Source organism: Rana temporaria, chromosome 1 (assembly GCF_905171775.1).
Source record: "Rana temporaria chromosome 1, aRanTem1.1, whole genome shotgun sequence".
Classification (NCBI taxonomy): Eukaryota; Metazoa; Chordata; class Amphibia; order Anura; family Ranidae; genus Rana; species Rana temporaria.
This window is the reverse complement of record NC_053489.1, coordinates 225,272,498-225,416,676: the sequence shown is the minus strand read 5'-3', so window position 1 is coordinate 225,416,676 and position 144,179 is coordinate 225,272,498.

Here is a 144,179-nt window from a genome sequence, read left to right as displayed (position 1 = left end):
CGAATCAAAATATGTAAATCAGCTAGATACGCGAATTCACGCACGTACGCCCGGCCGACGTAGTACAGTTACGCCATTTACGTCGGGCTTTTCTCGGCGTATAGTTACCCCTTCTATATGGTGGCGTAAGTGCGACGTACCAATGTTAAGTATGGCCGTCGTTCCCGCGTCGAAATTTGAAAAAGTCACGTTGTTTGCGTAAGTCATCCGTGAATGGGGCTGGACGTCATTTACGTTCACGTCGAAACCAATGACGTCCTTGCGGCGTATTAGGAGCAATGCACACTGGGAAATTCCACGGACGGCGCATGCCGTCACTCACGTCGGGTCACAGAACATTAACATAAAACACGCCCCCCTGTCCCACATTTGAATTAGGCGGGCTTACGCCAGCCGATTTACGCTACGCCGCCGCAACTTACAGAGCAAGTGCTTTGAGAATACAGCACTTGCCCGTCTAAGTTGCGGAGGCGTAACGTAAATCGGATACGCTACGCCGCTGCAAAGATACGCGGATCTACGTGAATCTACCCCTCCTACACTAATCTCCAATTGCACAAACGTGGTAACAAAGCTGGGAAATATTTGGCTAGATTGTGCAAGGTTTCCCACCTCCTAACACACATTACCTACCTCAAAGCTGGTACAGGAATTCCCCAATCCTGCCCTTGTGAAATTATTAAGATTACGGAGGCTTTTTATTCTGCTCTATATGCTTATGCTCCTATTGATCAATCAGTGGCCTCTACCTTTCTAGATTTAAATCTTTCTGGCACTTTTCCATCTCAACTACAATCCTTAAGGACTGTAGTTGAGAGTCCTATTACCCAGAAAGAAAAAACCCAGGTCATATCCCATTTAGCAAATAAGAAAATATGTGTTCTGCTATTGTGCATGTATAAAGAGTTAACTGTGGAGTTAACAGACCCCAGTAACAACCCCCCCTCCCCGCTGGCTGTCTGCTGTTCGTGTTACCCCATCTAGGTGGCGGGTGTCCTCTCTTCCATCACGGTAGCTTTCATTGTACAGCTCCTCCCCTCCTCCTAGTCATTCAATAGGATTGCTGTCCTTTCAGCCAATCGGGTATAACACACCTAGGTGGGCTCAGTTCTCATTCTCTGTGCCCCGAGCCCACCCTATTTTGAAGCCTTTGGCTCTAATCAGGTGCTTCAACCCTCCTCCCCCCATTAGAATCCATTCATCCAGCGTCCTGCAAGGGCCTGGATACATGGATGGGGGGGTCCTTAATGGAGGGGCTGTCCTTGATTATAATATTATTTTCTGTCCTTTATCAGACTCTCAAGTTTCTTCTCAACTATATAAGTTAAACTAACTGGTCTGTAGTTACTTTTGATCCCTTTTGATCTCTGGGTCAATCTATTGATTCTAAGCCAGCCAAGAGTCTGTAAAAATACGAAACAATGACTTCAAAATGACAGCGCTAAACTCTTTGAGGACACATGGGCATATGCCATCTGGTCCAGGCGCTCGTTTTAATTTTATTTTGTCTTACTGTTTCTAGACCAAATGCATTTTGATCCATTTTGGTTAATTTGAGTCATACAGAGCTGAATGAGGTATTTAATATATTTACCTTCTTTGTCCACAGACACCAACCCTTTTTTACCATGGGATATGATCTACATAGTTTCTACTTTTAGCCTGTTAAATCTATTTATGTTTTGCATGGTGTTTGACCGCAGTTTATTTGAAACATTTCTGTTTCTATTGTTTGTTCTTCGATGACAGGATTACCTCGCAGTCTAAGTCTAGAGGAGCAGCCTTCAGCTCACCATGTTTCCAGATTTAACCTAAATTTAATGAAAAAAAGGGGGCGTGGGGGCGTGGCCAGCGCGGCATTGGGGGCAGACGTGTGTTCACAAAGCTCCCGCAGTGATCCTGAACGAATCCGGTTTCCGGCACCTTTATTCCCCGGATTTTTGCTGTACTGGCTGGGGAACGTTCCCTCAACACTCGGCTGCTATTTGAACGCTGTTGGAGGGCATGATGACCCACGGACAGAAGCAAAAAAAAAATGTTATGAAATAATGTTAACGTAACTGATATCCAGATTTTCATCTATATGAACATTTGTAATAAGCTCCATATTGTTTAAGACTATACATTTGTCTTTTAATCAATGTATACAATTCAGACCCTTTACTGTTACTACTACTACTACTACTACTACTAACAATAACAATAAAGTCTTTCTTATAAGTTTTGACTCTGAACTCTATTAGCTAGATTCAGATACACTGGCTTAATTTTGAGGCGGCGTAGCGTATCGCATATACGCTACACCGCCGTAAGTCAGAGAGGCAAGTGCTGTATTCACAAAGCACTTGCCTCCTAAGTTACGGAGGCGTAGCGTAAATGGGCCGGCCTAAGCGCGCCTAATTCAAATGAGGAACAGGGGGGCATGTTTTATGTAAATGACTCGTGACCCGACGTGATTGATGTTTTTAACGAACGGCGCATTCGCTGTCCGTGGACATATCCCAGTGTGCATTGCTTCAAAGTACGTCACAAGGACGTATTGGTTTCGACGTGAACGTAAATTACGTCCAGCCCCATTCACGGACGACTTACGCAAACAACGTAAAATTTTCAAATTTCGACACGGGAACGACGGCCATACTTAACATTGGCTAGGCCAGCTATTTGTTCGACTAACTTTACGCCGGAAAAAGTCTTACGTAAACGACATAAAAAATGCACCGCACGCTCATTTGCATATTCTACGCCAAACTCAACGGAAGCGCCACCTAGCGGCCAGCGTAAATATGCACCCTAAGATACGACGGCGTAGGAGACTTAAGCCGCTCATGTGTTAGCCTAATTTAAGCGTATCTGGTTTCCAGAATACGCTTGAATTTACGCCGGCGTAGATTCAGAGTTACGACGGTGTATCTACTGATACACCGGCGTAAACGTCCCTGAATCCAGCTATATATGTATATGCAGCTATATCATAAATAGTACTCAATTATAATGAAGAGCAACACCCCAGATAGAAAGGATAAGGTGCCACAAATTTGTGGCAGTGTAAATTGTAAGTCTGTTAACTTGCTGCCATTTTCACTGGTAAGTTGTACACTTGCAGAGCACAAGTTCTAGTTGACATTTTTTCCAATTTGTAAACAATTTGCATGGGAAGTCTCTAGCAAGAGAGAAAAATGCACTTGCAGGATTATAAAAACAATCCGCATATGGTATATTTCTCCAGCCAGCTCACCACTCAGAACTCCACCACAGTGATGACATGATGTCTCTGGTCCAGCTCTGCCCTCCTAGATGTGTTGCGCCCTTCTATTGGGCTTCGTCAGTAGACCTACTGAGATAAATTAGATGAGCCTCTGGTCATTTGCTGTGAGGTGAGCAGACATTGCTATAGGTGTGGGATAAGCACTTGTCACAAGGAATTGGAAGTCACTGTGTTCACTATCCCCTGCATGTTGAACTTTCTATTAAGTGGATGCACAATTGGACTGTCATTAGATATTTATATGCTAAAAGGACTTTAGTTGGTTTTGATTATTGTTTATACATGTTTTCATTTTTTTTTGTGATGTTTTACAGTGATGTGCTTCACTATAATTGAGGTGAATTTAACCTAGGGGGTGAGGTGAAAACACCCTTGGAGTGTTAAAGCAGGCAACACAATAATAATAATATTGTTTTGGCACAAGTTATATTTGTTTACTTATTCTTTAATGTTATCTTTGACTCAAGAGATTCACATTATAGTTATACACAGTATTATATTTTATTTGTATTGGGCAGCGCTGATTGTATAAACTCTACCATAAATAGTAACAACAATTAAGTTTTTAAGCAATCACTAAGCAAATATTCTTATATTAATAGTTTACAGGGGGAAAAAAGACTGCAACAAAAAAAGCTAACACGGGTACTTTACTTTTAAAAATATAACAAAGTTGAAGCTGTTATATAAAATAACCACATGATGGCAGCAGAACCTTAGGCAATGTACCAAGGAAAACACCTGAGGATTTTTTGCTTAAATAACTTTATATGCAGTAGAGAAATACTTAGAACATAAAACGACTTGTCTTCTGTGTATATATCTTTCAGCCTGACTGAGCATGTGTTACTGGTAAAAATATTTTTTTCTTTACCCAATGGAATATTTAGAAGAATTTACCTGATGGGCTACCTTATGTTTTAAAACCGTATATTGTAAAAATGAAAGGGACAAATAAAGCTTCTCGAGATAAGAAATTATTGATGGTAGCATTTGATTTCCCTAAAAAAAGTTTATTGTTGTATTTACGTAAGTAATTAAGCATGGAGAGGTATTCCCTCATCAAATTCTCAATTACTTTATGATGTTTTGTTTGTTTATGTCAGTACTATAGCAAAATATAATCTGATGTGTAATTCATAAGAGAAGTAATAAAATAGCTTAGGGGTTGAATTTTAAACAGATTTTTTAGTAATAGTGGGAAAATATTTGGAGGTCTATTTATCTATTAATTTCCCCCGGATTTACAGAACTTTCAAGCATCTTTTGGATAAGATGTATTTCTGATTTGTGAATATTGGGTGAAAGATGTAAGAATCATGGGTGAAAACATTGTTAAATGGACACCATAGAATTTAGATAATTACAGTAATTTCCTATAAAGTAATTTGTATAAGAAGGATTGTATTTATAACATAATATATATATATATATATATATATATATATATATATATATATATATATATATATATATATATATATATATATATATATATAAAATCATTACATTACAGCTACAAGAGCAGAATAATTTTACACAAAAGGGCTGATCCACACAAAATTGATATTTCAGTTATTCATAAACACATGCACTGTAGTTTAAATCACACATATGACCTTATAATTGATTTCAGAGGCAATATATCTGCAACTGCGTTTGTAGATTCATCCTCTTGATACCTCTTGTAATTTAATTGTAACCTAGACAATACAGTGGGTTATATACTGTGAAGGAATTAAATTAAACATATTAAAATGTGCTTGGTTTCCAAAGTAATAGCCATGATGTCTGCAACAGTTAAATTTGTAACTTTTACAGTTAGGAATTATTAGCCAGATTCACGTATTCATCTTTATGCCGGCGTAGCGCATCCCATTTGCACTACGCCGACGTACCATAGTGAGGCAAGTACTGTATTCACAAAGCACTTGCTTCCTAAGTTACGTTGGCGTAGCGCAAATGGCCCGGTGTAACCCCGCCTAATTCAAAATAGGCAGGTAGGGGGCGTGCTCCATGTAAATTACCTGTGACCCCATGTAAATGAGGGCCGTTTGTACGGCGCATACGCGCGCATGCTCAGAATCACGTTGCAAATACTCATTGCTTTCGACATGAACGTAACCTACGCCCAGCCCCATTCACGTACGCTTGCGCAAACGACGTAAAAATTCAACGGCACTTCCGACGTCCATACCTTGCATGGGCTGCGCCATCTTTTTGGTGGTTTATCTTTACACCTGAAAAACGCCTTACGTAAACAGCGTATCGAGCGTTCGTGAATAGGCGTATCTTGCTCATTTGCATATTCTAGGCGTAAATCCACGTACACGCCCATAGCGGCCAGCGTAAATATGCAGCTAAGATACGACGGCGTAGGAGACTTACGCCGGTCGTATCTTAGCAACAGTTAAGCATATCTCAGTTTGAGAATACGCTTAAAGATACGACGGCGCGGATTCGGACTTACGCCGTCGTAAGTCTTACTGAATCTGGCTATATATATATATACAGGCAGTGCAGAATTATTAGGCAAATGAGTATTTTGACCACATCATCCTCTTTATGCATGTTGTCTTACTCCAAGCTGTATAGGCTCGAAAGCCTACTACCAATTAAGCATATTAGGTGATGTGCATCTCTGTAATGAGAAGGGGTGTGGTCTAATGACATCAACACCCTATATCAGGTGTGCATAATTATTAGGCAACTTCCTTTCCTTTGGCAAAATGGGTCAAAAGAAGGACTTGACAGGCTCAGAAAAGTCAAAAATAGTGAGATATCTTGCAGAGGGATGCAGCACTCTTAAAATTGCAAAGCTTCTGAAGCGTGATCATCGAACAATCAAGCGTTTCATTCAAAATAGTCAACAGGGTCGCAAGAAGCGTGTGGAAAAACCAAGGCGCAAAATAACTGCCCATGAACTGAGAAAAGTCAAGCGTGCAGCTGCCAAGATGCCACTTGCCACCAGTTTGGCCCTATTTCAGAGCTGCAACATCACTGGAGTGCCCAAAAGCACAAGGTGTGCAATACTCAGAGACATGGCCAAGGTAAGAAAGGCTGAAAGACGACCACCACTGAACAAGACACACAAGCTGAAACGTCAAGACTGGGCCAAGAAATATCTCAAGACTGATTTTTCTAAGGTTTTATGGACTGATGAAATGAGAGTGAGTCTTGATGGCCCAGATGGATGGGCCCGTGGCTGGATTGGTAAAGGGCAGAGAGCTCCAGTCCGACTCAGACGCCAGCAAGGTGGAGGTGGAGTACTGGTTTGGGCTGGTATCATCAAAGATGAGCTTGTGGGGCCTTTTCGGGTTGAGGATGGAGTCAAGCGCAACTCCCAGTCCTACTGCCAGTTTCTGAAAGACACCTTCTTCAAGCAGTGGTACAGGAAGAAGTCTGCATCCTTCAAGAAAAACATGATTTTCATGCAGGACAATGCTCCATCACACGCGTCCAAGTACTCCACAGCGTGGCTGGCAAGAAAGGGTATAAAAGAAGAAAAACTAATGACATGGCCTCCTTGTTCACCTCATCTGAACCCCATTGAGAACCTGTGGTCCATCATCAAATGTGAGATTTACAAGGAGGGAAAACAGTACACCTCTCTGAACAGTGTCTGGGAGGCTGTGGTTGCTGCTGCACGCAATGTTGATGGTGAACAGATCAAAACACTGACAGAAACCATGGATGGCAGGCTTTTGAGTGTCCTTGCAAAGAAAGGTGGCTATATTGGTCACTGATTTGTTTTTGTTTTGTTTTTGAATGTCAGAAATGTATATTTGTGAATGTTGAGATGTTATATTGGTTTCACTGGTAAAAATAAATAATTGAAATGGGTATATATTTGTTTTTTGTTAAGTTGCCTAATAATTATGCACAGTAATAGTCACCTGCACACACATATATCCCCCTAAAATAGCTAAAACTAAAAACAAACTAAAAACTACTTCCAAAAATATTCAGCTTTGATATTAATGAGTTTTTTGGGTTCATTGAGAACATGGTTGTTGTTCAAAAATAAAATTAATCTTCAAAAATACAACTTGCCTTATAATTCTGCACTCCCTGTATATATATATATATATATATATATAAATATATATATATATATATATATATAGGTAAAGCCATATTTATTAGTTCAATCCAGAAATAGAGAGTGGGGGTAGAAGTTTTTTTTCCATTTAAAGTGGTAGTAAACTCTTTACTACCACTTTTACCTACAGGTAAGCCTATAATAAGGCTTACCTGTAGGTATAAAGAATATCTCCTAAACCTGTACGGTTTAGGAGATATTCCCCTCGCAATGTGCCGCGGATTGCAGTGGCGCATGCGCAGCGCGGATACTCGGCTAAAGGGCCAGCAGCCGCCGGACCTTGCCGGAATGAAGTCTCCCGTGTGCATGTGGGGGAGTGACGACATCGCCGCTCCAGCCAATCACAGCGATGGAGCGGCGATACCCAGAAGACACGCCGAGGCAAGATGACATCTCGCTCGGCGTGGACCAGGTAAGTTCTCTACACCTCGTTCCAAAGTATTTCATAATGAGCTAGTATGCGGTGCATACTAGCTCATTATGCCTTTTGCCTTGCAGGCATAAAAAAAAAAAAATATTGCGGGTATACAACCGCTTTAAGAACTAAGGGCCAGATTCTCGTACCTGCAGCGCAGCGTAACGTAACCCGTTTACGTTACACCGCCGCAAGTTTTCAGTCTAAGTGCCCGATCCACAAAGCACTTACCTGGAAACTTGCGGCGGTGTATCGTAAACACGTCCGGCGCAAGGTGGCCCAATTCAAATGGGGCGGGTACCATTTAAATTAGGCGCGCTCCCGCGCCAGACGTACTGCGCATGCTCCGTTCGCAAGTTTCCCGACGTGCTTTGCGCGAAATTACGACGCGCCGGCGTGTTGAGAATCGCGTTGTGCGTAACGTACTTACGCCAGGAAAACAAAAAAATTCAAAAGCGACGCGGGAAAGACGGGCATACTTTAACATGGTGGAGTAATTTTACACCATGTTAATAGCAGCCCTATCTTTGCGACGGGAATCTAAGACTTGCGCCGACGTAACAACGGGAAAAACCTTTGTGGATCGCCGTAACTGCTAATTTGCATACCCAACGCTGGTTTACGACGCAAACTCCCCCCAGCGGCGGCCGACGTATTGCATCCTAGGATCCGACGGTGTAATTCAATTACACCTGTCGGATCTTAGGGCTAGCTATGCGTAACTGATTCTATGAATCAGTCGCATAGTTAGAACGGCCCTAAAACAGAGATACAACGGCATATCAGGAGATACGCCGTCGTATCTCTTTTGTGAATCTGGCCCTAAAGCTTTTTTATCATATAAAATTTGTAATCGAAACAACATTTTTAGGCATCTCCTCAAAGTCAAAAGTGCCTAACAGGCACCTGGCTTGAGTGCATGTATGGAGCTAAAGCTCCCAACTCTGGGAAATGCCCAAATCTTATGAAAAAAAGAACAGAGTGGACATGCTGTAGAGTCCATTTTCCCAAATTTAAATAACCTACTGGGAGTATAATGCATTCTATATAAATCTTTCAGCTGGATCATTTTATCTGTAGCCGATATGAACACAGAGGCCCGTATTCAGATATATTGGCGCATTTTTAGGCAGGCATAGCGTATCTCGTTTACGCTATGCCGACGCAAGTCAGAGAGGCAAGCATGGTATTCAGAAAGCAAATGCTCCCAACGATGCGCCGGCGTAACGTAAATTCGTCGGCGTAAGCTGGCCTAAGTCAAAGTAGGAAGAAAGTGGGCGTGATCCATTTAAATGAAGCGTGACCCCATGCAAATGAAGGGCTGAACGAACGGCGCATGCGTCGTGACGTCAACGTATGTCCCGCATCCCTCTGCGCATGCTCACAACTACGCCTGGCGTAACCCCTAAGATACGCCGGCCCACTGCCTAAGCCCAGTGCATAAATACATCCAGACATGCGCCCATCAAGTGCAAAAGTACACAAGCATTTTTTTTACTGCTAGTACTTTTGTCTCTTGAGGTATGTCTGCACCAGGGACTACTACGGACCGCAGAATGAAAAACTTCAGCCCTCAGGAGAAGGCTATAAATATTGATTATTGACCCAAGAGAAAGCATGTCAAGTCTTCTCCTGAAGCGTTGAACAGATTGTTGCTAGCGGGTCTGTGCATATAAAAAAAATGGAAAAAAGGAACAAGAAAAAAAACTCAGAAAGTCAACTGGGTAACAATAAGAAATGGATCCATACCGATCCTCGTGCAGACGTAACTGCTATTTATAAGATGAGGGGTATAGAGAATATGCAAACTGCGCTATCTCAACCCCAGAGATAAATGAGAACTGTATTGAATCAAAGACATGCGCTTCCACCGGCCTTCTTCTTGGCAGAGCGTTTGTGCGTCACCACTTGCCAGTCGCTGTGCATGGGTTGCAGACCAGGGGGAGATGGAAGTTGAACAGGCTGGTCGGGAAGTATACCCCATTTGCGTAGGGCCGATAGTCCTTCGTCTAATGTGGACACAGTGACGGTGGCCTCGTTGTGGGTTATGGTGAGAGTAGCGGGGTATTACCATTTATGCAGGATATTGTGCTTTCTTAAAGTCAGCAGGTTGCGTAGTTTCTGTAATGTGTGTCTGGATAGATCCGGCAGCATTCTGACAGTGGCGTATTGCTGGGGGATACCCCCTGGCTTACGTGAGGCCTGTAGGAGTCTATCCTTAATATGAAAAAAATGTACCCTTAACAGCACATCTCGAGGGGTATTATCAGGAAGGAACGCTGGTTTGGGGATCCTGTGGATCCTGTCTACAAGAAGATCCTGAGCAGATGCTTCTGGTAACATGGAGGAAAAAAGAGTATGGGCAAATTGCAGGAGCTGCGTGGGAGGAACAGATTCAGGGATGCCTCTCAGTTTAATATTGTTCCTCCTTGACCTGTCCTCGAGGTCTGTGATGTTGTTCAGAGTGTGCCTCCACCATCGTATTATATGAGGTAGTGTATTCCCCCATTTTGTTTTCAATCTGTTGCACTCTGTTGCCCAGGGAGTGTACTTCCCTTCTGCATTCATTTAGGCCATTAAGCATGTCATGTCCGCTTGCAGGGAAGATCTTAAGGACAGCAACATCTCCTTCAGCGTTGTGTCTGATATAGGCCTGTGTGCTGTCGGGAAGTCTGCTATGGGATCCCCTCCGTGATTGCCGATTATCTGTGGGGACATGAGGCCTGCTTACCTCCATGCCATCCTCCGGCTGCGGCCTAAGTGGAGAGTCCCGCCGCGGCTTTGATTTCACCGGGCTTCGGGTGGTGGGGCTAGGTGACCCCGAGGATGATCCGCTGGCCGGCAAGCCCGGGTGAAGGGAACCGGGAGAAATCACGTGGAGATTAGGCTGCGCTCCGGGCCTGTGCTCCGTCCGTGTGTTCCCCGCATCGTCGCCATTTTGGTGAGGTCCGCGCCGGGGTGGATAAGAAAACTATCCATTTTCTGCGGCTGCTGGGGCTTATTTCTGTTCCTCATCATCCCGGACAGTGCAGCGAAGGTTTACCAGCCCTATGGTGGCGTTTGAAGCTGCGGATGGTGCTGGTGGTCGCTGATGGCTGTGGATTATCTCCGGTGGGCGAACGGAGCTCCTGGGCTAAGTGTCCATCTTAGAGTCCGGTCGCCACGCCCTTGTAAAAGCCACATTTTGAAGATGCACACAAATTGGGATTCAAAATAGAGATTTCCTTCCTGATCTCATGCCTAATGTCAACATGTGCTATCTCCCATAATGGGGCATCAATGGATGTGTTTTGGGGGTGCAACACCTTCCTCTCACCTACTTGAGTTGCGAGGAAGGGGTTGCACCCACAAAACACGGACATAGATCACCCGTGATGGGAGATAGCACATGTTGACACACAGGCCCAGATTACCGTAGGGCGGCGTAACTATGTGCGGGCGTAGCGTATCTCAGATACACTACGCCGCCGTAACTTAGAGCGGCATGTCCCATATTCTTAAAGAACTTGCGCTTTAAGTTACGCAGACGTAGTGTAACTGGGCCGGCATAAGCCCGCCTAATTCAAATGTGGAAGTGGTGGGCGTGTTTTATTGAAATTAATCTTGACCCCACGTAATTCACGCTTTTTTCGAACGGCGCATGCGCGCGCATGCTCAGTTTCACGTCAAATTTTCAAATTAAATTGCGCCCGCTCAATGCCTAGTCGACGTGAACGTAACTTACGTCCAGACCCATTCTCGGACGACTTACACAAACGACGTAAAATGTAAAAAATGCGACGCTGTTCCGACGTCCATACCTAACATTGGTACGCCTCATCTACGCCTCATAGAGCAGGGGTAACTATACGCCAACAAAAGCCTTACGCAAACGACGTAAAAAAATGCGCCGGCCACACGTATGTTTTGAGAATCGGCGTATCTAGCTCATTACCATATTCGACGCGTAAATCAACGGAAGCGCCACCTAGCGGCCAGCGTAAATATGCAGTTAAGTTACGACGGCGTAGGAGACTTACGCTGGTCGTATCTTATACAAATTCTGGCGTATCTGATTCTTTGAATCAGGCGCCAAGATACGACGGCTCAGACTCAGAGTTACAACGGAGTATCTGGAGATACACCGGCATAACTCGTACGAGAATCTGGGCCACAGTGTGCATCTTCCAAATTTGGCTTTTAAAAAGTCCCCAGAATGTAGTCCAAAAAAATGTGGCATTTTGAGGATAATTAGATTCTCCCCAACACATCAATCATGTTCTTCATTTGTTCTTCAAGTACATTGAGTTTATTCCTTATGATGTCTATTTCCCGATCCCACACCATCGATGTCCATGATTAGGATTTGTGCACTTGTACTTGTGAAATGTTGAGCTTGCTCTTCCACAACCAGCACATGACCTAAAAATGTATTAAAAAATGTATTATAAATATGCAGGCCTATATATTACCTGAAGCTGTGGTGACAGATACTGACCTGTTGTGGTGACAATTGTGCTCACTTCCTCCACCTCTTGTGCTTTGTTCCCCTTCTTTCTAAGGTGTGGGGTTCCCGGTGTCCTCTGAGTGGTGTGTTCTGAGTCTTCGCTCCCCTATGAGAATGAAACAAAAGGTATACTTAGCACACAGATATTTGAGGCTAGAAATAGGAATATGAAACATTGCTTGGAAGTGGGGTACAATTGTGTGTTTTGGCAGAGTTCCAAGGTGAAGATATGATTTTAGCACTTACCAAAGCTGGAATACCTTACCTTTTTGTGAAAATTTTCAAACATGGAGACACCCCAAGTATCCACTGGAGCACCTGTGTGGGACACCCTAAAAAGTTTGTTTTGGTGTCCCACACTAGTGATCCAGAGTCCAGATGTGTAAACAGCTGCTGAGTGTCCTCTCCTTTACACTGAATCAGACAATAATGTACTAAACTTATTTTAATAAAAATAGGCATGACCAAATGTAGTTAACCTGTATCTGCACAAAACAATGTATTTAGTGGGCGAACAATGTTTACTACGACTGATTACTGTGCCCACTAACCTGAAAGTTGCCATTTTAAAATGTCCATCAGTAAAAAAAAGCACATGGAGCAACATGCAAGTAATAATAATAATCTGAACACACGACAAATACTTACTATTTTGAAGCATTCTCTTGATCCTCCTGTACTGGTCGTGCGCCCTCAGTTTTAGATCTGACCAGCGTTTCCTCCTCTGCTCCTTGGATCGTTGTACCTCAAAAATTTTGTGCAGACTCCTCACAACTTTAGACATGATCTTGGCCTTTCTCACATTTTGGTTCTTGTACGGTCCATGCTTCCCATCTTAGTCGGTCCTCCCCAAGATGTCCACCATCTCTGCAAAGGACATATTTGAGCCCTTATATCTCCTCCTGGATCGTGACGTTTCTGCCTCCGGGCTTTTCTCCTTGTTACTAGAATTATCAGCCACCTTCTGTGTCTGCACCATGTCACTCCTACTGCATGCCGAAAGAGAAGGGGCGGGGAATTTACTAGAAAGAATGTCAGGGGCAGGGAACGCGGGCAGAGTTTCACACATGCGCATTGAATATAAAGCTAACACGCATGTGTCGTACCTACGTTCTATGTGCGGAGGAAGGAGGAATGGAAGTTTTGAGCATCCGAACAAAGGTAACATTTTAACTTGGGGCATCAGTGGCCTATACTACTTCAAGATTGAGGCCTATATTGGGATAAGATTATGAGAGTTTAGGCTGGCAATATTGTTTTTGTCTGGTGTTTTGTCTTGCAGCAAATATGCAGCACTTTAAGGACCCAGAATTCATGTCCGGTTTCATAGACACGTACAGTGAGATGAGGAATTTTTGGGAGGTAAAACACACCTTATATTATAATAAACCAGCTTGTAGGGCAACGCTAGGGAAACTGCTAGTCTATGTGAAGACTTGGGTCCCCGACACAGACATTGAGTTGGTGGACAAGAAAATAGGTACCTTGAGGAGCATGTATAGGAAGGAGCATAAGAAGATCCAGGAATCCCTCAGATCAGGAGCAGCAGCAGCTGTGTATGTACCCAGGCTGTGGTACTTCAACAAACTGTGTTTTCTGAACGACCAGCTTGAAGCCAGGGAATCACTTTCTACCCTTCCCTCCTCTCTTCCCTCATGCCCAGGACCAACCTGGGCATGACATCCTGGAAGAAGTGGATGCGCCCAGCTGGAGCCAGGTATAGTATTTTTCTACATATTTATTGTTCTAAAATTCTTGTTGTTAACTAGATGTTATTATTGATAACAAATTAATGATTAAACATATTAATAGACAGTAGAGGCCAAAAATAATTGGGACAAGAATGAAAACTGCTGGGGTCAGAATAATAGTCTTTTCTATTTATTAACATTCAATTTGAAACAGTCATGAGGTGAAAAATTGTGTGTGATTGATGAACCAAAAACTAAAACTATGTCCCTTTTTTATACACAGGATGATGTCAGCCAGGATGAGGGTCTGGAATGTGGCAGGCAGAAGGAGGCAGGGGAAGGTGTCAGCCAGGAGATGGGTGGGCCCAGTGTCAGCCAGGAGGTGGCCGGGCCCAGTGGCCTCACCCAATCTCAGGTGCCTCCCCTCCGCCTTACAACAAAACAAAAAGGCCCAGGAAGGGGAGTAACACGGAGGTGGTAGCACTTTGCCTCATTAGGGAGGCAAGTGAGGTCCTCAGAGCCCCTGCGATGCTGAAGAGGCCTATGGCTGCTATCTAGCCACTAGATTACAAAAAGTGGAGGAGGGCCAACCTCCTCTGTGAGGGGATTTTTTTCTGCAGGGAAGTGTGCAGGGAAGAAAAGAAAGTGATTGCCTGGCTTCAGTCTGATCTGACAGAAGATGCAGGCTGTTGTAGTACCACAGACTGTCATCTGCTGCTGATCCTGATCTCTGGGAGTCCTGGACCAGATTGTGCTTCCTATTATATGGACTCCTCCAGCTACCATTTGTCTTTGTCCACAGCCTTGATGTCTGCCCTGTGGTCCAAAGGTTTCGCAAATTCCAGTAGTTTCTTCTGCATTGCCTTCCTCTTTCTTTTGTTATGACCCAGGATAAATGGATATTTTGTTTTCCGAAAATTCTTGCCTATGTGTCTTTCTTCAAATATGACAGTTTGTTTGTTAGTAGGCAGGTATATATATATTGAGGTTGAGGTATATTCAGGCTCCTTGAGGTTAAAAAATACAAGATAATAATGTTATTGTGGTAACTTGACACACACACACACACACAAAAAAAATATATATGGAGATCACTATAAAATAATTTTTAAATAATAAAAAATTTGATGAGATCTGGATTATTTTTTATTTTTTTTAATCTAAAAACTAATTCTAAACATTATTATGGAGATCTGGCTTTAAAAACAAAAAAGATTATTCATGAGATCACAAGAAATAATAAAGAAATAAGTTTGTCAGAATATCATCAGCAAACAACTTCATTATTCTAGCATTATAAAGAACAAAAGAATGCGCTGCATTACATGATCCCAGAATTTGCAGCGTGACGAATGTGCTATCTCCATTATGAACGCTACTTTTACCAGACAGATCGCTTCTGTCTCGTACTTGATTCTGAGCATGCGTCGTTTTTAGTGCGTCGGACAAGCATACAGACGAGCGGATTTTCCAATAGGAATTTGTTCAGTCGTAAAAAAATAGAGAATATGGGCCAGATTCACGTAGAATCGCGGCGGCGTAACATATGGTATATACGTTACACCGCCACAAGTTTTCATCGCAAGTGCCTGATTCACCAAGCACTTGCGTGAAAACTTACGCCGGCGGCCTTCGGCGTAAGCCCGCGTAATTCAAAGGGGCGTGTCCCAGCGGGAACGACGGCCAGGTAAAACGACGACTAACTTTGCGACGGGAAACTAGACTAGCGACGACGTAACGAACGCGAAAAACCGTTGTGGATCGCCGTAACTACTAATTTGCATACCCGACGCTGGTTTACGACGCGAACTCCCCCCAGCGGCGGCCGAAGTATTGCATCCTAAGATCCGACGGTGTAATTCAATTACACCTGTCGGATCTTAGGGCTATCTATGCGTAACTGATTCTATGAATCAGTCGCATATTTAGGACGACCCTAAAACAGAGATACAACGGCGTATCAGGAGATACGGCGTCATATCTCTTTTGTGAATCTGGCCCAACGTTCCCTACGTCCGTTGGAATTTCCGACGGAAAAAGTCAGATGGGGCATACACACAGTCGGAATATCCGATGAAAAGCTTCCATCAGACTTTTTCCATCCGAAATTCCGACCGTGTGTAGGCGGCATAAGAGTTTTTTTCCCTATGTAGCAAGCATCATCCCTGAACATGTTCTTCCTTGTCACTGCTAGTGATGAGCCAAACATACCTGGGTTCATTTCATGACAGGTTTAGTAAACATGACTAAAGTTTGAGTGCTAAATCTGAGCCCCATTGAAGTCAATTGGAGCCGAATGTTAGGTAACAAATGGCAAGGGGGAGGGGGACGGGCACTACCCTGAGGGACATGTACCAAACCAAACAAATTGGGACATTATGTTCATAAAATGGATCTGACACTGACATCACAGTAAACAATTATTTTTCTCCTGTGATTATCAGCCCCATCGAGTAGCAATAATGCTGTTTTTTTGTGATTCACTATCATAATAAACTAAGATCATCTGACATGGAGAGAAAGTAACTTAGTAACATCCAATTTTGCCAGCATTTGCACAGAATGAATGTAATGTGCATTTAGTTTTGCAGGACAAATACAAAATACTAATTATTTGAAAATACAAAGTAATAGATTTGGATGGGATTTTTTACGCATTTCACGTATTTACACATATAGGGCCAGATTCACGTACCTCGGCGCATCATTAGGCGGGCGTAGCGCAACACAGATACACTACACCGTCGAAACTTAGAGAGGCAAGCAGCCTATTCAGCAAGCAAATGCGCGCTGCGATGCGCCATCGTAACTTAATTTAGACGGCGTAACCCGACATAATTCAAAGTGGGAAAGTGTGCTGTTGGCATAGAGGAAGCTTGTGGGAAGAGGATTGGTGAAGCCAAGTCTCGGCCCCACTTGGTCACCAAAAAGCAGGTATGTGGATTCCTTTGCATAGTGGTATACAACATGTGGTTCATTCCAAATGATACCCTAGTGGCACCATTGACCAATCTGACTTAGGCCTTGTACACACGATCAGTCCAAACTGATGAAAACGGACTGAAGGCTGAAGTCTGATGGTCTGATGGTCTGATGTGCCTACACACCATCAGTTCAAAATCCGATCGAGTCCAACGCGGTGACGTAAAACACAACGACGTGCTAAAAAAAACGAAGTTCAATGCTTCCAAGCATGCGTCGACTTGCTTCTGAGCATGCGCGGGTTTTGAACCGATGCTTTTGCATACTAACCATCGGTTTTGACCGATCGGTCATCAGTCCATCAGTCCAATTTTAAAGCAAGTTTTAAAACTTTGGTCTGAAGGACAAAAGTCTGATGGGCCATACACATGGTAGGTTTGGACTGATGAAACTGAACTTCAGTCCGTTTTCATCAGTTTGGACTGATCGTATGTACAGGGCCTAAGCGTCAGAAGTTGTTCAAAGTGGAGTGGAACACAGATGCTGTGAAGGCCTCATGCACTCAGAGCTCATGTCAGCACTGTGTTAACATCCTATATAATTTCTCATTCAAACGGGTGCCTCTGATGTGGGACTTGGAGCTTCCTGTGGTCAGAAATGAACTGCAAATGAGATAAATTGCACAGTGGTAAAGTGGGAATGTTTGGCTTTTAAGTGGGCCTCAGAGTTGCTCTGAAACTCCCTATTATGAAGGAAGTTCTGGCTGTTTTCTGACCATAAATGTACCTGAATAGGGTGTGACGAACCCAGGACTATGTCCGCCGTCAATGCTTCCTCTGTTCAGAACTAGCACTATCCAAGACTCTTTAGCCCACCCAGTCACCAGCCGTACTTCAGTGTAGGGTAAAAACCAGCAGACTAGTTAATGTAAGCACATGTTATACAGATATCTTACTTCAAAAACACCCCCCCCCACCCTTGGAAAACAGGGCAGGTTAAACTATACAATGACTGTAATAGAATGTATAAATAACTGACTCTCATTTTCTTTAAGTAGAAATTAACTTTTGAATGTATGTGTTTTGACATAACTCACAGGGTGTGTTTCTATGCAAACTGCCAGTCACTGTGGTTAAGCTGATTCACGGAGCAGCCTGTTGTGTCAGCATAAGTCATCAGCTAGTTCGTGTTAACTAAGTCAGCAAGTTTAAATCATGATAAGAAAGTACTGAGTTTGTATAACTTTTAGAAACATATGCATTAAAACACAGCTCCTCCTTTCTTTCTTCTGCATATAAGCCACTGTTTCCTTGTGTCTCATTTGGTCTCTAGCGGATCCGAGGGTCTCTGAAGGTATTCCTGCATTACCTGGGTGGTCGTGTTATGTAATTACTGTTACATAATTACTGTTTCCTCTGCAATGACAATGGACACACAGGTCAGGTGTGTTCAAACTTCTCATCAGTAAACAGTCTTATCAGCAGGGGGCTGCTGGAGGAGTCCCCCTCCCTCTTTCCTCACAGCAAACACACTTACACATCCCATAGTATTTGAGGCAGACAGCCACAATAGAACAATAGAATACAGTCACACCCCAAACCATCACAGCAAATAGTCCACAACAGCATGAGGCCTCGTACACACGATAGGTTAAACAGAGGACAACGGTCTGATGGACCGTTTTCATCGGTCAAAACCGATTGTGTGTGGGCCCCATAGGTTATTTAACCATCGGTTTAAAAAAAGCCAACTTGCTTTAAATTTAACCGATGGATTCTCTAACCGATAGGAAAAAATGATCGTTAGTAGGCACAACCATCGTTTAAAAATCCACGCATGCTCAGAATCAAGTCGACACATGCTTGGAAGCATTGGACTTTGTTTTTTTCAGCACGTCATTGTGTTTTGACACGATCATTTTTTTTACCGATGGTGAGTAGGCACGACGGACCATCAGTCAGCTTCATCGGTTAACCGATGATAACGGTCCATCGGTCCGTTCTCATCGGATGGACTGATCGTGTGTACGCGGCATGAGCACAGCACGCAATATATACATATATACAACATTGAGTCTGACAAGCACAGATCATAGTGGGGTTCTCATTCACCCTGTGCCCCTATTGGAGGGTGATTTACACATAAAAGGGGTAGGGGAAGCTGGACACTAAGTTTCGAGAGCTCTCCAAGGTAAACTGAGTTGCACAAACCCCCCACCCAAAGTGACGCCTGTCACAAAGGGAATAAGAGAACAGCCCCCCCCACAAATATTATGGTTGTTCTTGGTCCTCCAAAAGTTCTGGTTTGTGGTGAAGCACAGTCCAATTTGATCAGAATTTTTCTGTTATATGTTAGGTCCACTGTTTTGGCTCCCCTGGTGCCTCCAACATTTCTGGGTTGGGTCTAATGCCCTGTACACATGATCGGTTCATCTGATGAAAACGGTCCATTGGACCGTTTTCATCTGACGAACCGATCGTGTGTGGGCCTCATCGTTTTTTTTCCCATCGGTCAAAAAATAGAACCTGTTTTAAAATTTTCTGATGGTTAAAAAACCGATAGAAAGAAACGATCGTCTGTGGGGAAATCCATCGGTCAAAAATCCACGCAGGCTCAGAATCAAGTCGACGCATGCTCGGAAGCATTGAACTTCATTTTTTTCTGCATGTCGTTGTGTTTTACATCACTGCGTTGGACACGATCGGATTTTTAACTCATGGTGTGTAGGCAAGACTGATGAAAGTCAGCTTCATCGGATATCTGATGAAAAAATCCATCGGGGGGACACAGTGGGTGGGCTCTAGCAGGAAGGACATGCCTGCCTAGAGCTCCTCTCCATGGGAAAAGAAAACCGCAGATATTTCCATTCCTAGCCATACTCCGCTGGATAAAAACGAAGACAAAAACTGCAGGAAGGTGAGGGGCACATATTTAGAGCAATATGGTGCTGGGTGGCTCAAGGAACAAAGCTAAAATGAGTCTTGCTCAGCAGAGCAAAGGTGCTGTTAAAAAGGCGGCATTCACCTCAGAGCGGCTCCCCTCAGGGATAGAGAAGAAGCACTCTGCTAAAACAGCTAAACCTATGGCTACCTCGGCCAATTCCACCTCAGACAGTGATGGTGAAGGTACAAATACAGCAATAATAACCGCTACACAAGAGGATACAGTCCCCTCAGGGTTACTTAAACAGTTTGAGAAAATGCTTCACAAAGCATTGAAACAGACCTCTGACCAGATTAATAAAAGTCTTACTAGAGAAATCAGGGAGCTGGAAAACCGCACTGAAGCCCTGGAAGCTAAAACTGAAGAAATTGAAGCCTATACCCAAGACTGCCTGAATGACATAGATTTACTCAAAGAAGAAAACCTAACATTACAAAACAGGCTGGAAGATTATGGGAACCGTGCTAGGAGGTCTAATTTAAGGTTCAGAGGCATACCAGAGTCTGTAGTAGACCTTCAATCCACCATAATGACATTATGCCAGGAATTGCTTCCAGGTACAGCAGTGGAACGCTTGGAGATGGATAGAGTACACAGAACACTCACTCCTAAAAAGGCAGATGGTCCCCCTAGGGACATAGTAGCCAAGTTTCATTTTTATAGAACCAAAGAACAATTACTGGAGGCAGAAAGGGAAAAGTGTAATCTGTCATTTCAAGGCATCAGTTACCAAATATATGCGGACATCTCGCAGCTAACCATAGCTAAAAGAAGAGCTATGAAACCCCTCTTAATAGAATTGCAGCAACGCAATATTAAATATCAATGGGGATTTCCCTTCTCCCTCCGTTTCACGTACCAAGGGAAGAAAATAGTCTGTAGATCTCCTGACCAACTACACCAGGCCCTTATAGACTTCAAGCTGATTGAGAAACCCTCCACTGCTTCAAACACACGCAGAAGAACAGCCTCAACCTCCTCTCACAACAATTCCACACAGCAAGGGCAGAACGGCGGTACCTGGCAGTCAAACAAGCGGAGCAGATATGCGCCACAGCCTCAGGACCATGAAGACACGATGGACTGATATTCCTGTATTTCTAATATTTATCCCCTTTTTTAGGATGTTTTTTTGCAGCCATCCTGGCTGCTCTAGCCTCATGATGGTTTTACCTTCCTCTTCTTGTTAGGTTCGGTTTCAACACTAATTATTGGTGGTGAAATTATTTTCCCACACACAATGGATCTTGCAGGGAACTGGCCCCTATGCCTTATTACCTGTTTGTAGTTCATACCCCATGCAGATCCATGAACTACATTATGAGTGACTCCTTATGGGAGCCTGCGGATCTACCCACACCAGCTCCACCTGACTCACTATAAAGTATCTCTCACTAATCTTTAATGCTCAAATTCATGGATAAACAGCTGATTTGCCAACTGACACCCTTCTTCCTCTTTTACTCGTGTTAATCTCTGCCTAACGGCTGGCAATCACCTAAAATATTCTTAATGCCCAAAAAATCCACTTGGCAATCAACATCCCTCCTCAACCTTCCTCTCAAATAGGTTATCCAGTGAGGCATTTAATTGATCGGAAACACCCTGCACCCACAAGGGTGCACTCTTTACATTACAGTAGGCGGCACCCTACTACCTGAGGTTCACCTCAAGCCCCCAAACTAATATGTGGGGATTTGACGAGGACCCTTTTTCTCTTGGTGGGGGATTTCCTCCCTCGCCACGGGTGAACTTTGAGCACTTCATCTGCATTTTATTGCATAAATGTACATTATTCTATAATGTTTTTCACTTTTCTTTTGAGATTTTCCATTTTGGATCCTACCCTTCCCCTTTCCCCACCTGGTCTGTAAGGAGCAACCCTGGTAAATACCGGACAAGGAAGCAAGGTAAGAGGAGATTTTTGGTTTGGCTACCATGGCACCTTTGAATATGATATCTCTCAATGTACAAGGCTTGAATACACCACAAAAACGGACAAAAGCATTTAGGCTCTTCCAATCTAAAAAGACTCACATAGTCTGTTTACAAGAGACGCACTTCACCCCTACATCAACCCCCAAACATTTTAATAATGCATACCCACAAATATATACCAAGAAAAGAGGTGTCCTAATAGCTTTCCACCGATCAACCCCATTCACCCTGAAAACTGAACTCAGAGACCCTGAAGGTCGATATCTGATCTTAACAGGATACATCCTAGATACGGCAGTTACGGTCGTATCCTACTACGCCCCTAAACTCAATCCTTTGCCGTTTTTGTCGCACCTATTCCAAACAGTCAACACACACAAAATGTGTTCCCTTTTCATAAGTGGAGACTCGAACCAAGTTCTACTCCCGTTCCTAGACAAGTCTCCCTACACCCAACCAAAACACCACCCAAAATGGACCCCATCTTCTCGTCTTTCGAAATACAACCTAGTAGATTCTTGGAGAGAAATTAACCCCACAAAGCGCAACTACCCCTACTACTCTAATCCCCACCGATCGCTTAGTCGCATAGATCATATCTTCCTAACAATTGGAATGCTGCCAGAAGTCCTTAGCTCTGTTATAATCCCCATTCCCTGGTCAGACCATAATGCTGTATTAACAACAATAGCGTCAACCATCCCTAAAAAACAAGATCCTACCTGGTACATGCCAGAAATTCTACTCAAACACCCCGCCCACTGTCTAGAAATAAAGCAAGCGTTGAAAGATTATCTGAAATTTAACGTGACCCCAGAAATATCTGCTCTCACACTATGGGAGGCCCATAAACCGGTACTGAGTGGGGCTCTTCAAAGACAACTAGGGATCCTTAAAAGAGAACAAAAACAATTGGCAATAAAACTGGAAACAGAATTCAATCTGGCATATTTAGCTTTCCATAGTGACCATTCTCCCAATGCTAAAAATCGCTTAGATAGAGCGCGCTTAGAGTATGACTTGTTTCTCACAGAATCGGCAAACAAATCTTTGAATAGGTCCAAACACCTTCTATAAAAGTGCTAATAAAACTGGTGCATACCTTGCTAGAACGCTTAATTCAATAAACAAGTCATACTCTCCTATTAAACTGAAAATAGCAAATAATACAATTACTAGCAATCCCCTTAAAATAGTGCAGAAATTCGGAGCACATCTGAAAAAGTTATATTCAGAAACAAATACATTTAATGAAAAAGAAGCGGATTCTTTTTTCTCACAAATTCATTTGCCCCGAATGACCAAATCCCAAAAAGAACAACTAGAGAAATCAATATCACAAGAAGAAGTAACCAAAGCGATCAAAGAGCTCAAATTGAATAAAAGGCCCGGTCCTGATGGTTTCTCGGCCAAATATTATAAGATCTTCAGTGATCTTATTTCCCCTAGACTAGCTGATGCCCTCAACGAACTACTAAAACAAAAGACCTTTAGACAGGAATCGCTTTTAGCCACCATCTGTATGATCCCCAAGATGCATGCAGATAACACCCTCAGTGAAAATTATCACCCCATATCAATGTTAAACGTGGATGTTAAACTTCTAGGTAAAATCTTGGCGAAGCGTTTAAATGAAATAATTGGGACACTAATTCACAGAGATCAGGTAGGCTTCATGCCAAAGCGGCAAGCTGGGGACAATATAAGAAGGGCAAGTCTTCTGGCACATATAGCAAAGAAGAGAGGTATCCCAGCTTGCTTTCTTTCTTTGGACATAAAGCAGGCATTTGACTCGGTGTCCTGGCCATATCTGAGATATGCATTACAAAAGTGGGGGTTCGGCCCCAATTTTACGAAATGGATCCTGGAACTGTACAATGGCCCAAAGGCATATGTAAAATATGCGGGGTACAAGTCAGATACTTTTTCTATAAATAGAGGTAAGAGACAGGGATGCCCGCTCTCTCCCTTAGTATTTGCTCTCCTCATAGAACCTCTCGCACAAAAGATTAGGTAAGATACAACGATTTTAGGGATAGAAGTAGGTGGCCATAATCATAAATTATGCATGTTTGCCGATGACATTCTCCTTTTTCTCGCGTCTCCCCAAGTTTCCAGACCCAACTTAACGTTAATACTAAACCAATTTGCTTCTTTCTCGGGGCTAGCTATCAATCCCAAAAAATGTCTTGCATTAAACATTTCTCTCTCTGATATAGAGCTAAGCGCAGCCAAATCTGGTTTTCCCTGCAATTGGTCAGACAAGAACATCCCCTATTTAGGAATACGCCTTACAGCAACGCCGTCAGAACTGTACTCGTCCAATTACCCCAATATTTTGAAACAGATATCAAATCTCCTAAAATCCTGGGTCCATTTACCACTGTCATGGTTCGGAAGAATTAGCGCAGTTAAAATGATAATATTACCTAAACTCCTATACCTCTTCAGAGTGTTACCCGTCCCTATTCCAACATACTTCCTAAGAATTGTGCAAAAAAGAGTTTCTACCTTTGTTTGGGGACTCACTAGACCGAGAATAAAACCTCAAATCCTTCACCTTTCTAAAGTTAATGGGGGATTGGGATTACCCAACTTTACGAGTTACTATAGAGCAGCACAACTAGCAAACCTAGTGAAATATCACGCCAAATGCGAACCTCCCCTCTGGGTATCAATTGAAGCTGTAGAGTGCGACCCTGTTTCAATTTCAAATGTTTTATGTTTTATAAACACATACAGAATCCTATCACTAAGCACTCTCTCTTCTATGGGACAGAATGAAGGTCAAATATCTCCTACAATCCCCTCATATCCCCCTACTCTCGTTCTATAGAAATCCTGCGTTCTACCCAGCATGGATTTATCCCAACACCTTTAAAGAATGGGTGATGAAAGATTGTACATGCCTGTATAAACTAACGGACACTTCTTCTTTCAAGTCCTTTCCCACAATCTGTGAAAATTATGACATACCGCAAGCCGAAATATTTAGATATCTGCAAATAATTTTTTTTTTTAAGCCATCACTAGATTCTTCACCTACGCCGTTACGCTTATCCATTTTCGAATATTTCTGTAAAAATATTACTCAGTCATACAACATTGTGCCCATCTGAAATTTTTGTCCTTTTTTCCCCACAAATAGAGCTTTCTTTTGGTGGTATTTTATCACCTCTGGGTTTTTTATTTTTTGCGCTATAAAAGAAAAAACACTGAAAATTCTGTAAAAAAAAAAATATATATCTTGTCTCTGTCATATTAGCAGGTATTGCAGGGTATTGCAGAGTATTGGGGGTATTGCAGAGTATTGGAGGGTTATTGCAGTGTATTGGGGGGTTATTGCAGAGTATGGGGGGGTTATTGCAGAGTATGGGGGGGTTATTGCAGAGTATGGGGGGGTTATTGCAGAGTAAGGGGGGGTTATTGCAGAGTATGGGGGGTTATTGCAGAGTATGGGGGGGTTATTGCAGAGTATGGGGGGGTTATTGCAGAGTATGGGTGTTATTGCAGAGTATTGCACAGGGAGGGATGGATGGATGGCTGGATCTGTGACTGCATTTGTCACAGATCCAGCCACAGCAGCTGCTGCTGCTTCCGTTCTCCCCCCTCTCCTCTCACACTGTACCGATCGGTACAGAGAGGAGAGGGAGGAACCGGCGTCATCACATGACACCGGTTTGTTTACAAGTGATCGCTCCGTCATTTGACGGAGCGATCACGTGGTAAACGGCCGCTATCAGCGGCAATTTACCGCGATCTGTGATGCCCAGGGGGCGCGCGAGAGGAGGATTCTGGGAGGACGTCCCAGGGACGTCCTCCCAGAATAACTCCACCGCGCTGTAGACGTCTTTTGTCTATGGCGCGGTGGGGAAGTGGTTAAAACCTGACAATTTGTCACTCACGCAATTTAAATTAATTTTACAGCTTCTTACAGCTGCGAAACAAACGCTCGCGAAGGCATGGAAATCCCCTAATCTACCACTAAATGAAGTAGTCAACAGAATGAATAACGCGATGATTCACGCCAAAATGATGGCAATCGACACAGATACGATCACCAGATTTGAGAAAATATGGAAGCCTTGGATCACCTATACAATCCCAAATGTATTTAACAATGATGTTCTACAACCATGGTAGCCCAGCCAAGTTAACATCCTTTTGCGCATATTATCCAACAAAAACGGTGCCCGGATTGCTCCTACAGACCCCCCTCCTCTGACCCCTTCCTTCCCGTTTTCCCCTTTTCCCCCTCTTTTCAGTAATTTATTTTAGGCTCTATTATGCTTGTTCTCTCAAGTACTGTTAAAAGGTTGGATATCGTTGAAACTTCCAGTGTTTTGCATGAACGGATTGTAGAGCAAGATACGGTCCTAGAATCAGCTTAGATCGCACTAGATAATTGTGACAATGCATAGAGACTCTAGGCAATTAGAAAACCAGTCATTACTGTTCTTGTACACTCTACTATGTGGACATTAAGTAGTCTATCGTGTAATGCACAATTACTATATTCATTTGTTAAGGAGTTTCTTCTTTTTGTAACTATTTCACTTTATTGTACCTGTATAATTCTTTATCACTCAAATAAAGATATATTGACATGGAAAAAATCCATCGGTCCGTTTTCATCGGTTAAACCAAGGTTTAACGTTTTTTTTTTTTTTTTAAGCCAGACCAATTTTTCCAATCCAACCCCTTTGCAATAACAAAATGTACTACGGTGTTTGGTGAATATGTGGTAATCTTTAGCGCTGGTCAAAGTGAAGTTGAATGAGTGAAATACAAACGTGTACACAATATAATTGATGCTGCAATCTTAAGAGAAAACAACTCACTGTGTATGGATATGACAAAAAGGGGGTGATGAGCGCAAAAATAATACACTGAACAATCTAGAGAGTGCTCAATACAGAGCCTATGTAGTAATTACAGTGATCTAAGTGCTGAGCTTAGTGGTCAATGTGATCAAATAAATACATGAATGACAAAAATCATAATAAAGTGCTTGGTGCAATCAACAATCAGAGATCCTATTAGATGATGCCTGGATAATCCAATAGAGTGCATGAATGGACAGTTCATACAATGATGCGATTCATATGGCAGATAATACTCCAACTGATCTTCCTGGTAATGGGCTCACAGAGCGCTTTTCTTAACCACAATGGATAAAAGCTTAGAGCAGTGTGCGACTGGCCCCTCCGGATCGACATGGCGGCTGTGTGGACAACAGCTGAGCGTTTGGGCTGGGCTTCACAAAGATGGTGGCTCCCAGACTGATCCGAGCCAACAGCAAGTCAAACCAGAAAATTAAAAAAATTGGATTCAGATAGTGAAGTACGTATAAAAATTTATTAGAGTATAAAAGTGGTTTGCAGAAAAAAGCAAAAAAATGACATCCAGGGAGCTGGTATAGCTTAAAAGCACGGACTCAGGGACGGACATACGTCACTTCCGGTCACGTGAGCGGTTCCTAGTTCCTTGTATGAACTGTCCATTCATGCACTTTATTGGATTATCCAGGCATCATCTAATAGGATCTCTGATTGTTGATTGCACCAAGCACTTTATTATGATTTTTGTCATTCATGTATTTATTTGATCAAATTGACCACTAAGCTCAGCACTTAGATCACTGAATTTAATACATAGGCTCTGTATTGAGCACTCTCTACTACAGTGTGTGTTTGTTTTTTTAAAAATTGGCAGCAAAATACCAATCACTTGTCCGTCCACTGTTCTCCTTCCCCGATCTCTGGACTACAGAGGGGCCGAATATTCCCTCTGACATTAGCCGGGTTGTCACATGACCGCACATCTGCGATGTGAGCAAAGGCCTTTAGCTGTGGATTAAAAAAAAAACACACTATGTAGTAAATCTTTTTATTGCAGAGGGTTTGGCAGGAATTGGAATCGGTAGCTTTTTACAGACAAAATAGCGCCAGGAGGGGAGGGGAGGGGAGGCAAGGGGAGGATATGGCTCACTACACAGACTCCCAAGCTGATGGGGAGAGGGAGAGTGTGGGAGGGAGAGAGGGGGAGAGCAGTGGGATGACAGAGGCATGCATGATTACTGTGGTCAGCACACTAAGGAAGAGACAGGAACAGGCAGGATCAACCGGGTACATTACACCATAAAAAAGGACAAATGACAAAGCCCGTCACTCAGGGTTAATACACACTATAAAAGGAGAGCTGCCACAGAATTATACTGCTGCAACAGCTCGCCAATGCTGGCTGTGCTAGGGGGCAGCATGGTGCTTGATGCACTGCACCATCCTCTTTTTTTTGTTTTGTTTTGTACAAGCTTTATTTGAAGAGTACAAAATGTAGACTTCATTCACCACAATGTAGGATGGCGTGCTGCACTGCGCTGCCTGACACTGTCCTGTGTTTTGGGCTGGTGCGCTGCGATAAAATGCAGCATGTCTGCAGATTTAAAAGGAAAGGTAATTGTTAGTAACATTCAACTACAATATAATTAGTGTCGCAATCATATATATTATTTTTTCTTTATTTGCTATTTTTTTCCCCACGAAAGTGGAGTTACCATTTAACCTCTTGCCATCTACCCATTTTACTAGGGTGTTTTGAGGGGTGGAAGATGTTTTAAAATGACAATTTTTTACTGTGCTCTTGTGCACCCCCTAGAGTGTGCATGAACACTAAGGCCGCGTACACACGGTCGGTCCCAACCGACGAGAATGGTCCGACAGACCATTTTCATCGATCCACCGCTGAAGTGGCCTGATGGTCTGATGTGTGTACACACCATCAGTTCAAAATCTGATCGGGTCAAAACGCGGTGACGTAAAACACAACGACGTGCTGAAAAAAGCGAAGTTCAATGCTTCCAAGCATGCGTCGACTTGATTCTGAGCATGCGCCGGTTTAGAACCGATGCTTTTGTGTACTTACCATCGGTTTGGACCAATCGGTCAGCGGTCCATTGGTTCGATTTTAAAGCAAGTTTTAAAATTTTGGTCCGAAGGACAACAGACCGATGGGCCGTACACACGGTCGGTTTGGACCGATGAAACTGAACTTCGGGCCATTCTCATTGGTTTGGACCGACCGTGTGTACGTGGCCTTACTGTCATACCGATTGACTTTCCTAGAGGAAAGGCAGACCTTTCAGTGCTGATTGTCAGCAGCACTAATACCAGTGACACCTAGCACAAGTTTGATCCAGCATTAGTGTCCTGATTGCCAGCCAGCACCAATGCAAGTGTTATCTGTCACCAGGTTCAGCTACAACATCTAGCACCAATGTAAACCACAATCAGTGTGAGGCTGAGCTGCTCTCTTTGTGTCTTATTGGCACAGAGAGTCAGCTTGGAAGCGGGCATGCACAAGGACTTTTGGTATGGGGGCCCTTGACAAGGGGGAGGGGCCCAGAGTGCCGTCAGGGGACCTGTGAAGAGGAGGATCAGTGCTGTTCTTTGCAAAACCGATGCACAGAGAAGGTAAGTATGACAAGTTTGTTATTTAACCACTTCCATACAGGGCACTTATACACCTTCCCGCCCAGACCAATTTTTAGCTTTCAGCGCTGAAGCACTTTGAATGACAATTGCGCGGTCATGCTACACTGTACCCAAACTATATTTTTATCAGTTTGTACCCACAAATAGAGCTTTCTTTTGGTGGTATTTGATCACCTCTGGGACATTTATTTTCTGCAAAAATAAATAAAAAATTACCGAAAATTTAGAAAAAAAAACGTTTTTTTTGTTTCTGTTATAAAACATTGTAAATAAGTATGTTTCCTCCTTCACTGATGGGCACTGATGGTACTGCACTGACGGGCACTGATAAGGCGGCACTGATGGGCACCGATGAGGTGGCACTGATGTGGTGGCATTGATGGGCACTAATATGCGGCACTGATGGGCGGCACGGATGGGCACTGATAGGCGGCACGGATGGGCACTGATAGGCGGCATGGATGGGCACTGATAGGTGGCATGGATGGACACTGATAGGTGGCATGGATGGGCATAGATGGGCACTATCTTATGTGTTGTACTAATGGATGCCAATCAGTGCCAAACAATGCCTGCCAATCAGTGATGCCCATTGTGGGTACTGATTGGCATTCATTGCGGCACTGATTGACATCCATTTTTTGTGTCCTTCTCATCCCTGGTGGTCTAGGGTGGAATACCTTTTTTTTTTTTGCATCCCTGGTGGTCTAGTGGGCATCCCTGGTGGTCCAGTGGGCATCCTCGGGGGGGCTGTGCTGATAATCGATCAGCACAAACCAGCTTCTCCTGTTTACATCGTGATCAGCCGTGATTGGACACAGCTGATCATGTTGTAAAGAGTCTCCGTGAGAGACTCTTTACCTTGATCGGTGTTGCGGGGTGTCAGACGGACACCCTGCAACAACGATCGCCGCAAAGCGGGGGCGATGCGCGTCCCCGGCTCAAAATCCTGAGGACGTCACATGACGTCCACTCAGGATTTTACAACCACTTTGCCAATGTCAATTTGTCATTGGCGGGCGGCAAGTGGTTAAAAAAATCCTATGTTAAAATGTAAAAAAATAAAAAATCTCACAATGCTGCTTTCTAAAATAACTTAGGGTGTCTTTCCAAAATAGAGTAATTTTATGGAGGAGGGGAATTGAATTGTCCAGGTGTTTTAGGGCTTCAAGAGATACAACAGTCAGAATTTCAGGGTTGATAGATTTCAAAAATATATACTATACTTTGTAATTATAACTTTTACAAACACAGTCTAAATAATCTAAATATATTTGTGTTCTTTTTACTAAAGAGATGTAGCTGAATATCTTTTGGCTTGAATGCATGGACAAAGATTATTTATTTTTAAACAATTTTAACAGAAAGAATAAATAAAAAAAATCTAATTGGACTTTTTTCCCTTTAAATAATTAAAAATTGTCAATTAAATACCAGCTAAAACAACTTTATCTGTCTCAAAAAAAATTGTTTGGATACAGTGTTTGGTATTTGTCAATATTAGAATCACAGAACTAAAAACTGAAAAGAGGCCTGGACAGGAATGGATTTCAACATGCCGATCCTCAAGTAATTAAGGTACTTTAGGTATGTGTGAACAAAATTAATTTGGACATGTTTTGATATAAGTGAACAAACCTGCATGGTAATATCGTATTTTTAAAGTGTTGTTTACAGTCATAAATTTATGAGCTATTCTAAAACAATTTGGTTTTGGTTGTATGATATTTGGTTTGAAAGTGACTGTCAGCTGTGACATTTATTATGCACTTCCAGGAACACACAACTTTTTTCTACCATACAGACTATTATTTATGGAAGTTGAGATTAAATCCACATTTCATATGGGTTGCTCATCCCGAATAAAGATGAGACAATAGAAATTGAATTTAAAAAGTTTGTATACTACTAATAGTACAAGAAATACAGATACAAATGCATTACAAGAAGAATAAAATATACTACACAAAGAAGCACATTTTTATGCTTTCTAAATATTGAATGCATATAATATCTGAGCTAAAGACCAACTGAGACTGTTGTATGCAGTTTAAAATATATAAAAACCTTATGACCAAATCCCTGCAATGAATTTCAGATGTTGTATAACTTTCTTCAGTAAAATATACATACATTTACCAAAACATCTGTAAACTGTTAGTCTCTTTTCCTTGTTGATATGTAAAGTTAGGTACGCCCAAGAAGTGACTTTTACTTTCTCCTTTTTCTGCTAACATATTTAAAATCCTGCCAAGAAAATAGTAAGACATGCAATGACAAAAGACTGTTCAATTTGCTATGGGAACTGAAAGTGGCAGATAGTGAGCTAATCTAGAGAATATTAAATGATACAAAAAAGTGAGCTTTATAAACTAATTCTGACTTTGCTGAGATGCCATTTGTGAATGGTGTAAAGTAATATTAGAGTAAGCTGACTTTTTATTATTTTAAGACTTTCCTGCCAAATATCGGACATACTTGCTAAATTCTGTAAACTGCCAAAAGGCCCTAAAGAAAATAGTCAGTAATTGGATCCAGAAGAATGGCTTAAAATTCTGTTATTATCAAAGCTTTTTATCTTGGTTGATTTCCAGCATTGTTTAAAGATGACTTAAAGATATAATATTTTGAATGTAAAATGTTAAGAAAGATACGTATCCTACACCCACATACACATGCAATATATGTGTACAGTATATACGGTGTGTGTACAATATATATATATATATATATATATATATATATATATATATATATATATATATATATATATTACTAAGAGTATTGGGACAACTTTTTTTACACACACATGAACTTTAATGGCATCCCAGTCTTAGTCCATAGGGTTCAATATTGAGTTGCACCCTTTGCAGCTAAAACAGCTTTAACTCTTCTGGGAAGGCTGTCCTCAAGGTTTAGGAGTGTGTCTATGGGAATGCATGACCATTCTTCCAGGAGCACATTTGTGAGGTCAAGCAGTGATGTGAACAAGAAGTCCTGGCTAGCAGCCTTCGCTCTAATTCACCCCAAAGGTGTTCGATCAAGTTGAGGTGAGGACTCTGTGCAGGCCAGTCAAGTTCCCCCACCCACTCAAAACTCACTCACCCATGTCTGTATGGAAATTGCTTTACGCACTGGTCCAAATCATTTGGTGGAGGGGGGTTTATGGTGTGGGGTTGTTTTTCAGGGGTTGGGCTTGGCCCCTTAGTTCCAGTGAAGGGAACTCTTAAGGCATCACCATACCAAGACATTTTGGGCAATTTCATGCTCCCAACTTTGTGGGAACAGTTTGGGGATGGCCCTTCCTGTTCCAACATGACTGTGCACCAGTACACAAACAAGGTCCATAAAGACATGGATGAGTGAGTTTGGGGTGGAGAAACTTGACCGGCAAACTTATGAACCATGCACTCTGTATGCAGGGCACTCCCGAGCCCTGAACTCTGCATGCAGCATGCTCCTGAACTGTACATTCTGTATATAGCACATTCCTGAATTGTTTTGCCCCTTTTAGACCCTCCCACTCCTATTGCAATTAGGCCACTATTTGATGCTGTTGGGGGGGGGGGTTGTTGCGCATAGTTTTTTAGCAGGGGGCATGGTTGCATTCCTGCACCTACTGTATTTGCTTCCCTGAGAAGAAAAGCCCTATTGGTACAGTAAGTGTAGTGGTAAGTATAATGCCTCCTTGCATTTTGGGTTAGTGTCAAAGTGCTGCTTTACATGGTGGTCAGTGCCTCCTAAAGCAGTTGTCGGTAAAGAAGTGTTTCCCTTTTACTGTTGGTCCTATTTTGTGGTCAGTAGGAGCTAAATAGATCATTGGTATCAGTGGTTACTTACCTGAGAGACAGTTTCTGCTGTTTCTGTGCTGATGGCTTTGGCTTAACTGAGTGACTTTCTCCAGCATTGCCTATGAGCTATAAGGGTATTTCTAAACCGGAGCCCCCCCCCCCCCCCCCAGCTGGTGATCCAAAGCAAATAAATGATGGTTAATTAGATATCATTCTTCTTACTTACTAATATACTGCTTACTAATATGAGAGCAATATCAGTGAAAATATTATATGCTCAGCACCTATATGGTAATATCTTGGGATTTGTTATGGACTGATTAAAACCATTTTAACCTTTCTGTCTATATTTTCAGCATATTGTGTATGGGTTTAAAATAATAAAACCGGAGTTGATATTTTAATCGGCATCCATTAAGAATTCAGCTCACATTCTTCTTGACATCTGTCAGTCAAAAAGATGTTTTCTACTGTTGGAAATCTTGAAAACTTGAACATTTTCAAGTGAATTAAAGAACATTACTTTACTCTTACAATGTGCTAAAAATAGCTCTGTTTTTTGTTTTTAAGCGTTGAATGAATATGGTATTTTATGCAGGGGATATCTCAACAAGCATTCAATATTTTCATGCTTCAAAGGATTTTGTTTTCAATTAACTTGCAAACACCTATGGCAGTTAATTTCTAATTGAACGTGTTACTAAATCCACAATGGTAAAATCAGTCTGTATATGCAGCATAGCATGCTTTTTATACTCACTATGGAATTTAAGGGTTAATCCTCTGCATCGTGTAAAAAGGCTGTTTTATCCTGTTTGCACAGATACTCCCCCTCCTGCACTGTCATTTGGGGAAGGCCAGCTAACACAGGCAGGGTATAGCCGACTTGCACATGCTCAGTTGTGGCAGGGTAGCTGACCTGCACATGCTCAGTTGTGTCTTTTATGCTGGAAAGATCTACTTGCTAGCCAGGTCACATGATATTGACATCACACATGTGGGTGTGTGTATACAGGCACACAGATGAAATCTCCTCCTACCTAAACTCTCAGCAATGGACAAACTTTGCAGGTTATCATGTAATAGTGGTATACAGATCATCCAAAAAGGTATATAGTGGCAGTGTTTTAAGGTAAAAAGAAGATTTATAAGCTGTGGAAACTGTGGGGGGCGGATGAACTATTTTCATATTACTGGGTTTAGTAACACTTTAATATTAATAAGGAGTTGAAATCAAATGTAAACACAATATCTGGAAGAAGTATACAAATACTGTAAATTAATAAAAGAATATACCATTTTTGTTTTTCATTAGTGACAGTCCCTTTAATTTGCAGTATACACCAGTAGTGATATTAAAACCCAAAAGGGGAGTTCCACTTGTTTGCATCCTCCTTCCCTCCACTGCCACACTTGTCAATTTTTGGGGGTGAGTACCGTATTTATCGCGGTATAACGCGCTCCCGCGTATACCGCGCACCCCTAAAGTTGCCCCGAATCCTGTGAAAAAATTTTTTTTTTGTACTTACAGTTTTGGTGTCTTGCGCGGCGTCCATCGGCGGCCTCGTCGGGTCCGGCGTCCGTCTGCGGCTTCGGGTGTCCTCTTCGGCGGGTCCGGCGTCCTTCTGCGGCTTCGGGTGTCCTTTTCGGCGGGTCCGGCGTCCGTCTGCGGCTTCGGGTGTCCTCTTCGGCGGGTCCGGCGTCCTTCTGCGGCGTCCTCGCGTCCTCCCCGCTCGTTTCCCGTGCCGAGTTTGAATACTGCGCCGACATATGCAGAGCGCAGTACACTCGTGTATTGTCGGCAATGCTCGGCAACTCTCGCACTGACGTCCTGTACGTCCAGGACGTGAGCGCGGAAGGAGCCGAGACTGCCCGACTATACTCGAGTGTACTGCGCTCAGTATATGTCGGCGCAGTATTCAAAACTCGGCGCGGGAAAGCGTGTATCGGCGTATACCGCGCACCCACGATTTTGCCCTGATTTTCAGGGCAAAAAAGTGCGCGGTATACGCGGATAAATACGGTATCTGGTTTTGACAGGTACCTGCTCCCACTTCCGATCAGATCCTTGGACAGGTAAGTGTCCTTATATTAAAATTCAGCAGCTCATCTTCCACTCACCAGAAGCACACATTGGGCCCAATCCTCAAAAACCCGGCGCAACGTAATTTTTGGCATTTAAGTTACACCGCCGCAAAATCTCTACCTAAGTGCCCGATCCACAAAGCACTTACCTAGAAATTTTGAGCGGTGTAACTTAAGTCCGGCGCAAGGCGTTCCTAATTTAATGGGGCGAGTCCCATTTAAATTAGGCGCGCTCCCGCGCCGGACGTACTGCGCATGCTCCCGACGTAATTTTCCCAACGTGCTTTGCGCGGTTTTACGTTGTGCCGGGTTTTGAGAATCGCGACGGGCGTAAAAAAAAAAAACGAGTTGCGGCGAAAAAAAAAAAAAAAAAGACAGCGACGCGGGATAGAAGGGTCTACTTTTACAAGGTGTAAACAGTTTAGGCCTTGTAAAAGCAGCCCTAATATTGCGACGGCAAACTAATACTTACGGAGAAAAAACAAAGCTGAAAAGCTTTGTGGATCTCCGTAAGTGCTAATTTGCATACCCGAAGCGGCATTTCGACGAGAAATGCCCCCAGCGGCGGCTGCGGTACTGCATCCTAAGATCCGACAGTGTAAGTCCCTTACACATTTTGGATCTTCTGTCTATCTATGTGAAACTGATTCTGTGGATCAGTTCCATAGATAGAAACAGGGATACGACAGCGTATCAGTAGATACGCCGGCGTATCCCTTTTGTGGATTACCCCCATTGTCCCCTGTTTGGACTCCCCAATGTTCCAGACAGAATGCAAATACCCCACCACACACCTGAATGGACACGGATCTAGCCCTTGCTAGAAGGGGTGTTGGCTCTAACCTATATTGTTTCTTTCCCTCTAGGTTCATAAAGGGATACACGATCAAACAGGGCATATTAAGCCCAGTGGTGGCTGGTGCTCAAAATTTTTGGGGAGGCGCAAACAAACTGAAAAAAAAAAAACATCAAACGCAGCCACTGTGCCATCAAATGCAGCTACTGTAACTATCAATTGTAACCAGTGTTGAAAGTGTGCCCCATCAATTGCTGCCAGTGTGTGCCCCATCAATTGCTGCCAGTGTGCTGCTACTGTGCCCCATCAATTGCCGCCAGTGTGCCCCATCAATTGCCGCCAGTGTGCTCCCAGTTTGCCCCATCAAATGCCGCCAGTGTGCTGCCAGATTTTCCCTATCAAATGCTGCCAGTGTCCCCCCCCCCCCCCTTACCTGTCTCGGTCAAAGCTGTCCTCCGAGTCATCGATGTATTCTCCCTTCTCCCGTCCTCTTCTGTCTTCTGCTATGACACAGTGACGCTGTAATTATATGCCTGATAGGCGTTCAATCACAGCGCCTGTCGCTTAACCAGACCTGGGGCACCTGATTGGCTAAGAGGCGGGTCAGTGTTAGGGAAGCGATTCCCTAACACAGCACTGTTTAAACAGTGAACGCACAGCAGTGCACCCACTGTTTAACAATTTGGAAGCCTATTAGAGCCCACCGGCTGTAATCAGGAAGCCTATTAGAGCCTATGGCTCTAATCAGGCACTTCCAAAACACCCCCACCACTGTAATTCTGATGGCCGGAGCTCGACAAGGGGTCGGACTCCTGAATAGTGGGAGGCAGCGGCGACAATAGATAGATTTGTGCAATGCATGAATCTATCTATTGTTGATTGACTGGTGCAGGAGAGAGGGGGCGGTGCTCCTGCACCCACTATGGACTGATTAAGCCCACAGTTGAAGGTCACTACCTCCAAGAGGGGACTGACTTTAAAGGTTTAAAGGTTACAGTTTTGCATTATTGAAGTTACAATGGACTGTCTTTCTGTTTACAAGTTGATGCTCTAGGACACTTAGCTGACCAGGTTAAGTAGACTATGTCATAGCAGGGAGCCTTGTAAACCTCTTCATAGATTACTTACCTTTTGTTTATAGCTCAGAAAATAAAAACTACAGAGGTCATCAAATACCACCAAAAGAAAGCTCTATTTGTGGGAAAAAAAGGACATCAATTTTATTTTGGTACAACTTTGCATGAACGTGCAAATTTCAGTTAAAATAACACAGTGTTGTATCGCAAAAAATGGCCTGGTAATTAAGGGCGTAAAACCTTCCAGGGCTGAAGTAGTTGACCTTCATGGCAGAATCACCAGCACTTTTTTTTATGAAAACCTGACTTTAGCTGAAACTATGAAAATATAATTTTGAAATTATATTAACCACTTAAGGACCGCCGCACGACATAATACCTCGACAGAATGGCACGGCTGGGCACAAGAGCGTACATGCACTTCCCCTTTAAGAACCCAGCCGCGGGTCGCGAGCACACAACCGGCGGCGTCCAAAGCTCTGTGACTGCGCCTGCGGGTCCCGCGGACCTGATCGCCGCAGGTATCCCGCGATCGGGTCACAGGAGCTGTGGCTTGTCACTGATCGTCTGTTCCCTTACACGTCAAGCCACGCCCCCCTACAGTAAGAAACACACAATAGGACACACTTAACCCCTTTAGCGCACCCTGGTGGTTAACCCCTTCACTGCCATTGTCATTTTCACAGTAAACAGTGCATTTGTATAGCACTTTTCGCTGTGAAAATGACAATGGTCCCAAAAATGTGTAAAAAATGTCCGCCATAATGTCACAGTCGCAAAAAAAAACGTTGATCGCCGCCATTACTAGTAAAAAAAAAATATTAATAAAAATGCCATAAAACTATCCCCTATTTTGTAAACGCTATAACTTGTGTGCAAACCAATCAATAAAAGCTTATTGCAATTTTTTTTACCAAAAATATGTAGAAGAATATATATCGGCCTAAACTGAGGAATTTTTTTTTTATATCTTTTTTTGGGGATATTTATTATAGCAAAAAGTAAAAAATATATATATTTTTTTTAAATTGTCGCTCTATTTTTGTTAATAGCGCAAAAAATAAAAACTGAAGAGGTGATCAAATACCACCAAAAGAAAGCTCTATTTGTGGGGAAAAAAAGGACGCCAATTTTGCTTGGGAGCCACATCGCACGACCGCACAATTGTCAGTTAATGTGACGCAGTGCCGAATCGCAAAAAGGGGCCAGGTCCTTTACCTGCATAATGGTCCAGGTCTTAAGTGGTTAATATCTTAAAGTATCTATAAACCCTCACCTTGTAAAACAATCCATCGTGTTTAAAATAGAAATTAAAGGAGACACATTTGTGCATAGATATAAAAAAGAAAAAAAAATTATATAAACACATTTTTCCCCTTTATTTATAAATGATCAAATTCCCTTTGTTCTCAGTTGCATAAGAGCTGGGGAGGAGAAACAGCACAGCACCGATCTTCCGAGTGAAAGGTTGTAAGGTTGTACAGTGGGGGGGGGGGGGTGTCATGACAAGTCTGATCATTAGAAGTGAGTAGGCTGAGATCCCAGCACAGCTTTAAAACTGCCCATGATGTGTTCACCTGCTTAGTGTGGTCAGTTTAAATAGGAGAACAGGGGGACTGACAGGAACACGATAATTTCACACAAAGGAAGCAATACAGAGAGAACTGGATACTTTTTCATACAAGTAAACGATACAGCAAGCACATATCAAATGTTGCTTTTACATACTCTTTAAAGCCTATATACTGAGTTCCACTTTTGCAGTCAAATTTGAGAAAACCCCACTATATTTATGTGCTCCTATTCACACAACATGCCTAAAATGTTTTTTTAGAAAAGTTCTTATGCTTTAGATGTTTCTCAGGACAAGGCAAGATTTTTTGAAAAAGTTAAAGTGAATCTGCCCTTATTAACATAAAATGCAAGAGGCTAGTTTCTAAATTTTTAACCCTTTGTTAAGACAGTTTTTAAGTCTAGTTTTAAATTATTAATTAAGGTTTGCCTGCACAGTACAGACAGGGTTAATTATGGCAAACACAGCTTCCCTCACAAACAAAAAGAAATATAGTAGGAGCCGGTTCACACTGGGGCGATCTGCTATCCGACTTCAGGTCGCCTCAAGTCTCCCCAAGTCGCGCTGTCCAGAAAAGCAATGGAAGTGAATGGGAGCCGTCTTAATACACACTACTGAAGTCGCTCCGACTTCAGAAAAGGTTCCTGTACTACTTCAATCAGACTTCTGGGCGACTTGTACCCATTGATTTCAATGCAAGTCGTCTCCAAGTCTGATCCCTGTACATAATGAGGCAACTTAGAGGCAACTTTGCAGGAAGCAGAGAGGAATTTACCCAGAAGCACCCAGGTACTCCCCAAGGATAACTATGACAGCCATTGAGCTTTATCCCCATATATATATCCATTTTCTTTGCCTGTTTCATGCTTGAGACAGTAGAACACTCAGCCTCACCCTGCACAGCATTGGTATTGAAGACTGCTGCTGTCACAGTGCCATTGTTTCATTTTTGTCTTCATTCGAGCTATTTATGCAATATGATTTTTCTGCTGTTTTATAGTTCACTAACTCTATGCGGCATACAATAAAAGAGAGTTTTGTAAATGGGTATTAAGAATTAAATAGACACATCCTTATTTCAATGAAATTTTCAGAGTGAAATTGGATGGAAATGATGTTGTATTCACTTTTTATAATAAATAGCATTGGTCCTTATCCTTTTTAAACAGATACACTTTTCATTCTAAGCATTTAAAGATTCTTGCTTGCATTTCAGTAAATGTTGCCACCTCATTTATTAGGTTATAGCAGTTTTCTAAGAATGATGGACAGTAATTAAAACTTAACTGGTAATAACCTCCTCACTCTTGACATTTCTTCAGGGTTTTTGTTCACTATTATCTACATATAGATTAAAATTGTAATTGGACCACAGAAAGGGTAAAAGAAATACGCCCAGTTCGTTTGCTTGTGACTGACACTTTGGAATTGTATTTAATTTGAGAAAATTGAGTTGAACCATAGAACACCAGAAAAAGGCGAGTTGTCTTGAATGATATATAAAAAAGAGGAAAACATTACAGCAATTTAAAAACTCTTAAATAGGAGGTGTATATAGCAGGCCAAGAAACAACTGAAATACATTTTAAGACAGAGGTAATGAAGTTCAAAGTTCAAAATTCAAAGCTGTGTGGAATCAATGGCTAACTCATCAAGGTTTATACATGTGCCGTATGTGTACATAGGTTGTCACCACAGATGAAGTTAACAATATTTTTTTTAAAAGTCCCAGTGTATGTGTTTTCTAAACTGTATATTGTATTACTATATGTGAAAGGGTTTCTGAACAACTTTGTATGAATTTAAAAAGCTCCATTAAAACACATATATATGATACTTATAATTGTGTTCAGACAATCATGTGATTCACACCCTCCTGCCACAAGTCATACTTTGTCTATTTCTGTTTCCTGTTTTTTTTTTCCTTCCTGCATCACAATGAATGAACAGCTGACAAAGCAGCTTAAAAGCCTGAAACAGTGGTGTTTTTAGTCACAAAACTGGATAACGGTATTAGAAATCTTTTGGGAAGTAAAACATTTAGATACAGAAATTTAAGCGCGTTTTAAGCTTTTTGCTTGAGTTTTAATTAACCATTTCTATAATGTAGCAGTGTTTTATGTGTCTCTGTGCTTGCCTTCATACACCAAGCTGTGCAGTTAGAACTGGCTGACAGTTTCTAATTTCTTTGTCCGTTTTCAATTTCTCAACAAATGGCTTTTTGAAATTTAGCAAGAAAACATTTCCCTTTAGCATTTTCATACACCTTATTCATGTAAAAGTCCTCCCAAATCATTCGATTAGAATCTGAAGATGTTGTATGTTCTTTTATTCTGCTGCAGCATAAGCTTTGTCTAGTTTCCTGTTTGTCTGTCTAGAAGTGCTTTTGATATAGGATGGTGGTACCATGCAAAAAGTTTTTCAAGAGTCCCAAAGCACGGAGTGGTCAGATAAACCACTTGTAGATAAATATCTGACTGTAATCTAGTAAGAACATTGTCTTTACTTAGGGCTAGATCTTTGTGTTAAAGATCCTCCCTGCTTTTGGCAGACCAGGTATAAGACCTAGTGTTTAGATAGGTGACCCATGATGACGTGTCTACAGACATCACATGGGTTCCCACAAGAGAGGAAGAGGAGGGGAGTTCAGAGGGAGAAATGGACCAGCAGATAGGGAGGAGAAGCAGGCCGAATTTACATTGCACAGGAGGGACAAACCTGACTGCTAATGTATCAGGAGAGAGCCATCAACCATGTATGGTCACATCTGGCGCTCCCAGGACACCGGCCCATGGCTCCGCAGTGTGGGCATTTTTTAACGCGCCCGCTGCTGACAATAGTGTTGCCATCTGCAGCCTTTGCAGTCAACACATATGTCGCGGTAAGTCAAACACTCACCTAGGGACGACCGCCTTAAGAAGGCACCTGGCCTCCCATCACCGAGCCCAGTGGGAGCAACACCATCAGAACCCACAAAGCCACACTCCAGGCTCTCACAGTCCAGCCTCTTCTCCTTTTCCTTCTCCTTCTCCTCTATACTCACAACTGTCCTCCACTTCACCTTCCATCATGCCGTCCTCCTGTTTTTTGCAAAAAGGCAGGCTTCCGTGGCCCAAATGTTCGATCGTAAAAAAACGATGACGCCCGATAACCCTCTTGCCCAAAGGTTGACCGCTGGCTTGTCAGGACTGATAGCCCGCCAACTACTGCCATATAAACTAGTGGACTCTGAGGCCTTTCGAAAATTTGTGGCCATTGGAACACCACAATGGAAGGTCCCAGGAAGGAAATATTTCTCACAGAAGGGCATCCCAGAGCTATATGGCCATGTTCAGCGGCAATTGAATGTATCTCTTGCACACAGTGTCGGTGCCAAGATACATCTGACCACAGACATGTGGTCTAGCAAACACGGGCTGGGAAGGTATATAACTTTTACTGCCCACTGGGTGAACCTTCTGACGGCCGTCAAGCATGTAACCCGTGGCACCCATGTAGATTTGGTTTTACCTCCATGGATCGCATGCAGGCCTGCATTTTCTTCTCCTCCTCCTCCTACTCCATCCTCCCTCCATTCCTCGGCTGACTCCTCATTTTCCGATGCTACCGTCTCTTTCACTGCGCCGCCAAAGATCCCCAGAACCTATTCGACATGCCAGGTGAGACGTTGCCATGCTGTGTCTGTTGTGCCTGGAAGACAAGAGCCACACTGGTCCTGCACTCCTTTCAGCTTTGCGTTCACAGGCAGATCAGTGGCTAACACCGCTCAATTTGACAGTTGGTAAAGTGGTGTGCGACAACGGTGCCAATCTGCTGAGAGTGCTAAAACAGGGCAAAATTACACACGTGCCATGCATGGCACGCGTCCGAACTTGGTAGTGCAGCGATTCGTTGCCAAATACCCTGGGGGTCAAGGATGTCTTGCGGCAGGCCAGGAAAATCTCGGGCCATTTTAGAAGATCTTACACGGCCAAGGCTCGCCTTGCTGACATTTAGTGGCGACACAACCTGCCCGTCAGACGTCTTATTTGTGACTGCCCGATGCGATGGAACTCAACCTTGTATATGCTTGATAGGCTGCTCCAGCAGAAACGTGCAGTTAACGACTACCTGTACAAACTCTGCGGCAGAACAGGTTCTGGGGAGCTTGTTTTTTTTCACCGCGCCTGTGGCTAATAATGCGCGACTCATGCAGACTTCTGCGGCCATTTGATGAGATCACCAAACTGGTCAGTCACAGCCAGGGCACCATCAGTGACATCGTACCTTACGCCTTCTTTCTGGAGCGTGCATTGTGTCGTGTCATTGATTAAGCCATCGAGGAGCAGGAGCAGGAAGATGAGGAAGTCGCAATGCTGGATGAATTCCCAGGGGGGGCTACTCCACCTGAGACGAGTCAACAACAGGAGTCTGAAGAGGAGTCAGAGGAGGATGGTGCCAGGGCAGATGAGGAGGAGCAAGAAGAGCATGCTTTAAAACTTTCTGGGGTCCCTGGTGTTGTCCGTGGATGGGGGGAGGAGAACGAGGACGACATTATCCTGGATGATGAGCAGGAGCCAGGCCACTACACCGCTTCCAGTTTAGTGCAAATGGGGGCCTTCATTCTCCAGTGTTATAAGAGGGACCCCCGTATAAAAAGCATAAAGGGCAAGGACCAGTACTGGGTGGCAACGTACTTAGAACCCTGGTACAAACAAAAAATGGTGGAAATGTTACCACCATCACAGATGGCTATCAGAATGCAGCACTTCCAGGCCTTGCTTCGAGAAATGCTGCATTCTGCTTTTGCATGCGCTGGCAGAGGATTTTCCACTCACAGAGAAACAGTTGCGGGTACCAATCCAACAGCGCCTGCAAGAAGAGGGCGGTTTAAAGATGTGTTGGTCACTAATGATATGAGATCATTCTTTTAGCCGACCCATCGACAGCTGTCTTCCGGATCCAGCATCAGGGAACGCCTAGACCGACAGGTGTCCGACTACATCGGGTTAACCTGCCGATGTGGACACACTGAGAAGTGATGAACCCCTGGACTACTGGGTGGGCAGGCTTGACCTCTGGCCAGAGCTTCCACAATTTGCAATGGAACTGTTGGCTTGCCCCTCGTCCAGTGTCCTGTCCGAAAGGATGTTCAGCGCAGCAGGGGGGGTCGATAAGCGCACTCACCTTGCTCACCACAGTGTTGACTACCTCACATTTCTAAAAATGAATGAGGCAAGGATCTCAGAGGAATACAACACATGTGACCAGTAGACCATGTTTGATTCAAATTCCTCATGACAGGCCACAAATATCCGCCACCACCCATAACAATTCATGGTCCCTGTCTTAGGTAAATACATCGGCATAAAAGGCCTGTTATGTCTGTTAAATGCCTAATTTTTGGGGCCTGCACTTATTTATCCTGTGAATGCCTAATGTACCTCCAGCCACAGAATACAAAGTTGTTTGCTGTCAGGTGAACACCTGTGGGCTAATTTTTGGTGCCTGTACTGGCCGACACTTACTTCTGTATCCGGTAAATAGCTTAAAGCAGTGTTTCTCAACTCCAGTCCTCAAGGCGCCCCAACAGGTCATGTTTTTAGGATTTCCCTCAGATGAAACGGCTGTGGTAACTACTAAGGCAGTGAAACTGATCAAATCACCTGTGCAAAATAATGGGAAGCCTGAAAACATGACCTGTTGGGGCGCCTTGAGAACTGGAGTTGAGAAACACTGGCTTAAAGGGTCACTAAAGGAATTTTTTTTTTTAGCTAAATAGCATCCTTTACCTTACTGCAGTCCTGGTTTCATGTCTTTATTGTTCGTTTTTGCTCTAATCCTTCTCTGTTCTGAACACTTCCTGGTTGTCTGTTTCCTGATGAAAAGAGTCATGGGAGCTTTCTCCCTGTGGTCACTTATCAAGGAGGTGTGATTACTGTGTATCTAAAACCCCTCAACACCAATCAGTTTCGTTTACCAAACCATCACTGCCCTGTATTGGCTCTGTGCAGCAGAGAAGCAGGAAATGTTATCTATTTTTAATCATTTTTAAAAGGAATCAGTTAACTATTATGTCTCTATACCCTGTAAACAGTCATTTCAGCAAAAAAAAATAATTCTTTACAACTCCTTTAATGTACCTCCAGCCACAAAATACAAAGTTGTTTGCTGTCAGGTGAACGCCTGTCAGCTAATTTTTGGGGCCTGTAATGGCCGACACTTACTTCTGTATCCGTTTTTTCGCTTAATACTTCTGGTAGGTAAGTGTCCATGTTGTGGGACTATTTGTGCACAGCTAGTAAGTATTTCGTGGCTGCAAATATGACCTGCAGGTTTTTAATGTTCGCCTGCCATTAAAGTCAATGGGGCCTGCCGCAAACTTGCGATTTGCGAACATTTGAGAAAGTTTGTGGTTAGTGTTCGCGAACCTCCCCGTCAGATGTTCGTCCATCACTAATCCTCACAACATGATGCTGCTACCACCATGTTTCACAGTGGGGATGGTGTGTTCAGGGTGATGTGCAGTGTTAGTTTTCTGCCCCACATAGTGTTTTGTTTTTAGGCCAAAAAGTTCAATTGTGTTCCCCACATGGCTTCTCGCAAACTGCAAACAGGACTTCATATGGTTTTTTTTCAACAATGGCCTTCTTCTTGCCACTCTTCTATAATGGCCAGATTTGTGGTTGCATGACTAATAGTTGTCCTGTGGACAGATTCTCCCACCTGAGCTGTGGATGTCTGCCTCCAGAGTTACCATGGGCCTCTTGGCTGCTTCTCTGATTAATGTTCTCCTTGCCCAGCCTGTCAGTTTAGGTGGACGGCCATGTCTTGGTAGGTTTTCAGTTGTGCCATACTCTTTCCATTTTTGGATGATGCTCTGCGAGATGTTCCAAGCTTGGGATATTTTTTTTTTTTATAACCTAACCTTGCTTTAAACTTCTGCACAACTTAATCCCTGACCTATCTGAAGCTCTGAGGGCTTCACAGCACAGCTGTATTTATACTGAGATTAACTTACTCACAGGTGGACTCTATTTACAAATTAGTTGACTTCTGAAGGTTCGAAAAAATGACGTCACTTCGCGCAAAGCACTGCGGGAAATTCAAAAGGGAGCATGCGCAGTAGGTCCGGCGCGGGAGCGCGCCTAATTTAAATGGAACACGCCCCTTTGAATTACGCGGGCTTACGCCGGAGGCCGCCGGCGGAAGTTTTCTCGCAAGTGCTTTGTGAATCAGGCACTTGCGATGAAAACTTACGGCGGTGTAACGTATCTACGATACGTTACACCGCCACGATTTTACGTGAAATTTGGCCCTTTGTCCCTATATACCAGCAGTTAAGTTAGATTTATTATGGTATGTGTGTGACTTGTGTATGCATGTGCAACATGTGGCTGAAGCTGCGCCATCCAGGACAACGTTGTCTTTTTTACATACCATATATACTCGAGTATAAGCCGAGTTTTTCAGCACATTTTTTTTCGCTGTAAATGCCCCCCTTGGCTTATACTCGAGCCTGTGTACCTGGTTAGCCTGTGACATGCAGTCAGACTGCGGGCGTCCAGTGTAAAAAAGCCGTGCCTCCTCCTCGTCCTGTTCCGTGATAGGCAGAACACTGTTTCCCAGTAGAGACTGTTTTCAGTGTCTCTGCTAGGAAACTGAGTGTTCTGCCTATCACGAAACGGGACGAGGAACAGGATGAGGATGAGGAGGAGTTGCGTCTTTTTTACACTGGACGCCCGCCGTCTCACTGCATGTCATGGGCTAATGCAGGTATGCAGATCGGCACAGTGCTTGCAAAATTACAATTTATAAACAAGGTACAGTGTAAAATATAAGACATACAATATGACACAATCACAAGAAAATATTGCTGCAAAATATAGCCTCAGTCAGCTATGTTTTAACTAAAGTAGAAAACATTACTAAACAATCATCGATGGATGATATGCTTAGAATTGCAAGCAGGCTTTTTATTCCCACTTTAACACTGGAAAAACAAAGTGCAGTAACCCTTAGAAGCACTTATATTTTACTACTGCAACTACACTTTAAATGATGCAAAGTAGTCTGTTTTTTTATTACATACTGTATTGAACAGCATCATTGCTCTTCTCAATGCATTAAGTTACATGGTCTTAAAAACAATAAATATGTGTGTATCAGAGGAGTACCTCAGCTGCACAGGGCCTAGTTATGAAATCACCTGCAATGGCCACAGTGAGGCTGCAAATGGACACAGTGAGGCTGCAAATGGGCATTGTTGGCCCTATTTTCCAATTACAGTAGCTGCCGCATTCTCACTCTAGGCTTATACTTGCGTTAATACATTTTCCCATGTTTTTGTGGTAAAATTAGGTGCCTCGGCTTATATTCGGATCGGCTTATACTCGAGTATATACGGTAACTTAGGGGAAGGTGATGGGGGAATTTTTCACCCAGACATTTGTATATATGTATAATGAATTTTTAATAAAGATAACGTGACAAAGCTTTGTGGTCCTAGCGTAACCTCCTTTGGGGGCTCTTATCCCCAACTAGTTTTTTGTAAGGTATATTGCACAATGTGCAGATGGTCAGCAAAGGCATTACAACATACTTATCAGTCGCTGGGCCAAAGACTCTTCTACGAACATTAGTAAGGAATCAAAGTCAATTTCAAAGCTAGACTACAAAGCAGAGTAGACCAGACATAGAGAGCACAGGCCAGTCTCAGCTACTAGATGTCTCATTATAAATATAATAGAGAAATGGGCTAGTATTATAATGTAATATGCCTTCAGCCCAGCACCGGAATCACATCTGTTCTCAAATATCTGATAATATGGTCAATATTGCCATATTGAAGAGAAAGCGCAACTTGTATAACATCTATGCAGGCAACCTCGTGAGCCATGCTTACCCAATCTGTGGCCTGCTCAGGGGTGTTAAAATTGGGTACTTTTCCATCATTCATAACATGTGATCTTGTTAGGAATACCAGCAGTTTGTGTTTCATGTCTACAAAAGATGCCTGTTGTTTTCAAATATAATGGTACCCTTTTGCTATTCTTATGTAAAACAAGGTTCTTGCACTGTCTTTGCAGGTAACGAGTCTGGAAAAAAGGACATACATTTTGTTTGTGTACAACGTCGCATGACCGCGGAATTGTCAGTTAAAATGACGCAGTGCCGTGTTGTAAAAAATGGCCTGGTCATTAAGGGGGTAAATATCCTTCCGGTCCTTAAGTGGTTAATATGTTGCATTGCTACAACACATACACACACCTTTAATAAGAAACATATCAATAAAATATACAGTTGTATCTCTCTTTAAGCTCCCAATTGTATTGGTTGCATTGTTTGCCACTTTCCCCATTCTCTGCTCCATTATAAAGACTTTAGATGTGAAATTACTGAATTTATTCAGATTTTATTTTGAACATTAAATTTAAATGGAAAAATAGCAAAAACATAATAATATAGTTTACATTGTAATTGAATGTTATTAAGATTACCTTTTTTATTTTAATCTGCAGTACCGTAATTTTCTGTAAATGCAATACAGTATGGCAACCTGGACGTTATCTGTTCACAGATGGTGTAAAAAATGTCCCCCAGAAATGTCATTTATATACATGTAGCGCCCTGCTTCTGTTGAGTAGGCGCTATTTTGTAAATTTAGTTACCTGAGCTATAGCTTAGCTCAGAGGATTATACCAATTGTGGGTTTCTGTTCTAGTCCAGCTGTGTTACACATGTTCCTCTTGCCTGCAGGTGTTGCTGTCACCGGGAGTCAAGGTTGGAAATGCAATAGGCTGGGTGCATTGGGTGCCTTCTTCCCAGAAGCAGCTCAGTGGGCGTGGTCAACCTGCTGTGGATTCTGGGGGAGGATATTTAAGGGACAAACACCGTTCTGGCGGGGTTTTTCCGATCCTGACCTGATGGTCCTCCTGGCCTCAGGGATGCGCTGACAGAGTTTTTCCGGTCTCTGGGCCTGCTGGCCCGAGGCTCTGCAACTCAGAGTAGGCCCAGGAGTTTCTGGGGCCTACTGGTCCAGGGGTTGTCCTGTGCTGTCTTACCTGCGGGAAGAAGCTGAGCAATTGGGGACTCAATTGAAGGATGCATCCGAACCAACTTGCCTCACTGTGCTGCTGGCCTGGCTGAAAGATCCTGGCACCGTGAGCTGTGTACCTTCTTTGAAATTTCCCTAAGTGTATGCGTGGTTACACGATCCTGTGGCAGAGGGCTGTGTAATGACCCAACAACACTCATCAAGTCTGTGGCAGAGACTTTGAACAAGCTTTGCACCGGCTACTAGGTCAGTGAGAGTGGGCCTATCCGTTGGTTGCTAAATCCAGCGTGGAACCGATTTGTCCTCTGGATCTAAGACTACCCATGATCCGCAAAGCAAGGTACCTGAATCTTCCCTCTCTCTCTACCCCCTATGTTGGTAAACTGGTTTAATAAAACTCTTGAAGAAAAAGAAACTGAAGTAATGGTGCGGACATTCTTTCGAGTGTGGTGAACAGTAAGGTAACAGCAGGCCCAAAATTAAACCAGCAGCTCCTTGGGGGGTAGTTCTACATACATGTCAAATTTTGGGCTTGTTATTTTTGGTAAGCAAGTGCAACCGTTGATTGATAATTTTAAATCACTCCCTTTCAGATTCATTGCACATGAACACAGACAAACAAACAGCTATTTCTTCAGAATAACAAAAGGTAGGAATTTACAATAAAGTTTGTTAAACTCCTTGCAATGTACATAAATCACACAGAGAGGATTTTTGCTCTCAACAAAAGTGGAGTTACTCTTTATACAATGGTATGAAATAAATAATCATGTTGTTACTCTGTAGCCATATATCAAAACATACACAGCAGAGCCCATTAGGATAATACCTGTAGCTGGATCCTCGGTACTTTTTTAACCATACTTAAATATGTAATTGAACCTGAAGATATATTTGAACCTTAGTTAAAATCCAAAAATCCAAAATCCAAAAGCTGCGATGACATAATTTAAAAACAAGGTTATTTTGTTACTGTACAGTATATGGGGATGTTAGAAAATGTGTGACTGCTGGTTGAAAAGTGTATGGATCTTTTGCAAAAACACTGATACATAGCCCCTACATGTTTTTTTTTAATTTTAGTTATCATAAAATACACCCTCTGAATGTAGTCTGTGTATCCATGTGTTTTGTGGGTTCCCTTTGAATACTGTCATATATTGTAAGTTACATTAGGATTTTTTAAATCATATTTTTAATGTACCAGTATTTATGTATTTAGATATAGATTTGCATTTTTTGTAATATGTGATTATTTTACATTAGTTGTTTCAGAAAAAACTTTAATAACTCCATAGTTCATGCACCAGGCTATCAAATGAAAACTCCCAATCCTTAGAGAGCAAACTGCCCCTTTAGTTGTAATTTATAGACAGGTAAGGGACACATAACTCTGCCCTCATTCTCACTTCACCTCCTGAGTTATTATTACTGGGTGGTGAATGCATTAGGCACTGGAGCTTGATGGGGAGTGGTCTAAATTTTAGGGAACTGCTTTTCAAGCACCAACCCAAAGGGGGTTGTAATTATACAGCACAGCTCTGTCTCATATTTGACTATCTTGAAAATATTATCCTAAATGTTTAATTTGCTATGACTTTATTTCTATGGAGACCATACTGTATTAGGAACTGTAAAAAATCTGCCCCCTCCCAAAAAACAAACACATTTTTTTGTAAATTACAAGTGTTGCTTTTATGATACCAAATTCTGTTTACCATTAAATAAAGTTTGACCATATATGCATAGATGAGAATAGGCCCAAACTAAGTGCAATTATTAGAGGATTCATTATGAATTCAACAAATGACAAAACCATACAACACCTCCAACATATACAAGCAATCGGAAAACACATGTGACAAGTTTAACCAAGCTGAACTACCTAACTATCTAACTAACTATACAAAACTATATACAAACTGGGAGAAGATATCGATTAAGGTTGGGTCATGCAGGAGATGGGACAGCATGAAAGCCAGGACAGGAAGGGGACCAAATGGGGATCTGGTACAAAGCAAACAGGTGGAGGCAGCAAGATCAAGTTAACAGGTACATGCAGTAGAAACAAGATTATAGGTTCAAAGCTGCTAGGTCGGGGAAACAGGTTCAAGACAGCAGGGCAGTGGCGGCTGGTGCTCAAATGTTTTGGGGGGGCGCAAACGAAAAAAAAACAATTGCAGCCTCACTGTGCCCATCAAATGCAGCCACTGTGCCCATCAAATGCAGCCACTGTGCCATCAATTATCACCACTGTGCCATGCCATCAAATGCAGCCACTGTGCTATGCCATCAAACGCAGCCACTGTGCCCATCAATTGTCGCCACTGTGCCAATTGTCGCCACTGTGCCCTTTAATTGTCACCACTGTGCCCTTTAATTGTCGCCACTGTGCCAATTGATGCCACTGTGCCAATTGATGCCACTGTTCCCATTGTCGCCACTGTGCCAATTGATGCCACTGTTCCCATTGTCGCCACTGTGCCAATTGATGCCGCTGTGCCCTGTAAAATGTCCCCCCGCCCGGCACTTACCTTTCTGGGGTCGACCATCCTGCTTCCACGTCCCTCGATGTCTTCTCCCGCCCTCGATGACGCTTCAGCCAATCAGGTTACCGGTAACCAGAACCGGTGAACCTGATTGGCTGAGACGCCTGTCAGTCTTATCCAAGGAACGCACCCCCCGTACGTCCCCTGGATAAGCATCCGCTGGCTCTGATAGGCACTTCCGCACAGCCAACCAGCTGCCGTTATTCAGGTGACCGGCGCCCACAGTCCGGCCATCTGAATAGACCAGCGGCCGGCAACAATAACATAGATTCATGCAATGCATGAATCTGTTATTGTAATTAGTGGCGCGTGCAGGAGCCAGAGGGGGCGGCGCTCCAGCGCCCTCTATAGATGCACCGCCACTGCAGCAGGGTACATGAGCTAATTTACTAGCTTAAAGGTAGCAGGATCATACAGTTTGAACACACGGAACTATACTTTGAGGCACTGTAGAAACCTAAAAGAGAAGCTAAATACCCTCCACCAGCCAGCAGCAGGTGGAGACTAATTACTGGGATTTGCTAACTGCTGGAAGACCCCCGTTGGTGGACACCAGGGTTACACTCTTCAAGTCCAGGAACCACTATTTCACCAGTAGGTTATTCATTTTCTAAAAGACAAAGAGATAGTTGCGCTAAGTGATACCAAAAAATTAGATAATTGAAAATAACATTAGTAACAAATGAATGAAAACTGTGAAACAGCTCAACAGCAGATAATTAGAATCGCAAGATATCTGCCGGTGAAAAATAAACAATAGCAACAATAGTGCCAATCAGCATCCAAGTGCAAAAAATAAATGATATGTGATATTCAGTGTCCTGGACAGGACAACAAGTGAATCCAAAACAGATTAGATTGTATCCACATACAAGGATTTTTTCCGAATAAATGCAATAAAAAAACAGTCCAATGAAAGGGAGGAAAGATCAGAACTTCAAGTATACACTGATAGATGTGTCTTAAAACAGGAAGTAAAGCTGTCATCCACCACCGTAGCGATGAAATATTCTCCAGTGCCACACAGAATAGTAAAGGGGGGACACTTACCAGAATCGTAGGACCTCAGAGTGTAAGGTCTAAAATCGCCTTTGCAGATATAAACCTCTGCAGGGGTTATAGTAGATCCTCCGACCTCCAGGCTCCTCGGGGTCTCCACAGACAATCCTCCTCTGAGACCGGTAGTAGGAGTGATAGTAACTAGTCCACTGAATGCCAGTCCATAGATCATAGAGGGTATAAGAAAATAAGCAGCATGTGCATTATCTCCTTTAAAAATTGGTAGTTTATTGTAAAGCTTGAGTAGCGTTACAGCAATTTAAAAAAACAAGTCACAAAATGATAAATAAAAGCCGGGGTAAGTTTAAAAACAAATAATTGCTAAACACCCCTGCTTCCGGGGTCACGTGGGAACGTGATGACGTCACTGCGTAGCTCTGCCCTGACCAGTTTCGACAAAGCTGTCGTTTTCAAAGGGCACGGGCGACGCATTAACATCACCACTCTATATAGGGAGAGGCTTAACCAAGCCTCATTTTCGTCTGGCAGCCCACAAACGAGGTCCGAGACCAAACCTCGTCTGGAGCGTCCATATTGGCTGCATCAAAACAGGGAGACCAATCACGGCACTTTCTAATAGGCATAGTGTTAGGCATAATCACGGCACTTTCTAATAGGCATAATGTTAGGCATAATCACGGCACTTTCTAATAGGCATAATAGGCATAATGGGCCAAATTCTCAAAAAAGCTGCCTAACTTAACTTTCAGCAGTTAAGTTACACTGACTTAAAATTTCTACCTAAGTGCCTGATCCACAAAGCACTTACCTAGAAATTACACGCCGTGTAACTTAAGTGCCTCCGTCGCAAGGCGGTCCTCCTCTCCGGGGGGCGATTACTATTTAAATGAGGCGCGCTCCCGCGCCGGCCATACTGCGCATGCGTGTGACGTAATTTTCCCGACGTGCAGCGCGCGAACGTAATTTACGCCGGGCTTTGTGGATTGCGACGGGACAATAAAGTTGCGATGGGTGAAAAAAAAAATACGCGCCGGGAAAACAAAAAAAAAAAAAAAAATTGACAGCGTCGCTCGGCATGCATTCCTGAGAGGGAGAACTCCATGCCAATTTTCAAAGAAAAAACCGGCATGGGTTCCCCCCCCCCAGGGGCATACCAGGCCCTTAGGTCTGGTATGGGTTGTAAGGAGACCCCCCCTACGCCGAAAAATCGACGTAGGGGGTCCCCCTACAATCCATACCAGACCCGTATCCAAAGCACGCTACCCGGCCGGTTAGGAAAGGGAGTGGGGATAAGCGAGCGCCCCCCCCCCTCCTGAGCCGTGCCAGGCCGCATGCCCTCAACATGGGGGGGTTGGGTGCTCTGGGGCAGGGGGGCGCACTGCGGGCCCCCCCACCCCAGAGCACCCTGTCCCCATGTTGATGAGGACAGGACCTCTTCCCGACAACCCTTTCCGTTGGTTGTCGGGGTCTGCGGGCGGGGGGCTTATCGGAATCTGGGAGTCCCCTCAAATAAGGGGGCCCCCAGATACCGGCCCCCCACCCTAAGTGAATGGATATGGGGTACATCGTACCCCTACCCATTCACCTGGAGGCAAAGTGATAGTTAGTAAACACACAACACAAGGGTTTTTAAAATCATTTATTAGTCTGCTCCGGAGGTCCCGCCCCCCCTGTCTTCTTTATTAGCTCTAATACCAGGGGGGGCTTCTTCTTCCACTCTCCGGGGGTCTTCTCCGCTCTCCGGGGGGGGCTTCTTCTTCCGCTCTCCGGGGGGGGTCTTCTCCGCTCTCCGGGGGTCTTCTTCTATCTTCGCCGCTCTCCGCTGTTGACTCGGCGCACCCCGGTTCTTCTGCAGCTGTCCGGTGCCTTCTCCTTCAGCGCTGGCTGCCTGCTATCTTCGTGTGTTAGCTCAATTACTAGCACTTCACTTCTGTGACGTCATGTTCTTCTCTTCTGTTCTTTTCCCCTCTTCCGATGTTGACTCGACGCCTCTTCTCACTGCAATGATGGAAGCGCGCCTTGCATCCCATTTATATAGGCATCACCGTCCCATCATGCTCCGGTAGGTACCAACGTGGTGGGTGCCTACCCAGAGATAAGCAGGCTGAACAGCAGTTCCGCCTGCATATCTCTTTTGAGAATTTGGCCCATTGTTTTCATTGTGTTACTGTGAGTGACTGACAGTATACGCAACCTATGAGGGGATGGGCGAAAATTTGCCTCTATCGCCACCTCTGGACACAAAGCTAAATTCTTTTAAATAAATACAATAATGAGATTGCAATCCCATTTAGAAGAACGGACGTCAGATCCTCAATCTATCTCATAGGTAAAAGGCGCAAATAATGAAAAGTGCGCCCAATCATGTAATGGGGCTAGTAAGGCACAGAAATAGCAATCACATTACAGTTACCTATAATCAGAGTAAAGAGGGAATTATATATAACTTCTCCATAGGCAACCCTATATAGGCAACACACATAGGGCCAGATTCACGTAGGGGAGCAGCGGCGTAACGTATCGTAGATACGTTACACCGCCGCAAGTTTTCATCGCAAGTGCCTGATTTACAGAGCACTTGCGATGAAAACGACACCGGCGGCCTCCGGCGCAAGGCGGGCCAATTCAAATGGACGTGTGCCATTTAAATTAGGCGCGCTCCAGCGCCGGACCTACTGCGCATGCTCAGTTGTGCAATTCCCGTCGTACTTTGCGCGCCGTGACGTCATTTTTTTGAACGGCGACCCGCGTAGCATACTTCCGTATTCCCGGATGGCTTACGCAAACGACGTTCATTTTTAAATTTCGACGCGGGAACGACGGCCATACTTTAGACAGCAATACGTTTGCTGACTAAAGTTAGGGCACCTAAAACGACGACTAACTTTGCGGCGGGAAACTAGACTAGCGGCGACGTAGCGAACGCGAAAATCCGTCGGGGATCTGCCGTAACTCCTAATTTGCATACCCGACGCTGGTTTACGATGCAAACTCCCCCCAGCGGCGGCCGCGGTACTGCATCCTAAGATCCGACAGTGTAAAACAATTACACCTGTCGGATATTAGGGATATCTATGCGTAACTGATTCTATGAATCAGTCGCATAGATAGAAACAGGGATACGACGGTGTATCAGGAGATACGCCGTCGTATCCCTTTTGTGAATCTGGCCCATAGTTCATGGAAAGGAGAAGGCAAAAATATAAAGAATATACAAATTTATAAAAAAAAATTGATTAATTGTTTAGAATCTCCAAATAAGGCCATGATATCAATAGCTATGAACGAGGTCCCTGTCGGGTCTCTATGATGGACTTCCCTGTAGTGTTTAGATACGGAGTGTTCCTTAAAACCCTTTCTGATATTATTTATATGCTTGTTTAGTCTCACATGAAGGGGTCTAATAGTACGCCCAATATATTGAAGCCCACAAGGGCAGATTAGAAGATAGACCACATGGGTAGTTGAACATGTAATGCAAGACTTTATATCAAACACCCGTGAAGTGCTATTAGATGTAAAATTGGTAATTTTACAATCTTTAATTTTATTGATGGTGCAAACTGCAAATTTTTTACATTTATACTATCCCACCAGATTCTGGAAGAACATTGGTGTATTACTAGGAGGATCACAAGCACTGGGAGCCAAGGAGTTCTTCAGAGAGGGTACTCCCCTGAAGACTACCATAGGTTTCTCTGGAAGGATGGGTCCCAAAACGGTGTCATCCTTAATCAGATGCCAGTGCTTCCTTACTAGTTTTTTAATAAAAAAATGCTGGTCCGAAAAACCTGTAATGAAAGGCCAGGCATAGTCATCCTGTCCTCCAATAACTGCTGGTTTTTCTGCCAGAAGAATGTTTCTATCCAGTTTCTCTAGTTCTGAGACCTTTTCTTTTAGATCATTGGCAGAATATCCCTTTTCTAGAAACCTGTGAGTCATCACTTCTGCCTGTACTTTAAAGTCTTCAACCTTTGGTCAATTGCGTCGCAAACGTATGTATTGACTCTTAGGTACAGAGTCCAACCATTGATGGTGATGGCAACTGTCTCGAGGGATGAAGGCATTCCTGTCAGTTGTTTTAAAATATGTAGAGGTCAGAAATTGCCCCTCCTCTATCCATATCTGTAAGTCCAAGAAGTGTATACATTGTTGATCTGCCTCATACTTGAACTGTATCCCTCTGTCGTTGTTATTTAACGATTCCATAAAGAGATCAAGTGAATCTCTAGGGCCTTTTCACAGGAGGAGGACGTTGTCTATGTAGGGGACCCACAGAGCCAATTTGTGCCTGCGGTCAGCATACACGACGTCCTCCTCCCACTTACCCATAAACAGGTTGGCCAGGCTGGGGGCAAATTTAGCCCCCATCGCGACCCCCCTGTTTTGTAGGTAGAATCCCCCTTTAAATCAAAAAAACCTGAGTCCCTGTCCAAATAGTGTTTGACAGATGAAATACCCAGTTGGTGGGGAATAATAGTATATAAGGACTTCACGTCCGCTGTGACCATCCATATACCATTTTCATAAGGAAACATACTCAAGAGGTTAATAACCTGTTTACTATCCTTGATGTACGCTGGCAGGAATTTAACCAAGGGCTGTAGGTACCCATCAATATACTTCCCAGCTCTGGACGTGATGGAATCTATCCCGCTGATGATGGGACGCCCAGGTGGATGTACAGGATCCTTATGTATTTTAGGAAGATAATACATAATTGGTATACGTGATGAAACGGGTACCAAAAACGCCTCTTTTTTGTTAAGAATACCTGAACTAAAACCTGATTGCACAATGGATTTTAGGATTTTTCTGTACCTGAACCTTGGATCTCCAGACAGCGGGACATAAGTCTCAGTATCACCAACCAAAGATTCCAGTTCTTTAATATAATCCCTCTTATCCAGGATAACAATACCGCCCCCTTTATCAGCGGGGAGGATGACACTATCTTTATTGTCACATAAACTGTCCAATCCTGTTTGGAGGGTTTTATTCAGCTTGGCTTTCTTAACGTTGATTTTCTCCAAGTCTCTAAGAAGAACGTCTCTGAACACCCTAACTGATGGAGTGAAGCCTCGTACAGACGAGGGGATCTCCGCTGGAAACGGTCCGCCGGACCGTTTCCAGCGGAGATTCCACCTCCGGATTTTGATCCGATGGCTTGTACACACCATCGGATCAAAATCCGCGCGGAATACATCCACGGTGACGTGTCGCGACGATGATGCGGCGACATGCGCGACGCTGGAAGGTAAGTACTTCCACGCATGCGTCGAATCATTACGACGCATGCGAGGGAGGGGAGCGGATGGATTGATCCGGTGAGTCTGTACAGACGACCGGATCAATCCGCTGGAAACAATTCAAGCGGATATATTTCTTAGCATGGTAAGAAATTTCTATCCGCTTGAAATCGATCGGCCCGACGAATCTCCGCGGATAAATATCCGCTAGGCCGTACAGACGACCGGATTTGTCCGCTGGAACTGATCCGCGGATCAATCCCAGCGGATAGATCTGGTCGTCTGTATGAGGCCTGAGACCACCAGGAGGGTTGAACAGGGATGCATTTGCCAGGTTAGAGTGTTTCACTTCATTTTCTAACAATGGCTCTTTCAGAACATTTAAGGACTATGGAAAGCATTTTATTTTATAATAACATTTCATAATGTTATTATCACAGTAACAACATATTATGCATTATTTTGTTGTATAGTACAGAAATATCACAAGAGTTAAACTGACTAGACACCACATCTAAAAGCAATAGGATTAAAAAAAAAATAAGATGCACAGCCAGATTGTACTATAAAGTTTGACAATGTGGAAAGCAATTAAAATCATTTTGGTTGATATGATTAAATGTAAGTGATTTTCTGATTTCCAGAATAACATTAGTCTAAAAGTCATAGCACTGCCTTCTTTAAACTGGCTTGCTAACTAAATCCAAAGCAAACAACATTTATATCACAAAGTAGACTAATTAAATGGCAAAAAAGTTGTTATTTTAATTGTGGTAAAATTGTTGCTCTTAACTTGAAATGTTTACATATTGTATATTGTTCCCAGTGTTATTCTCTTTGGGGTTGATTAAAGTTGATATGAGATCTAACTTAATGATGTTTAATTTACTAATGTGCAGTGTCTCATAAACAAATGCCTTATTTTTATCTTGTAGAAAATAATCTTTTTTGATGTTGCATAGAAATGCTTATATCTTCTCCAGCATGTTTGCAGATGCTTTCTGTCTATATGCACTCTCTCTGCCATCCTCTGTCTTTGTTTTCAAAGGATTTCCTAATAGTATAGCAGAACATATGTACCTGCATCTGTGTAATGTGCCATAGAATGCAAACAATAAGGTTTTGCTGCAGTTTGTGTGCAACACAGAGCCCTTTGTTAAGCTGCAAAATGAGAAAGAAGTTTGTGAATATTCAGTTGATTTGGCAAAATAATTTTAATTAGTATAACATATTTGTGCATTGACAGTTGTTTGTGTGTGTTATCAACATACCGTAAATTTATGCAGCATATAATTAGCTTTTTAAATGCAAAATAACTTGTGCTACTATAATATTTATTATTTGCTAGAAAGAATAGCTTTGTACAACTCAGTGTAACAATAATTTGTTATTCGGTAGAATTTTATTTTGGATATTTTTGACCTTAGGACTGACAACACCCATGCGTATGCCAAATGAATGTGAGCCATCAATAAGTTGTTTATCATCTAGGGTTGATGTGAGCATCACCATCCCTACATCAGTGCTGATGTGCGTGGGGGACATACCTGGAATTGTAACGTCAAAGCTCAAAGGGACACAACAAAGAACTGGTCAGAAGTGCTGAAACTATGGCAGAACTGTCTAAGCCAGCGGTTCTTAACCTGGGGGTCTGGACCCCCTCGGGGTCAAATTATGATTTTCCATGGGGCCTCCAAATCCTGGGCTGTTCCTGAAGCCCGCACCACTCTCCCAGCCTTTTTGCGGCTGCCCAGCGTGTGGCTGCCCAGCTGGGCTGTTCCTCGAGCCCACGGCCTCCCACTCGGCCTCTTCGCAGCCGCCCATTCAGATCACGGCATGGCTGCGGGGCAGAGACTAGAGGTCTGCTGATTGGTGAGGAATGTGAAGTGGGAGGGGCTGGAGGAGACCCTTTCTCCTGATTTCAGCATAGGTGTCACTGCTTCGAGACACCACCTAGTCGGAGACATAGTAACACTACCTGTGATTATAGTTGCCATTAAAAGTTCCCACTACAGTCCCCTGATGACCTTGATCAAGAGCACCTAAGCTGGTTGATCAGAACTCCCCCCCAGCATTGCCACTCATCCCCTTCCCCCCACTAAGGAGTAAGAAAAGGAAAAAAATAGAGAATACATGGAAGGGAGAGGAAAAGAGGGGGAGTAAGAAAGAAAAAGGGTGAGAAAGAACAAGAAAGACGGCTAGAGAGAGGGATGGTGGAAAAAAACAAGAAGTTAGGATAAAAGAGAGAGATAAAAGGGAAAGAAAGGAGAACAAAGAGAAAGAGTGGTACATCCTAAAGTGTACCATATGAGGTTTTAATACTCTACGAGTTTAAGGGACTCAGGGAAGCGCTAAATGTCCGTGGGTTATGGGTGCAAATTACTTGTCTTGCCTTGGGTGCTGACAACCCACGCTATGAAAATAATTTTACTGTTAGGGGTCCCCAAAACGTGGAAAATTTTATCAAGGGGTCACCGCACTAGTAAGGTTGAGAACCACTGGTCTAAGCTCTAAGAGGAACGTGTAAATGCCATTAACAATGAAATGTTACAAACCACAGTTTTTTTTTACATTTAGCATCATTGGTTGACATCAGAAATATCTCTCCTCTCTTCTCCTATCAGCATGTTCCTTGTTAGCACATGAGCATTGCAGCACAGCTGATTTGGTCCTTATGCTGCTGCTCTACCATTCTGAACTCTTCTGCAGTGGTTCTCAACGACTGTACTGTCGTCTGGTACTTCTGTCCTTCTGCTGGGTTCTATTTTTTTTTTTGCTCTGACATTAAAGTGGAGTTCCGCCAGAAAATAAATAAATAAAAGTCAGCAGCTACAAATACTGCAGCTGCTGACTTTTAAAATAAGGACACTTACCTGTCCAGTGCGCCTGTGTTCTCAACCGAAGCCGACCCGTCCCACGGCTCATCTTCGGCACCTGCACGGTTTATGAGATATCCCCTGTATCAGCATGTGATGACATCATCAGCACATGCACACTAAAGCAATGGCTCATTCGTTCTGTTGCTTCAGCTGATGTGGCATTACCGGCAGCTTGCATGCGCATGCAGGGGAGTGACGTAATCGCGGCTCCGGCCAATCACAGCGCCAGAGCTCGCCATCTCCGGAAGTAACTCAGGGAGCAATGTCACCAGCCGGAGCAGTGTATGGGGACCGCTTAAGGGGCTTTGATCTAAGGTGAGTATTTCATAATGAGCTAGTATGCTGTGCACACTAGCTCATTATGCCTTTGTTTTGCAGTTTTTTTGTGTGTGCCTTTACAACCACTTTAAGGACTATTATATTGTAACCTTACTAGCACAACTCACAGAGTATAAGGAGTGAGATAAAGACTCTCCAACTCCCAGGTCAAAAACTTTACAACTGGCTAATCATTACTCTCCAAATACACAACATAGGCAAGCTTCTATCAACTATACTGGCCTCATTTTCAGCATTTCATCATCTGGTGTTCAAAACTCCCAAGGATTGTTCCAATACTGATTCCTTTAAACATCATCCTGTTACTAACTCTTGACATCAATATTCAGACTTGGACAGGAAAAGTTATTGCGCTGGTGTTAAATCTATACTCCTCTGGGGTGCTCAAGTCCATTCCATCACCTCAAAAGGAATTTAACCTACCTACAAATGCTTATTTCCAGTACCTTAGAATTACCCACTGCCTCATACATTCCCCTAACATATTCCAACACATTCCCAAACTATCATGAACGTTCTGGTCAGAGGAGAAAATTCACGATAAAGGCATGTCCCTCTTTTACCAACTTATACAGGACAAACTAACAAATCCAACTCCCAGAGTGAGTGGGAGCGAGAGCTTAGGACCTCCTTCACAAAAGCACAAGGTTAGCCGTCCTAAACATCCCATTTAAGACCCCTAAATCCACTAACCTTTGGGAGCTTTCCTACAAAATCACCTTTCGCTGGTATAGAACGCCCTGCATACTGCATACAATAGATTTCATTCTTTCAGCACATTCCTACTAGGGATGAGCTTCGAGTTCGAGTCAAACTCATGTTCGACTCGAACATTGCCTGTTTCACCTGTTCGGCGAACAACGAACAATTAGGGGTGTTCGCGGCAAATTCAAAAAGCCGCGGAACACCCTGTTAAAGTCTATGGTAGAAATCTAAAGTGTTAATTTTAAAGGCTAATATGCAATTTATTGTCCTAAAAAGTGTTTGGGGACCTGGGTCCTGTCCCAGAAAACATGTATCAATGCAAAAAAAAGTTTTAAAAGCAGCAGTTTTTTCAGGAGCAGTGAATTTAATAATGCTAAAAGTGAAACAATAAAAGTGTAATATTACTTTAAATTTCGTACCTAGGGGGGGGTGTAAAGTCAGCATGTGAAAAAGCGCACGTTTCCCGTACATAGAACTGTCCCTGCACATTTCCCTGCAAAGTGCCATTTCTGAAAGAAAAAAAGGCATTTAAAACCGGCTTTGCGGCTCTAATGAATTGTCTGCTCTGGCAATTCAGAGATGATTCATTCATAAAAAATAAAAATAAAAAAGCTAGGGGTCCCCCCAAATTCCATTAACAGGCCCTTCAGGTCTGATATGGATATTAAGGGGAACCCTGCCGTCAATTTAAAAAAAAATGACGTGGGGTTCCCCCCAAATATCCATACCAGACCCTTCAGGTCCGGTGTGGATTTCAAGGGGAACTCCACCCAAATTTTAATAAAAAATGGCGTGGAGTACCCCCAAAAATCCACACCAGACCCTTATCCGAGCACGTTAACCTGGCCGGCCGCAGAAAAGAGGGGGGACAGAGTACGCCCCCCCTCTCCTGAACCGCACCAGGCCACATGCCCTCAACATGGGGAGGATGTCCCCATGTTGATGGGGACAAGGGCCTCATCCCCACAACCCTTGCCCGGTGGTTGTGGGGGTCTGCGGGCGGGGGGCTTATCAGAATCTGGAAGACCCCTTTAACAAAGGGGACCCACAGATCCTGGCCCCCCCCTATGTGAATTGGTAATGGGGTACACTGTACCTCTACCATTTCATGAAGGAAGTGTAAATAGTTAAAAAAAAACACACAGACACCGTAGAAAAAAATCCTTTATTAATAAAAGAAAAATCCAGCGATGTGAATCCATTCTCTGCCCGGCCCCCCGCTCCAACGTGGTCTTCTATCCAGGGACGGATGATCTCTCCAGCAACGGGTGATCAGCGGCCCGGTCCAGCGATGAGAAGATCCATCCGTCCAGAGCGCAGCAGGCGAGCTCCTCTCTCTGCTGGACACAGCCCAGCGGAATGACGCGCTGGAGCTGTGACATTTCTTATATAGGGGAAGCCCCCTCTGATGCACCCTTGTACATCACTGGGAAAGCCCGTTATTTCCCGGTCTTTCCCAGTGACGTACGAGGGTGCGTCAGAGGGGGCGGGGGCACGTGACGGGTGGCCGCTTCCCCTATATAAGAAATGTCACAGCTCCAGCGCGTCATTCCGCTGGGCTGTGTCCAGCGGAGAGAGGAGCTGCCTGCTGCGCTCTGGACGGATGGATCTTCTCATCGCTGGACCGGACCGCTGATCACCCGTCGCTGGAGAGATCACCCGTCGCTGGATAGAAGACAGCGTTGGAGCGGGGGGCCGGGCCGAGAGTGGATTCACATCGCTGGATTTTTTTTTGATTTTTTTTATTAATAAAGGATTTTTTTCTACGGTGTCTGTGTGTTTTTTTTAACTATTTACTTTGGGAAATGGTAGAGGTACAGTGTACCCCATTACCAATTCACATAGGGGGGGCCAGGATCTGGGGGTCCCCTTTGTTAAAGGGGTCTTCCAGATTCTGATAAGCCCCCCGCCCGCAGACCCCCACAACCACCGGGCAAGGGTTGTGGGGATGAGGCCCTTGTCCCCATCAACATGGGGACATCCTCCCCATGTTGAGGGCATGTAGCCTGGTGCGGTTCAGGAGAGGGGGGGCACATTCTGCGGCCAGCCAGGTTAACGTGCTCGGATAAGGGTCTGGTGTGGATTTTTGGGGGAACTCCACGTAATTTTTTTTTTAAATTTGGGGTGGAGTTCCCCTTAAAATCCACACCAGACCTGAAGGGTCTGGTGGGTCTGAAGGGTCTGGTATAGATATTTGGGGGGAACCCCACCTCATTTTTTTTTAAATTGACGGCGGAGTTCCCCTTAATATCCATATCAGACCTGAAGGGCCTGTTAATGGAATTTCGGGGGACCCCCAGCTTTTTTATTTTTATTTTTTATGAATGAATCATCTCTGTAATTGCCAGAGCCGACAATTCATTAGAGCCGCAAAGCCGGTTTTAAATGCCTTTTTTTTCTTTCAGAAATGACACTTTGTGCAGGGACAGTTCTATGTACGGGAAACATGCGCTTTTTCACATGCTGACATTACACCCCCCAGGTACGAAATTTAAAGTAATATTACACTGTTTTTGTTTCACTTTTAGCATTATTAAATTCACTGCTCCTGAAAAAACGGCCGTTTTAAAACTTTTTTTTGCATTGATACATGTTTCCTGGGACAGGACCCAGGTCCCCAAACACTTTTTAGGACAATAACTTGCATATTAGCCTTTAAAATTAACACTTTATATTTCAAATGTTTGAGTCCCATAGACTTTAACGGGGTTCTAAAGTTTACACGAACATTTGGTGTGTTCGCAAGTTCTCATGTGAACCGAACAGGGGGGTGTTCGGCTCATCCTTAATTCCTACACATACTTTGGTCCTGTAACATCCTATCTGGTTATTAGTCTGACCTCTTTCGATTGATCCAGAAAGTCATCCACATTCAAGTCAACCCCTTGCCAGAATTAGCCAGCCTAAACTTGGGTATTGACAAATCCCCCCCTCCACTTAGATGCATAGTTATCCATATACTGCTATCAAGAGACTGGTCATCACCCATAATTGCCTCTCTAATTCCTGCTCTGAAGTAATAGCTCTCACTCAGTTGCATAGTATTTATGAATGCATGTTTGCTTCAAGCATGAGTTGCCTCTGTGCAACCCAGAGTGGTCCTATTGGTCTACTTGGTATAAAGAAGTGTATACTACTAACGATAAATATGACTTGTGTAAGAGATTATACCTCTTGGACTAGGTGAACATGCTTCCAATTGGTCTACTGTTGATCTGTTTTCCTACTGAACATACAGTATTATCATTGGTTCTGCTGCTATAATCTTCTATTGAAGTGCAATAGCATTGTTTACAACAGCTGATATGTTTTCTTTCTACTTTCCATTATCCTGCATTGTATTAATATCTTCAATACTAATGAATTGAAAAGAAAAGTGATTGTGTCCTATTCAACAACCCTAATCCTTCTTGTGATAATAGGTTACTGATTTAAAGGGGTTGTAAAGGAAATAGTTTTTTTCCATAAATAGATTCCTTTACCTTAGTGCAGTCCTCCTTCACTTACCTCATCCTTCAATTTTGGTTTTAAATGTCCTTATTTCTTCTGAGAAATCCTCTCTTCCTGTTCTTCTGTCTGTAACTCACCACCGTAATGCAAGGCTTTCTCCCTGGTGTGGAGAAAGCCTCTTGAGGGAGGAGGGGGTGAGGAGGCAAGTCAGAACACTCTCTACTTTTCAGATAGAGAAAGGAGCTGTGTGTTAGTGGGCGTCCTGACACTTCTGCTCGCCCCCTCAAGAGGCTTTCCCCACACCAGGAAGAAAGCCTTGCATTACGGTGGTGAGTTACAGACAGAAGAACAGGAAGTGAGCATTTCTCACAAGAAATAAGGACATTTAAAAGCAAAATTGAAGGATGAGGTAAGTGAAGGAGGACTGCACTAAGGTAAAGGAAGCTATTCAGGGAAAATACATTTTTCCTTTACAACCCCTTTAAAGCGTAGTCCAATTATTTTGTATGTTTATTTACAATAGATAGAGTGGGGAAGGCTTAGAATGGGGGTCAAAAATAGATCAACTATGATACACAATCACAGCAATGTTCGAACATTGAAGGTTTTAGATGAATTTATTTAGGCCTTGAGCAGCCTAAAGTTGAGGACCACTGCTCTACAGTAGAGGGAACTGCATGAGAGAATCAACATTCCAAAATTAATATGAGTGTGTGTTTTTCTGCCTGGAGTTCTACCCATACAGTTTTATAAAGGATATGGCTACATCTGCGTCCTCTGTGGCTCGACATGTCCTTTGTAAAGTAGTCTGTCTTTATACTTAATAGAAAACATATTACTGACATTTAAAGTTACTTTTTCATCTTCAAATGCCATGTCTATGCATTTACAGTTATTTCCTGTTGTACTTTCTGGTCAAATCCAATCTATATAAAGTCAGCCAGGTCAACTAATAATATATCAAGGCTCCCCTGATTCTTTGAAACAACATAATATCCCTAAAATAAGGTTTACTTTACACACAGCTCAATGTTTCAATCATTCTGTTGATGTGCTTTATATTGTACTTTTGTCTTCACATTTATTTTAATGTGCTTGTGAAACAAAAACCCCTATACCTTAATGTACAGTACATAAATTTCTACACATATGCTGTAAACACATACTGTACATACACAGATACAGTACATGTATTTCATATGTGTTTGTCTGTGCTGTGTTGAGATATTATATATGATTGAGCTGCCAATAGATACAGTTAACATACATTTTTAACCATTTTAATAGTGGGCACTTATGCCACCTTCCTGCCCAGGCCAATTTTAAATTTTAAGGTCCTTCTCCTTTGGAGGATCAAATGTACATCCGTTGCACATTTTGGGCCAGATCCACATAGTGCGGCGCATTCTTTCGTCCGGCGTAGCGTATCTCTGATAAACTACGCCGCCGTAACTTACAGCGTATCTTCGGTATCCTGAAAGAATTTGCGCCGTAAGTTACGGTGGCGTAATGTAACTTTGGCGGCATAAGGGCGCGCAATTCAAATGGATGTGATGGGGGCGTGTTTTTTGTTAATACGTCTTAACCCGACGTAAATTACGTTTTTTTTTAACGGCGCATGCGCCGTCCGTGGGGGTATCCCAGTGCGCATGTTTGAAATTAACCCGCAACAAGCCACGTCATTCTACGCAAAGCCGTATTCGCGAACGACTTACGCAAACGACGTAAAAAATTCAAAATTCGGGAACGACGGTCATACATTGAGTACGTCTCATATAGCAGGGGTAACTATACGCCGAAAAAAGCCTTACGGAAACGACGTAAAAAAATGCGCCGGCCAGACGTACGTTCGTGGATCGCCTTATCTAGCTAATTTGCATACTCGATGCGGAAATCGACGGAAACGCCACCTAGCGGCCAGCGTAAATATGCACCTTAGATCCGACGGCGTACTAAGACGTACGCCAGTCGGATCTAGCACAGCTTCAGGCGTATCTTGTTTTGTGGATACAAAACAAAGATACGCCGGAGCAAATTAGAAGTTACACGGCGTATCAATAGATATGCCAGCATAACTCGTTTGTGGATCTGGCCCTTTGTGTCTCACATTTATTTGTGCACTTTTTTGGCACTGGGTGGAGTTTGTGGAGTGTGATCATACACCACGGCATTAAAAAAAAAAATGAATATACACTTATCTGTATTTTTTTTTTGTGTATCAAAAACATGTAGCAGAATACATTTAGGACAGTATTAATGAATCAAATTATTTTTGTGCTGTTTTTAAACAGAAAGTTTTTTATTTTTTTACAGGAGATAGTTAGGTCCCTTCATCCACTGCACCCTCTCCAGTGTCGATCACATCATCCACTGCACCCTCTCCAGTGCCAAAATCACCACGCCCTCCACCCTCTCCAGTGCCAATCCCATCATCCACTGCACCCTCTTCAATGCCGATCCTATCATTCACTGCACCCTCTCCAGTGCTGATTCCATCATCCAGTGCCAATCATATAATCACTGCACCCTCTCCAGTGCCAATCCCATCATCCACTGCACCCTCTCCAGTGCCAATCCCATCATCCACTTCACCTTCTCCAGTGCTGATACCATCATCCACTGAACCCTCTCCAGTGCCAATCCCATCATCCACTGCACCCTCTCCAGTACTGATCCCATCATCCACTGCAACCTCTCCAATGCTGATCCCATCAATCACTGCACCCTCTCCGATGCTGATAGCACCCTCTCCAGTGTTTATACTACCACCCACAGCACCCTGTTCAAGTGCTGATTCCAGCACCCTCTCCAGTTCTGATACCACCACCCACAGCACCCTTTCCAGTGCTGATACTACCAAATGCTGTATCCTGTCCAGTGTCAAGTTCACTGTCATCCACATCTTTGCTGGAACACTCATATGCACTGTACCTGCCACAGTCTAAATATATGGTAAATTTGTGAAATGCCCTCAGTGTAGCCTTTGTCTTCTCAGGAATAACTTGAAAGTACACATGTAGAGAAATCATGCAGATGTGGAGCAAGATATTACACAGGCCTGTAATTTACAGTGTAAATGTTGATTAGACAAATGGCATTTTTGCTGTGCAGAGAATTAAGCATGGATTTTCTGTGCCAGTATATGCGCAGAGGAAGAACTAGGGGAAGACTTATGTAGTCCAATGTGAGGTGGAGAAATGTTTGCAATATCAGTTGTTGGCTCAGTGTAGTGGACTGAGCTACAGTATAGTTTATGTAAGCACCTTCCGCTCACTAGATTACTGTACAGGAATTGTTGCAGAGGTATTCCTTCAAGAAGACATCCTGAGGGAAATGGTCCTCCTTAAATTCTTTGGAGAAGCAAAGGCTGTTACATGTGTAAACAGGCAAAGAGTGGCTCAGGTGGCAACTTTTCCACTTTGTGTGATTGTGGAGTTTGATGTACCCTGTACACACGATCGGTTTGTCTGATGAAAATAGACCGATGGACCGTTTGCATCGGACAAACCGATCATATGTGGGCTCCATCGGTTTGTTTTCCATCTGTGAAAAAAAAATAGAACATGTTTTAAAATTTCCCTATGGAAAAACCGATAGAAAAAAACGATTGTCTGTGTGGAAGTCAGTCGGTCAAAAATCCATGCGTACTCAGAATCAAGTCGATGCATGCTCGGAAGCATTGAACTTTATTTTTCTCAGCACGTTGTAGTGTTTTACGTCACGGCGTTGGACATGGTCGGATTTGACTGATGGTGTGTAGGCAAGACTGATGAAAGTCAGCTTCATCAGATATCTGATGAAAAAATCCATCGAATTAGATTCCTTCAGATATCCGATCGTGTGTACAGGGCTTTATAGTGGGACTGTGATAGTGCAATCTGACACTAACTGTCACTGGTGGGAACTGACTAATTGCCACTGACATCACCAGTGACACTAATACAGTAATCAGTGCTAAAAATATGAGACTGACTGGGAAGGGGTTAACATCTAAGGAAATTAAGTTGTTAAATATGTTCCATAACTAAGTGCAATTTACCCTAAACCTGGGAGTATGCAGCTGAATTCAGGCCAAAAGATGTACCCGCTGCGGAGATATGTGAACCGGCTTGATAGAGAGCCGGTCAAAATCCCCTGCTATTGCAAATGGGATGCGGGTATACCGCATCCAATGCGCAATGGTGTGAGCCCAAAAAATTAGTTCGAACACGCGAACACCGTTAAAGTCCATGGGACATGAACATGAAAAATCAAAAGTGATCATTTTAAAGGCTTATATGAATGGTATTGTGATACAAAGTGTTTGGGGGCCTGGGTCCTGCCCCAGGGGACATGTATCACTTCAAAAAAAAGTATTAAAAACACATTTTTTTCGGGAGCAGTGATTTTAATACTGCTTAAAGTAAAACAATAAAAGTGAAATATTCCTTTAAATTTCGTAACTGGGGGTGTCTATATTATGCCTGTAAAGTGGCACATGTTTCCTGTGTTTAGAACAGTCCCTGCAATAAAATTAAATTTCTAAAGGATAAAGTAATTTAAAACTGTTCCCGGCTATAATGAATTGTCGGGTCCCGTAATATAGATACAAGTAATTGAAAAAAACGGCATGGGTTCCCCCCCAGGCCATTACCAGGCCCTTTGGGTCTGGTATGAATATTAAGGGGAATCCCAAACCTAAATTAAAATAAAAGTTGCGTGGGGGTCCCCCCAAATTCCACACCAGGCCCTTCAGGTCTGGTATGGATTTTAAGGGTAATCCCGTGCCAAGATAAAAAAAATGGCATGGGGGTCCCCCCAAAAATCCATACCAGACCCTTATCCGAGCACACAACCTGGCAGGCCACATGAAAAGGGGGGGGAAGAGAGAGCGCCCCCTTCCTCAACTGTACCAGGTCACATGCCCTCAACATGGGGGGGTGTTTCGGAGTCACCCCAAAGCACTTTGTTCCCATGTTGATGGGGACAAGGGCCTCATCCCCACAACCCTTGCCCGGTGGTTGCGGGGGTCTGCAGGCGGTGGGCTTATCAGAATCTGGAATCTCATTTTAACAAGGGGACCCCCAGATCCCGGCCCCTTCTACGTGAATTGGTAACGGGGTACATTGTACCCCTACCATTTCAACCAAATAAGTGTCAAAAATGGTAAAAAAGACAAGAGCTAGCTTGGGGCAAGTCCTTTATTAACAAAAAAAATAATTCCAGTGATGTAAATGATATTGAGAAAAAAAAATGGAACAGTTCCACCATGGGAGGTGGCCGCCGAGTAACAGCTGTTATATAGCTGTGGGCGGGGCCACCCAATGATGTGTATGCCCTCTGCTGTCAGAGGGGGGTAGGGTCACCTGAACACATCAGGGGGTGGCCGCGCCTCTCTCTGACGCCACAGGGAGACACCGCAGGGCCACTCGGTGAGCATATGGGTGACCCCGCCCCCTCTGATGCCACGGGAAACCCAGTAATCCATTCCCGTCGTCCCGAGAATGGATTACATTTTTTTTTAATAAAGGGCTTATCCCAAGCTGGCTCTTTTTTTTTACACTTTTTTGGGTTAGATGGTAGGGTACCCTATCACCAATTCACATGGGGGGGTGGGATCTGGGGGTCCCCTCTGTTAAAGGGGGGCTTGCAGATTCCAATAAGCCCATGCCCGCAGACCCCCACAACCACCAGGCAAGGGTTGGGGGGGTGAGGCCCTTGTCCCCATCAACATGGGGACAAGGTGCTTTGAGGGTGACTCCAAAACACCCCCCCATGTTGAGGGCATGTGGCCTAGTACGTTTCAGGAGAAGGACACAACCTCCCTATGTAAGTATCATTCCAGACTTGGAAACTAGTCAAAAGGTCTAGAAAATGAGAGAAAAGCCTCTGTTCACACTTGAGGTGTTTATACCAAATAACAGCCTAAGCACCTGGCATCTTGCACATTAATATACTAAGACAGCTGTTTGAAGGTAATGTGTAGAATAAACATGAAGGCTTGATAGAAAAATGTAATTTACCTAACAATAAATTCTAGAAATCCTCTTAAATTAGGCATGAAGTAAATGGTGAAAGCACTGATGCAATTGTTTTGCATAAAGAGCTTTTTGCTTGAGTAATATATATATATATATATATATATATATATATATATATATATATATATATATATATATATATATATACACGCACACACATGTATTTATTTAGTTGTGTTGTGTATATGTGTTTGTATTTCATCTAAGTTCCATGATACATTTTCAGAATTAAAATCTGTATTTCTATTTTTATATTAAATATCTAAACCAATGATACTCACTTGTGTAAATGTTTTTTCAGTTATTTGTTATATTCATTAAAATGTCAATAAGTCAATAAGCATATGTCAACATTCTGCTTTGACAAAATATTTAAAAATGTAAGCAGGCCTGCAAATGTTTCTGTAATTGCACAATTACCTGCTTTTAGAACTGCGACAGCTATTCTGAAAATATAAGAGTATATTATTTGTATGTAAATGCTGTTTTTAAAACACAATAAATATACAGTACATTGCCACAAACAAAATTGACAATGAGCAACTTTGGGTCAATTCAAGAAACAAAACAGCAGGAAAAAAAGTAAAGGTATTTCTCACTAGGAAAGAAGGAACCAGATGACTGTGGAACTCAGGCAGAGACCCTCTCCGTCTCCTCTCACCAAACATAAAGAAAAAAAAAAAAAGATTTTGGATGGAGCCCAACTCCAGGTGACTTTAAAATTCTCAGTGGGGCTGCACTCTTACTGCAATAGTTAGCTGCTCATTTAGAGTAAGGAGGCATGGAAAAGTACATGTAATTGCCCAATCCTCAGGAACTCCATGCCGTTCAACCAGACATCACAGTGTTTTTTCCCTCATGCTTCTGGAGGCTATGGGCCAGATCCACAAAAACCCGGCGCAACGTAACTTTTTCAATTTAAGTTACACGGCCGGAAAATTTCTACCTAAGTGCCCGATCCACAAAGCACTTACCTAGAAATTTTCGGCTGTGTAACTTAAATCCGGCCGGCGCAAGGCGTTCCTATTCAAATGGGGCGAGTCCCATTTAAATTAGGCGCGCTCCCGCGCCGGCCGTACTGCGCATGCTCACAACGTCATTTTCCCGACGTGCTTAGCGCGGTTTTACGTTGCGCCGGGTTTTGAGAATCGCTACACGCGTAAAAAAAAAATACGAGTTGCGGCGGGAAAAAAAAAAATTTGAAAAAAAAAGACGGCGAAGCGGGATAGAAGGGTCTACTTTTACAAGGCCTAAACAGTTTAGGCCTTGTAAAAGCAGCCCTAATTTTACGATTGCAAACTAATACTTACGGAGAAAAAACAAAGCGTAAAAGCTTCGTGGATCTCCGTAAGTGCTAATTTGCATACCCGAAGCGGCATTTCGACTCGAAATGCCCCCAGCGGTGGATGCGGTACTGCATCCTAAGATCCGACAGTGTAAGTCCCTTACACATGTCGTATCTTCTCCCTATCTTTTGGAAACTGATTCTGTGGATCATTTTCAAAGATAGAAACAGGGATACGACGGCGTATCAGTAGATACGCCGTCGTATCCCTTTTGTGGATCTGGCCCCATGGGCCTGACATCATCGAGGCCCCCTGTTTGCTGGGAGTCAAAAATAATATAACAAAGCAGTATTTCTACCACTTTTATACATGACAGCTTCACACTGTCACTGGTTCTTAACCTCCCTGGCGGTATGATTCTGTCAGAAAAAACATGCTAAAAGCGGTACCATTATTTGCAAGGAAATTTGGCGTTTTATATTGTAGGTCTGTAATTTTTAGAAATAACTCACTTAAATCTGACCAAACAAGCTTCTAATAGGCATCCCGGGTATGACATTTTTTTAAAAACAAAATTATAAATTATAATATAATAAATAATTATAAATAATTATAACAAATAATAATATAATTATAATAAAAATTATTCAATAATGTAATCAAATCAAAATCACTGAAATTTGCTCAGTTGCAGAATTGTTGCTGTCATTATTTTTTTTTTTTTATGACGAATTTCCCCACAAATCGCTATCGCACAATTCTGCAAGTGATTATAATTTATTATCGCTGTTTTTTAGCTGATCTAAAACTATTTTTGACATAAAGGGACACTTTTGGTTGCTATGGACAATCTACAGTTTGCAGGGAGAAAGAAACGTTTTTATTATATAAAATGACATGCATGACACAGGACAGACCACTAGGGACAGGGGGGGTGTGTTTTTTTTACATACAGTACTGTAATCTATAAGATTACAGTATACTGTATGTAAGGTGTTTGTTTACTTTTTTGAATTTGGCGCCGTTCTCCGTCCCCGTGCGTCGTAACGTCGCAGGGAACGGAGATCGGCGTCACACGGAGGCACTGTGTGAATCGAGCGAGGTCCTGCTCGCTCACACAGCGCGGTGGCATCGCTGGATCCAGGGACAAGGTAAGTAAAACATGCCTGTGGATCTAGCAAGGCAAGCCCGAGTCTGACTCGGGGTTACCGCTCGCAGCAGGAAAATCTAACCCCGAGTCAGACTCGGGAATACCGCCAGGAAGGTTAAGGAAGCCATGAGTACTTGCATTTGTGGCAACCTAGGAAAAGAGCAGTCACAGCTGACAGCTGAAGGAGGAGGGAAGGAGAGGGCGGAGCACTGCAGATGTAACCCCCCTACTCAAAACTTTTAAACCTAAAGGATGACCGTTACTCAGCCCTAACCAGAACTTGGAATGGGGATACAGCAAAAATGCAGTAACAGAGGAAAGAAAGAAAAACTGTCCTGTGGTGAGGGTAGTTAATGCTATTTATTTGTACTACCCCATACTTCTTTAAATTACTAACAAATGGCATCCATTGCTATCTTCTTTAACCTCCTCCTGCTCTCCGCTTTGTAAAATGACAGCGGGTGGGATCCCCTCTTGTTCTGGGACAACGTCATATGACATCAACACAATGTTGCAGCTCTCGCACGCCACTGTCCCCAGGACACAGTGCAACCCAGATCTAGGTAAAGAGCCGATGCTGTGGATCTTTACCCCAGTGATCAGTTGTGTCCAATCACAGCTGATCACATGTAAACATGGAAGTGCCATTTTATGTCTCTCATTTCCTCACACTGACAGAGTGTGAGGCGACGAGAGCTGATCAGCAGTATTTCCTCGCAGGGGAAACCTGTACACATAACATTTATTGCCAATCAGTGCCTGCTTATCAGTGCTGCCCATCAGTGCCACATATCAGTGCCCATCAGTGTGGCATATTAGTGCCTCATCAGCAGTGATACCTAATCAGTGCCCTTCAGTGCTGCCTTATAAGTGCCCATAAGTGGCACCTCATCAGTGCTCTTCAGTGCAGCCTATCAGTGCCCATCAGTGCTGCCTCATTAGCGCACAACAGTGAAGGAGAAAACAATTCTCCTTCACATTTTCCAATAGAAAAACATTTTTATATAGTATAGTATTTTTTATATAGTATCTACTATTGACTTTTTGACTAGTTTCCAAACTTGGAATGAGACTTACAGAAGGAGGTTGTGTCTTCCACATTAGAAAATATTGGAGATTCTTGTGGATAATAGCACCTTTGTGTCAATCCATGGCTTTTTGTTTTGTGATATCTACCACTATTCAAGCTGAACTTAAAGAGAATTCCAACTTCAAAAAAAATGAGAACAATTTTATTTGGATACAGAGTTGCATGACCATACACTTGTCATTCAAAGTGTGACAGCGCTGAAAGCTGAACATTAGCCTGGGCAGGTAGGGGGTAAAAGTGCCTTGTATTAAAGCAGTTAAAAAATCAAAGGTCTCAAGGTCCCTCAAAATACATAGCTAAACTGTTGGAGAGGGTCTGAGTGTTTTTTGTAGTTGTCTCTGACAAGTAATTTGCCAGCTATGTTGAAACATGTTTCCTTAGTGTATGTAATTTCTGTACATCACAGAGATGCCCCCTCCACAGGCAGGATTACAACATCCCCAGACATGTTATTTAAAGAACAAGTACAGCCAAAGTTCATGTGGCTGTACTTCTCCTGTGCATCAAAGGAGTGCTAAAGTCCACTGTCAGGGACCATCAAAGAGCCGGTCCAGGCTGGGGAACGATTGCTACCACATGGTCGGGATCCACCCACATGCCTGGACTGGCACCCAGCTCAACCTCTCAGCAAGCCACTGAGAGCCTGAGCTGCCCACTCCTGCCCCCTCCACAGCCCAGCACAGTGACAGTCACCAGCTCTCTGCTCAGTGTGATAGGCAGCGTTTGATCGCTCAGATCTCAGCCTTCGGCCCCGTACACACCATAGAATCCATCCGCTGAAAAATCTCAGCGGATCGGTTTCAGCGGATAGATTCTATGGTGTGTACATTCCTGCGGATATTTATCCGTGGAAATTTCCCAATTCCAGCAGATAAAAATTTGTAGACATGTCTACAAATCTATCCGCTTGAATTGATCCCAACGGATTGATCCGCTGGTCTGTACAGACTCACCGGATCAATCCGTCCGAAGGGATCCCCCGCATGTGTCGTAATGATTCGACGCATGCGTGGAATTCCTTATATGACAGCGTCGCGCTCGTCGCCACGTCATCATCGCGGCGACGGTGCGACACGTCATCGCGAGGGGATTTCGGCGCGGATTTCGATCCTATGGTGAGTACACTCCATCGGATCCAAATCCGCTGAAATCCTCGAGAGGATTTATCCGCGGAAACGGTCCGCTGGACCGTATCCGCGGATAAATCCTCTCGTGTGTACTAGGCCTTAAAGTCAGCGGGGGAAAGATGCAGCATCGAACCGATGCTACATCCACCTAGGTAGGCATAATTCTTAAACATAAAAAATAAATTCCCATACTTTTAAACAAATTGGAAATGTTTAATGTTTTACTTTAAGCATTTTAAAAAAATCACTGCTTCGGGGCAATTTTTTTTAGGCATGCTCGAACTGACTCAGGGCAGCTCAGCTCATCACTATATATAAACAATTGACCAGAACAAAAACCTGTGTATAATTAGGTAAACCCTCTGAACACTACTTTGCCTTTCTAACAGTGTAGATTTTTTTTTTTCAAATATCAGTCATAGGACCATACATCAAGGACACCTGTGCCATTCCTGGGCAGGAGCCAAATGTCAGTGACCAAGGAAGGAGGGACTCATTACCTTTACACATGGCAAGGATCGTGTAAGTGTCTGGCTATGCCTTTGGAGGTTGAGAACGATGCTGTGGAGGTCAGTCTAACTATATGCCATTATCAAACTGCTTTGCCGCTTGCCATCTCTCTCTCCATTCACCCTGCTAACCTGCACTTTGCTCCTGTGCTTCAGAATTGTGTGAGAGCCTGCCATTGAAGATTTATTGAAACATAACATTGCATTTCTATCATTGCTACAACATGCTGCTTCTGTCGCTTTGAGCTCTATCTTACTGACTTTCTATGTGCCTAGGAGGTTTCGAGAGTTACTTTCTGTATTTGTATAAGACATCCTATTTATTTCTCCCTCCCATTGTGGCATTGTGCTTAGAACTGTTTTATCGCTTGTTTGCATCCAAGGCTATTCTGCTGCAGTACTCCTAGTCTGGAGAGTGCAAAATCTGAGAGCCTCCAAGCAACCAGTGATGTAAAAGTTTTCCATCAAGTCCCCTCTTTCCTTGTGATCGACAACAGGCAGTGGGCAGAATCTATAGCCAATAGCAGGCTGTGTGTTGGCTAAGGATCTGCCCACTGCCTGCTGTCAATTAAAAGGAAAGTGGAGTTGACGGGGGAACTAATGTCTGTGAATCCCTATCAGGCTCCACCCAGCCAGAGACAAAACTCTCCACCACTGCGCTGTCTGTGTGACAGCTGCAGGAGCAGCTGCATGTCCGTATGACTTTTGTCATATGCAGGCACATCAGAAATTTCAAGAGTGTCTAATGTCGTGTACACACGATCAGTCCATCCGATGAGAACGGACCGATGGACCGTTTTCATCGATTAACCGATGAAGCTGACTGATGGTCCTTCGCGCCTACACACCATCGGTTAAATAACCGATCGTGTCAGAACGCAGTGACGTAAAACACAACGACGTGCTGAAAAAAATGAAGTTCAATGCTTCCAAGCATGCGTTGACTTAATTCTGAGCATGCATGGATTTGTAACCGATGGTTGTGCCTACTAACGATCGTTTTTTTCCCATCGGTTAGGAACCCATCGGTTAAATTTAAAGCAAGTTGGCTTTTTTTAAACCAATGGTTAAATAACCTATGGGGCCCACACACGATCGGTTTTGACCGATGAAAACGGTCCATCAGACCGCTGTCCTCTGTTTAACCTATCGTGTGTACGAGGCCTAAGACACTCACCACAGATTCATATTTCATAATTCAAAATTTCATTGCAATCAGTTAATTTTTGGATTTCATTGCATTTGTTTGGACAATAAAGTTTAACCACTTCATTAACCGCCCTTTTTCAAATGATGTCCACAGATAGAATCTCCCTTCCTGGGTGGACGTCATATGACGTCTATGCGGTGTGAGCCCACAGCATCGATCGGGACTTGGTGCGCTTGCCCGACAGCCGCAATGTCCGCCGGTCACCCGTAATTGCTTGTGATTACAGCAGGACTGTGGATCTGTGTGTGTAGTGGACCGGTACTGCCTTCAGGCCTAATCTGGTATACTGGGAGACCCGGTAGCTGCTTGCAGATAATATATGGCTGAGATATCCATCGGTCTGCCAGCTTGTGTTTTCCAGGAACACCCAAATTCCTCAGCAATACTCTATCCCCTGGTGGCAAGTCTTGGACCCTGACCTTCAAATCATAGCTCCGTTTATTCCTCTGCCCTCTTTGGTTTGAGGTGGCTTGGGATTTTTCATAGGCTGTCTTCTCCTCAGTCTGTTCACATATCCCTTGTGGGAAGTGGCTGAAGCATTGTCAAGCGAGATACCAAAGGCCAGATCCACTGGGAGCCGAACATTTCTGCCAAACATCAGCCGGTAAGGGGAATAACCTGTTGCATCGCTTGTGGTGCTGTTGTAGGCATGCACGATGGCGGCTACATGCTTACTCCACTGCTGCTTCTTTTCAGTACTCAAAGTTCCTAGCATGTTTAAGAGAGTACGAATAAAGCGTTCCGGCTGAGCATCCCCCTGGGGGTGATAAGGAGTGGTTCTGGACTTTTTTATGCCCAACAAATCTAACAGTTTCCTAATGAGATTGCTCTCAAAGTCTCTTCCCTGATCTGAGTGTATGCGTTGGGGCAATCCGTAGTGGATGAAGAACTTCTCCACCAACACTTTTGCCACTGTGGAAGCCTGCTGGTCTTTAGTTGGGAATTGCTTGGGCATATCGGCTAAAGTGGTCAGTTACCACCAATACTTTCCCATTCCACTCAAATCAGGCTCTAGGCAAAGAAAATCAATGCACACCAGCTCCATGGGCCCTTGGCTTTGAAGGTGGCCCATTGGGGCAGTTCGATGTGGCAAGGTCTTCCTCTGGATACACCGCATGCAGGAGTGACAGTAACCTTCAACTTCAGCCCACACGTGGGGCCAATAAAACCTTTCCCTTACTAACTGGAAGGTTCTTTCTGGTCCTAGATGACCATGATTGTCATTAAGGGCGTTCAGGGCTGTCTCTCTGTGCTTGGCAGGCAGGAACAGCTGCCATTTTTCTTCCAGACCCTTCGGTAGACCACCCCCTGATGTAACTGCAACTGGTCCCAGTCTTTATGCAACAGTCAAGCTTTTTTCTGAGAGTCCGAAATCTAAAGTGCTAATTTTAAAGGCTAATATGCAAGTTATTGTCCTAAAAAGTGTTTGGGGACCTGGGTCCTGCCCCAGGGGACATATATCAATGCAAAAAAAGTTTTAAAAACAGCAATTTTTTTGGGAGCAGTGAATTTAATAATGCTTAAAGTGAAACAATAAAAGTTAAATATTCCTTTAAATTTTGTACCTAGGGGGGGTGTGTATAGTATGCCTGTAAAGTAGCGCATGTTTCCCGTGCTTAGAAATTAGAAAGTCATTCATAAAAAAATAAAAAAAGCATGGGGGTCCCCCCAAATTCAATTACCAGACCCTTCAGGTCTGGTATGGATATTAAGGGGAACCCCGCCGTCAAATTTAAAAAAAAATTGACGTGGGGTTTCCCCCAAATATCCATTCCAGGTCCTTCAGGTCTGGTGTGGATTATAAGGGGAACTACACCCCAAATTAAAAAAAATGGCGTGGAGTTCCCCTTAAAAATGCACACCAGACCCTTATCCAAGCACGCAACCTGGCAGGCCGCAGGAAAAGAGGGGGGGCGAGAGAGCGCCCTCCCCTCCTGAACCGTACCAGGCCACATGCCCTTAACATTGGGAGGATGCTTTGGGGGTCTGTGACCCCTCAAAGCACCATGTCCCCATGTTGATGGGGACAAGGGCCTCATCCCCACAACCCTTGCGCGGTGGTTGTGGGGTTCTGCGGGCGGGGGGTTTATCGGAATTTGGAAGACCCCTTTAACAAAGGGGACCACCAGATCCCACCCCCCTATGTGAATTGGTAATGGGGTACATTGGTACATCTACCATTTCGCTAAGTAAGTGTAAAGAATTGTAAAAAAAAACACACACATCGTAAAAAAAAAAAAAAATCCAGCGGTGGTAATCCACTCTCGGTCTCCGCTCCAACGCTGTTGGTATCCTGCGACGGGTGATCTCCTCTCCGCCGGGGTCCAATGATGAGAAGATCTCTTCATCCAGGTCCGGGATCCAGCCCAGCGAATGACGCGGCTTCAGCCAGTGACAGCTCTTATGTAGCCCAGGCTTCCCCAGTGTTGTGACGGGTGCATCAGAGGGGGGCGGGGTCACGTGATGGGTGGCCCCTCCCTCACCCATATAAGAGCTGTCACTGGCTGAAGCCACGTCATTCGCCGGGCTGTCTCCGGTGGAGACAGGCGGCGATGCGTGCACTGGATCCCGGACCTGGATGAAGAGATCTTCTCATCGCTGGATCCCGGCGGAGAGGAGATCACCCATCGCAGGATACTGAGAGCGTTGGAGCGGAGACCGCAAGTGGATTACCACCGCTGAATTTATTTATTTATTTTAATAAAGGACTTTCTCCACTGAGTGTGTGTGTTTTTTTTTACAATTCTTTACAGTTCCTTAGTGAAATGGTAGAGGTCCAATGTACCCCATTACCAATTCACATGGGGGGTCCCCTTTGTTAATGGGGTCTTCCAGATTCCGATAAGCCCCCCACCCACAGACCCCCACAACCACTGGGCAAGGGTTGCGGGGATGACGCCATTGTCCCCATCAACATGGGGACATGGTGCTTTGAGGGGTCACAGACCCCCAAAGCATCCTCCCAATGTTGAGGGCATGTGGCCTGGTACGGTTCAGGAGGGAGGGCGCTCTCTTGTCCCCCCTCTTTTCCTGCGGCCTGCCAGGTTGCGTGCTCGGATAAGGGGTCTGGTGTGGATTTTTGGGGGAACTCTACGCCATTTTTTTTTAAATTTGGGGTGGAGTTCCCTTTAAAATCCACACCAGACCTAAAGGGTCTGGAATGGATATTTGGGGGGAACCCCACGTAATTTTTTTTTTAATTGATGGCGGGGTTCCCCTTAATTTCCATACCAGACCTGAAGGGCCTGGTAATTAAATTTGGGGGGACCCTCACACTTTTTTTTAATATATAAATGACTTTTCTTTGAATTGCCGGGAGCCAAAAATTCAATATACCTGCAAGTGATTTTAAATGACTTTTTTTCCTTCAGAAAATACACTTTGTGCAGGGACAGTTCTAAGCATGGGAAACATGCGCTACTTCACAGGCATACTATACACCCCCCCAGGTTAAAGGAATATTTAATTTTATTGTTTCACTTTAAGCATTATTAAATTCACTGCTCCCAAAAAAACTGCTGTTTTTAAAACTTTTTTTTGCATCGATACATGTCCCCTGGGGCAGGACCCAGGTCCCCAAACACTTTTTTAGGACAATAACTTGCATATTAGCCTTTAAAATTAGTGCTTTATATTTGAAACGTTCGAGTCCCATAGACTTTAACGGGGTTCTAAAGTTTACACAAACTTTTGGTAGGTTCTAGTGCAAACCGAACGGGGGGTGTTCGGCTCATCCCTAAACCTCAGGGATCCGTTCTTCTTTCGAACTACCACAATTGGGGAGGCATAAGGACTTCTAGACTCTCGGATTATTCCTGTCCTCTTGAGCTCTGCCAGCTGTTCACGCAAATCTTCTAGATTACCTAGGGGGACCCATCTAACCCTTTCTCTAAACGGTTTGTCCTCCTCTAAGCCGATCTTGTGAGTGGTACTTCTCGCACACCCCACATCATATTCACTCTTGGAGAATATCTTCTGCCATCTGGCCAACTGAGCTTTGGCCCTTTTCTTCCATTCCGGTGCAAGGGCCATGTCTTCTGAGCAGAGCTTCTCTACTGCTGCTTCGCCCCTCTCTTTCTTCTTCCAATCAGATAGAGCGACGGGGGTGGCTGAGTTTACTTGGCCTAGCAGCATTCTGGCCGTACCTTCACAGTTGTGGTCATAGTGTTTCTGATGCTTACTGAGACCTTCCCGTGGTTCCTCCGCAGTGCCTTCAAGGGGACCACTTCAGGGATCATCTCTATGCCCTTCTGCTTCTTCTGTGGATCTGCTTCAAGGACAACGAAGTGACCCAGGTGCTCCCAGGTGAGATTGACAGAGGCCTTCAGGCAGGTCACTTTTCCTGGCTGCAGTATTCTCTCTGTTTTATCCGGCCGCCAGATCTTGCCAACTCCTTCTGTTGGAGGCTTCAGTTCCAAAACTAGACGCTGGTAGGCCAGGTGTAAATTCCTTCTACTTGAATTGAAATCACTGGGGAAAGCCCCACTAACTTGGCAGGAAACTTCTTTTGAGAGACCTTTTTGCTTGGTTCCGCTATTTGTACTCTCATTTCTTAATAACAGCGCTGTACAGTACTAATGAAACCAATTACCTAACTAAAGAGTATGTGAATAGATATCAACAGTTTACTATATCTAGTAGGCAGTCTCTAGATGATATACTTCACTAACGTGTTTTGGTGGGCCAGACCAAACCTCTATACAAATGATCTCAGCAGTTCGTGCACTCCCGCGTAGGCATGCGTTGGCGTGCAAAGAGCAATTTGTAATCCAAAAAAAAAGGAATAAGTCAGCTGGTGGAAAATGCCTGAACAGTTAAATCACAGTGGTGAATATAAACGATCCACCCTCCTGCAACACAGTCAGTAGGTTTGGGCAGGTGCCCGTCTCACCCAACCAAATTAGGCCTTGTCCTTTCAGAGCACTCCGCCTGCGAACTCCGATTCACAGTCCTTCAGGATGTGTTCACAAGTCACCGTCATGCTGGGACACCGTCGGATCACTCCGTCAGGGATGCTCCCTCTGTCGCTGGATGGTGATCCGCTTGGGTATGGGTAGGCCTCAGGCTTTGGCCTAGGTTTCCAGTCAGACACCTCAACACAGATGTCCTCCTGAGCGCACCGAAAATGTCCTCTTCCTTAAATTACCTCCCCCAGCTGTCCGTGCGAGGAGCAAAGCATTCTGGGGTTGTACAGTTGCTCTCTGGGTATTGTAGTCTATAACTAAACCAGGGCAATGAAGTCTCTTTTCCCTGTACTCAATTTCCCAACATTTCTTGTTGTAACAATGCAAAGTAAATAGAAGGTGACTACATCACAACTTGGCCACCCGAGGGAGCTGAAATCCTTCTGGATCAGCAGATGGTAGTCTTTAGATCACATGAAAGGTGATGCCTCGCTACATACATATTCTGTTCCTTTCCACTGCTAAAATCGCCTTTGAGAACGTCATACGACGAAATGCGTCAGATGACCATAGACGCAAGCACACACGTACGCACGGCCCACCAGCTGACTGTATCGCTGTCCTCCGAGCCGCGATTTGCCTGAACGGGAAGCCACGAACGCTCTCTGCTGTCTGCACGGCGGTATCGTGTGATACAGGCTTCGCTTGATAGCTCGTGAGTAGGAACGGATAACAGGGCTGATTGTGCCATCGTAGCTCATCTTTATTTTTATTTTTATTTTTATATATTTTTTTCTGCAAGCTTATTTTTTGATTGGTCCTCTGATCTTCAATTTTAATTTCATTATTTTTTTATTCCCTGGAAGTGTTTTCCTAAACTAACTTTTCTCTGCATACTTGTACATATATCCCACGGGGATTTGGGATTATTGGTTGGTTTGCTATACCACCTAACAACTAGCAGATTCATATATGATTATATTTTTTAAATAAAGACATATGGTCTTTTTCTTTTACAAACGCAGTGTCACGCTATGTGGATCTCTTCTTTTTTTCTTTTTTAATTATTATCCTTCGGACACCTGGAAGTTGCTTGGATTCCCTTCCCTCCCCTTCTGGAGAGGTGATTAAGTATTGTCTTGCCGTTTAGCAATATAAACCAGCGCAACAACAAATACCGAGGTACCACCACCATTGCCTTCTGCCCCTAGGGGTGCCAACATCTGGTGAGTGGGGACCCAACAGGGGGAGCACAAAAGTCACGATAAAATCGATCAAGAAGAAAATCACATGAAGTCACTATTTTGTTTTTCTAAATATGCACTTTTGTCATCAGTGATACATTGTTTCCAAACTGAACATTTGTTTGGTCTCTGAGATCCTGCTTAATCAAGAGGTCTTTCTAGCAAATCCATTGCTTATACCCACTGAGGGTTGTTTGTTTATTTTGATTAATTTTATATGTGAGCTCGGACGTTCAACTTCACTCCTCACATGTTCACTTTTCACTGTTGCTGGTTTTCTTTCATTTCTAAATAACAACAGCAAGCATATATATATATATATTTTTTTTAATTATCCTTGTCTATGCACCCTATCGAGGGATGGTATATATTCATATCAATCAATTGTCGCTTTGCATTTAATTTCTGGTTTAGGACCTGACAATATTTGCTGTTGGTCATAATCAGACTGTATTGTTCCTTTTATTTATTTTTTCTTTACATTTATTTTTCAACTCACCTATTGGTAGAGGTGACTTACACTAAGGCTCATAGTACAACCATTACTTCCTGCCTGCACAGTGTCCTGGAATAAGACACTAACAATTCATATACAATTTGGTTGACACTTTATCCCACAGTCACTTTAGGGTGCTATACCCTGAATTATCACTCATAGTGCCCTGGGGGACACTATATATATTTTTTGTGTTTTATATATATTTTTTAATTTGGATATCACGGAACACTGGATCTGTGCACCTATTGCACACATTATCACCCTGAGGTTACACTTTGGAACCACTTGAGACACCTAGCACATAGGACATTACCAGAACTGCAATTTAATCTACTGGCTGCCTTCACACTCCTTTTGAAACATACACACCAATTTCACTGGAAGAACCAACAGATCATTGGGTCACCAGTGTTGATTATAAGCAATAATAGGGGGTAGCACCTGGTCGTTTGGATAAACGACAAGCAGGTCTAGGAGACCCACTTCCATTGGTCTCTCCTAGTAATTGGAGCTCCCCTACAAATATAACATCTTCTTATAATATAGGACATCTTGTGGACACTCAAACACAAAGTATAAGCAGCGCCATTACCCCCTAATCTAATTAATTAAAATACACCTTAATTGTAGAATGTTTATGCAAGCTTCATTTTAATGCCTCTATATGTAAAAGCATCTTCTTGGGAAATTAAATTGTACACACAATTGTTTGCTGACACTATTTTAAAGTAAATTATGCAAAATAAATTTGAGATTAATTTGTGTATTGTGTCCAGCAAAACAACTTCATAGCATTTGAGCTCTGGGTGATTTGCTTAATCTTTAAGAATACGAATCATTTCATTTTTTTTTTGCCTTTATACAGCTGATGCTCTGCTTTACTGAATATAACGGTCTTTTCTACTAAAATTAATTTACCTTTTTTGGTGTATGATTCTTTGCACTGTTATCTACGTCTTATAGAAAATTGTTCAGCTATTTTAATACACATATACTAGCTCTGTTTTGTTATAAAATGTATATTTGAAAACATACTACATTATAACATTACATATTATTTATTTTATATAAAGGTAAAAATGCAAAACTATATACTTGATGTACATTGATTAACGTTTGAGGAATACATTAAGGGGTTTTTTCAACCTCACAAGAAACAATAGAACCTATTTTTGGGAAAAAGAAAATACAGTAAAACCTTTGGTTTGCGAGCATAATTCGCTCCAGAAACATGCTTGTAATCCAAAGCACTTGTATATCAACATTTTTTTTTACAGGGTATAAAAGAGAAGAGAGGCACCTCTAAGTCCCCCGTACACACGGTCGGTTTGGTCCGACGAGAATGAACCTATCGGTCTGTTTTCCTTCGGTCCAAAATTTTAAAACATGCTTCAAAACCGAACTGATGGACCGCTGCCCCATCGGACCAAACCAATGGTTAGTACAGAAAAGCATCGGTTTAAAACCCGCGCATGCTCAGAATCAAGTCGACGCATGCTTGGAAGCATTGAACTTCGTTTTTTTCAGCACGTCGTGTGTTTTACGTCACGCGTTCTGACCCGATCGGATTTTGAACTGATGGTGTGTACACACATCAGACCATCAGGCCACTTCAGCGGTGAACCGATGAAAACGGTCCGTCGGACCATTCTCATCGGTTTTGTCCGACCGTGTGTACGGGGCCTAAGTGTAGCAATAAGTTGCTAAATGTTGTACCTTCATTAAATGTTACCATATTGCTGCACTTTGAGACTCCTCTCTTCTTTTTACTCTCAGTTGTGACATGACACTACTCTTATCAAGACATCACTTGTATATCATGTATTAAAACATTTTGCTTGTCTTGCAAAACGCTCTCAAACCAAGTTACTCTCAAACCAAGGTTTTACTGTATATGCCTACCAGCTTGTTTAAAACTTTACAGTATTAGTAAAAAAATAAAACTTTGTTTAACATTAATACAGTGTAAGTTAATCCATTTACAGCAGCAGAACTTGCAAACAGGCAAAAAATGTGTTCGAACACGCGAACACCGTTAAAGTCCATGGGACACGAACATGAAAAATCAAAAGTGCTAATTTTAAAGGCCAATATGCAAGTAATTGTCATAAAAACTGTTTGGGGACCTGGGCCCTGCCCCAGGGGACATGTATCAATGCAAATTTTTTTTTTAAAAACAGCCATTTTTTCGGGAGCAGTGATTTAAAAAATGCTTAAAGTGAAACAATAAAAGTGAAATATTTTAATTTAAAATTTTGTACATAGGGGTGTCTATAGTATGCCTGTAAAATATCACATGTTTCCCGTGTTTAGAAAAGTCCCTGCACAAAATTAAATTTTTAAAAGGAAAAAAAGTCATCTAAAACTACTTGCGGCTATAATGAATTGTTGCGTCCCGTCAATACAGATAAAAGTAATTGAAAAAAAAAACAGCATGGCTTCCCCCCTTAGTCCATTACCAGGCCCTTTGGGTCTGATATGAATATTAAGGGGAACCCCACACCAAAATAAAAAAAAATGGCGTGGGGTTATCCCCAAAAATCCATACCAGACCCTTATCCGAGCACACAACCTGGCAGGCTGCAGGAAAAGAGGGGGGACGAGAGAGTGCCCCCTCCTGAACCATACCAGGCCACATGCCCTCAACATGGGGAGGATGTCCCCATGTTGATGGGGACAAGGGCCTCATCCCCACAACCCTTGCCCGCAAGGGAACTCCAGATCCCGCCCCCCCATGTGAATTGGTAACGGGATACATTGTACCCCTACCATTTCACAAAAAAAAGTGTCAAAATGTTAAAAACCACAGGAGACAGCTTGGGACAAATACTTTATTAAAAGAAAAAAAGAAAAGATAAAAAAAAGATTCCAACGATTTAATCCACTCTCGTGCAGCTACGAATGATACCGCCTCCATAGGAGGCGCCCGGCCGAATGATGCTCTCTCGCTGTGAGAGCTCTTTTTTAGCTGAGGGCGGGGCTCTGTTGAGGGCATGTGGCCTGGTACGGTTCAGGGGGGGGGCGCTCTCTCGCCCCCTTTTTTCCTGCGGCCTGCCAGGTTGTGTGCTCGGGTAAGGGTCTGGTATGGATTTTTGAGGGAACCTCACGCCATTAAACAAAAAAAAATGGTGTGGGGTTCCTCTTAATATCCATACCAGACCTGAAGGGCCTGATATGGAATTTGGGGGGACCTCCACGTTTTTTTTTGGTACGGGGTTCCCCTTAATATTCATACCAGACCCAAAGGGTCTGGTAATGGACTGGGGGGGGACCCCTGCCATTTTGTTTTGTTTGTTTTTTTAATTGTTTATTTATTCATAACAGGAAATGGGCCCACACAAACCACAACGACAGTACAATCAAGTCAACGACAACATGGACACATATACATACACAGGGGTGGGCGTTTGCCACACCCAACTTATTCCAATGGTCAACAATTCGTCCAGTAGACTTGTGTAAACTAGTTGTGCGGGTATCAGGATATCGACATATTATGCATTAGATGCGGTAGGTCCCTATACCTGCCATTTTTTTTAATGATTTTGATCTGTATTACCGGGACCGACAATTCATTAATAGCCGCAAGTAGTTTTAAATGACTTTTTTTCCTTTAGAAATTACATTTTGTGCAGGGACAGTTCTAAACACGGGAAACATGCAGGCATACTATACACACCCCCAGGTACAACATTTAAAGGAAATTTTCACTTTTATTGTTTCATTTTAAGCATTATTAAAATCACTGCGACCGAAAAAACTGCAGTTATTAAAACTTTTTTTGCATTGATACATGTCCCTTGAGGCAGGACCCAGGTCCCCAAACACTTTTTATGACAATAACTTACATATTAACGTTTAAAATTAGCACTTTTTATTTTTCATGTTCGTGTCCCATAGACTTTAACGGTGTTTGCACAAATGTTTTGCCAGTTCGCATGTTCTGGTGCGAACCGAACCGGGGGGTGTTCAGCTCATCCCTATTCAGAGGAATCATCTAAATGTTGAGGAAAATCATTTTATTTTTATTTTATTACCACTTGACAATAGTAGTTGTCTTTGGTGTGACCCCAAGATTTAAATTAAATTATATTGTTTTAAGCAATCCAAATGTTTTCCTTTATTCCTTTCATCACCCTTTTTTGTAAAATTCAATGATGAGTGTTGTGTAGAGTGACTAGAGTGTGCATGATTGCATGAATGAATGTTGTGTGAATAGACAGTAGCAAGGTTTGGCCCCCCACTTGCCCATGGTTCCGACGCTTATTGCGATTTTTTTTACGAAAAATATGTAGAAGAATACATATCGGCCTAAACTGAGGAAAAAAATATATTGTTGGGGATATTTATTACAGCAAAAAGTAAAAAATATTATTTTTTTGTTCAAAATTGTCGCTCTATTTTTGTTTATAGCACAAAAAATAAAAACTGCAGAGGTGATCAAATACCACCAAAAGAAAGCTCTATTTGTGGGAAAAAAACGACGCTGATTTTGTTTGCTACATCGCACGACCGCACAATTGTCAGTTAAACCAACGCAGTACCGAATCACAAAAAGTGGCCCAGTCATTGACCAGCAATATGGTCCGGGGCTGAAGTGGTAAAATAGTGTAAAGAGAAATCTCTTACATTTTCTAAATTCAGCCTGATAATAACATTTTGAAAATCTACAATTATAAGGCCTCTAGTAAGTTAGTAACAATAAATGGACTAGTACATTTAGATAAACATTACATAATGAACCTAACAAGGAAAGTAAAACCTCAAGAAAACATAAATAAAAATAAAATATGAAATAATATTCTTCCCCCAATCTGGTGACCAGTAGCTGTAGGGACCTATTGATGCCAGCCATCTGTTAACCAAGTTACCTACAAGCCTCCAGTTGCCTCCTAAGGCTGCGTCGGGACCTCTTCAGAACCACATAGTGAAGGCGCTGCCGGCGATTGTGGAGGGCCAAAGAGTGACATAGCCTCCTGGTTAAGGCATATTGTCGCTCTTGGACCTACACAATGCGCCGCAGATACGCATTCACATGTGACTCTGGAGGGTGGATGTGTACTGGAGCGGGTGGAGAATCCTCACCAGGACGCACTGGGGAGGAGGCACCAATGACTGTGTCCAGGTGGGGGGATAGTGAAGGGTGAAGGAGAATATGCACTGGAGAAACCGATGGGGACGGGGAGGAAACACAGTGAGCCGAACCAGAAGCGGACAGATCCAGGCCTTTGTCCACCGGGTGGAGGTGAAGGATGAAGTCTTCACCTCTGAATAAAAGAAAATACATTAGATAATACAATACGCATGGCTGCTTCACCCTAACATTATATAAAGGCAATTATCTCCTAGCCCTTGTAGACAATCATGTAAGATCTTGAGATGTTTTCACTTCTACATACCAGTTTTCCATTTTTGATATTCAGTGAGATGCAGTGCTGATCCTGACCTCCCTGGGGCCCTAAGCAAAATGACATGTCACATTAAAGTTGAAAAGCGGGGGGGGGCTGCCGAAAATGACATGTCACATTAAAGTGAGAAGCGGGCGCTGCTGACTTCTTACCTCTTCTCCCATGCAGCCAGCGAGTTGAGAAGTGGGATGAGGGGCCCACAATTTGCTTCTCACCAGGCGGGGCCTCTAGTAATTTGGGGGGCCCTCCGCAGTTTTGTGTGGCCCTAAGGGCTTGCATAGTCAGCCTATAGGGCGGATCGGCTCTGGTGAGATGCACCTAATCAATTTGTGTGTAGAAGTCAGAGATAGTGGTATCTGTGTCAATTTGCTGCGTCATCCCAAGTTTGCAGAGATGTGCAGGAAGGTATAGTACTTTACTGTACTCTGACCGGGGCGGGGCTGAGTGTCCACACCAGCCAGAGTACAAAGGGATTCCCCTCTACACATTGAGCAGTGTAAAGGGGAATCTCCCAAAGATTTCATCCGCTTGGTCACACGGTCAGCTGCAGAAAATCTTAAGGTATAATGGATGCCTAAGTGCTGACCACTAACTAATCTACCTCATCCAGACTGACTGACTGTCGCAAATCTGGAAGATCAATTGCACTGGCAAGTAGAAAAAAATATCAGCTATACCAGCTATTAACATTACACTCACCAAAGAGAAGCCATTCAAGCCATTGCATTAGGGATGACCCAATAAAAAGTTGTTAATAAAATATAGCAGGCTACTTTTTAAAGTTGATAATTTTGTATGGCCACTGAGTGAACAAGCCCCAATCCTGTTCTAGGCTAGGTAGGTTGCTCACTCCTGGTCTAGGCTAGGAGGTATAACAGAGAATTTACAATTACTGAACCTTCGATATCCCAGCAGCCGGTGCTTCATCTGCTCCCCTCTGCTACTGCAGTGGTCTGGTCTCTCCCTGAGCCATCAAGACCTATGCAGGTCTTAATAACTTCAGAAGCCTAGACCATTACAATGTTCAACCTTCAAATTACTATAAATAAATACTGTATATAGATACAATTAATTATCCATTAGCATGGCAATACAAGGCAGATACATGCATTCACTATTTAGAAAAAAAAAAAATGTAAACAAATTAAAAATCTTAAAAAAAAAAAGAAAAAAAAGAACAAGGCACTTACCTGTCCTGATCTTTAAATAAAATTAAACACAACATGGTAAATGATGAATGCTTGACAAACAAAATTTCCTGCACAATGCAATGCTGACACCAACCTTCATGAGCCAGAAGCTGGGTGATCATCCCCTACACCCGCTAAGAACTCCACTCATAGGGGAGGAAAGGCACCTGCTTCCCTCTGTGCCCCACCTGCCTGCGTTTACACGCTATGGAACGGCAAAACATAAAACGGAAGACAAACGGGTTCCATAATTAAGCTACAATTTTAATCTGAAAATGACATCAACACATGAAACAAATGTAGAATGAACTCGTAGAATTAAACAATGCAATTTTTTGGATTAGGTGCTTTTTTTCATGTAGCACAAGATTTGTTTATTTTTTTATTAACCACATTTATTTTAAGAAAATTGTATGCTTTTTGGTGCACAATAAAATATAAAAGACAGGATTGTGCAAGTAAATATAGATGTCCAGTCCACCTTTCTAATTACGCGCTGTGTATGGTGTAAATGTCCTTGTTTCTTTTGCAAAGCATTTACCACTTGCGTATGTGGACCCGCCTATAGTAAACATATGGCGGGTCTGCAAGCTGGTTAAGTCCAGCCACTGTAACACAACAATTTATTTATTTTAAATGTTAAAACCCAGCAGTGATTTAAAGCCACCAAAAAAGCTCTATATGTGGCAGGAAAAAGGTATACATTTCATTTGGGTAGTACATCGAAGGAGCGTGCAATTGTCAGTTAAAGCTGCAGCGTGCTAAATAGCAGAATATGGCCTGGTCAGAAAGGGGGCATAACCTACAGGTGGTCAAGTGGAACTTAAAAGCACTTACTGCTCAGTTTAGTGATAAGAACAAATAACGGCCATGGAAATATTCCTCTCACAACGATTGTGGCGATAATATTTAACATGTGCATATGCTTTCATGTGTAGGCTACACACACCTATGCGCAAACCGTGACAGTGCCCGCAAGACCCGTGGACTCGATGTGCCAGCAAAAATATCACGGAGCTGAAGAACCGGGAGATGCCAGTGTAGACACAGCATCTCCCTGTTCTGCCTAGTGACAGGACAGTGATCTTCTGTTCCCTGTCATCGGGAGCAGTGTCGTGTCACTGGTAGCCCATCCTACCACAGTTAGAATCACTCCCTAGGACACACTTAACCCCTTCAGCTCCCCCTTGTGTAATTTTTTACACAGTAAAATCAGTGCATTTTTATAGCTCTGATCACTGTATAAATGACAATGGTCCCAAAATGGCATCAAAAGTGTCCGATGTGTCGCCATAATGTCGCAGTCATGATAAAAATCGATGATCACCACCATTACTATTAAAAAAAAAATCATTAATAAAAATGCCATAAAACTATCCCATATTTTGTAGACGCTATAAAGTTTGCGCAAACCAATCAATAAACGCTTATTGTATTTTTTTTTACCAAAAATATGTAGAAGACATATAGGCCTAAACTGAGAAAAAAAAAAATTTTGGGTGATATTTATTATAGCAAAAATTAAAGAATGTTGCTTATTTTCAAAATTGTCGCTCTTTTTTTGTTTATAGCGCAAAACATAAAAACCACACAGGTGATCAAATACCATCAAAAGAAAGCTCCATCTGTGGGAAAAAAAGAACATCAATTTTGTTTGGGAGTCACGTCGCACTTGTCAGTTAAAGTGACGCAGTGCCGAATCGCAAAAAGTGGCCCGGTCATTTGGCAGCCAAATCCTCTGGGGCCGAAGTGGTTAAAATGTAAAAAAAAGAAAATAATCAAAAACGTTACTTACTGTTTTATATCGAAGAATTTTTTACGGCAGGCAGTCGGGTCACGCTGATGGCGCTGCATCTCCTTAACTTTTTTGGAGATATCCTCCCACTTCTCCGGCTTCTACTCCCAAGTGGTATCCCTGGAGTGGGGTCCACACAGCTGCATCCAGCAAGGAAGCATTTCAATTACAAGGACCTGGGACTCAATGTGAGTCCACATAAGATTACACTTCCTGCTGGTTGCAGTTTGTGTCCCCCTCCTGCGCCACTTTTTGGATGATGGTGGGGGTGTTGCTGCTGCTACCTCCATAGAAAGGCCAGGAACCTCCATGGGGTCGAAATGTGTCGCCATATCTGACAGAACACAGGAGCCACTGTCGGATGCCACCATCGCACTTGCAGGAACTGTTAGGAGAGCAGAACGAATGGGAAGGTTTTCTGACTGTTGGGGTAGACCATTCGACATGACCGACGAAGATTTGACGAACCAGTGAAAAACATACAAACGTTAAATCTGTCATTGAAGGTTTATGGTGTCTGTCTTTCCCGTCTAATGCTCCACCCATAGGCTATAGAAGAATTTTGAATGTTGGTTGACTAGTAATAATAATTTATAAATATAATTATTACTAGTGTCATACAACATTAGAATTCTACTATAGATTGTAGGCGGAAATGTACGATTGCGGCATTGTACAGTTTAGCAGCTTGTTGAATCTTCTTAGAACATTCAACAGACACCATAAGCCTTCAATGACAGATTCGACCTTAATTAATTCGGATTTTCGGACGAATGCATTCTTTAACGAAACAAAATAAATAAAAACGAATTTCAGGAGTAACGTAATAAATACATTTCTCGAAAGAAAACTAAATTCCGAAACAAAATATTTCAGTGTGCACATACAGTATCTATTAATTAATGAATTAAAAATGAATTAATGTGTTAAATTTTAAGGATTTCACTTTCTGTCAAAATTCTGCAGGTGTAGGTGCTATGGTATATGCTCCTTTATGATCCGTTATCACTAGTCTCTTAATATTTTTGCAAACAAGGGATATGGTTGGTTAGAAGTCTTGCCAAGCATCTAGTGTTTATAGAGTCAGTAGTCTTAACAGTTTTAGATGATTAAGGTAGTGTTACTGATTGTACAAGTTTAGGAAACAAATGAATTGCTTTGTAATTCTTGTCAAAAAGCCACAATACTTAAAGGAAAAAGTTTAATGCATTTTAGCTATTTATAATGGACAGGCTGTTGTGTTCCTTTTGTGTGTCACAAGTTTTCCACTAGGTGTCCTTCTTGATCTGCATAGGGTCTTATACGGTGAGCTCTAACATGCCTTTCGATACATAGGCTCATTCATCATGTTGAGTTCTACTGGTCTTTTCACAGACAATGAAGGCAAACCAGCCTTTTCAGGAGAGCCACTTTGTTGTTTACACAAAAGAGTTTGGCTGTTAACACATGTAAGGTAATGGGATCCCCTATAGGCTCCTAACGGGGCCGAACACATGAATTTGGCTGATGGATTACCCACACCATTCATTAAATTATGTTGCAGGCAATAGGCAACCTGTTTAATCTGCCTATATGAAGGGCCTGGCATGTAGATGTTGACACTTTTGTGCACTTTTTGGCTTACTGATTCTGTAAGTACAGTACATCAAATCAAAAGCATTTAAGACTATGAATCCTGCAATGATATACTTGTAATTGATTGTTTTTTTCTCAAGTGGCTACAAGTATAATGAACACCAAACAACTCTACTGGAGAGCCTTTAAATGATTTACTGTGGAAAACAATATTATTATGTTAGGAACTTCCTCCATATACCTACCAGTGACCTGTAAGTGATTTTTTAGATAGAAAAAAAAGTCAGGTAATGATGTATTTTAGAGCATCAAACATTGAAATATAATATTAACTTCCTGATTAACACACTGATCTATAGAAACAATATGGATAGCGGAAACTACAATTATTTTCAACAAATACAAGTAGAAATGAAGAGTGCTTGTTTTATTCTATATTTTTCTGACTGCTGTGGTAATTCAAAACTTTAAATGTGTTGTTGTGGACCCCTTACAAGTAGAGTATACACTTAAAATAAGAATAAAGTAACTTGACTTGACTGCATATATTTTAAAGTGGTATTTGGTATTTTAAAATATCTTTATTTAATTTCAATTTTGTTAAAATAATATTTGAAGCACACTTTTATAATTCATGGCCTGACCCATCCTGGCCAGATCATTAGAAAAATGACTTTTTTCCAGCTAAATTCCAGGCAATGCTAAGAAAAAATAAAATGGTTGTAAAATAAAGTGTAAAATAAATGGTAATAGAAAATCTTAGAAATGAAATCATTCTATGTACTTGATGTGTATGGATCACATTGGGAAATTGTATAAGCCCACACAATGTGTTAATTTTGCCATTTTATATAAATTACTTTATATCCAGAAAATAAGCCTGTGCGTGGCATTCTGATAGTGTGAGGGTATGTGGAAGAACTCATCACATGCTCCTCCCAGCTGCTGATCCCAGTGAGCAACCTACTCTAAAGCCTCACAGTTGTCGCCCAACAAACATTAACGTAGTAGTACTACATGGTTTTTCAGCTTTTTAGCTCCACCCTTTGGGCACCTTATGCTAATGTTGTGTTTGGTGAGCATTGCTTTCGAGCATGCGTGTTTGAACTTTGGACTTTTTGTCTGACGAACTTGTGTACACACGCTCGGAAAATCCGACAACAGCCCGTTGTCTGCGGAAAATTTTAAAGCCTGCCATCCAACATTTGTCCACGGAAAATCCGACAACAATTGTCCGATGGAGCAAAGCAACGGTCAGATTTTCTGCCAACATCCTGTCATCACACAATTCCCATAAAAAAATCTGATCATGCGTACAAGGCTTAACTCAGCAGTTTGAACAGCACAGCTGTGCACTGTGCAGCTTGAAAGCTATTGACACTAACACTGTGAGGCCGCAGTGGCCACATCAAAAATGTAATTTAATTTGCCTACCTAAAATATTTTAAACATTTTCATATTAGTTTGAATACATATCCTTTACATTTGCATTTTATTGTTTAAAGCGGGGGTTCACCCGAAAAACTAATTTTTAACATTAGATTGAGGCTAATTACGGGAAGCACAATCGGGTGTTTTTTTTAAATCAATGCAGTACTTACCGTTTTAGAGATAGATGTTCTCCGTCGCTTCCGGGTATGGTCTGCGGGACTGGGCATTCCTATTTGATTGACAGCCTTCCGACCGTCGCATATAGCGCGTCACGAGTTGCCGAAAGAAGACAGCTTTTCACCTGCTACAAACTAAGATCATCTTAAATTTTGCTATTTTACCCTAATAAAAATGCTTTGGGAATCAGCTGTTAACAAACATGTCATACCTTTTTAAAACAAACATTTTTATTCAAAAATTTCTAGGCATTAAGAGTGCTTGAAATATTTCCCTCTTTTATAAATTAATACTGTATTAATTATTTTTGCACTTTATGCAAAATTAAAGGGTCACTAAAGGAAAAAAATGTTTTTGCTGAAATGACTGTTTACAGGGTATAGAGACATAATAGTTAACTGATTCCTTTTTAAAATGATTAAAAATAGATAAAAACCAATCATATAATGTACCTACAGTTTAGTTTTGTTTTTGCTGTTGTTTCCTGGTTCTCTGATATACAGAGCCAGAGAGCCAATAGAGAGCAGTGAAGGTTTTGCAAAACGAAACTGGATTGGTGCTGAGGGGTTTTAGACACACCTCCTTGATTAGTCACCACAGTGAGAAATCTCCCAGTACTGTGGTGATCAGGAAAAATACAACCAGGAAGTGTCCAGAACAGAGAGGAATTACAGCAACATCAAAGCAAAAACGAACAATGAGGACATGAAACCAGGACTGCAGTAAGGTAAAGGAAGCTATTTAGCTAAAAAAAAAATTCCTTTAGTGACCCTTTAAAATAAACTGCATGGTATTACTGAGGACCGGGGATTTTACTTTGTGGTAGGTCTCATAAAGGAAGAGTTACTGTATGTTTTAAAAGAAAACAAGGAAAGACATTTAGTATTGCAGAAACAGATTTAGAACACAAAGATAATTATTAGTTTGTTACAAAGCTAATAGAATCCATGTCGCTGTTGTCAAATGAGCTTCCAGTCTTATGTCCTACTACATTCAAACAAGGACACGCTAGGGTCAATTTTGTCTACCAACCAAAATCTACCAGTATGTTTTGGAAGTAAACACATGCAAAGATAGAATGTTGAAACTACCATACAATTAATACACTTCAAGGGATTGGAGTAAAAGGCCTGATACTGCAAGAGGACTAACCGCCGAGTAAAAGTCCTGGCTAGACTGTAAATATCTGCATGTAGTACATATTCAGATGCCTAAATTATATAGTTTCAAGTGTTTTTGTTCCAAATCAGACAGTACTGGAGTTGCTACTGGACATGAATTAGAGATGTGATTTGAGTATACTGTACTATCTCACGTGAATTTAGCTGATATTGTTTTTGTATGGATTATTTTAAACAAAGTTTATATTAGGTTAATGAACAAAATGTATACCTGCTCAACCCTAATATTCCATTCTCTCAAGAAGAGAAACACTGCTGAAATGAAGGATTTCCTTTGATCCAACAGCCAATAAAACAGTATATCTTGCACCTAGTTCTGAGTTCCAATCCTTTATTAGAAATAAACAACCTACTAATGACACATAGCTTGCTAATGTGTTTCAGCCGCAGGTTTCGCCAGCAGACTATATGATGTCTGTATAAATTCAACAACCAGCGCTTAGAAAATATCAATTGTCCTTAATAGTTCATCAAGATGTAATCACAATAATCTTCACCAAATAAAATTAAAGTGAAAGTCTCCTCATTCATGAATCAGAGTAAAGTACATGCAGGATAAATACGATATGTCCTGTCTATTTCTCAATTCTTCCACAGGTGCAATTCAATTCTGTAGATTAATCCTCTTCCTTCAATAACCGCTGATGATGCTCAAAAAATACATAAATGAACAAACAAAATATAGTGTAGTATGTCCAAACAAAACACACTGGGGTTGATTTACTAAAACTAGAGTGCGATAAATCTGATGTAGCTCTGCATAGAAACCAATTAGCTTTAGGATTTTTTTTTGTCAAAGTTTAATTGAACAAGCTGAAGTTGGAAGCTGATTGGCGCATAGCTGCAACAGATTTTGTACTCTGCAGAGAATGAATTGGAGCATGTCTCTGACAACCTCCTTCTTGTGGGTTTAAGGCACTGGTTAACCTTTAGGCCCCATACACACGATAGAATTTATCCGCGAATACGGTTCAGCGGACCGTATCCGCGGATAAATCCTCTCTAAGATTTCAGAGGATTTCTATGCGATGGCGTGTACACACCATCGCATTGAAATCCGCGCTGAAATCCTCTGCCGATGACGTGTCGCGCCGTCGCCGCTATTATGACGCGGCGACGGGCGCGACGCTGTCATATAAGGAATTCCACGCATGCGTCTATTCATTACGGCGCGTGCGGGGAATCCCTTTGGACGGATGGATCCGGTAAGTCTGTACAGACGAGCGGATCCATCCGTTGGAATGGATTCCAGCAGATAGATATTCTGTGCATGTCGACAAATATTTATCTGCTGGAAATCCATTCCAGGGGAGATTTATCTGCGGATAAATATCCGTTGGCGTGTACACACCATAGGATCTATCCGCAGAAACCCATTTGATGGGATTTATCTGCGGATAGATTCTATGGTGTGTATGGGGCCTTAGGCTTGGTTCACACTATTGCAAATTGGATTTTGACTCGCTCTCTATCTCCGCTGTGGCTTTGCACATGAGCCCTGTGTGTCTTTTGGTCCATTTCAGGTCCGAAATCAGCCAAAAATATGGTCTGATATCAGACCTGAAACGGTGAACAGACACACCGGACCCCTGCTGTGATACACATGTAAAAATTGTGTGAACCCAGTCTTACACAGAATGAAAAATGCTCTGAAGAAGCCCTGGATATGAGAAAAATAACATCGATGAGACGTCATTTTGCGCAAAGCACGGCGGGAAATTTCAAAACGGAGCATGCGCAGTACGTTCGGCGCGGGAACGCGCCTAATTTAAATGATCCACGCCCCCTACCCTGATAATTTGAATTAGGCGGGCTTGCGCCGGAGGGATTTACGATACGCCGCCGCATATTTACAGGCAAGTGCTTTGTGAATCAAGCACTTGCCCGTAAAACTTGCGGCGGTGTAACGTAAATGCGATATGTTACGCCGCCATAAATGTACCTGAATCTGGCCCTGAGCTTTTAGTAAGGTGTATACGTCTTATAGCAGCATTCATGATAGACTGAAATGCAGATAGCCTGTGTGTAGGAAGGCTAATGAGGAGGGAGTTGTAATAGTCGAGATGGGATATAACAACCTTATGCCTAGTACACACGAGAGGATTTATCCGCGGAAACGGTCCGGAGGACCGTTTCCGCGGATAAATCCTCTGGCGGATTTTGATCTGATGGTTGTACTAACCATCAGATCAAAATCCCCGCGGAATTCCCTCCGCGGTGACGTGTCGCGCCGTCGCCGCAATGATGACGCGGCGACGTGCGCGACGCTGAAATATAAGGACTTCAACGCATGCGTTGAATCATTACGACGCATGCGAGGGAGGGAATCGGACGGATTGATCCGCTGAGTCTGTACAGACCAGCGGATCAATCCGCTGGACTGGATTCCAGCGGATAGATTTCTTAGCATGCTAAGAAATTTTGATCCGCTGGAAATCCATCGCCCGGAAAAATATCTGCGGATAAATATCCGCTGGATCGTACACACCAGCGGATATATCCGCTGAAACCGGTCCGCGGATAAATTCCAGCAGATAGATCCTCTCGTGTGTATGGGGCCTTAGTTGCTTGGTGGTGACATTGGACAAGAAGGGGTGTATATTGGACATATTACGAAGGAGAAGGAGCAAGATTTGTCAGTGATTGTATGTGTGGAGTCCAAGATTACACCTAGAGACAGAGTTTTAGTGATAGGAAGTATGATTTTGTTTTAATCTCAACTGAAAAAGGGAGGGGCGTGGTCAAATACTATGAGGTCAGTTTTTTAAATAATGAGTTTTAGGATTTCTGTAAGCAAACTGAAGGGGTGAGTTAAGGACTAGAGAGATAGTCTTGAGTGGCATCACCATAGAATTGGTACTGAAGTTGTTACTTATGGTCAAATCTGATTCTTACACAAAGATATGAATATTTAACTTGTCCTCCCTGGATCCTTAGATTCCTTTCAATTCTGACCAAACAACCAAACAATCTGCACTTTATAACCCTTGCAAAATACCTCCTCTGAAAAATAATTTAATTGGAAAAAATTACCATAGAAAAGGGCCAGTTCTCTCTTTTATTATGTAAAATGTAGCTGACCTGTGTCAATATGTCAGCCACTAGCATATGGCCTGTACAAGAATGAGTAAATACCGGTATACTGTGTATATATGTGTGCATGTGTGTGTGTGTGTATATATATATATATATATTAATATATTAATATATAGAGAAAGAGAGAGAGAGAGAAAAGAGAGATGGGATTGCTGCACATAAAAATCTTTTATTTAAGATATAGAAAGATGACATCAAATAAATGGTATATATGGTGACGTTTCGGGCTAGAAAAGATAATGCCCTTCTTCAAAACCACATACCTACAAATGGCCACATGCATAGACCAATATATAGCTCATTATCATCAATACTTAATTAAATGATCATCAAGCTGGAATCAATTGGTAATAACGTATACAACATTCCTTATCATTATGTGTCAATCAATTAAAACAACTGGAATGACTTTAAGCAACTGGTGCATTGGATCCCTCACTAGGCAAAGATATGATTGATCAAATAATTCATCTGAGGAGCAAAAACATATATATGTGTCAAGTAAATACTATGTTAAAAACAATACAAGAAAAAAATACAAAAAAAGGGGAGAAAAAATCAATACCAATAGAAAAAGAACTGATAAAGAATTAAAAAATGAATTAATTAAATAAACTGAACATAAATTCAATGTGAAACAAAATACAATAATATAATACTATTAATATTATTAATATAAAAGAAGAGAGCTTACAGTAGATGCTGTCATAAGAATAAATACACATCAAAATCTGTATCTAAGCAGTGTATCCAATTCATAAGACCGTTCAGTGCACCTCACCCTTTTGAACTTTATATATATATATATATATATATATATATATATATATATATATATATATATATAAAAGGAAAACTGCTTAATTTAAAGTATAGCATCAAGTCAATTAAACTCCTCGGATATTGTTCTGGTCAGTTAAGTAGCAAAGGGGCCTGTTAATCAGTTGCAGCTGCATTGTTGCACTAGATTGGCAACAATGAGACAACCTCCAAAACAGGATTGGTTTTACAGGTGGAGGCCACTGATTTTTTTTCCCTACTCATCCTTCTGACTGTTTTTCACTAGTTTTTCATTTGGGACAGTGTCACTACTGGTAGCATGAGGTGATACCTGGACCCTACAGAGGTTGCAAAGGCAGTCAAACTCCTCCAGCATGTCACATCAATACGTGCTATTGCCAGAAGGTTTGCTGTGTCTCCCAGCACAGTCTCAGGAGCATGGAGACGATATCAGGAGACAGGAGAGCTGGACAGGACTGGTATCTCCTCCTTTGTGCAAGGAGGAACAGGATGATCCCTGCCAGAACCCTACAAAAAGACCTCCAGCAGCAGGCCACTGGTGTGAATATCCCTGGCCAAAACAATCAGAAACAGACTTCATGAGGGTGGCCCGAGGGCCCAACATCCTCTAGTTTTCCCTGTACTCACTGGCTGGCAAAGTGGAGCTCGATTGGCATTTGCCATTGAACACCAGAACTGTCAGGTCCACCACTGGCGCTCTGCGCTTTTCACATATGAGAGCATGTTCACCCTGAACACATGTGAGAGGCATGAAAGGATCTAGAGAAGCCATGGAGAACATTATGCTTTTTGCATGGGGCTTCCTCTGACCAGTGCTTCAGCCAAAGAATTCTGTGCGTGTTCACTAGCTGGAGCATAAGGCAAGATGCTTGTTGAATAGAATCCCTGATGGCATCTACTGTGAAACACAAGACCCTGGGCATATTCTCCCAAAATTTGATCTGCTTGAGAGGCAGGTCTTTCAGCCCCTGTTTCACCTGATCCTTTAAGACCTGAAACATGCCCACTGCTGCCACGGCAGGTTGGGTCACTGCCCCCTTCCAGGAGAAAGGAAGACTTCAGTAAAGATTCCAAACTTTTTCTCAGAAGGATTATTAAATACCTGGGCATTGTCCACCGGACAGGTTAAGCTTTTATTTACACAAGAAATAGCCGCATCCACTGAAGGCAGACTCCACTTCTTAGTAAACTTCTCCTCCATGGGATAAAGAACTTCAAACTTCTTAGGAGGAGGAAGACGCCTATCTGGATGCTTCCAGTCTGCGTAAATCAGATTCTCCAATAAAGGATGAACAGGAAAGGAGCATGCAGCCTGTGGGGATTTTAATGAACCCAGGGAGTAGACAGGTGAGTCAGTTAACTCCGAAGATGGTAACTTAAATGCAGAGCGTACTGTTTTAGTATAATATTTCACCTGCAATTTTAGAACCTGGGAAGCAGAAAAAGGTTCTTCTGAAATTACAGATCCTTCTAACTCCTCATCCTTATCCTCTGATGGTGCTATGTCCTCCTCATCCTCATCATCCTCAGACCTTTCTGAAGGGAGATCTGAAGTAACAGAAGGAGCTCTGCTTCGCTTTTTGTTCTTTTGCGAGGACTTTGCGATTAACAAAGCAATTCTTCCTTCTAAACTGTTTAGGGCTACTGGCAAAGAGTCCTCAGTGACATATGCAGGCCCAGGCACCATAGGAGAGGCTGTTGTTCCTGATGGAGTCAATGGCTCATCCTGTACAGGTGCATCATAAATTACCGGAGAGGAAAGTACCAAACTAGAGGCTCAGGTGGCGATGCTTTTTTGTCTTTTTTAGTCCCTGTATTTTGGGAAGACATATTACCAAGCAACAAAGCCAAGGTACTATCAACTGCATATACTCCTGTGCTAGTTAAGCCTTTTACATACAGAATGCAACTAATCACACAGTTTCATGCCCAGTGAGTGTTCTATCTTGGGGGTGCCCAGATAACCAACCACATAGAACCTTACGTGCCCTTGTAAGTTTCTGTGTCCCCGATCAGAGGGAAGCTGCAAGTTTGAGAGGCTTTATGTGCTTCTGCCTGCTTGAAATGCCATGGATGACGTGCCCACGAATGGGCACGCTCACATGCAGGATTGCGACCCACCCCTTCCTCTTTGCCCCCAAAAGCGCGCCCCTGTGCATGCAACCTAGGGGGTATGGCGGTCTCCTGAGAGGAAGAAGGGTATCCTGCATCATGGCAGTGAGGAAAGGAGCTTATCTCTCCATGGCAGAGCTCTGCCATTTCAGACAGCAGAGAGTGTGCTGTCTGAAACCGACCTGACACTGTCTGGAGCTTGGTGAGTAAAACTCAATGCTTTATTCCCTCTAGTGGCGGTAATAGAGAAGACACCCACTCACAAGGAAAAAGTTTTTAAGGTATATACTTAATACTTTTTTCCTGCTTACTTTATCCCTGCCGCAGGTTTGCTGAAAATCAAACAAAAAACAATCTTCACCCATCACGGCGGGAATTTGTGCCAACCTTCAGGGATATGGGTTCCTACTTAAAGGATGCCTCTTCCCTGGGCCTTGTAAAAGACTCTGCCAGGACTTTTAGTGTTTGTAAAAAAGCAAACGTGCTGGACCCTAGAGCCCAGACATCCAAAGAGAGACATTCTAGGCGACACCTTCTGCGTGAGGCCCAGATACCATCCAATTGTGGCGTAATAATTTAAGCGTATTGGTTGGACCTGAAGTATAGCTCTTTTGCCCCAGGGGCCTCTATGGCAGAGCTTCCTTTAGCACTATCCTAATCGCGTCCAATCTTCTTAGACACTGGCGAAAAAACTAAGGTACTTCCTGTATGGGAGGGGTTATATGGAGGGGAACTTGTTCTCATTGGTTGCGCCAGTGTCCAATCACGTACTATGTCATGATTAAGGCTCTGTGTCCCGTGGGGTATGATAAAGAAAGTGCTATTGTGCAAAACCAAGTATTTTTATAAAACAATGCTGTGACAGTCCTGTTTAAAAAAGTGCATATGCGTGGTATCCAGTAATAGCACTGCTAACATGCTTATAAATCCATGCGTCTGAAAATGATTGACAGGTGTTGCAGATCATGCATTGGTGCTCTTATTCCAGAGACCCCCCTAGGTATTAAATGCTCACCTTGAAGCGTGTGATTTAGCAGTCCGGGAACTAAGAGCACATAAACGGGAGCAAGAACTGGAGACGGATCCAAGGAGCAAGCTGTAGGTCAAGGATTGGAGAAGGCAGAGAGTCCAGAGATACAGGCCAAAGGTCAAGGGCAGGAGACAGCAGCAATTCAGGGACGTAAGACAGAGGTCAGGTTTCAGGAGTGAGAGTAGAGTCGTCAGGAAATCCGGGTCAAACAGCGTAAACGCAGCAGCAGGAAACATACAGGAGCTGATGACAAACCAGCAACCTGTCAAAGGGCAGGTTTAAATAGGCCGGTCAGGCCTCTGATTGGTTCCGAAGGGTCCCCGTGCGTGCGCGCCGGCTCACCGCCGGACCACTCATCCGCGCGCGCAATTCGCGCAAGGCATGCGCAGTAGCGCTGTTCTACCACGCATGTGCATGATTCTGTGTCTGGCGGAATTGGTACCCTGACACAGGGCATATGAGCCTTGAGAATAGGGATCTCTTGTTCTTGACACAAAACTGTCCAGTTTTGCGTTGAACCTGGAACCCAACAGGTCCACATCTGGGGTTCCCCATTTCTGACATATGATTTGAAATATGTCTGGGTGTAGAGACCATTCTCCTGGACTCAGTTGCTGGCGGCTTAAAAAATCCGCCTGCCAATTTTCTACCCCTGGAATGAAGACTGCAGACAGGCGAGGAATATGCCTTTCTGCCCAGACCAAGAAGTGATTCACCTCTTTTTGGGCATCCAGACATCTAGTGCCTCCTTGGTGATTGATATAGGCTATGGACGTAGCATTGTCGGACTGAACCCGAACAGGCCAGCCTTTCAGTCTGCAAGACCAAACTTTGAGGGCCAAATGAATTGCCCGAATCTTCAGAATGTTGATGGGTAGGAGCTTTTCGGCCCCAGATCACTTCCCCTGGGCAGATGCTTTTTCTAGCACTGCCCTCTTAGGCCAGAAGGCTGGAATCTGTGGTTACCACTTTCCAGGTAACTGGAGTGAAGGATTTTCCTTCTGTAGCACTACCCCCGAAGGAGCTGCTTTTTTGTTTTGGGTGGCATGTTACCTCTATTTCTCTGCTGTCTAGGGTACCGGATGACAGCTGAAACAAAGTCAATGTCCATACGTTGCGTTCCTTTTTCTCAGCTTGATTTACCGAACGTGGTAAAAGAACGAACAATAGATTGAAGAGGTGAAATAGGGTATAGGTAGTGGGTTCAGGTGTAGAACTTAATAAGAAGCACTCCAGACATAAACTCCCGTCGCCACTCTAGCCAGAGTGGGTAATGTGCCTCTGGATAGGCCTCTCTCACTAGTCCTAGCAGCCAGGGCGCTACACGGAACCTTGGTACAGTCTCTGCCACTGACCTTCCCAAAGGTGGAGATACATTCGGTCCAGAATCCTCTCACATTAGGATTAAGCACCCGGATCCCTTCTCAAAGTAGTTACTTGTGAAATCAGGAAACTGATGGGCGATCACTGCTCAGCCTTTCAGTAGTAATGTGTCTGTCAATGAAGTTCAGGCCTCCCCTGTGTGTACCAGCCTCGTGCTGGGTGCTCTCCAGACAGGTACCTCATTGGGTGGCTTCCTCCCTCTAGGATGGATAGCGCAGGACCACTTTGTCAATGCAAACCCAGTCTGGATACTGGGCCTGCTTGGCAAGACACGACTCCAGACCAACGTGGTCTCGGAGCCAGGAAACTCTGAACACGCACCCCTGGCCAGGAGGACCACTCACAGGGGTGGTGGGACGACTGGGTGGACAACGACGACCCCAAACCCGTGACGTCTGTCACTTAAATACTCCTCCTCAGCATGCACAGCGAGGTGATCAACCCCCACTGATTGTCAGTTGAGAAAGAATACCTACCACACCTGGATCTGACTGCTGCCACCCTGAAACTGACACCCCAGACAACAGTAGTGATCACCTGCAGTACAGCCATGGCTGGAACAGAGGTCCAAATTTGAAAACAAATAGGTCAGAGGTAACTAATCCTCTGACTAACCTCTAAATTTAAAGCAGGGCCAGCAAAAAAAACAGCTGCCCGCTACACTTCTGACAGATTTTGAGGGAGCAACCACCAATTGAGGCTCTGGCGAACCCCTGGAGACAATATCATAGGAAGATCCAGGGCCTGAACATCTCTGTTCCAAGCTAACAGAATTCTGCCCTGTAACGGTCTTGAGTGAAACTAGGCGTAGGGGACAGCCTCGAATGAGGCTACAATCTTTCCCAACAGTCTCATGCATAGGCGGATTGAAGGCCTTCTTTTTGCCTTTACCACTCAGACCAAGTCTCCTATGGCTTTTGACCTGTCTATAATCATGCCCAAGTACTCTAGCCTTTTTAGGCTGCAAGGAAGATTCCTCTAGATTGAGGACCCAGCCTAGGTACACTATATATTCCACTGTGCTGTGCACATTGTGGTGCAAGCGTGCGGCGGACTGATCTATGATTAATAGATCGTCCAGGTACACCGTTATTGCTAAGCCTCTTGCCCTTAGCCTTGCCAGGGCCGGGGCCAGTATTTTCGTGAATACTTGAGGTACCATAGCCAGCCCAAAAGGAAGGGCCACAAACTGAAAGTGGTGCTGACCCACCGCAAACCTTAGAAATCTTTGGCACATGTAGATATGCATCTTTGATGAAACTGATTCAGACTCTTTAGATCTAGTATAGGTCTGACATCCCTGTTTGGTTTTGGAACCATAAACAGGTTTGAATAGAATCCTGACCCCTGATCCTCTGGGGCTAGCTCCAGGATTACCCCTTGGGACAACAGGTGGTCCAAGGCCAATAGTAAAGGCCTTCTTTTCTCTGGATCTTTGGCAACTCTTGATCTCAGAAAACGGGGTGACCCACTTGTCCTGAACCTCGTTCCGCCAGGCGTTTGTAAAAAGCAGCAGCCTTCCCCCCACTCAGCCGAGCGGGGGAATCCCTTCATAGGGAAGTTTTGGGGGTCTGTTTAGACTTTGAACCCCAAGTTCTTTTCTGCCCTTGGGCTTGGCCCTGGGCTTTTTCCCTAGTGTTAGACTGGGGCTGCCGTCCCCACTGCCTGGAGACTGAGTTCGAAAAAGTGTGTTTAAAAGAGGGACGCTTACACCTTTTCTTAACCGGCAATAGAGTAGACTTGCCTCCTGTAATATTTTGGATGTATTTATCTAGGTCATCTACAAACAGGTGTTCTCCCCCAAAGGGGAACTCTGCCAAGTATTTCTTGCAGGAAGCCTCGGCCTCCCAATGTTTTAACCAAAGGGACCTGCGCATATGTACCTGTAGGAGATTTAAGCGAGATGCTTGTTGAACAGAGTCCATAATCACATCAATCGCAAGCAAAAGGCCTTAGGAAGGTCCTCTAAACCTCAATCTCCTCTGTAAGGATAAGATTCATCATCTGCTTTATCTGTTCCTTGAAGAACTGACATACACCATTGGCTGTAACTGCAGGTTGAACTACAGCCCTAGCCATGGCAGGAGAGGCTTTTAATAGGAACTCCAGGTTTTTATCAGTTGGATCCTTAAAACCCTGCGTGTTGTCCAAAGGACAGGTCAGGTTTTTGTTTGCACAAGAAATAGCTGCATCAATGGCAGGTACCCCCCATTTCTTAGTGAAACCTTCCTGCATAGGGTAAAGGAGGGAGAACTGTCTAGGAGGAGAAAACTGTTTATCTGGGTGAACCCAGTCATCATACATCAATTTATCCAGCAAGGGATGAACTGGAAAGGCGCATGCAGCCTGCGGGGATTTCCAGGATCTCAAAGAGGAAGCAGAGGGCCTAGAAGCTTCAACAGGAGGCAATTTGTAAGTGGCACACACTGAGAAGTTGCAGGAAAGCTCTCATCCTCTGAGTCCTCAGACTTCACATGATCCTCATCTCCAGAGAGGGATTTTTGACCCTCAGAGGGCTCATCTGAAAAGAGTTTTCTGCTATTTTCCAAGGAGGATGTGACAATATTAGCAATCCTTCCTTGCAGGCCATCCATTGCAACTTTCAAAGCGTCCACTGTGACGTATGCATGGGGCTGCCATAGGAGAAGCTGCAAAGCCAGGCAGGGGCTCATCCTGTGAGGCTTCTAACAGGCTGACAGAGGGGGATGGTAAACTGCAGGCAAGCTCAGAATCCTTAGCCGTATGCAGGGATTTTCTGATGCCTTTTTATTCACCCTAGACCCTCTTCTAGGAGACATAGTCCTTACTGCAAAGCAAAGGTACTATCCACAAGATATATATAAATGCTATCACTGGTGTGCTATAGTCTTACAATACACAAAATATATCAGCTCACTGCACAACCTGGTGCCGAGTAGGAGTCTTAGGTTTGCCTGGTTCAATCCACAGGGATGCTTACAGCTCACAGCTCTGTGTCCATGCCGCTTTAGAAGGCTCTGGCGTGCTGGGCTTTTGAACCAGCCACTTGGCGCCTGCACGCAGGTGTCCTGCATTGCGCACGGCACTAGCAACCACTTTGGGCCCTCCCCCTATCCATGTCTCCATACTATCAGAAACGACAGTTCTGGCACGCGAACGTTCGTACATGTGCGCATGCTGTCATGGCGGCGCCCAGGAGACGAGGAAGCGGGGGAGAGTTACTGGGGAGCATCTGTGGACCCCTGTATGCATATCATGGCAGATCCTGCAGTGGAAGGAGGTGAGCGGTGTTATTATGACGGATTTTTTATCCTGGAAGGCTATGTAAGAAAACACCAGGTTGCACTTACTCCCTCCAGTGAAAACCAGGAAAGACATCCTACTCCAAGAAGATAATACATAAATAAAAATGATCATCTTCTTACCTGATCCACGCCGCAGGAAAGCTACCAAAAGTAGTTCCAGATTTCACCCATCACGGCGGGCAAGTTGTGCCAATATTCAGGTTTACAAAGGGTTTTATTCGAGAAAACCTCATACCTGGACCTGTAGAAGACTCTGCCAGAAACTTTTCATGCCACGGATGTATTAGTACACCAAAGTCTGGATCCCAGAGCCCAGACCTCTGCACAGAGACATTACAGGCAAACCTTGTTTCTTCTTACATGAAGCCCGGGTACCAACCATCTTAGGCATTTGATATCAGCCCAAGGAATGGTTTCGGTTATAGCTCCTAGGTCTCCGCAACCAGACCATCAGAAGAGCATTTTTCTTCTTAGCACATGTTGAACGTGACCAACCACCTTAACACTGGCGAAAAAACCGAGGTACTCTCCATTTGGGAGGGGTTATATAGGGGAGGAACTCAATTTTAATTGGGTTTGCCAGTGTCCAATCACCTATGGTGACTACATAACCCATTAAGTAATTAAGGCTCTGTGTTCCGTGATGTATGATCAAGAAACTAGGATATTACATAGTTAGTCAGGTTGAAAAAAGACACAAGTCCATCCAGTTCAACCACAAAAAATAAAAAAACAAAATAAAAAACACAGTAAAATCCTATACACCCAACTCCATACCCACAGTTGATCCAGAGGAAGGCAAAAAAAACCAGCAGAGCATGATCCAATTTGCTACAGCAGGGGAAAAAATTCCTTCCTGATCCCCCGAGAGGCAATCGGATTTACCCTGGATCAACTTTACCTACAAATCTTAGTACTCAGTTATTTTATGTACATTTAGGAAAGAATCCAGGCCTTTCTTAAAGCAATCTACTGAGCTGGCCAGAACCACCTCTGGAGGGAGTCTGTTCCACATTTTCACAGCTCTTACTGTGAAAAAACCTTTCCGTATTTGGAGGTGAAATCTCTTTTCCTCTAGACGTAAAGAGTGCCCCCTTGTCCTCAGTGTTGACCGTAAATTGAATAACTCAACACCAAGTTCACTGTATGGACCTCTTATATATTTGTACATGTTGATCATATCCCCCCTTATTCTCCTCTTCTCAAGAGTGAATAAATTCAGTTCCTCTAATCTTTCCTCATAGCTGAGCTCCTCCATTCCTCTTATCAGTTTGGTTGCCCTTCTCTGCACTTTCTCCAGTTCTCCGATGTCCTTTTTGAGAACTGGTGCCCAAAACTGAACTGCATATTCCAGATGAGGTCTTACTAATGATTTGTACAGGGGCAAAATTATATCTCTGTTTCTGGAGTCCATACCTCTCTTAATACAAGAAAGGACTTTGCTCGCTTTGGAAACCGCAGCTTGGCATTGTATGCCATTATTGAGCTTATGATCAACTAAAACCCCCAGATCCTTCTCCACTACAGATCCCCCCAGTTGTACTCCCCCTAGTATGTATGATGCATGCATATTCTTAGCCCCCAAGTGCATAACTTTACATTTATCTACATTAAATCTCATCTGCCACTTAGTCGCCCAATTAGACAGAGCACTGAGGTCGGCTTGTAAATTGGAGACATCCTGCAAGGACGTTATTCCACTGCATAGCTTGGTGTCATCTGCAAAGACAGAAATGTTACTTTTGATCTCAGACCCAATATCATTTATAAATATATTGAAAAGTAAGGGTCCCAGCACTGAACCTTGGGGTACACCACTGATAACCTTGGACCATTCAGAATAAGAATCATTAACCACGACTCTCTGAATTCTGTCTTTTAGCCAGTTTTCTATCCATTTACAAACTGATATATCCAATCCTGTAGACCTTACCTTACACATGAGCCGTGTGTGCGGAACTGTATCGAACGCTTTTGCAAAATCCAAATATATCACGTCCACAGCCACCCCTCTGTCCAGGGTTTTACTTACCTCTTCATAAAAGCAAATCAGGTTTGTCTGACAACTTCTGTCTTTCATGAATCCATGTTGTCTGCTGCTTAAATAGTTTTTTTCCAGCAAGAACTCATCCATGTGGTCTTTTATTAAACGTTCCAGTATCTTCCCAACTATAGAAGTTAAACTAACAGGTCTATAGTTACTTGGTAAAGACTTTGTTCCCTTTTTAAATATGGGCACCACATTGGCCCTGCGCCAATCCAGTGGTACTATTCCTGTCTTTAATGAGTCCCTAAATATTAGATACAGTGGCTTTGAAATGACAGAGCTCAACTCACCTAGGATCCGTGGATGGATGCCATCAGGTCCAGGTGCTTTATCCACCTTTATTCTGTCTAAATATTTCTGGACCATATCACTTTTGAGCCATTGTGGATTTGAGGCTGTGTCACTCCCACCCCCATTTTGGACATGAGCTCCCCCATGCTCCATTGTATACACAGAGCTGAAGAAAACATTTAATAAATTTGCCTTCTCTTTGTCCCCAGTCACCCACTCTAGATTATTTTGTAAGGGGCCTACATGCTCAGACTTCACCTTTTTACTATTAATATATTTAAAGAATTTTTTGGGGTTTGTCCTACTATCTTTTGCAATCTGTCGTTCTTTTTGAATTTTTGCATCCTTGATTTTCTTTTTGCATATCCTGTTATATTCTTTGTACCATTTAAACAACACTAGTGTTCCTTCATTTTTATATTTTTTAAAAGCTACTTTCTTATTGTTTATAGCTTTTTTAACTTTGACCGTGAGCCACATAGGTTTTATTTTTAGCCTTTTAAACCTATTGCCTATGTTCCATACTTTGCAGTGAGGTTCCACACAGTCTTTTTGAAGAATTCCCATTTCTGTTCTGTGTTCAGCTGTGCCAATAGTCCCTCCCAGTCCAAGTCCTGGAGAGCAGCCCTCATCCTTGGAAAATTTGCTCTCTTAAAATTTAGTGTTTTAATATTTCCTGTATGTATTTCTTGCTTATAGTTAACATTAAATGAAATCATGTTATGATCACTGCTACCCAGGTGTTCCTTTATCTGAACATTAGTAATAAGCTCTGCATGGTTTGAGATTATCAGGTCCAACAGGGCATCATTCCTAGTTGGGGCCTCAATAAACTGCACCGTAAAATTGTCCTGCAATAGGTTTTTAAATTTTTGTCCTTTAACTGTCCCAGAAGTGCCATTAATCCAGTCAATTTCTGGGTAGTTAAAATCCCCCATTATTATCACCGTCCCAGACCTTGCAGCCCCTTCCATCTGTGCAAGGAGCTGAGTCTCCACCTCCTCATTAACATTGGGTGGTTTATAATAAACTCCAATGATTAATTTTGAACTACGCACATCTGTATGCAGTTCCACCCATAATGCTTCAGCCTCATCACACTCTCCATCAACCAGGTTCTCTTTCACGCTTGCTTTCTTTTGAAACAGTAATACAATATTTATCAAAATGCATGTTTATTTCAGTGCATTGGGCTTTCTTTTCACTTTTCATTTTAGGGCATCTGGCTAAAGATCACTCTACAAAACTCACTTTCGCCGCATTCCACATTTTCGTTAATCAGGGTCTCAGAGTTAAAACACATCAAAATAAAAAAATATATATTTTTCAGCTTTGGAATGATACCAAGATTTCAGAGTTACAGCATATCTGCAGTCTCCGTTTCTAAGAAATGCTGTCCTTTCACACCTTCCAGAAATGTGCCATGTAGGAAACCTATGCAAAGCATATATTCCACTGACAATTGAAAGAAGGGGGCATTCAGAGTGTACATTACTGGGAAATATTGTCCTAACAGTAATTAAAAAGAACACAGAACAAGCTGTGATACAACTATAAAGGGATTATATGCAGAGGCTGCCACGAATGTTTGAAGACTACACATAATGCTTTCTACTTATTATGCAGACAGCATAGATTAGAGCCACTAATGCAATGCTGATGGAACTCATGTCAAAGAGAGATGACTCACTGACAAAAATGGTGCTGGCTGCTTGTAAATATATGAACCAAATGGTTACAACTTGTATGAGAGTTTCAGACACACATCAAAAGGTAACAATCAAGAACATAAACCATTTCATTAAAATACAGTGCAGCTTGTTTTAAAATGTATATCAGTCTGATAATGCCACTGCTTTGCAGTATGCATGAATAGAATTGAAGATAAATTAGATATAGACAACCTTGCATTGTTGAATGTAAATAATATAAACATCAGGCTGAACTCTTGATGTATGTTATAATATAATTAGAAACAATCAATCATTTTATCACCGACTGTTATCAGCACTATGTTGTGAGCCCTCTGCAGTGTATTGTGGCAGCACATTAATTAATACATATTGGAACATAGAAACAGCCATACAACAGTGAACTCATTTTAGCCAAATGATTGCTATCAGTGCTTATTTACTGGGTATAGATGGTGCAAAAAATATTCAATGTGCAAAACTATGACAAAGGAAATGTATTTAAAATAATAATATGTTCAGAATTCCCATAGCTATACATTTGGATAGTATGACTGCACTCATGGGAAGACTCAATTATAATTGTGATGCATTTATGCATAATTTGCAAGCAAAACAATATATTGCCTTTTTTTTTTTAACTCACCTCTCCCCACTCACTTCCTCACTGCCATTTATGGCCAGTCTTCTTTTGGGTTCAGGATCTTTGGCCATCTTGATTGGCCAGGGCAGGACGACATACTTTCGGCATGTGAACATGGAACACAACCCTCCAATGAGACCTGTCAAGAATGTACATTAAGCTGTGCATGAAGATTGTAGACTGTCTGCTCACAATTTATTGCAGTAAAATAGTATACACGTGCATAGGACGCACAAAACGCATAAAAAAATGAAAATGTCGTCTCCACAAAATAGGTACAGGAGATAGTTTGGCACGTTTCTGAAGCAAAGGGCAGCCCATTCATTTGAATAGTGTCGCTGCAAAAACTCAGCAAAAGATTCTCCTTGGAAAATGCAACATTCTTTTGTCGCTAGGGCCTTACATCATTAGAGAGTAGGAAAAAACATCCCCTGCCAGCATGCTTCAGAGAATGTTCCTTGCTCTCTGTGTGGATACAATAGTCTCTCTGCATAGGTCCAGCAAGCCAGAGCTTGCTCTTTCCAATAAAAAAAGTGCATGCTCATTTGGTTGTACTTCTGTGGATAACAGGAGTGCAGTTCATCCTGCATTTTCAGCAGACAGTGGGCTGAATTCTGTTGTTGGCGGGCTCCACAGAGCCAGTTCAGGCTCGGGCAAGATCGCCACAATGGAGTCAGGATCCACCCACATGCCTGAACCAGCAGACAGCTCAGCCTCTCAGCCTCCTGCTCCCTCTACAGCCCAACCCTCCAGTGAGCATGGCGGGAGGGGGGGGGGCAGAGCAACGATGCTGCATCCACCTAGGTTAAAATACAAAAATGTGTACATTCTGATACTTATACACAAATACCTTTACATCAAGTGGTAGAAACCAAGGATAGGTATTATCAATGATGGAGCACTTAATGCGACACCGTGAGCCTTTAATCTTAGTATTCTTGCTAAGAAATTTCTAAACTGTAATAATTAAGACTATCTATGTTTACTGTTGGTTACTGTCAAGGCTTGAGAGAGCTTGCTATACAGAATACCACCAAGGACCCTCACTAAGGTCCAGGGCGGGCTACCTCTCACTAGTCCAGCAGAAAGCCTGCTCATAGTGTGAACCCAAATGGGGTGACAGGCCTAACTTCCTGTTGAGGAAAGACTCAGTTTCTATATTTGTAGCTCAAACATCCGCATTATTATATTGTAGTAAGGTCTACAGTTGTCAATCACTTTGTATAATTTTGCACTTTAAATGATGCATAATATTCTGTATACCAATAAAAAAACTAGGCCCAGATTCTCATATCTCATTTACATTACGCCGCCGCAAGTTTTTCATGCAAGTGCTTAATTCACAAGGAACTTGCGTGTAAAGTTGCGGCGGCGCAGCGTAAATCACCCGGCGCAAGCCCGCCTAATTCAAATTAGGCGGGTAGGGGGCGTGTAGCATTTAAATTAAGCGTGTTCCCGTGCCGAACGTACTGCGCATGCGCCGTTCATAAAATATCCCAGGGTGCATTGCTCCAAATGACGTCGCAAGGACGTCATTGGTTTAGACGTGAACGTAAATGGCGTCCAGCCCCATTCACAGACAACTTACGCAAACAACGTAAATTTATAAATTTCAACGCGGGAACGACGGCAATACTTAACATTGGTTGCCCCTCATATAGCAGGGGCAACTTTACGCCGGAAAAACCTAACGTAAACGTTGTAACTTTACTGCGTCGGCCGCGCGTACATTCGGGAATTTGCGTATCTAGCTAATTTGCATACTCGACGGGGAAAACGACGGAGGTGATACCTAGTGGACAAAAAAAAAATTGCATTTAAGATCCGATGGCGTAAGAGCCTTACGCCTGTCGGATCTAATGGTTATCTATGCGTAACTGATTCTAAGAATCAGTCGCATAGATACGACGGCCCAGATTAGGACTTACGACGGTGTACATGGCGTTGCGCCATCGTAAGCCCTTTGAGAATCTGGGCCCTATTGTTTAAAAAAAAAAAAAAACTATACAGAGGCAACATCTTCTTCACAGCGACCAAAAGTCTGTCTATACAGCATGCTTTTCTACTAGTGAAAGTGTGCAAGCTGTGCTAACTTTCACCATCCAGTCATGTGCAAGCAAAAATACTGTAGTTCTTTATTTTCTTTGCATGTGGTTGTGTATTCCTTGCACAACCATATTCACTAAGCAAATTCTCGTAAAAGTAAACAGTCTGTTTGCCTTTACTAATTCAACTCCATTGAAATCATCAGCTTTGCTAATTAATGCGAAATAAATGTCCACACAGTTAGCAAATAAGTTGAAGCTATGTTATCTTTGAATTCCTAATCATGTGCAGGAAAAGTAAGAAAAGTAAGAAAATACAAAATGGGATTCTTTTGGCACCTGATTGGATGATGCCCGTCATTCTACAGTGGCAGGTCGGCTCTCCTGCACAAATTGTCATAGCTGTATGCCGGCTCTTTAGACAGCTATAGTAGGCATGCACGCGCCACCTTGATTCCCACTGCACAGCGGGGGACCTTATGGACATTATGGTTGCTTTCCTCACACTAGCATTACAACCACAAGCACCAAATCAATTAGTAAAAGACAAACTTAATATATTGTTGTCAATCAAAGTTAGCAACAGGCATGCAAAATAAAGTAAGGTAATGATACACTTTAGCATATGGGGTCATTAGCAATAAGGACAAGGCATAAGATGAAATTTTTCGTTGACATTATCTCTGAGCATACTCCACTGTACTCACAACACGTTTCATCTAACTAAACTTATTATTGATACTGAGGGCCACTTCCTCATCCTGCTGAGCCAACTGGATTCCACAAATGTCACTCCCCCATTCCCCTCAAATCCTTTTAACAAAGGTCTATAATTTCTCAATTATAATCATCTCAATTGAAACATACCTTTCTAATATTAGCACACACCCCTCAACTAGACTGCCTCTCCCTGACCATGGGACCCTCTACCCCTCCACCAAGAATCCTCTAGACTTAGGATTCTACAGAAAGTATTGACTATACACAACAAACTAAAAGAACTGGAGCCTTTTAAAGTAGAGAAAGCTCTAATTAATTTACAACAATATTTTTAAGATAAAGGGAATGAGGCAGACTCCCTGATAGCCAATACAATTTGGAATAAGACACTTAACACCACACCACACATCATACTGGACCACACAGACTTTGACCCAGACAGGATAGAGGCAATGTTTGGGAAATTATGAAAACTTGTATAATACAGTTCACATGTCCCAAAAAAGCAGCAATGAAACAATTGCTCTGTAAAAGGAAACACAGAACTTCTGTATTGTGTTTACATTGGGAGTGTGGCAATTCCATAAGTGATTTCATTGTGCAGCCATTTACTAGGAAGGTCCAGGAAGAGTTGCCATAGTTCTGCCCAGCCTCTGCATACAGCAGTGAATCACTGGCTGCTTGCAGCCAGCAGTAGGCAACGAATGTCTGTTATTTGCTGCTACAAAGCTGCATGGTGGGGGTGAATCAGATCTCCACTGATCATATTCAGCCCCCCCAAAGAAAAGTAAAGTGAAAAAAATGTTTATATAAAAGTGTAAAAACTATTTAAAATAAATGTACCCCGGAAGGAGTCGCTTGTTAATATGTGTCCTGGCCTTGACTGTCTCAAAGACCTCAGCGCCCTGATACACCAGGCCAAGTACACAAACACACATTATTGCAGAAAACCACTGATAGTATCCAGCAATACCAATCTTTTCAAAGAACCACAAGCACTAAATCAATTAGTAAAAAACAAACTTAATATATTGTTGTCAATCAAAGTTAGCAACAGGCATGCAAAATAGAGGGTAAGGTAATGATACACTTTAGTATATGGGGCCATTAGCAATAAGGACAAGGCATAAGATGACATTTTAGTCCAGCTCAGCATAAGCAGTAATAACGCCACCTGTGGTGAAGCTGTGAGCAGTAAAGGTCTTGTACCATATACCCCCAGAGATAAACCACCAGAGTGAACTAATGGCAGTGATGCTAGGCCTAAAACCATCTCATAGTACTGTTAAGGTTTAAGGTATGGGGAATGGGCAAAAGGTGGTGGGATGGTATTTGTAAACAGATTATATGATTGGAGCAATCCTTAAGCAATTTATTCTGCTGACTATCATTGGGGCCCTTTAAGAAGTATTTCTGCACTTAAAGTGGAGTTCCGGCCACAATTTCACTTTTTAAATATAAATACCCCTGTAATACACAAGCTTAATGTATTCTAGTAAAGTTAGTCTGTAAACTAAGGTCCGTTTTGTTAGGTTGTTACAGCATTTAGACACTTTATAAAATATAAATTGACTGGGGCCATCTTAAGTGTGGGCATCATGAAGCCAGACTGTATGACTTCCTGGATTTCAGCCTTGCAGATCTCGCACATGCTCAGTGCTGCAAAAGCAGTGTAATAGGTTTCAGATCAGGTTTCAGCACCTGTACTGTCCAAGTCACATGATTCTTCGAGACTGGGGAGTGCACAGACTCCTGGAAAGTTACACCCACTACATTCCCAGGAGTCTGTGCGGTGTAGGATAGGAAGCTTAAGCACCTAGGTGCAGGAAGAGGGAAGATTAACTATTCTGCCTAGCAACAACACTTTGAAGGCATCTAAAAAAAAAAAAAAAATTCTTAAAGGACTAATGACATTTTTTTAAAACTACTGATGTAATGTTATATTTATGGGTGGAACTCCACTTTAATGACAGTCTCGACTAACCTGCAGGCAGTTAATGTAGGCTGTTGAGGTTGTATAGTTCTCTAATGGACATTGGGCAGATGCGGGTCATAAACAATGATAGTTCAGTAGAACCGTGGAGTAGAGTTGATAATAGGTGCAATTTAGGTCTGGTAGAGATATTGGGGAAGGCTAGTGTGGGTGCAGCACGTGAATAATGTAATTGGTGTCCTACTCTCAGTAACTCAGCCCTTGCTAGCAGTATAAGCATTGGGCTGATAGCCCTCTCACCAATCCCAGGATACTTCTGTAAATGTTCTTAGTGCAGGGGGTCCCTTCAGTCTCTCCGCGAATCCTTTGGCAAACAGCGGTGTGAGTGGATGGCAAATGGATGCTCCAGCCTCTCTCTGTGGCAGCTTTGCAGGCACTGGTGATGCAGAAGATGCTGCCCTGTAACCAGTGTCCTTGCATTCAGTTAAAGGGTCCCTTATCATAAAATTACAAAATGTATTAATCAGCAGAAGAAATAATACCACAATACAAAATTATAGAAAAAAGTGAAACATTAAAAATGATATAGGATTTCCTGTATTTTCCCCTAGAGATGTGGTACCAATGTAACTATAGAGAATACACATTCATTGTACCTGGATTATTAGCTGCTCTATTTATTTCTATATCAGTTTCGGGATGTGGTACATGTTTAACCAGGATGCCTAATAGCCACTTAGGCATCTCCAAATTTCTTTAATTTTCTGGGGTACAAAGCTTGCCTAAAGTATAACACAAGCATTCTATTTGTGATACTTTTTTAATTAGCAGATTTTGTTCATAATATTTGGAGGTAAATGAATGAGGTTCCACAGATTTCATAAACAGTGCTATGGGAAATATTGAAGGTATTAATTAAAAAAAAAATGTATTGTTTGTTTAACCGCTTAAGGACCCGCTCATGTACATAAACGTCCTGTTTTTAAAGATGGATATCTCGGTAACGGCAGCAGCTGCTGCCACAACCAAGATATCCATCTTTTCCTTGAGCGGTCCTGTAAATGATAACGGTGGTCTCCGTGGCAGATTCGCTGCGAGATCACCGTTATCAGCGGCGGGAGAGGGGCCTGCCGCTCTCCCGCTCCCACCGCCGCTTACCGGAGCCGTTGGCAGCGGTAAGATTGGGCTAAAATTGGGCTAACTTTACTGTTGTCTTATTTTTGTATTAAAAAAAGTGATTTTTTTTCCAAAAAAAAGTGCGCTTGTAAAACCGCTGTGCAAATACTGTGTGACAAAAAGTATTGCAATGACCGCCATTTTATTCTCTAGGGTGTTAGAAAAAAATATATATATAATGTTTGGGGGTTTTAAGTAATTTTCTAGCAAAAAAAAACTGTTTTAGTCTTGTAAACGCCAAATCCGAAAAACAGCCAAGGTCCTTAAGTGGTTAAAATAAATAATAGGGAAATAAAAATATGTGTATCCAAATTTATTACAAAATTAAAGCCCAATTTGTCCTGGGGTAGACTATAAAACTTTAGGGTAGACTATAAAACTTTAAATACGGTATATAATTCTCACTACTGAAACAGTGCTGAAGTGGGTGCCTTCCACTTCTCAATCACACTAAATTCAATCAGATGGTAAAAAACTAACATGGCAGTTTTCAGCCATTGGCAGCCAAAACACACACCTTTCTAGGCCTAGCCATGTTCCCATCAAGTGAATTAGGTATACTTATATAGAATCTCTGTGCATCGGCCGATTACTATCCAAATTAGACCAATATTTAACAAAACTTGTACCTGTGCCAGCAGAGTGTGGAGAAGGGAGGAAGAACGTGGGGTTCCTCCTCCCTTCGCCACACTCTGTCTGCAGAGCAGCGCCACGGTGTGTGAAACCTTATGGAGAGAGAAGGTAGCTGTCATTAGTGAGGTTGGATGTCGTGGTGGGCGGGACCTATCCAACACCAGCCAATGGGATGGGATCTGGGTGGACTGCTACATGGATGTGGCCCGCCCCTTTCTTTAACGGCCCGATCATTGGCTGGATAGCTGCTGGGTCCCGCCCACCCCGGGTCCTGCCAACCTCGGGTCCCGCCCACCTCTGACATCATGCTGAATCTTCAAGCTCCTCTCTCTCTCTCTCCATACAGTTTCACGAGGCGATGCAGAGAGCAGTTTCACACAGTTACATTATCGGCTGTGAAACCTGACAGTGCCATCTGCTAATGCCAACCAGTGCCTGCCAGTGCCAACTAGTGCCATCCAGTGCCACCTGCCAATGCCATCCAGTGCCACCTGCCAGTGCCAACTATTGCCATCCAGTGCCACCTGCCAGTGCCAACTAGTGCGATCCAGTGCCACCTGCCAATGCCTGCCAGTGCCAACTAATTCTATCCAGTGCCACATGCCAGTGACAACCAGTGCCATCTGCCATCCAGTGCCACCTACCAGTGCCAATTAGTGCCACCTGCCAGTGTCACCTGTTAGTGCCACATGCCAATCAGTGACATCTGCCAGTGCCAACCAGTGCCACCTGCCAATCAGTGGCACCTGCCAATGCTAACTAGTGCCATCCAGTGCCACCTGCCAGTGCCATCCAGTGCCACCTGCCAGTGACAATTAGTGCCATTCAATGCCACCTGCCAGTGTCAATTAGTGCCACCTGCCAGTGCCAATAAGTGCCACCTGCCAATCAGTACCACTTGCCAGTGCCACCTGCCAATTAGTGCCAATCAGTGCCAATCAGTGCCAATTAGTGCCACCTGCCAGTGCCAATTAGTGCCACCTGCCAATTAGTGCCATCCAGTGCAACCTGCCAGTGCCAATTAGTGCCACCTGCCAATTAGTGCCACTTGCCAGTGTCACCTGTAAGTGCCACAAGCCAGTGCCAACCAGTGGCACCTGTCAGTGCCACCTGCCCAAAAAAATCGGCCTAAAATATCAGCAGCAAAAATCAGCATCATATATCGGCCAACGACCGCCCCGATTTCTAAATATCGGCATCAGGATCGGCCAGAGAAAAACCCATATCGGTCGACCTCTAATGCAGTTGTTTACCCACTGTATTTTGGAAACCCATGACTGAATATACGATTGATGAAGGAGGAGGAGATGATTGATACAGCCATCCCCCTTCATTTATAGATACACGATCTCACCGCACCTTCAGTGTCACTTACATCTCCACTTCCTCCTCTCCAACACCTCTTGGTGTCCCCCAAGGTTCTGTCCTTGGACCTCTACTATTCTCGATCTACACGTCCTCCCTGGGTCAGCTGATAGCCTCCCATGGCTTCCGTTACTATTTATATGCCAATGACATCCAAATCTATCTCTCTACCCCTCAGATCACCCCACCAGTCTCCTCACACATCACTGATTTACTAACAGACACATCAGCCTGAATGTCACACCCCTTCCTCAAACTGAATGTATCTAAAACCGAGCTCATAATATTTCCTCTCCCGCATGCCCCTTCCCCTGACTTCTCTTTCAAGATCAATGGCACAACCATCAGTTTGTTTCCGCATGCCAAGGTGCTAGGGGTAACCCTAGACTCCAAACTGTTCTTTCAGGCCCACATCCAATCCATGTCCAAATCATGCCGCCTTATTCTTCGCAACATCTCTAGAATATGCCCCTTTTTAACCAATGACACAACCAAGCTTCTAATTCACTCCCTGGTTATCAATTGCCTCGACTACTTCAACTCACTCCTCATTGGATTACCTTTATGTACACTATCCCCCCTTCAGTCTATCATGAATGCTGCTGCAAGACTCATCCACCTTACCAACCGGTCAGTGTCCTCCTCCCCTCTCTGCCAATTCCTCCACTGGCTTCCACTCACCCAACTAATAAAATTCAAAGTGCTAACCATAATTTACAAAGCCATCCACAACTCTGCCCCAACTACATCACTAACCTTGTCTCAAAATACCACCCAAGCCACTCTCTTCAGTCCTTCCAAAACCTCCTGCTCTCTAGCTCCCTTGTCACTTCCTCCCATGCTCGCCTCCAGGATTTCTCCAGAGCTTCTCTCATCCTTTGGAACTCTCTACCCCAATCTGTCCAATTGTCCCCGAATGTATCCATCTTTTGACAATCTCTAAAAACCCTTCTCTTTAAAGAAGCTTATCCTGCTTCTAACTAATACACTGTTTTAGGCGTATATCGCTCCAGGTACAAATACCAAGACATCACCTCCCCGGCACAGCCTGGGTGCTGGCTCTGTGTATAGAGCACATGCAATAGAGGAAATCTGGACAGCCGCACTTCAGTGAAAAATGTCTTTATTGAATAAAATCAGTCCATACTACAATCAAGGACAGTGGATGAATCAGCTGACACATTTTACATCCCTTACTGGTACTTAGTCATAGCCAATGACTATGACTGAGCACCTGTAGGGGATGTGAAATGCGTCAGTTGATTCATCCACTGTCCTTGATTGTTGACCCTCCCTCCTAGATTGTAAGCTCTAATGAGCAGGTTCTTCTGATTCTTCTTGTACCAAATTGTAATGTACCAGTACTGTCTGCCTTAATTTTGTTAAGTGCTGCACAAACTGTTGGCGCTATATAAATCCTGTAGTATAATAATAATAATAATAATAATAATAATAGAAGCTGTAGTAACTCCAGACACTGCAATTCAGGGACATATGAAAAATAGAAACGTTTATTGAAGAAGATACATGATACAAAAAACAATGACACCTCAGTCCTTTTTCACAATAGGCACAGTTCTCCCTGTGTCTTTTCCACTGTACAAAGGCACTCTGCAAAATCCTTTGTTGGATTTGCCATCAGATGCCTTGTCAGCTTCTAGTTCTCTCACTGTCAGTCACCGATCTTCATTGATTGCAGTCCATACATGTTCAATATTCTCAGGTGTTCTGTTTGTTGCAGGCCTTCCAGACCGTAAATCACTTTCAACAGATTCTCGAACCATCTTTGAAGCATTTGAAAGCCTTCTGAATCATCCAAATCGTTTCCGCGGAGGAATGTTCAGGTTTAAAGCAAAATTTGATACCGATTTGTTGCTCTATTTGCTCTGTCATTTTAAAGGCGACGGCCACACAGTACACATATTCACTCAACGGCGTCTAGTGCCCCCTCTAGTACAGTGAAGTCATCATCATATTGTATTTTTTAAATACACATATAGAAGGTGTACCTTTCATACAGTACTCATGCTTTAAGATGCTCATTTTCTAAATGATGGAGACGTAGTTTGGATCTCTGTTACATGATGCAAACGGTATCTTCTTGATGATTTTGTTTTAATGCCTTATAAAAATTTCTAACAAATATACACACACACAAAAGCTCAATTTTTTTTTGTTTTGTTTTTTACACACCTTAGCTATGGTTTCTGATACCTTTAAATCGCTTTCACATGGTTTTATATCTCAGTGTATAGCTAAGTTGACTATAAAAATAACTCTTTAATCTGTAATTTGCATGAAAAACAGCTAACAATGGATGAATTGTGGCAGTTTACAATATTGCCTTTTTAACCTATTTAAAAAAATGCTATACACTTACAAATTGGGGCCATTTATAGTGTAAAATAGACAATGCCCCATAACAGACACCACCATGTTTATTCAACACAGCACCAGCATATAATGACTTCTTCATAAAACACAGGCTGCAACATGAAGCCCACAGTGTCAATCAGAGAGTTCCCTGTATATTGTTGCAGAGAACCCTCCGTTATAGAAGAACAGGCTGGTTACATAACTTTGGCAGGTCATGTGACAGGGACCTCTTCTTTGCACTTTTTATTGATAAAAATTTATGGAGTTTTGCTTGCTTAGGAGTTCCAAAAAAGAAAAGAAGATGGTACATTTCAATAGTGATTTTGTTTTTTCTCGTACAATAGTTTTTATTGAGAGGAATTTTCAGAGTACAAAAGTAGAAAACACTCACATGTATTCCCATGAAACATTCGGGAAAGTCAAACAATATTAACAACTCCAAAGATAAGCAGATTAATCAGAGTAGAGCATACGAGCATGGGTAAGACATTCACAGTGCAACATCAATTAACGCAGGATAGGGGTACATGGTACATGAGTCCCCATTCTCGTATCCCACTCAGAGGAGTACATGAAGGAGTACAGCGGGGGGGAGAACAGGTGGTGAGAAAGAGAGTCAGGGGGGGGGGGGGAGGGGGGGAAGGGAGTGAAGGAGAGAGAGAGGAGAGGAAAGGGGGGGGGGAGGAGGATGGGGATGGGGAGAAGCAGGGGGGGAGGGATGAGATGGACACTCGTGGGAACATTGTAATTATATTCTTTTTTAGGTAGTCGTTTAGAACATATCAAAATGAACATGGCATGAGGAAGACATTTCAAATTCACCCGTTCACTTCACTTTGAACCAGTCAGTCCAGGGCCTCCACTGGGTATCAAATTTCGCTCTCCTGCCTTCTCTGTTTGCTAATAGGGATTCAAAAACGTAGTTGCTTCTGGTGGTTTCTAGGACCTCAGAAACATTTGGTACTGTGTGTGATTTCCAATTCCTAGTCAGTAGCAGTCTGGCCGCTAGCAGGATGTGTGTGACTACGATTCGAAAATCTGGGGGGAAACCCTCGATTCCCAAGTTCAGTATCGCCAGTTCAGGGTTGGGGGGTGTTAGTATACCTGTTATACGAGAGATGCATCTAAAGATACCCCTCCAGTAACTCGTGAGGTGTTTGCAGAACCAGAAGACATGGAGAATACTGCCTATCCCTCCGCAGTCTCTCCAACACAGCGGGGAGGCTGAGGGGTAGAATTGGGCTATACGATATGGGGTTAGGTACCACCGTAGGGCTATCTTTTGGGACAACTCCCAGTGATTAATGCATCTGGAGGCTTTGTATATATGCCTAAATGAAGACTTCCATTGGGTCGGGGAGAAAGTTTTGCCCAAGTCCGCCTCCCATTTACAAAACGGGGGGGTCATTTTAAAAAGGAGCTTGTCCTGGAACAGGTTGTAGAAAAGGGAGACTCCCTTGGGAGGGAGAGTTGCTTTAGTGTAAAATTGCCATATGGCGTCAGGGATCAGTACATTGCGAGATTGTAATGAGTGGAGAAAATGGGATGCCTGCGAATGCCTGAAGCTGTCCACTTGTGACAGGCTATATTCCGCGGCTAGTACGTCAAAGGGTTTAAGTACATTCTGACAGTATAGGTCCTCAACCTGGGTAATGCCTTTGGTGGCCCAGCTGGAGAAGGAAGTATGTGGTATTGCAGCTGACAAGGTTTCAATAGGAATTGGTACAAAGACAGAACTAGAGGACGTGCATGCCAGGGTGCGCAGCTCTCTCCAGGCCAACATGGTGGCCTGGAAAGTCAACGGTAGTTGACGCAATGGGAGAGGTCTCCAGGCGTCAAGTATCAGGGCACTGTAGAGGTCCTTGGTCGGGCTGAGGGCTTTCTCTATACTACACCAAAGGATGTCAGGGGTCAGGGATATCCAACGTCTGATCTGGGCAAGTATAGCTGCTCGGTGGTAGTCTTTGAGGTCAATCAGGCCCATGCCCCCCACTGATCTATGTGTAATTAACAGGGACTTAGCGCACCTAGGTCGCTTGGTGCCCCATATATAGCGATTGAGGGTGCTGTTGAGGGCTCTGAGGTGGCTGCATTTCAGTGGGATGGGGAGTGTGCGGAAAATGTACAAGATTTGGGGGAGAAGCAGCATTTTGAAAGAGGCCAGGCGTCCTGACCACGTCAATTCGACCCTGGCCAGACGAGCCGCCTCCTTAGAAATTTTTTCTATTAGAGGGATGTAGTTGGCGTCTGCTAGTTTCGCTGGGTCTGTTGTGATTTGTATCCCCAAGTATTGTATAGTGGATGCGGCCCAGGAGTATGGAAAAGAAGTTTGTAGGTGGGATTGGAGGGAAGGAGGGAGGTTGAGACCCAGAATAAAGGATTTAGTGTAGTTAATCTTATAGTAGGATATGCGGCTGAATTCTGCGAGGACTGTGTGTGCCTGAGGAAGGGAAGAGACTGGAGAGGTTAGGAAGAGTATAATGTCGTCCGCAAATAGGCTTATATTATGGGATCGGCCCGCCAATACAAACCCTGGGATATCTGCGTGAGCTCTAATTTTTTCTGCAAGGGGTTCTACGAGTAAGTTAAATATGGAGGGGGATAGGGGACACCCCTGTCTAGTGCCATTGGTTATGTTGAAAGTAGAGGAAAGCATACCTGAGGTATAGACCTGTGCACAAGGCGTGGAGTAGAGTGCCAGAATTGCCAACAGAATGGGACCTGAAAATCCAAATTTCTCCAGTACCCGGGTCATGTATCCCCAGTGTACCCTGTCGAACGCCTTCTCCGCATCCAAGGAGAGGAGCAGAGAAGGCGTTCGAGAGGCCCCCGCGTGGTGAACCAGGTCTATCACCCTTCTAGTGGCATCTGAGGACTGTCTACCAGAGGTAAACCCTGTCTGATCCGGATTGATCAGAGAGGGCAGGATTGGGAGCAGTCTGGATGCTAGGATCTTAGCATAGAGTTTCACGTCTGTGTTGAGAAGGGAGATGGGGCGAAAATTTGCGGGCGTAGTAGGTGTCTTCCCCGGTTTTGGAATAGTCACAATAAAAGCATTAAGCATTTCACTTGGGAAGGAAGCAGAGAGCATCGCTTCAGAGAATATCTTACCTAAAGCAGGAGCTAAGAGGGAGTCAAAGGCCTTGTAGTAGCAATTGGGGAGTCCGTCCGGGCCCGGGGATTTCCCCGGGGGGAGGGTCTTGATTGCTCGCTTGATCTCGGATTCCGAGATCGGCGCATTAAGAGCTTCAAGTTGAGCGTGGGACAAGGTGGGCAGTGCCAGGTCAGCAAGGAAGGAAGAGATTGTCTCTTCTACAGGTTGGGGGGTAGAGGGATCGTCTTGGAGATTGTAGAGGGAGGAGTAGAACTCTGCAAATGAATTTGCTATATCCCGGGGATTATATAGTTTGCTGCCGTCCGGCTGCTTAACTAGAAAAGGGATAGTGGTTTTCACTCTGCGATTTTTCAGTCGCTGAGCTAGGAATTTGCCCGCTCGATTGCCAGACGCGTAGTAGTACAGTTTGAGAGATTGAACATGTTTATCATAGCGTTCAAGTAGCAATCTCCTGAGATCTGTGCGCACACCGTGTAACTTAGTAGCTATCGAGACATCAGGAGATTGTTTGTTCTGCGATTCTAGGGAGACAATTTCAGCGAGTATAGAGTCTAGTTTTTGTGCTCTCTGCTTCCTAACCCGCGCACTAAGTTGTATCATCATACCTCTAATGTAGGCCTTATGGGCACACCAAATAGAAAATGGATTGGTTACAGAACCAACATTGACATTGAAAAATTCCTCCAATCGAGAGGACAGATAGGCAGCGTGAGCAGGCTGTTGAAGTAAATAGGAGTCCGCCCTCCAAATGAAGGGCGAAGAGACCGGGGCTCCCCCGTCCACCACCACCGACACCGGAGCGTGGTCTGACCACGTGATGTCGTGGATGGCGGACGAGGACACCCTCTGCAACAAAAACTTATCTACTAATATCATGTCTATACGTGAGTAAGAGTTATGTCTGGAGGAATGAAAGGAGTAGTCTCTTTCGCTTGCGTGTTGACATCTCCAGACATCAAACATACCCTCAGCATGTAGTAGTGCGCGTAAGGCAGGGTGGTGGCGTTTGGAGCGGGAGGTTGAGTCCAACTCAAAATCTACCGTTAGATTGTAGTCTCCGCACATGATCAAAGCCCCTTTTCTTATCTTATTAATTTTGCAGAAGAGTTTCCTCAGGAAGCGGAGTTGGTGGGTGTTGGGTGCGTACAAGTTGACCAATGTGTACTGTTTGTTGTTAAAGGTACCAACCAGGACCAAAAACCTGTCATCGGGGTCGATCAGAGAGTCCTGTAGAGAAAAGTTTACAGAGTCCTTGATGGCAATGGCGACTCCTTTTTGTTTTTTCGAGGCGGATGCCAGAAAGACATGAGGGAACTTAATGTGTTGGAAGGTAGGTGCGCCCGACGCCGTCAGGTGGGTTTCCTGCAAGCATAGGACATCTGAGCGTAATTTCAGGGCCTCTCTCCATACGGAAGCTCTCTTGACTGGGTGGTTCAGACCTCGGACATTAAGAGAGGATACCGTCAGGGCCATAATCGAGCATGAAAAGGGAGTGATAACAGTACCTTATGGCTTCGCATCTGGGTTTCCAAACCAGCCGGTTCCAGGCAGTGAGTGTGTGCGGGTAGCAGGATGTCTTCTTTGATGAGAATTCGGTGTCCATCTCAGGGGGAAGAGAGAAAGAAAGGGAGATCTTGAGAGTCAAAAATAGGGGGGTTATAACACAGAGAAACAGTAGCACGGATAAAAAGGAAGATCCCATCCGGGATCTGGATGCAGAGTAGCTGCACATATTGCAGGGGGGGAAGTTCGTGGAAAAACAGAACTCCAGTAGGGTCAGGGAATCAGATGAACAACTTTAATAGAACAGGATCCCCGAGGCAAGGGGGGTTTTACGATTTTTTTTTGTTGTTTCTTTTGCGTGTCACTAGTGACCATTCGTCTTGAGACTGGGCTCTAGGTGCAGATGCAGATGCTGCATCCCCAGGGGGGTGTTCGGGCAAAATGTCCCACTTGCGTAGGAGGGCAAGTCCCTCATCCAGGGACATGATTACACTGGAGGTGCCATCTTTGGTTACGATGAGTTTGGTTGGCTGGCCCCACTTGTAGATAATGTTGTGGTTGCGCAGTGCTTTCGTGACAGGTATAAGGGATCTGCGTCTCTGCATCGTGTGCTGGGAGAGGTCCGCGTATACTTGTAGGTTAGGATAACGGTCAGATGACTGGGGACTCTTGCGGAAAGCCAGCATAAATTGGTCCTTGACATGGTAGAAATGCACCCGCATCAGTACGTCTCTGGGTATGTTGTCAGGGAGGTGTGCAGGTTTAGGCAGGCGGTGTATGCGATCCACCACCAGTTCTGATTCAGGAGTGGAGGGCAAGAGCAGTCCCATTAGCTCACGAGCATATTGTTGTAGTTGGGCAGGCATAACAGTCTCAGGGACACCCCTCAGCTTGACATTATTCCTGCGAGACCTGTCTTCGAGGTCTGCGACCTTTGCCCTGAGCCATGCAACCTCATCTCCTTGGTCATTGTGAGAGTCTACTAGGGAGTTGTATGAGGAAGCATATTCTCCCATTTTCTGCTCCACATGATCTACCCTGCCGCCCAGCTCCCCCATTTCTGTTTTAAATCCTCTCATGCATTCCATCATGTCAGCATGGAGGGAGCTGCGCAGGGAGACTAACATATCTTTTAGGGTAGTGTCTGACACAGGTGTATTGGAGGTAGGAAACGTGTTAATGGGGGCAGAGAGCTCACGTGTGTCCTCCATGGATCCCTGCAAAGCACTGACCTGAGAGTCACTCGGTGCGGCCGACAGCCGTGGTTTTGACTTCACCGGGCTGCAGGAGAGGGGGGTGGAAGCCCCTGGAGAGCGACGCTGAGTCCCATCCCTAGATCCCGGGCTCGGTGTGGAGAGAGATGATCCGCCGGCGGAGGCCGGAGAGACGCGGCCGGCGCCATCTTGGGACACGCTGCTAGGCCTGGGAGAGAAGAAATCCTCCAGTTTTGCCGGCTGCGCGGCGTTTTTCCGCTTCTTAGTCATCCCCGGGAGACGTGCGGGCTAATGGGTGCTGTTGTAGGTGTTTTTATACACCCCACGATGCCTCGGTGTGCTGGTTTCCCCGACGCTGAAGCGGAGCTCTTGGTTCAGGCGTCCATTCCACTGTGCGGTAGCCACGCCCCCCCGATGTGATTTTGTTTTTTAACGCAGTAATATAATCACAAAATAGGCTCCTTAGTGCATATACTGTATGTAATTTCATTATTATTCTGTTATAATAAAGCTTATATTATGTTACAGCACTTTTTTGTATTTTTAACTAGCATAAGCATAACATAGGTTAGGAGGGATACAGTACATTAGATAGTAGTAATCACAAAGCCCTCTCAGTAGTTAAGTGTGTTGCTTGCCTGAACATGGCCAAGGTGGAGTCATCTACGTACAATTATCTAAGTCAAATATATGGGAAGTATAATCATAAATGGCACATTTTGTAATGCTGTTTAACCTTAGAAAGCAATAATAAAGTGTAATAACATTGAAAATTGGTACATTTTACAATACTTAAATAACTTTGGTTTAACTTTGAAAAAGTTGTAAATCAATCATATTATCTGTTTTATAAGGTACTCAATGTCTGTTAAATTTTTAGTACCTTATGATTTTGACTCTAGTGCAGGATAAAGTCAAGATAAGATTAATTTTAAAACTACACGTTTTAAAAATACATTTATTTGATATGCAGTCCGGTAGAGAGCTATTTTATTATAATATGCTATGAACTTTTTTTTACAGTGTATAATCTACTACTAGTTGTTTATTTTTTAGATAACAGTGCATTTTGTTTTTATTCACAATTTATACTATGTAACATTCAAAGCGGAGGTTCACCCTCAATGTCAACTTGACCTTATTCAGACTGCTCTATATTTACTACTACCTTCCGCTATCCGCAATTTTTAAAATTAGTTCCGTACCTTAATTCAGATGATAATAGCAGCCACTTCCTGCTATCCCTCCTGCGGGACTGGGCGTTTCTCCCTTTTCCACATCGGACAGTGTTTCAGTGGACAGCATCGCAGTGTCTCCTGGGAGCAGAGTGTGACGCACCCAGGAGACGATTCCTAGCGCAGAAAAACAAGCGATCGCGAGATTTTAGTCGTCACGTGACTAGGAAACCAGGTCACGTGGCAATGGCGGATTTAATTCTGCCATTTTACTCGATGGCAAACAGGTGAAATCAGGCATTAGATGTGCCTGTCATCACAACGGGGCGTGAACTTTTCTTTACGCCGGCCGTTGTGATGGCAACGGAGAAGTGTTGATGGCGCTGCTCGCCGTCAACACTGCTCATGCGCGGGATAGAGCGGTGAATGCTGGGATATCAGCATTCACCGCTTCCCGGAAGCATTTGCTTGTGGGCTTCACGCTGCCCACAAGCAAAATAGAAAAGGCCAACATAACATTTTATAAAGACACATTTGATGCCGACAGAGAATGCAGGGCAGTAGCATCATTGAATATGTGAGTACTATTTTTTGAACATTAGCAGAGTTTAATTATCCAAAAAAAAAAAACATCCGGACCGCGGAACCCCCACTTTAACACAATTATTGTAGTAACATTAGGACATAATTACAATTTACAATTTAGGGTAGTATTTGGTAAAATTTTACAATATGTAGATTATATCAACAATTTGGTAATTAACAGACTATGTGTGTTTTGTTTGATAATAGCTACAGACAGTCTCAGAAGCAGATGCAATAGTACAGCTAGCTCCTTGAATTAAAATTAAGTACAACTCTTAATAAAAAAAACGTTAATTAATATTATTTTGCGAAGAGCTTCACTTAATTTGATGTCATGTTTTGAATTGGTGTGAAACACTATATCAAGTGCTAGCTGGCTGATAGAAAGTTAGAATAATAAACAGTGGCACAGACAGTTTTTTGTGTATTTAAAAGTACAGCTACTACCTCCTTTGTCTCATACTATGATACAGACCTTTCTCTACACTCAAATAATTTCCAATTAAAATGTGAAAGAGTGCAAACCATTTTTTTATTTCTAGAGAAATGTGTATTGCTGTAGCTTTAATGAGAAGGTGGCTGCCTCCAGGTAAGCTGGCTCTCAGTTTGTACATTACAATATACTGTATATCCCATAGTTTGCAAAAGTGCATTGTGACAGTGTATTTTCAACATAGATGATAGGTGTATCTGCGTGGGTTCATTTGCGGGCACATTCAGTGAACATGTCCAAAAATATGCAATTTGTGAATCTTAAAGTGTATGTAAACCCTCTCCTATACCCAGTGAAGTGAATAGCCGCAGATGATACACAGGGATGAAACAAATTCCCTACATAAGTTTTATATCTGCTGTCTTCATATTTCTGTATTCTTTAGAAAGTGAACATTGTGTTAGAATGTTTACTTCCTCTTTCAGCAATGGGAGGGGAGTCTGGGCATACACCCCCCTCCACATAGGCAGAGGTAGAAAGAAACTTGCAGAGCTGTGCTGTGTATAGACAAACACTCTGCTAATCTATTTATAGCAACCTCCCTGACACAAAATTCATCTGCTTTTATCTCCCATGTCTGAGTGCTTGTCAGAAATGATCATGCTGGTAACAGAGAAACAAAGCAGCAGAAAGACATGGAACTTAGGATTTGGAGAGAGATAAGTAAACACTACAGATACAGTACAGACCAAAAGTTTGGACACACCTTCTCAATCAAAGAGTTTTACTTTATTTTCATGACCATGAAAATTGTAGATTCACACTGAAGGCATCAAAACTATGAATTAACACATGTGGAATTATACATAACAAAAAATATATTTCATATTCTAAGTTCTTCAAAGTAGCCACCTTTTGCAGCAGACACATCTCTAGATCTGTTAAGAGGAGACTGTGTGAATCAGGCCTTCATGGTAGAATATCTGCTAGGAAACCACTGCTAAAGAAAGGCAACAAGCAGAAGAGACTTGTTTGGGCTAAAGAACACAAGGAATGGACATTAGACCAGTGGAAATCTGTGCTTTGGTCTCATAAGTCCAAACTTGAGATCTTTGTTTCCAACCCCCGTGTCTTTGTGCGATGCAGAAAAGGTAAACGGATGAACTCTACATGCCTGGTTCCCACCGTGAAGCATGGAGGAGGAGGTGTGATGGTGTGGGGGTGCTTTGCTGGTGACACTGTTGGGGATTTAATCAAAATTGAAGGCATACTGAACCAGCATGGCTACCACAGCATCTTGCAGCGGCATGCTTTTCCATCCGGTTTGCGTTAGTTGGACCATCATTTATTTTTCAACAGGACAATGACCCCAAACACACCTCCAGGCTGTGTAAGGGCTATTTGACCAAGAAGGAGAGTGATGGGGTGCTGCGCCAGGTGACTACCTCTTGAAGCTCATCAAGAGAATGCCAAGAGTGTGCCAAGCAGTAATCAAAGCAAAAGGTGGCTACTTTGAAGAACCTAGAATATGAAATATATTTTCAGTTGTTTTACACTTTTTTGTTATGTATAATTCCACATGTGTTAATTCATACTTTTGATGCCTTCAGTGTGAATCTACAATTTTCATAGTCATGAAAATAAAGAAAACTCTTTGAATGAGAAGGTGTGTCCAAACTTTTGGTCTGTACTGTATATACATAAATTACAGATACATTTTATGAATCGGGTTTACATCCACTTTAAGCCGGGTACACACTGGCCAAATGATGGGACACATTTGCCAGTTAAAAAAAAAAAACACCTGATATTCAGCCTGTGTGTATATCAGTTTGTCCGACAAAAGCTGGTTTCTATCGGATGTGTATGTTGGAAAACCAGCAGGCGACCGACTCCCGATCAGCATTCTCAGCCAATGGCAGAGAGTGCTGATCAGAGTGTTCTGGCAGGAGGGCTGTCCCCCTGTCAGAACACAATAGCTCAACGGGGGAGATTGCTATACTAACTGCTTACTTAGTATAGTGGCTATGACCAGAACTGACAGTTTTTTTTGTTTCGTTCAACCTGATGGGTTAAATGGAAAAAAGCTAATAGTGTAAACCAGGCTTTAATGTGAAGTTTATTAAGGTCAGAGGGAGGTGAATCTTGAAAATCAGTACTCTTCATTTTCAAAGATAGTAGGTAAGGGATTGCCAAACAACATACATGGAGAGCAGTGGCGGCTGGTGAAGTTTTTGGATGGGGGGGCGCAAGACTCCGCCCCTCCACGTTGGTCCCTCCCACTTCTAATAAGCCACACCCCTTATAGAATCCACCGACTCCGTCCCCTGTATTCCACTTGCTTCCACTCATAGTGTCAGGAGTATACAGCTCAGCGTCACAGGACAGAGTATATAGCCCCAGCATCACAAATCATGGTATATAGCGCAGCCTTACAGATCGGCGCAAACAAACTAAAAAATTACACTGTTAGTAATGAAGGACTCTAAATAGGCAGGAGATTACCAAGACTGCGGACATACTGCATTAGATTACCAGAGACTGCGGACATACTGCATTAGATTACCAGAGACTGCGGACATACTGCAGGAGATTACCAGAGACTGCGACATACTGCAGGAGATTACCAGAGACTGCGACATACTGCATTAGATTACCAGAAACTGCAGACATACTGCAGGAGATTACCAGGGACTGTGGATATACTGCACAAGATTACCAGAGACTGCGGACATACTGCACAAGATTACCAGATACTGCGGATATACTGCACAAGATTACCAGAGACTGCGGACATACTGCACAAGATTACCAGAGACTGCGGATATACTGCACAAGATTACCAGATACTGCGGAGATAATGCACAAGATTACCAGAGACTGCGAACATACTGCACTAGATTACCAGAGACTGCAGAGATACTGCACAATATTACCAGAGACTGCGGACATACTGCATTAGATTACCAGAGACTGCGGACATACTGCATTAGATTACCAGATACTGCGGACATACTGCAGGAGATTACCAGAGACTGTAGACATACTGCATTAGAGAACCCATAATTCTGTGAATTGTGGCCCTAATGAAAGACTTTGTGTAGGGGGTGAAGGTTGGTATTTTACATGTAAAATACATTTTGTAAATAAGTGGGCATGGGGGGGGGACTGAAGGCTGCTATTTTGGCAGAAATGTAAATAAAATCCGGTAAATAAGCGTGGGGGGTTGGGGGGGTGGGTGGAGATGGCCGCTATTTTGGCAGAAATGTACATTTAAAATAAATGACATTTGGTTAATAAGCGCGGGGGGGGGTTTGGGGGGATGGTAGTGATGGCTATAATTTTGGCAGAAATGAACATTTAAAATAAATAACATTTGGTTAATAAGCGCGGGGGGCGGGGGGGTTCGGGGGGGTGGTAGTGATGGCTATAATTTTGGCAGAAATGTACATTTAAAATAAATGACATTTGGTTAATAAGGGGGGGGGAGGGGGATGGTAGTGACGGCTATAATTTTGGAAGACATGTACATTTAAAATAAAAGACATTTAGTTAATAAGGGGGGGGGGGTAGGTGGGGGAGGGGGTGACAGACGCTATTTCAGCAGCATATAGGATTAGTGAGCAGAGGAAAAGAGAGGAATGTACTGAAGAACACAGAGGCAATAACGAGGAGGAGAAGCAGAGGGGAATGTACATGTTACATGCTCCTCTGCTCATTAATCGTATGTGCTGCCGAAATAGCATCCGTCACCCCCCCCCCCGACTGTCTTTTACTGTAAAAGACATTTAGTTAATTAGTAATAAGGGGGGGGGGGTGACGGATGCTATTTCGGCAGCACATACGATTAATGAGCAGAGGAGCATGTAACATGTACATTCCCCTCTGCTTCTCCTCCTCGTTATTGCCTGTTTGTTTCTCAGTACATTCCTCTCTGCTCCTCTGCTCACTAATCCTATGTGCTGCGGAAATAGCGTCCATCACCCCCCTCACCCCCCCCCCCGCTTATTAACTAAATGTCTTTTACTGTAAAAGACATTTAGTTAATAAGCGGGGGGCTGGGGTGAGGGGGGTGATGGACGCTATTTCCGCAGCACATAGGATTAGTGAGCAGAGGAGCAGAGAGGAATGTACTGAGAAACAAACAGGCAATAACGAGGACGGGGGGGGGCAGGGGGATCGTGGCACTGGCAGCTACTTTTTCGGGACTCAGTAATGTAATTAGTCCCGAGGGGGGAGTAAAGTTAAGAGGTGGAGGGGGATGCTGCTGCATACCTTAATGTCCCGGGAGTCGGGACCACACGGGCGCTGAGCTGCAGAGTGTGCCGACGTCACTTCCTGTACCTCGAGTGACGTCGGACTTGGATCAATAGCGCGTGCACCCGCTCGGCCATAATAATAAAGTCCATCGCGCCGAAAATTGTGGCGCGATGGAGAACGCCACAAAGGCATTTTTTGCCTTCCAATGTAGCGCCTCGCCTGCAATCTTGTGATTGCACAGACGTGGCGCTACCGCACTTTACTGTGCCCGGCGCCGGGCACGGTGCACATAAGGACCATATTTTTTTTTCGTTTTTTTCTTAAAGGGACATGTTTAAAAAAAAAAAAAAAAACTTTTTTTTTTTTTTTTTTTTTATAATTTTTTTTTCTTTTACTGACTGGGGGAGGGGGGGCGGCGCCCGGGCGCCCTCTATGGACGGGCCGCCACTGATGGAGAGCTGGGCAGTGCCAAAAAAAAAACATGTATCAATGCAAAAAAATGCAGCTCTTTTTAATAATGCTTTAAGTGACATCTTAAAAATGTGCAATGTGCTGGATGCCTTAAACCTGCCTGTGAAATGTCCACATCTAGGATGTACTAGGAAGTAAAAGTGACATTATAAAGAAAAAAAATACTATTTGCTCCTAAATTACCCTGGCCAGCTTTGTTCTGTTTATAAACAAAGCCATTTAGAGCCGGTTCACACTGGGGCGACCTGGGATTCGACTTCAAGTCACCCCAAGTTGCCCCAAGTCACGCGGTTGAGAAAATGAATAGAAGTGAATATGAGCCGTCTTAATGTACACTACTGAAGTCGATTCAACTTCAGAAAAGTTTCCTGTACTACTTCAATCCGACTTCTAGGCAACTTGTAGGCAACTTGTACCCACTGATTTCAATGGAAGTCGCCTCAGAAGTCGGATCACTGTCTTAACTGAAGCAACAATACAGGAAGATAACATACATTTCTCAGGCAAACCCCTCCCTCCCACAGAGCTGATTGTTGTTTGATTGGCCACTGGAAAACCTCCTGTCCTGGAGGCGACTTGAAGTTGCCTTGTACTGCCCTGGAGGCAACTTGAAGTTGCCTTGTAAGTTGCCTAATGATTCATACTCAAGTCGTGTCCACGTTGCCTCCCAAAGTCGTGCTAGAAGTCATGTTGCCCCTGTGTGAATGGGCTCTTACAGGGCTATTGAGCAAGAGATTGTCAATCAAGGGGCACAGGGATCTGGACGTGTGTAGTGGGAAGCAGCTTAAGACTTGAGGGAGGAATTACATTTTTTATTTTTTTTGGAAAAAGTGTTTGGAATTCTCCTCAACATCTGTGTCAGTACCTTGTCCTAGATGAGGGTCTAGTATGTATTGTAAGGGGGACCCACAAAAAAAAACTCCAATAAAATGCATGAGGTCCCCCAAACTCCAGGACAGACCCTTATCTGAGCATATACACTGGCTATCCAGCACAGAGAGGGAGCAAGGAGCTTTTTAGCTGTTTCTCCTAAACCATGCTAGATCACATGCCCTCAGCATTGGTAGTATACCATGTCACAAGCCCCCCTAGCAAAGCCCCTTGGTGTTCACCATGTTGAAGGTACAGTAATCATCACCATTATATTACAAATGGCCATGGCAGCAGATAAAATCTACCTAACAAAAATTACCTATGTCTGTGCCTCAAGGAGGAAGCAGGAGAGGGATGTGCCTGCATTAGGCCCTGCTGTGTTCGGGTTTCTTGCTAACACCACTCACGTAAATGAGAAAACAACACAAGTGATGGCTTGGAAAGTGAGTAAGCATTGCAGGAGCATGTGATCATTTACGTGCTGGGGGTAACAATTTCTCTACCACTGATGGTAAATGTGGGGTTAAAAATGCCACTGTCACTGACACCAATGTAGGGGTTGATTTTCACTGCTAATTATGGGGTTAAATTTTACTGCAACTGCCTCATTGGATATTCTCCTTGCTGCTTTATACTGCATGAAACCTGTGGGGGATTTTAACATGTTTTTAAACCCAGTGTTGAACAGACATAGCAGTTCTAACCTCTCTTTGTACTTTGTCCTACTACTTTGCAACAAATAATTATAGAGCTGGGCTTTATTGATCTTTGGAGACACTCATTCCCAGATCCTTTATGTGTTTCAATCCATCAGAGAAGCAAAACCGTTCTTAGTTAAACAGAAGTGTTTTGAGTATGGCAACCACTCCAGAAAATTATTAGCCTATATTGCTGCACATCAACAACCTTTTACCTTTAAAATTCACATGCAGGTGGTTACATTCTCACTAATGCTGATGGTATAGAATGAATTCTGTGAATTCTATAGACAAATAAATACCTCTCTGCTGAAACCCAAGATCACATATAATCTTACTTGGGTACCTAGAGGAAACAAGAGTTCCCTCCATTATCCACAGTCCATATGCAAATGTTAGACAATAAAAATCATGGAAGATGAAATTAAACAGGCACTCTTGAATTTTTCAGCTTGTAAAGCATTAGGTGCGGATGGAAGCCTATAAAGGGTATTTGTATATCATTACTTGTCACTTTAATTAGTTTATTTTGAAGCTTTTACACATGGGATATTACCAATAAGTATGATGTGACCATTGTACTTGAATTGAATCTTGATTTCAAAATATTAACAAAAATATTGGCTGCAAGGCTGAATACTATCATACTTTCTAGAACATATTGGGCAGATCCACAAAGGTATTACGCCGGCGTATCTCTTGATACGGCGCGTAATTTCAACTTTTGCGCGTCGTATCTTTGTTTTGCATCTTCAAAACAAGATACGACGGCATCTCGGCTAGATCCAACAGGCGTACGTCTTAGTACTCCGTCGGATCTAAGCTGCAATTTTTAGGCGGCCGCTAGGTGGCATTTCCGTTGAATTCCGCATCGAGTATGCAAATTAGCTAGTTACGGCGATCCACAAACGTACGTCCGGCCGGCGCATTGTTTTTACGTCATTTGCGTTCGGCTTTTTCCGGCGTATAGTTAAAGCTACTTAATGAGGCGTACTCAATGTTAAGTATGGTTGTCGTTCCCGCCTCGCATTTAGAATTTTTTACGTCGTTTGCGTAAGTCGTTCGCGAAAAGGAATTTGCGTAGAATGACGTCACCGTCGTAAGCATTGGCTTGTTCCGGTTAAATTTCAAGCATGCGCACTGGGATCCCCCTACGGACGGTGCATGCGCAGTTAAAAAAAAACGTTGTTTACGTCGGGTCACGCCGTATTTACATAAAACACGCCCCAATTACATCCATTTGAATCCCGCGCCCTTACGCCGCCAAAGATACACTACGCCGCCGTAACTTACGGCGCAAATTCTTTGAGGATTAGAAATAAAAAAAATAAGTTACGGCGGCGTAGTGTATCTTAGATACGCTGCGCCCGGCGTACAGATGCACTGCTGTACGTGGATCTGCCCCATTATTTATAATGATCAAACAAAGTTTATGCCTGAAAAGTCAAATAATATATGCAGGACTCTATCAGGATATATTCCAAAAACATGTGCCTTGGCATCTTTCAACACTGCCAAGGTTTTTAACTCTATCAATGTCCATTTTACATGCTTGTTTGAAAGACTTTGGCTTTGGCCTTGGCCCAAAATACCAATAATGAATAACTATTTTTAAATACCCCCTCAAATTTACTTATAAATAGTGATGGGTCAGACAGATTCGCGATAGTGCGTTATCTTTAAAAACTCTGAGTCGTTTTATTACTTATAAAAACGATACAGGCAAACAAAATAGCATAAAAACAGCCGACACAGCTAAAATGTCCGTACACCCATGCTTCCGGGGTCACGTGGGGAACTGGTGATGTCGGTACGTAGCACCGCCCTATTGTATGGGTCCTGACCAGATCCCTTAGGCGGGAGCACCCCATCCACCCATCAATACCTCCTATTAGTGTCCACCTGTGTTAAAGCGGTTGTAAACCTTAAATTTGCACTTTTGCCTACAGGTAAGCCTATAACAAGGCTTACCTGTAGGTAAAAAGAATATCTCCTAAACCTGTACGGTTTAGGAGATATTCCCCTCGCAATGCGGGCGGCGCATGCGCAGGGGGGATCCACGGCGGAAGATCCGGCAGCCGCCGGACCTTGCCGATTTTAAATCTCCCGCGCGCATGCGCGGGAGTGACGTCATCGCTGCTCCAGCCAATCACAGCGCTGGAGCGGCGCCGCTCCAGCCAATCACAGCGCTGGAGCGGCGATACCCGGAAGACACGCCGGAGCAAGATGACATCTCGCTCGGCGTGAACCAGGTAAGTGTTGTTCACCTCGTTTTGAGGTAAGTATTTCATAATCAGCTATTATGCGGTGCATACTAGCTGATTATGCATTTTGCCTTGCAGGTAAAAAAAAATAAAAAATTATATATGCGGTTTACAACCGCTTTAAAAGAGGAGTCCTTTAGATCTCCCATATAGAGGAATTTATTTCTTCCATGGTTATGGGAAGCAGGATTTTTCATTCTATGAATAGTGTAGGACCCATTGATAATGGGGTACTTTGAGGCAGTAGTGGGCTTAATCACTATATGGTCATATGTTGTGACTAAATCCCCATATTTTTTGCTGGTTATGTTCAGGTGTTTTAAAAACATTGCAGGATTTAAATGCTATTTTTGTGTGTGTGCGCTGTAATCTTTTGTTCTGTTTGTACAGTCTTATAGCAGCACCATTGTGAATGAGTATGGGGTACGTTGTACCCCTACTGATTCACAAAAAAATAAATAAAGAAAGGAGGCAGTTTTTGATAATTCCTTCATTAGAAAAAAAAAAACAATGTCCCCTGATGTAGATACATCATCAATCATGACACCTGCTGCATTGCTCCACCCATGATGAAGGCTAATCACTGGTGGCACCACCCCCTGTGATTTGGCTGTTGGTTTTTCTTTTTCCTTGTTTCAGTGGGTGTCATGATTGATGATGGATCTACATCGGGGGGACATTGTTTTTTTATGTTTTATCTCATAACATCCCGCTGAGCACACTGAATATTTGGGTGTTCGGTGAACACCTGAACAGGCGATGTTCGGGCCATATTTATGCTCAGCCTGAACCATTTGCCCATCCCTACTGATAAATAGCCTAAATTCCATATAATTTCCTTGTTAAGGGGGAATGGGACAGGGTTCTATAGCAAAGGAGACTTCTGCCTTTAGCATCTGGCAAATAGAGCACTTTAGAGAAATTACCCCTGGGAAAATAACTGAATGAATAGGCTTATATGTCAATGATTTTATATTATATCTTCATGATACAGGCCCTTTCATTATCCTCAGTTATACACACTATTGAAGAATTTGGTGAATATTGAGACCTTAAAATTAACTGGTAATAAAATAATAATAATCTACTAGTAAAAATCTGTCATGATGCCATTGGTGTCCAGAAACATATCTTTAACATCCCCTCAGTCCTCTTCCAGCATTGTACACTACTTTAATTATTTGGGGATTGTGATTATAAAGGACCCCTCAAAGACCATCTTAGAAAATATTGGTCAACTAATGCAAACTATTAATGGTAAACTGTGTTCTAAGCTGCCCCTGTCCGTCAGAGGCCAAAACAACTGTAAAATAATCTTTTTGCCAAAATGTACATATACTTACACATATGCCCATGACTGTAACACAATCCTTCTTCAAGGAACTTACCTTTCTATTTTAATTCTTTCTTTGGGGTATCATTAGAACAAAATTGAAAATAGCAACACTACAAGGGCCTAAAGATGAACCCAGCATGGCCCTGCTATATTATATTCCGGGCTTTTTTTCTGCCGGAACTTGGCGGAACGCAGTTCTGGCACTTATGACAGGCAGCCCTCTCAGCTCTGACCTGTTATGTATCTCACACTAGTGCTGCGCACCTAGTGCTGCTGCCTTTGAGATCCTTGGGTCTTAGCACGGCAACATACAGCTGTCTGTGTTGATTCAAGCGGCAACTTCCATCCCCTCCTCTTCTCACATTGTAGCATGGAGCTGGGAGCAGAGAGCAGAGAAGCCTGAAACTCCACCCTGCACATAACACATGGGCTGGATCAGCAGTGGAAGAGGTGAGGGAGTTCAACTTCTAAATGAAATGGGGGGGGAGGGGAGAGCCCTCCAGGGACTCCTGCAGAGACTGAGTTCACAAAGAAAGGGGGGTGATTGTGCAGCGAGGGGGGTGGAAATTTGTACAGAGAGGAGAACTGGGAGGGCAGCTTTGTTTAGAGGTAAGAGCTGAAGAGGGCAGAAAGCAAGTTGTGTAAAATTAGAGCTGTGGAGGGTGGGGGAGGTTGTGTAGAGGTGAGAGCTTTAGGGAAGCTGGGGGTGCAGAGGTGGGTGGCAATGGTGAGAACTGAGGATTGGGGTGAGCTTTAGATGGGGGTGCAGTAGGGGAGCAGAGGTAATATGGATGGAGGTGCAGAGGTGAGTTGTGGACTGGGGGTGTAAGATGTAGTTAAAAGGGTTGATGAGGTTAGATGTTGATGGGGGGGGCAAAGGTGAGTTGTGGATAGGGGTGCAGAGTGAAGCGACAAAAGCAAAGAAAGAAAGGCGCACCAGCCTAGTGTGTTACCGTTGACAGGTTTAATAAAATAAAATGATAGTAGAAAACTACTTACAAGAGAACTGACATGGTAGGCTTATCAGCAACGTTGTGGTGGATACCCCTCGAACCGCACTCCAAAATAGGGGGGGATATAGAGGTGTATCACTGCCGGCTGACACGTTTCAAGGCGACAAGGACCTCTTCATCAGAGCTCAGCAGAGTGGAGCTGTGGACAGGGAAAGAACGGGTGAGCTGTGGATGAGGTTTGTAGAGGTTAGGTGTGGATGGGGGACACAGAGGTAAGCAAAGAGATAAGCAGAAGTGAGGATTTGATGGTTACTTTTGGGTGAATACTTGAGAGAGAAGACCAGGGAAATTTGCTGGGGAACAGTAATACTCCTTTCACATTAGTGGTAAAGTGGGGACCAACACCTCGGAATAGAAAAATCCCTCACTCTGATAGACAACTGGATGACGGAGAGTCACCTCAAACTCAATGGATCAAAAACAGAACTTCTTCTGGTCCATGTAAAAACAAAGAGATCGGCCAGGATGACATGGTCGCCCCACGGCAATATTTGGGCAGACCATTACCCCCAGCACCAAAGTCAAAAGTCTAGGAGGCATTTTTGACTCCGACATGACAATGGATGCTCAAATTGGGTCAGTAATCAGCGGGTCTCACCATCTCTTGCGTCTACTAAGAAGACTTGTGCCCTTTCTTCCGAAAAAAAACACTGCAGTAGTAGTAGGAACACTAATAAACTTCAAGCTCGATTATGCTAACTCTCTGTACCTAGGTCTCACAAAATATCATATTGCACGTCTGCAAGTCGTCCAGAACACGGCAGCACAACTGGTAATAGGCAAAAAAAACTGGGAATCAATTTCCCCCTCCCTGAGGTCCCTCCACTGGATGCCCGTCAAGGACCGAATTACATTCAAGGCCCTCTGCCTGATGCACAAGTGTGTACAAGGCATCGCCCCCCAATATCTATGTGGGAAAATAAAATTCCACAACTCCAATCGCGTTCTCTGATCAGCCAACCAAAATCTACTACAAACCCCCAAGGCCCGTTACAAGAGCAAAGAAGAACGAAGATTTGCAATCCAAGGACCTCGACTGTGGAACTCATTACCAACTCATATCCGAACGGAAGAGTATCACCAGGCCTTTAGGAAAAAGCTTAAGACCCACCTTTTCTGAAGGCTAAATAGAAGGAAAATGGATGCCAAGCGCCTTGAGGCGATTCAGTTCGCATTTGTAGTGCTATATAAGTTATTCACTCACTCACTTAACATCACCTCAGTCCTCTTCCTGCATTGTACTCTACTTTAATTATTTGGGGATTGTGATTATAAAGGACCCCTCAAAGGCTGAATTAGCGTGCATACTTGGTGCCCTATTTTAACTGGCCTGTCACCATGAGCAGTCGCTGAACGGTCTTTAGCTTGTGCCTGTATTCCTGTGACCTGATCCATTGAACCTGCTTACCCGTGTATGACCCAGCTTTTTCCTGGGCTTTGCTTTTGCTCCTGTATTACCTTGTTCATCTGAACTCTCTAACCTCAGCTGGTTTATTGAACCTGTCTTGCCTACTGATTCAGTACTGTGCTGCCCAACTATTATTGACCTTGGCCTGCTTCCTGGACTTACTCTGCCTGCTGATTCCGTCCTTTGTTGCCCATCTGCTGCTGGTCACTGCCTGTATATCAGCTCTGCTACCTTCTCCTACTCTTGTACCATACTGCTTCAGTATCCTGTTCTTAGGACTGTGACCCCCAGCTTTATCAACCTAAGAGCAGACTTCACCAGCCAGCTACTCTGGCAATCATGCCACTCTGTACCCTCACACTCTCTCTCTCCACCTTCAAGAGATTCAAGAGAAGTCTCCACAACATTTCAGTCATCAACAGGTACATGATAAACCCACTCCCACATCCCCTGGAATCACCTAGACAAAGCCAATCAGTAAGTCCGCCCCCCCCCCCCCCATCCATAATGTCTTGGGACACATCAAAGGTCTCAAAAGGCTGCAGGATCATTCACACATGGCAGAAAGGCTTACATATGTGCAGTGGGAAGCCAGCTGTGAAG